This window comes from Sander vitreus, chromosome 2, assembly GCF_031162955.1.
Source record: "Sander vitreus isolate 19-12246 chromosome 2, sanVit1, whole genome shotgun sequence".
NCBI classification, from domain to species: Eukaryota; Metazoa; Chordata; class Actinopteri; order Perciformes; family Percidae; genus Sander; species Sander vitreus.
In genome coordinates, this window is record NC_135856.1 from 9,959,592 (window position 1) to 10,103,770 (window position 144,179).

Here is a 144,179-nt window from a genome sequence, read left to right on the forward strand (position 1 = left end):
GCAACATAACAGTATATTATAGTGCAGCAATATAAAATAGAACATAGTATAACTTGAAGATAAAATGTAATACGTTGTATACTACAGCAATGTAACATATAGAATAGAATATCAATATAATATGGTAATGTAGTATATAACAAGGATATATGAACAGCATGGCAGCAGAGAGAGATAATGGAGAGAGGAGTGTTTTGAGTGGCGAAATGGCTGTGTGTGTGTTGTTGTAGTCCGTGGTTCACTGCTGTTGTACAGTCTGATAGCACCAGCTAGCAGGTACAAAGGACCTCAGTTTTGCACCTGGGTGGGATGATCCAGTGGCTGAATGAGGTGCCCATCTGCCACGGCTCGTCATGGAGGGGTGACGAGAAGGGTATGAGAAGGGTCATCCAGGATGGCTTTAATTTTATCCATCCTCCGACCACAGAACATGCATTCCTCACAAGCTTGTTAGGTCTGCTGGCCTCACCAGCCTTGATGCCACCACCCCAGCAAACCACAGCAATGAATAGTGCACTGGCTAATACAGACTGATAAAAGGTCTCCAGGAGCCTGTTGCACACACTGAAGGATCTGAGTTTCCTTAGGAAAAGTCTTCTCTGTCCATTCCTGAAGAGGGCGCCAGTGTTGTGTGACCAGTCCAAGGTACTAAGTTACCACACCGTCATAGCACCACTGGCGCTCCATGTTTTCACACTGCAACTTCATCACTGTATCACATCGTCATCGTAAACCCTCAGCTCAGAGTCAAACCTGCATGTCCTTCTGCTGTAACTCTGCTGTCAGCTTCTTAGCAGCTCTGAGAGTTCACAACAAAAACAAACTTTCTGGTAACCAAAAGGTGATTTGTGTAGTTTTGTATGCATTCAAACAATTGAAAAAATAATTTCCATGTAACATGATATCCATTAAAATATGCCTACCATTGCTGTATCTTTTCTAAACCTACATCACTTTTAAGGAAACATTTTTGTTAGAATAACAAGTTGCTACTCTGGGTCCTTTTGTACGGTGGCCGACAGGGGCAAACGCCCTGCAACTTAAGAAAACACATGCAAATAGACAAAACACAAGCAAATTAAGAAAACATCTTCATTCATTTGACAACACATGTGCAGCATTCAGCAAACGCGCTGCAAATACACACAACACAACCAAATACATAAACGCGCTGCAAAAAAAAAAGCACCCAAACCCCGAAAACAAATGCAACAAAAAAACGCAGCATCCAGATTACACAACGGAAGTTCTCCAGACCTCTAGAGGGAGCAGCTAGTGGAACAACTTGATTTTCAACCCCACGGGGAGAGAGCGCTCTGCCTTTTTATTAGAGTCGGGTATGGCTGCAGCCTGGAGAACAGAACAGAACAGTCTATGATCTCAAAGCAGTTGCACACCGTTCTGAGATTGAACGTGCCGCGCCGACTCTCTCTCTCTCTCTCTCTCTCTCTCTCTCTCTCTCTCTCTCTCTCGAAAATCCAGCTGTTCCACTAGCTGCTCCCTCTAGAGGTCTGGAGAACTTCCGTTGTGTAATCTGGATGCTGCGTTTTTTTGTTGCATTTGTTTTTGGGGTTTGTGTGCTTTTCTTTTTGCATAATTTTTTGTTTATGTATTTGGTTGTGTTGTGGTATTTGCAGCGCGTTTATGTATTTGGTTGTGTTGTGGTATTTGCAGCGCGTTTATGTATTTGGTTGTGTTGTGTGTATTTGCAGCGCGTTTATGTATTTGGTTGTGTTGTGTGTATTTGCAGCGCGTTTGCTGAATGCTGCACATGTGTTGTCAAATGAATGAAGTTGTTTTTCTTTTTGCATCGCTTCTTTTTTCGGGGTTTGTGTGCTTTTCTTTTTGCATCGTTTTTTATTTGCAGCGCGTCTATGTATTTGGTTGTGTTGTGGTATTTGCAGAGCGTTTGCTGAATGCTGCACGTGTTGTCAAATGAATGAAGTTGTTTTTCTTAATTTGCTTGTGTTTTCTTAAGTTGCAGGACGTTTGCCCCTGTCGGCCACCGTACTTTTGGGGTTAAATGTGCTGACTGCCTGCTATCTTAGATCCTTGTCTGTCTCTGTCTGCAGACTACAGAGAGGATATGACAAGAGGAGTAGGTAATACCATTTTTATTGAATAGATTTCTCTATGCAGCAAATCGGGTACATTTGAGGCTACAGGTGCATGTGCAGACTCTTTTCAACCTTTTGAAAAATATGCACTCTAATTTGTTCATTTTGTAAAGCACATAGAGTGGAATATATGATGCAGAGAGGAAGGCAAGAGGGATATATAACTGGGACTATTTGTTTATGTTGTTATCAGTTAGCAGCAGGAGTCTTGGCTTTTCCAATTCTTCTCTGCGTCTCCAGAGTCCTCTCCCACGTGGACTCCATGGCTTTTCGATCAGCTTCCACCAGCTTAAACGGGGAGAGTTATCATTGTCAAAACAGATTTAGTTAGGCCTACTGTATGTGACTCTAATGTATGTCGACATAGGGAGATTTCAAGACTGATAAGGAGACAGATTTTCATAAATCATTCATCATATCTGGTTTATGTAACATATGAACTTAGTTTGGTTCACTTGGCTGCGAATGAACACCTCCCAGACTCACACCCACACACACAAATACGTAACAGCTCTCCTAAATGTCTGTATTATTAAGCCTGGCTGTCATCATCCCCCTGTTCCTGCCAAACTGGACAGGGCCTGCATTCATTAGTCAACTCATACTCTTACTTAATATTTACAAGCAGCAGTATATGTGACTGCAGAGACCGCATTGTTCAGTGAAGCCTAGGCGGGCCACTGACTGCAGGAGAGCTGGCTCACCCCAGACCTGATTGACTGTGGCTTTTATAAAGTTCCTCCATTTTGCAGTTGAGCAGCGCAGCCTAAAATGTCAGCAGTCGCCAGCTGCGGGTGCCAATGGCAATCGCTCATAGGCTGGCACTGATTAGCTTTGAATAAGCCTGAATGGCATTCTGGTCTGTGGTGTACATAGTAGGCTATTGTCTGATGCCTGGATGCACACTAGGAGGATATCCCCTCGACACGCATGGACAATGTGGACAGATTAGTCCTATCATTCATACAAAGGGACTCCTACAGATTATGTTACTGCAATGTACCTGTGAAACCGAGGGAAATATACTGATATATTTCCTGTTCTGTGGCGTGAGGCTATATATCATCTTTTTTTTATAAATGTCATTTTCTCATATCTTTTTCTCATCCTAAAGGCCCTGCACAACTATTTTCTCAATCAGCTTCTTACTGTGAGTGATGGAGCTCTAAATAAACACAAATGTTTCTGCCGCAGTTTGAACAGTTTTGGTTGTTCTATATGAGAGTTCCCACTCACTCCATAGACATTACATTACATTACACTTAAATAAAATTTACTTTTTTAGGCTCTGAGAAAATTTTGCAAATATAAAACCTCCATGTGCCTTTCAAGATGCACTGACAAATGTTTGAAAATGTGTGGTTTATGGGGAGAAGGTACCTCGCTTACAGTAATAAATCCATGGATGACACTGGTCGGCTTGTTGGCAAGCCACTGTCAATCAAATTTGGTTGAATCCAAACTACACAGTCCTGATGAAATTAGTTGACTCTTCATAATAAATAACACCTAAGGATGTTGTTTTCCCCAAAACGTAACTCTGATTGTTGCTTATTTAGTCATAAATATTTAAGTTCAATAGAAATACTTAAAACTGCAATAACTGATTTGTTTGGTCTCTTGGAGACAGTCAAAACAAGTTGTTAACACAACACTGACATATCATCACCTTTGATTCACATGATCATTCTCTGTAAGTTTATGACTACAAATTAAAAAAACAAATCCACAGCAACATCTGTTTTCAGAAAGTGTCTCTAACTCTGAATAATCCCCAGAACACACTATCAACGAATTCCACGAGAATCGTTCCTTCAGTAGAAAGGAGTTCCAAAAAAAACACAGTCCACAGCGAGGACTTTTCTATTTTAGGCCAATTGTGTGAAAATAATGGATCGTAGAAACACAGATCAGAGCACTGCAATGTCACTCTGGGTGTTCATCATGTACAAAAATACAAAAAAAGAAAGTCAAGTGTGTGTGACAGAAAACAGAAGGACATGTGGAAAGGACAGAAATAAAGAGAGAGATTGTGTGTGTGCGTGTGTTTGTTTGTGTGTGTGTGTGTGTGTGTGTGTGTGTGTGTGTGTGTGTGTGTGTATGTGTGTGAGAGAGAGAGAGAGTCAATGGTTGTAATAGAGATGGTGAAAGAAACTGCAAGCCATATACAAAAAGAGAAACTGAATGCCCACACAGACTGAAGTGTGTGTGTGTGTGTGTGTGTGTGTGTGTGTGTGTGTGTGTGTGTGTGTGTGTGTGTGTGTGTGTGTGTGTCAGGTGACAGAGAGGGATGGGGACATGGGCAGGTCCTGTTAATGAAGGACTGATAAGTCCCTATTTCCTGGGCCTGGGTTAATTGTGCCTACAGATAAAGGGTAATAAATTGTCACGGGGTAATGGCAGGAGCCTGGGCTGGGCCCTGTTCCACATTCATCATGCCTGGGAGCCTCGAGACCAGGCAGAACTGAAAGGCTGGTCGAGCCTGGCAAGCAGAGAGAGAGAGAGAGAGAGAGAGAGAGAGAGAGAGAGAGAGAGAGAGAGAGAGAGAAGAAACCACACAGGGATGGAAGAGGATATGATGCAGGTCTGTCTTACTTACAAGCCTTCTGCAGTGGGCTGTGCTGAGTTGGAGCAAGGACAAGAGATGACCTGGTAATGGAGCATATAAGAAAAATGAGAGGAAGATATGCATGGGAACTACTGTGAATTGGATGATTCAGGTATTCCAGCATTAAAATGAAGTCTTATCACAACCTTCAGAAACTTAAAATATGTCGGAATTCCATTCCGCATACTGACTGTAAACAGCAGTAGTGGAAGAAGTACATCAACAAAAAAGTACCAATGCAACAATGTGAAAAATAACCCATTACAAGTTTGCCTAACATATTATAGATCAGTGGTTCCCAACCTTTTTTGCTTGGCGCCCCCCCCTACTTATGTCTAAGAAAAGCTGAGCCCCCCCCTCCGAAACCGAAGTTGAGGTAACTCTCGAGATAGAGCATTACTTTCTTTTTTGATAAAGAGGAGTTATCAGCACTTTTACGTTTCTCCGCCATGTTTCGTTCATAAAATAGTGATGCTGTGGCGGCAGGACAAACGAGGATGATAGCAGCTAGCAGCTGACCTGATGACAGCAAGGGTCCCAGGTTAAGAGGTCCCGGAGGTTTGGCCTACTAAGTAGCCTGCCTACAATTTTAAGCGAGAACAAAAATATATAGTTTTTATACAGACTGTGTATTATCATAATTTGTTTAACATGTGCAAATTTTTTTTTTTACCTCAACCTCAAACCAGATAAAGACTTGCGCACCCCCTGTGATCTTTCCCGCCCCCTGAGGGGTCCCCGGACCCCAGGTTGGGAACCACTGTTATAGATGACATATATATACAAATTAGTTATACAAAAGTAATTTATTCATGTCCCTTGTTTCTTCTTTGTTGGTCCAAGACACCGTCATCCTGGTTTCGGTGGTGATGTATTTTGACCAGAGCACCCAGGGGAATGTTTTGAGTATATGGGTACATTTTCCGTTTCCGAACTCAACACAACAATAGAATAAAGTTCATTGGGGTATAAAAAATGAAACAAATTAAATCTGTCTCCCATTCATTGTCTCTGAAGCAGCTCCAAACTTCATACTTACATTACAAGTTTGAGAGGTTACTTCTCTAGTTTCTGGCTTTGAAAGAGAGAAGTTCATGTTCGCAAATATTGATTGACCTTTCCTAGGCCATGGAAAAAAAAACATATTGGAATTCTTATTTAGGTGGTGTTTCCCTTTATGTGAAAGTGTTATCAACTAAATGTAGCCTACATAAAGTAGAAAAAGTACGCATTCTGCAGAGAAATGCCCCCTGTGATATATTTTTTTTAAATGTTCATACGTGGGAGGACTTCCGGGCAGCCGCATGGAGTAGACGCAAGACGCACGTGCTCCTCCTCGTTTCAAACCTTTTTGCTCCTACAACCCTTTTATTTCACAACCATATTATTAAAGAATTTGCGCACTTATTTTATTTCGTGCACCTGTTTTAAAATGGCTTCAAAGAGTGGCAGATCTGGAAAAAAGGATAACTCGCCGACTAGCTTAACGATGGAGGCTATCTCGGCGCTACTGGACCAGCACCGCTCGGCATTAGCAACAGACTTCAGGACCTCTTTTAGCCTGCTGGAAACAAAATTCGATCAAGTCCGGGCCACCGTGGAAGACCAGGGCCAACGTCTGAGTTCTCTCAAGCTTATTTCAGAGGACCTGAGCCAAATGCATGCTCCAGCCTCCGTGAAAACAACTCCAAGCTAACGGCTAAAGTCATTGACCTGGAAGGTCGCAACAGACGGCAAAACCTACGCATCCTTGGCCTGGCTGAGTCTACTGAAGGAGGGCAACCTACCAAATTCTTCTTTGGTCTGCTGGGTGAGGTTTTTAGGAAGGGGATACTTCCCTCTCCGCCGGAGATTGACAGAGCCCATCGTTCACTGTCACCTAAACCAGCCCCAGGACAGAGACCGCGACCGGTCAACCTTTGTCTACATCGCTACCAGATAAAAGATCTTCTGATCCGTGAGGCTAGACGGAGGGGGAAATTGGACTACCGCGGCCAGCAGATCCGCATTGTGGAGGACTACTGCCCAGAGATTTTGAGCCTGAGCGCCGAATACAGGGAAGTTTTGACGGAGCTGTACAACCGAGGACTCAAGCCCTCCTTGCTGTACCCCGCCCGGCTTCGTATCACACTTTCCAGCGGGGAGAAGATGTGGCTGCACTCGCAGATGAAGCACGGAGATATGTCGACCGTCTCCCAGCTGTCTCGTGGACATCATAAATTACTGCTTTGTGACTGTGACTGACGGATTATTACTGTTCTATTTTTTATTTATTTTTTGGCCGCTATCATACCTTTTTTATTTACTTTTTTTTTAACCTCTCTTTTTGGCGGCGTGGTCATTCTGCCTCCTCCGTCATAGTCAAGGTAAACATGTCAATTAAAGCAGGTGATGTGAGTATTTTCCTCTTCTTTAAAGTCAACAGACTATCCTGCCTTGGTCGGAACAACACTGCAAAGTTTGTAGTATATGAATATTCTATAACTTTCTATAAACTTTGACTTAAGATTTGGTATAAGGAGATGCATGAACTTTACCCCACTTTTATTGAAAACATCTGGAAACTGTTAACATGAGCAGTGGGCCCCCCAAGACAGAAGAGTCCATTTTTTGGAGTTATGTCAGATAAAAGGCATCGATTGGTCAGTTCCCTAATCCAATCATTTACTTACATATATCATGTCTTATGTTAATACAATGTACAGGAAATATACTGGTTTCACACAAAGAAAAGGCAGAGCGACACATTTTGAAGATTGGGTCGGTCGTGTCTCTAGATGTCCATGGAGTCTGTAAATTGATGCTGAAATCTCTGATGTAATAAACCTTTTTATAATCGAGAACAGTGTCAACGAAGTTCCTTTTCCACACATCGGCAACGCAGTGCTGCAACTAAATATACAAGTTCACAAGTATTTTTGCTAAGTAACAGTTTATATGTGTAGCTTTCTGTACTCTTTTCAGGGCCACATAGGAAACACTTTGGGGTGCTGCGTTTTTTCCCCCTATAGGGCTGCGTTCAAAAAAAGATGTTAACATAGGAGCGTAGTTTATGTTCTGTATAATAATGAGGGAGCTAAAGGTGGTGCTACAGGAAGATTTTCTTTATGTGGATAATAGATGTTTTGAAGAGCTTGCTGCTATGTTCTTTGGCAGCTGTCTTGTTGTGGGAAGGGCATGAAAATGAATATGAATATGTTATCTTGAGACTGTTACCTGGAGTATTGATACCACCTGTGCTTATCAACCCATCTTTTCTGCTAGGGAGAATGGTTAGTCCCTTAAATTTATTGAGCTGGAATGTCAAGGGTTTAAATCACCCTGTTAAAAGAAGAAGGGTTTTTTCACACATCAAGCAATTTGGAACAGCCATTGCTTTTTTACAAGAAACACACATCCGTGGTTCTGACAATTCACATCTGATATCGCGGTGGGCGGGGCAGCATTTTCATTCCACTTTTCAGGCTAAGGCTAGAGGGGTCTCCATTCTTATTAACCATAATATTCCCTTTGAACTCCATAACGTAATATCAGATACAAATGGTCGCTATATCATTGTCTCAGGGAAATTGTATAATACTAAGGTAGCGCTCGCCAATGTATATGCCCCAAATGTGGACAATGTGGATTTTCTAAAGGGTTTCTTCTCTTCTCTTCCTGACCTGAGCTCATACCATCTCATACTTGGTGGGAATTTAATTGTTGGCTCGATCCTGTGCTCGACCGATCTTCTCCGAACCCCGGTATAATGAGTCAATCTGCATCACTCATTCAGTCTTTCCTAGACAACTACAACAACAAACAACAAATATGGCGATAGCTCCATCCAAACGAGAGGGAGTACTTTTTCTTCTCTCATTCCCACCATACCTTCTCTAGGATTGACTATTTTCTTGTTGACAATCAACTGATTCCATTTTCCCGTTCCTGTGACTATCAGAGTATAGTGATATCTGACCATGCCCCGGTGGTACTGTCCATGACCCTTCCAGACCTCCTTTTGTAGAGAGACATTGGCATTTTAATTCAACTCTACTGTCCAATAATGACTTTGTGAAATTTATGGAGGAGCAGATAACCCTCTTTTTTGATATAAATACATCATCTGAAACCTCCAACCTGACCATTTTGGATGCTTTGAAAGCCTACCTTAGGGGACAAATTATTTATTTTACTGCAAATATGAAAAAGAGAGCTCAGAAAGAACGAATAGAGTTATAGAAATAGATCAAAAATACGCTCACATCAAGAACCCTGAACTATACAAAAAACGTGTGGAACTCCAAACTAGATTTGACCTCTTCTCAACGCATTCAGTTGAATGCCAATTATTACGGAGCAGGAGTCTGTTTTATGTTCAATGGCGACAAATCTGGTAAAATGTTATCCAATCAGCTGAAGGGATTTAAGGAAAAACAGCACATCACAAAAATCCAGATGGATGACGGTAACATCACCTCAGATCCCTCTAAAATCAATGACACATTTAGGAATTTTTATTCCAGACTTTACACTTCTGATCTCCCAAATGACATGTTGATGGAAAGTTTCCTAAATCGCTTAGATGTCCCCACACTTACCCGTGACAATATGACTAGGTTGCACGAGCCTATATCGCAGGGGGAGATAGCGGCTGCTATCTCCTCATTACAATCTGGGAAATCTCCCGGACCTGATGGGTTCCCAGCGGAGTTTTTCAAAACGTTTTCTTTGTTACTTTCTCCTCACCTAAGCTCAGTGTTGTCGGAATCTTTCAAGCAAGGCAAACTGCCAGCATCACTATATGAGGCATGCATCACTCTTATTGTAAAGAAGGGTAAAGACCCAACGGAGTGCTCCTCCTATAGGCCAATCTCCTTATTAAATGTCGTTGCCAAAATTTTGGCAAAAGTTTTGGCCCATAGATTAAAGGCTATACTACCACTGATCATATCAGAGGATCAAAATGGCTTTGTAAAAAATCGGCACTCTTATTTCAATATACGTCGTTCATTTGACATTTTATACTCACCCTCTGAGGCAGTTCCAGAATGCGACGCAGAGAAAGCGTTTGACCACGTGGAATGGAAATATTTATTTGCAGTCCTAGAAAAATTTGGCTTTGGACCAAACTACATTAGGTGGATTAAACTGCTATATACAAGTACAACTGCTTCTATCCTTACCAACTCTCAACGGTCTCAACCTTTCAATCTTCATAGAGGAACCCGTCAAGGGTGTCCTTTAAGCCCACTACTTTTTGATCTGGCCATAGAGACACTAGCAAACGCGTTTCGCAGCTGCAAAGATATTTCAGGGATTTTGAGGAAAGGAAGTGAACATAAAGTGTCTCTGTACGCCGATGATCTTTTACTTTTTATATCAAACCCAGATACCTATTTACCTGCAATGTTGTTCTTACTCACTCAATTTGGCCAGGTTTCGGGAAGAGTGAACTTTTTCCTGTGAATACGGAGGCATTTGCCTTAAAGTATACCAACCTCCCTTTTAAGACTGTGGGACATAAATTCACCTACCTCGGCGTTATAGTTCTCTATAGTATCTCTTTCAATCTATACCAATCTTCATTCCTAAATCTTTCTTTGACTCATTGGACTCAATCATATCGGCCTAGTCCGACGGTTTGGCATACAATGAGGGTGTGGGCTCAGTTCAGGAAGCATTTTGGTTTCTATGATTTCTCTCTCTTGAGTCCTATTCTGTCCAACCCTTTCTTTTCAACTAAATTAAAACAGTTTGGGAGCAGGATTTAAACCTCTCACTGTCAAACGATGGGCTCATATATCTAAAGTCAAATGATCTCATATGTACTCAGATGTTGATCCCTTGTGTGACAAATGTAAGAGAGGTGAGGTTTCACTTATTCACATGTTCTGGACTTGTCCCAGCCTGGAAATATACTGGAGAGATGTTTTCTAAACCTTATCCCTCATTCTTAATCTTGAGCTAGAGCCCAACCCACTGATTGTCCTTTTTGGCACCACTGGGGTGGATGACACGCGTCTAACTCCAACCAAAAGTCACACACTGTCCTTCGCTTCTCTTTTGGCTAGGCGAGCAATACTACTAAGATGGAGGGATGCTGCTCCGCCCACACACGCTCAGTGGCTTAGGGACATCATGTCCTGCCTACTCAGTTCGTAACTCAGGTGGGAAGTTTTAGAGGGTGTGGGGACCCTTTCTGAAACAGGCAATACTGAGTCTTCAGTCAAACTGAAGGTTTTTCTTTCCTCTGTTTCACTTCTTTGCTTGTCTTTCTGTCAGTTACATAGTCTAGATTTGTCAATGTCTAAATTCACCCTCTTCTACCCATTTATCTTTAATTCTCTATCCATTCTGTTTTGTTTTTTTTTCATTTTTTTTAATCAATCTATTTTTAATTTTTAGTATTTACAGTTGCGGTTTGGTACTTGACTTCCAGCAGATTCCTGCATTGCTCCAGGTACAGTGCTCCGAGGTCGTTTGTGGTTGTGGCTAGTGGGAGGGGAGGGGGGGTTTGTGCTTTGACACTTTGAAAGAAAAAAAGGAAAATGTGCATTGTATGAGCATTTCTGTGTTTGTGATTGAACTTTAATAAAAATATCTGAGAGTAAATGTTCATACATAACATTAAAACATTGTTAATACATATAAATAGCATTTTAAAGCTGATTGATGTGTAGCCAGTATTGCCTGTTCTATATACATTTAGGTAGTTGAATATTTAATACTGCATTGTATTTTATTAGCGTATCATATTAGCCTGGGAACCAGACAAATCTGCAAGCTCATGTTTTATTTGCTCTTGCAGATGCGTCTGGTCCCCCTCCCGTTTACCTTGTAACCTCGCTGCAGAGATGTAGAAGTGTACATGTGGTCAGGACATTGTGACATCACTGTGGGATGTGGTAACAGGTGCAACTCAGTGATAAAGATAGAAAGTAATATTCTACAACATATACATCTATAGAGAATCAATTGTAGCCAATACTCTCATTTAGCATGTGATTAGTGTGTGCATTCAGGCAGCAGTGGTGCACAGTGTGGTTGCAGCTGTGGGGAAGAATATCTGTTCACAGTACAATACAATGATGATGCTGTCTCTTGAAAACCTTGTTTCCAGTTTCTGTAATTGTTTCCAGGTTTTTAGACATTGTAGGATTGCGTGTAGTCTATGCGACCCACTGCACTCATAAAATCTTTCCAAGTCTCATTTATATGTGTCAGAAATGCATTTTCATCCAAGTAACACCAAGGCTGAGTCTTAGCTCCTAAAAAGGTGGATTTTGGGAAAAGGAATGTGGAGATACAATGATGTTACATGATGAATATATTCAGAGCAAGCAGTCACAAATGGCGTCAGCGAGCTGTAGTTCATTACATAAAGAGAAACCATTCACAGTGCATGTTTTAGTGGGACTCAGCGTGCCATCTTGCCAGCATGACAGATCACTCCTTCACACTGAGAGATGGTGGTGGTTGGAGTTTGGTGCTGCGGCTGAGGGATGATGCATCCCACACATTATACAGCAGAGCTGCTCCCACGGAGGAAGTTAATGTCCCCACCATGCGATAATGACACTCAGTGCGGTGTGACATATGATGTGTGTACAAACAGTAAGCACATAGGCTGGGCGGCCTTTTGACTGTTTTATGTGGGTCACACACGGTGTACTGGGGCGCAGCAGGGGGAGAAAGGACGTTTTTCATGCAACCCATAAAGGAAGAAAAAACAATGCCCTTGAGATGTGACTGCTTGTCTCACAGGAAATCACCATGCAGAGTTATGTGGTACACGTCCATGACATTGAACCATTAAAAAAGTTGCGCTCTTATGTGCATGTTTCTTACTTTTCTACCCTGCATTCAGAAACCTTTTTCCCCTCTGAATGTTCTCGTTTCATTGAATCTCATTTTGCCAACCAGGAATGTTACAAGGGTCTTTTAACGAGGGGGAAAATGGTGCGTAAAGCAGAAGTGAAGTTGCACTGCAAGTGTAGGCTTTAGATTTTCCTGTCATATGGTTTGTGTTTCTCTTCAGGGAATGAAACAGGGCTAACATCACAACTTTCATCACTTACAATGAGACTATTACTAAAGCTACAGTATTATGGCAAGGACAGTCTTGGTCATTTGGTCATGGAGAGAATAGCTCTTGAAAAGATGGAGAAGAGAAAAGAATCTGAAAAGTAAGAAAATAGTCAGTTCAAAAGAAAAAGCAGACAATAGAAGACAAGTGAGACCACAATGGAAAATAAGCCTTTGGATTTAATTGTGTTTTTATTCTCGGTGTTTTTTTTAATGTTGGCCTATGTAGTTACTGCTGTGCAGTGTTATATGTGGTTATTTTTTAATCATAAAAAAAAAAAAAAAAAACGTAACGCTGGCATAGCAGAAAAGAAAAATCTTTTTAAAACGACTTTATTGAACAATGAAACAAAAAAAAACCTGATCACATCAACATTTAAACAACAATTTATGGGAAAAGAAAAACATAAAATGCAAATTTTCTCTCATTAAGACAAAACATTAAAACATGTACATAAAAGAGGAGAACAGAAGAGAATCGGTTGTTTTGGACAAAAACAAAGAAGCTAGACTGGAGGGGAGGAGAATTTTACAGTACAGAGGAGATGAAAGAAGGAAGGAGGAGGAGATGAAAGTTGAAAAGAGGAAAGCGAGAAGCTGGAGAACCAATGAATGCTCAAATTCATTTGTTCGCTGCCTCTGTCTACCTGGTTGCGCACATCTTCTCTCCGCTCCACCAGCCAGTGTTCAAAGCTATAAATCTTGGAGTGGCATTTTGGCCGGCAAGTCCCACGTAAACACGGCCGGCGAAATGTCAGTGCGGAAGGCAGACAAGCCTGACTTAAAAAGAGGGAGAGTAGAGGCAGTAATGTCACCACACTTTAACGCACCCGCCATCAGTCTTCATGACATTTAAGAGATCTATCCCTCGGTCCCTCTGGCCACAACACATAATGGAAGAGTTTGGAGAGGAAGCTGCGAGGACCTGATGAGTCAGGGGGTTTAATGGGTTGATCTGATCACAAACAAAAGGCTATTGCCCTCGCTTCATGTGTAATCTTTCTTGTTATACCAGTCAGCAGCTTTCCTAGCCTTACAACTTAACAGCTACACATTCAAAATGAGAGGAAGAGTGCACTCTGGAAGGTAAGTACATGACGTATTTTTATTGTTATTTTTTACAACCATTTTCTTTTTTTACAACCCTCTCCTTAATCCAGGCAGGTCATTTAAGAACACATTCCTCACACATGTGGTTTTGTCTGTTAATTCTCAGCCTAGCTTTACCTCTTCAATAAAACAGAAATGAGGACAGTCTGGCCTCCCAGGCCCCAACATGTGTGACTGATAATAATTATACATTTTCAGGCAAAAATAATACATTTGGAGAAAAGCTAATGTCTGTCTTATCTCAGTTCTTATTGTATTCTCAGGACATGCAATTTAATTTTTAATGTAAATGTGTATTAGTAGTGACTAATGACAGACACATTTTATTTTATTTTTTTTATGTTTTTGCCTAACTGTTGGTATTTAAGCTAGCTGCAGGAGTCCTCGTCTTCCCGCCTTAGAGTCCGACTGTTTAGACTCTACACCACTTCCACTTCCACTTCGGAACGTCGTATCGTCCAAAATTCTCTCTCGCTCTTTTCGCCCAGATGTCTGTTACCTTCCGCTTTCTTTGTGTTAGCATTTTAAACTCTGGTGGATTTCTGAGGACTATGGTTAACTGCTCCTTAGATCCAGACAACTAGCTAGACTATCTGTCCAATCTGAGGTTTTCTGTTGCACGACTAAAACAACTTTTGAATGTACACGTTCCACCCAAACAAGTTTCTTTCCAAGGCTATTTTGCAGAGGCCCGGTGGCTCCGTGCGGTCATTAGCACCGCCCATGAAGATTGTGATTGGATAAAAGAAATGCCAATACACCAGAGCACGATTTTCTCCCATCCCGGAATGCTTTGTGGAACAGCCAGACCTTCCTTTGCAGCGCTGTGGAGGAAGGTGTGGCAAAGCGAGACTACACATTTAGGCTAGTCACTGTTACATTCATATACTGTATGCAAGTGTTTAATGTATCACTGTGTCTGTTCTAGAGAATGGATACCCAACTGAACCTGTCGGGACCCAACGGTACCCGACGGGCCGGGCCGGGTTCTGACAGATATTTAGAAATTATGTTCAGGTTCGGGTTGGGCTCGGTCACATCAGCGTGATAAGGTATTGAACATTTTAAATTTAAAAAAGCTTATTATGTAGGTGCGTGCCTGTGTTAACGTGCGCTTGTTGCCCCGTGTGTGTGACATTTCCGAATGCCTTCCTACAGTTGCTTTATAAAAGCGGGCTTTCCACACAAACCAACATACGTGTCATTAGTATGAGAAAAAAATGAGATTTTAACTGTGTCAGGCTTGGGTCGAGCTCGGACATAAATATCTTAACATAGAGTTTTATTTGTGACAATGAGGAATGAGTTCCTCATTGTCACAAATAAAACTCTTTTCTATACAAAACATCATATATGTCTGTCTTTGTATATTATACCTTCATTGAGACTACTAATGCAATATACAGTACAGTAACACATCAACCTTCTCATTAAGGTGTGTCTAATGTGAATACTTTCACCATTTCTCTTAGTATTTATTACTAATTATAACAGAAGAGACTACGTTTACATCTGAGATCGATCAGCACATTTTAATAGTAAAACATTTACATATTAACTGCCTAACATAAAGTAAGGCTGAATCTCATTTCTCTGTCTTCCCCCTTCCCCTACCCCTTCGTCTTACCCCTAGCCCTTGTCCCTCAAAACCGAGTGGTAAGGGGTAGGGGTGAAAATATACCCCTATGAAATGAGACACCACTTGGTTACGGTTATGTCATCATACATACATACATACATACTGCATGGTGTGTTGTATATCTGTTTCAGTTATCACTGTTTTGAATGTCATTGATGTTCAGAAACACTTTCTTTGTTAACATAAAGCTATTATTATATAATATATATTATAACATTATTACAACTATTATAACCATAACTTACATGTCACACACATATAAAAAAGGCACTCAAATGTATAAAACTAAAAGAAGACACACAAGACCACAAACAAAAATTCCAGATCACAGTCTGATGCCTGTTGGCCAGTAACCTTTCCCTCCAAACCCATTTATTTCATTAGTGTCCTGTATCATAACCAACAACAATGTACAAGTGCATGAACAGGAATGTATTACACACATGATTACAATAATACAGTACCAATACAATAATGAATGGCTACAACATGAACGCAAGAAATTTCTGCTCTTTTTTAGCCCAAAAGTGGATCAGCTGACGGGTTTCCTCCAGCGTCCCTGTGTGATACAGGACGGTATATGTAAAGCACGTATCGATGTCTCCAAAGCAAGTAGTGTTATGCACTGATATCAAACGAAATAAGCTGCTAATGGAGTTTAGTTAACACTGTAGACATGCATGGAGTCCATTCAAGGCAGAGAAATGCAGGACTGTTGTGCAAATAAGAATTGTAACGTTAGCATTAGCGTTAGTGTAGCAAACTAGTGATTTTTAAAAACGTTTCAATTACAAACATGGTTGCAAATATATATGTACAGGACTGCGTAGAGCACAAAACAAGTTCCTAATTTTGAAATCAATTCTTTAAGCCGAAAATACTAACATTTATGGGTCTCTCTGGTCGATCTGGACGCCATTGTTGCCGGCTGCTCAGCGTCTTCTGGGTACCGCTTGCTTTCAAGTAAGCTCGCGACTTTGCTTAAAACTAAGGGGTATCTATCCCTTCCCCTTAGCCCTACCCCTTGATCAAAATGAGAATTGGGATAGCCCTTACTCTCACATGAACGCGCAAAATTAAGGGGAAGGGGTAAGACAGAGAAATGAGACGCAGCCTAACTCTGTGACCCAAATACATGAGCAAGAAAACCTGGTAAGTCCATATTGAAACGGCACTGGCGGGAACGACTAAACAGCAAATGCTTCACAAACAATAGGCTAACCCGTTAGCTCAAGCTACTGTAGCCGAAACAGGAATAGCAGTGATTAGCTTGGTAAACAACTATAACCTAATAAACATTCCACTACAATAATGAGCTGCTCCACATTCACTTTCTTATTTTACCAATGTCCAGGAGCCACTGACAGATAAAACACAGTAGAAAATAATAGCATGTAGCTAAATCGGAAAAATAACAAGTAGACATGACGCCATTACGGGACATGCGAGGTTACCGTTACTTCAGTTCAAATTCACTTTTAACTTAATTAGCAACACATTAGCGTGCCGATATCATCTTGCTTATGACTAGGATCATCTTATAAATGTCTGTATTGTTTTATGTGGTAGAAACTAACCTAAAACAGCAGGAAAAAGTACACAGAAAGAAGTGAGACTGGATGAAGTGTTGTTCTTTCTCCATTCAACTGGATTATGAACTCACATACGGCACTCACAAAGTGAGTGCTGTGGAAAACTACTACTACCACCTACTGTCGCAATATGGATTATCATGTCCTTATTTTTCTCATTACTTTTAAATTATCAACCTATAAATTAAGGTACCCAAAAATATGAAAATCCATCTTCAAAGCAAAACAATAAACTATTAAAAAAACAAATATACCTTTGTATCACAAAACACTTTTTGTGAGTATCACACAAGCATCCAGAACTAAATAATTGATCACAACTTAAAAATGAAATCAGTTGAAATTCTATCATCATCGTTCTTTCTTTAACCTCCCATGCTGCTGCTGCTTGGGGGTTGTATTGATTTCCAAATGAATAATTGAGAAAGTCGGCTTAACTGCCCTTTTGAAATCTCCCTGGCCTCCTCTTTGATTCACTTTGCCTCCCTCCCTCTCATCTTTCTCCCCTCATGATCTACGTCTTTCCCTTATCATTCCATCTCCTCCCTTCTCACCTACTTCTCTTGTACCCTTTTCTCTCTCCTCTTCTGACCTTCCCCTTCCCTCCCCTCCTTTCCCCTTTCCCATCTCTCTTTTCTCTCCTCTCCTCTTGTGCACTGCTGATGTGGATCCTGTTCTGTGACGGGTTGTTCAGGAGGGAATGGGTTGTTCGCATGGCTGGCCAGCCGGCCTCTGAGTATCATCCGTCAGCAAGACATGCTGTTGTTTTAGAGTTCTGCTGGGAGCTGTCTCCTTGTCACTGTCTCTTTCACACACACACACACACACACACACACACACACACACACACACACACACACACACACACACACACACACACACACACACACACACACACCTTCCCTGTCTCTCTCTGTTTCCGTCTCTCTGCTTCCTTCTCAGTCTCCCTCCTGACTTATTTCCACTGTACATCTTAACTCGAACACAAAGCTGATCAGCATTTTAAAATCGACCCCAGGCTCTTTGCTCTGAGTGAATCGATGGCTGAGTTAGACTTGGATTGAATAATCCTAATGTGTTAATTCAACAGAGTGGGCTTGGGATAAAGGCTTTTAAAAACAACTTCTTGTCTTTTTCCTGTACAGTTGTTTCAGTTTAATAAGAGGCACTTTTTTTTTTACAGGTGTATTGAATTTCAATTTTAAAGTGTATTTTTTTGTATTGTTTGGTGTTATCTACAGTAAGCATAGACACAACCTCCTTTTCTCAGTTTGATTAGTTTGAACATTGTCATATTATATCCAATTGGGCATTGGACAGAGGTGTCACCCTTTACAATAATGTAGATGAAGTCTTGATTTAGGACAAAATCAGATCAAATCAAATACACTAAATAATAAATATCCAACAAGTAGTTCCTGAATAATCCAGGACTACAGTATGAAGTTGAACGTGATAAGTTACATGAGAACAGACCACTAAATACTGTGTCAATGAAAAAAAAGTCCTCCAACCTAAAAAACACAACAGGTCGTATCTGCATTGCCACACCTTCCTCCACAGCGCTGCAGAGGAAGGTCTGGCTATTCCATACAGCATTTCGGGATGGCTGAAAAACATGCTCAGGTACCATGGCATTTCTTTAAACCAATCACAATCGTCATGGTCGGTACTAAGCGCCGGACGGAGCCACGGTGCCACTGCAAAATAGTCTCAGGAAGGAACTTGTTTTGGTGGAACATGTGTCCGTTCAAAGGTTGTTTTAGTCGTGCAACAGAAAACTCAGATTAGTTAGCAGTTAACCATAGTCCTCATAAATCGACCAGAAAATTACAACACAAAGAAAGTGGAAGGTAACGGTCATCCGGTGGAATTTCCGGAGGCACCGGAGCAATCCTGGAAGTGGAACGTCGTGGATATTGACTAGTGCCTCCTATAACCGTTACAAATGACCAATACAACTCTTGCAAACTCTGGTTTAGTTTAGTCAACTAAAACTACTTGGTCACGGTCGACATGAATGACAATTTTAGCATAATGGTAAATGCTGAAACATAAAGTCAGCAAACTGACTCAGTAATGTCAGTTGCACAGCAATATCTATCTAAAGTTTGCTAACACTAGCTACCAAAAGCTACACTGGTCTAATCTACGAGACCAAGTAGCTATAGCAGTAAAACCCATTCAGTACAAAATTGAATTAATTAAACTTAAATTAAATTAAACATTTTTAAGAGGAAGAAAAATTACTTAAAAAGCCAACAAATTCTCACTGGATTAAATTACTTTCCATTTGTGTAGCTCAAGTAAAGTATCATCCCACCAAACATTAGAAGTAGCTTTGGCTGAGAATAAACCATTTACTTTATGCACACACACACCTAATTAAATTATCAAAAACATGTTAATCATTATTTTTAAAGCACAAATGTGTCCCAAGAATTAGGATGGAGAAAGTGTTACGTTACCCAAGTATATAAACTAGCTGGCATGTAACTAGCCACTAAGCTAGCAAACTTGGCTAATAAACTCCAATAGTTTTACTTGTTTGAAACTGTGAAGTCATTACTTACGTATTAATGAAGTTTCAGTTTTATATGGAAATATTCCCCAGCATGCTCATTTTTTCTCAGCCTGGAAATAACCCAAATGTAACAGTTCCTAAATGTTAAGGACAGCATGATATTACATAATATCCTGCATTATATATCTGTCTGTCAGCACTGTCCAGAGAAAGACTTATTCCTGTCGTATGGCATGCATAAAAACTCATGCTACAGCTTGCCATCACTGGTGTGTAAAGTAGTAACTGTACTATGAGACCTATCATCACCAACAATCTATTGGTTGGAAAACATGTGATCTTCTATCAACAAGATAGAAGATCAATGTGAAAGAAAAATACTGTTCCTTTTTTTCCTTGAGATTTAAGGTGGTACAAGCTGGTCTCTTTGGGCTACCTTAAAGATATACAGAGACAATGTGTGGTCTACACAAGTGTGTGTACGGGTCAAATTTCCAGCCCAGTTGAACTTCCTAGGACACCTGGGGCATATTCTGGTTGAAGGATGGGTAAACACGGGGGATGAAACTGCCAGATTTGTGTTTTTATGCTGGATTCTCCTACTGTTTCATGATTTGGGTCCAGACTTTGAAATGTACAGTCTGACTAGCACTGAACCAGAATGACAGGTTCTTGTATTTCTTCAAAGGAAATATGTCTCTTTGTCCAACATCTATAAACCTTCTCCACTGTTGTTTTTATTTAATTTTATTTCTTTAAATTTCATGTCAGCTTGATGCACGGCAGATCTCCGCGGACGCTTTCCATTCTTCTCCTCCATACATACATTTATGAACCTGTGTGTGAACTCACATTAATCTCAGCTGGATTTCCTCACCTGTGGTCATGTATTTTCCGTGAGAGTAAAAGCTTGTCTCTACCACTCACTCACACACACACCTTGTACCAGCAGGTGTATAAGTGGAGACTTGACGAATGCCTTCCCCCAACCTCTCTGATCATGCAGCTTTGGCCCACGTACTTCTGGTGTTGTTATCCGTCAGATTGCTGATGTTTTCAAACACTTCCTCACGTAACACTGGCACCAACCTGTCACCACTCACTGCTGCTCCCCCAGTGTCTAGCACCAAATACTGCTACATTTCCAGCTTGCACGCTCTCTTTGTCGATAAAATATTTAATATTTAGCACCCACTCCAGCTCACAAGCATATACTACCTTTCTTCTCCCTGGCTGGAAATATATTGACCCGGCAGTATAAGTTGGAGCTGTGCAGCATGGCGGTGCTTCAAATCGGATTTGACTGTTAAGGATCTTTTTGTAGTGTTTTCTAGGGGATGTGCAGCTAAGAGCGTGCTGCGCTGCATGGAGCAGCAGAGGCGCGTTGGCCCTAGAAAATGATGTCATTATTCTGTCCACTAGAGAAAAGATAGGAGAGATAAGTGTCATTACCAGACACCGGGTGATCAAAGACTAACCATTTCCATCTTGTTTAAATCTTTTAGTGGCTGGTGATAGTGGTTTCAAATGGTAGTTTCCCCAACCCACAGTTTCAGATTCGATTCTCATCTCAGCTTGAGTGTTTCACTGGCCACAGTGTAGATTTTTTAAAAGTCGCAAGGAAACAACATTTTCAGTGGTGCTGATGAATGTTGCAAGGAGGAATTGTTCAAAAGGGCATAATAGTGGGGTTGGGCCATAACAAACACGCAGGAAGAAAATCAGTGAAGCTGATCGCATATTCAGTGTAGCTGATGAAAGAATGAATAGCCTTGAGCTCTCACAAATTCTTTAAACTGAATAGATTTCATTCTCTTGGCTGCATCAATAGTGTCCTAGGTAAAGGAACCCAAGTTTGGGGGCGTTCAGGGAAAAATGTAGCCTAGAAATCTAGATGCACCCTAGCGACAGCAAATGTAATTTACAGCCAGGGTCAGTCTAGCAACTCTCCGTTGGCTTGTGAGCTGGAAAAACCAATCACATTGTGTATAGAGTCGGTGGGCGGGCTTAACATAATGACTGCAGAGTTGCGACGGTTCCGCGTGAATTCCCTGCTACTTGAAAACAAAGAAGATGGCTGCTGCTGCTGGCGAACAGCGGTCTTTCGAATCGGCTTTGTCCGCGACTCTGGAAGACTTGGAGTTAAGCTTTTCTTTGAGAAAAGAACAAAGAACGGCGCTGAAGTCATTCTTAAAAAAGGAAGATGTGTTCAGAGTTTTGCCAACTCTACTAGCGTTACTCTGGTTGGTTGTAGCGCTATCCTATTGCGTGCAGAGGGAATTTGAAAGATAACTGTTTATCCCGCCACTCGGATTGAGCCCATCCAATGGTGAGTTCCCACACCCAACATCTTGATGTGGGTCTGGCTTGTCAGGCTAGGAAAAATGCAGTGTCACTTTAGCTTTAGGGTGTTTGTGATTGCGGCAGGGCTCTCAAGTGTCACGCGTTGAGCGTGACAGTCACTCATTTCGGTCTTTTGTCACGCACTCCCGCCACACATTGTATTTCTCACGCGGAAAAACTATTTATAATATATTTAATATGCCGCAGCGCCCAAAATTTCTCTGGCATGCCCGCTCTCACTATGGAACCGGCAGGAATCAAGCGCGTCTGCCCTGGAGTTCTTAGTTGAGCCTGCCACTTATCAGCCAATCAAAAAAAAGAAAGGGGCTACACAATATCCAATCAGAAAATAGCACTATTGTATCTGGATAAGATTTAACGCGACAACCAATGAAAAAAAAAGCACAGAGCAGCGTACAGACACTTCCCTAAACGTTCGCTCATTCAGAGACCAGAGTCTCAAACGGGGCTCTGTGTCTGTCAGAAGGTCTGAGATCTACCATATCAGCAGAGCAATCACGTAATGCACAGCAGACTATGGTGCAGGTAGATTATTATATGAAATATAGTAAATATTATAACTATTTTTCTCAAAATATCACGACTCCTCCAAATCTCAGAGAACACAGACGGGATGAGTTATGAATGTCACTCTTGCCTGTCTTCAAAACTTGAGAGCCCTGTTGAGGGAGGTTGTTAAAGACCGTGACGTGACTAGGGTGTGGCCTCTATAACTTCAGTGCATGTGTCTGACTTTGATTGACTTTGTTGATTCTGAAGGTCTGAGGGCCGAAACTTCACCTAAATAAAATAGAGAAATGCATATGGAGCATTTTTTTCTTTAGAGACTGTAATGTGAACATTTTCAGGAAGTAAATACAATGGCATTTTTTATATTAAAATAAAATACAAGAAAGCATAGACGTACATTTTATTAATGTTAAATACTTCCGTGATTGGGTAGTATAATACAGTTAGTCTTGTAACTGTGCTTTGTTAATTCTGTAACGTGACGGTTCAATATGTGGTGGTTGTGTCACTCTAAATAAGAAGAAACAGCTAGATGGAGACGGTAACTTTGTTAAGCAGCACTTTACTGTTCTTCTCACTTCATCAGCTCCACAACAACAACACTTCCTCGTTTTACTCAATCACATGTAGCTGAATCAACCAATCAGACGCTAGCAGAACTTAGACTCAGGTAAATGTGAGGAAATCCACAGCGGTAGATTCTTAACTTCTGATGTAAATAATGAAACATGTAAAGATGCAAGTACTGACTGTTTAAACACAAATATGTAAAAAGTAAACTGTATAAACATTGTAAATACAATTTTTGTAGATTAACTCAAATATATGAATAATTTGTAAATTTGACATTTCCTCCCCCTCTCACAAAAAGAAACGTCCTTGTTTCACTAAAGTACACAGCACAAGTAACTGCTACTTGAGAGAACAAAGCAACAGTCTCACTTTAGAACATAGTCCACAAGGTATCTGGGAGGGATAACGTCACGTCTGCTCATGTCCAGCTAAGAACCAGAGCCTTGATCAAGAGAGGTAGAATAGTTTTAATATTAAGTCAGATCTGCATGTGCTGGTTAACAGCGGATTGACTCTTCTCGCCATCTGCGAGTTGGCAGGCCGACGGGCATCAGTGGCCAGATGGAATCGGATTGACACCTGACTTGGCTGCCAGCTTCACGATCAGACGGCCCCAAGTTTGACTGATAGTCTTCATTGTTTCCAAATGCAAAGTGGCTTTTCGAAGTCTGGACATCAAGCAAAGCACAATATCTGTGCTAGAGTTAGAATAATATCATTAAATATAAACTTCTCTGTTTTCTCTTCTCTGTTGCTTATACTATAATATATATCCTGAACTTTGCATATCCCTCAAATATCTTTTTGCACATCCTGCACTAATCCATGCAGCCTCTCTTTTCTTTTAAATGTTATTTGTTATATGTATGTATTATTTGTTTCTGTATTCATTGTTTGTTTATTTCATATTAATGTTTAAATATGTTTATACGTATGCACCAAACCAAAGCAAATTCCTAGTAAGTGCTACTTACCTGGCAATAAATCTTTTCTAATTCTGATTCTGATGAAGTTATAACAATCAGCTCGATTTCATTTGGCACACTAAACAACAATATTAAAGAAATATTCTCCACATAAAACAATAATTTTCAGTTTCAGACATCGTCTCGTTTGAATGACCTTCATCTAGTTTTCCACAGATGGAGGAGGCTCCTAAACATTAGCCACATAGTCTTTGTTTGAATATTGAAACTACAATTTCTTAATGTCATAAATCTTTGATATTTTGCATTCAGCGTACCATGAGGATGCTGGCTTGGTTTGAAGATAAGTGCCTGCAGAACAGTTTTGCCAGCTGGAATGTAAAACATCTTGATGCTCAGTATCTCAGAACTGCAGGCTACATAGCAAGAGGATGAGAGATGAAAGCTGAAATCAATCATCAAGTATCTCACTATTAGATGGGGGGGGGGGGGTAGTGACTTCAAATATAAGCTTATTACATTGAATTTAAGTAAACATTAGTGGAGAGAAGAGGAGTGATGTGCACATACCATGTATGATATTGTATATCACATTTATAATCTTTCATATAAGGCAAGATGGAGAGAAGCAGAAAGATGAGGGAAGGAAAGAAAATCAGAGGTAACAGAAGGATTTCTAAGAAAGAGGAGTGAGGAGACAGCATCACATAAAACCAGGTTCTCGTACCGGGAAGAATGCGACGTCTGGACCTATGATAGTAGCTTCTGATTGATCGGGGTTTAACTGTCGAAAGTTTAAAGGTTTAACCAGTTTTTAATGTCTGAAAAGCAGTATTAGTTTGCTTAATTGTGTTGTTGAAATCAAGTAGTCAATCAAGTAAACAAATTTTAACCTATAAGCCATGATCTTTCCAGTGTCATTCTAGAGGGCACGGATAAACAGCATATTTTCGAAGACATTTTGCATAAGAGAGGCAGCACACCAGAGTTTATCTGAGGTCCAGAGCAGAATGCAGTTTGAACTGGTTTGCACGATGCTTAATTTCAGAATTTAAGTATTGTCATGTCAAATTGAGATGTCCACATCTTTTTTTCTGCCCTGCCAGTATGGTACTTCAGTGCCTTTATAGATAAAACCCAAATCTCCGTTGATAATGAAACACACTGACAATTATATCAAACAAAATAGCCTACTTTTTATGGTATTTGATGACATAAATTATATTTATATATTATATATATTTATGTATTATGTATTTATTACATATATATTTATATTACAAAATAATAGTTTTATATTCACAACAAATCAAATTTGAACATTGAAATGCATCAGGGTACTAGTACAGTAAGTAAAACCGTACATCTGACACATCATCTGTAATATCAGTTAACAATGGTGTAATACAATGAACAGGTTATCAGAAAGTCATTTTTCATTGTAAATATATTCAGTGGTGACAAACGTAGCTTCACCAGCTCTCGAGTGCAGATGGCCACAGCAGAGAGATGTCTATTATCACTGTTATTACAATCCCTCTCCGATTCAGGGGTGCTAATTAATCAGGCAGCATGTGTCATGAAGCTAGAGTTAAAAGCTGAAAATGATCATCAGGGTGTTTATCTGCCATTAATCCGAGTCATTTCCTCCCAACATCAGCAGGATAGCTTTTAGTGTTTCACATTGCAGTCGAGCAAGCATAATACTGCTCCTCCTGCCGCAGGTGAACAAGGCTGCACATTTTTCTTTTACATCCGCCTTTACTGGCGCGCCCACACTTACATGTGACCCAGCACGCAATGTATTTTTGCTTTTGTCACTTAAGGCCATGTTATGCTTCTGCGTCGAATCGACGGCGTACCCCCGCAGACCCCTCTGCGTCTACGCTGGACCCTACGCTGTAGCCTGACGTGCACCTCTCGAAAAATGTAACTACACGTCGCAGCGATGCGCGTCGCAGCGATGCGCGTCGCAGCGATGAGCGTCGCTCGGCCGTGGCTTAGTAGTGTTGCATTTCCCCCTATTCATTTCCTGGTTCTCCTTCTTCATAAACAACATGATATCAAGGAGAGGGTTAACTGTTCCTCCTGAAGATGTCTCACCGTGGTCAGAAAGCACAGGGGAGACACTTTGTTTCTCTCACTATGACTATAGAAACGGTACTCGCTCTGAAGCTAATCGCCGTCACTCTCTCACTTCTCCTTCGCTCTATCACCCACTCCCCACACACACACACACACACACACACACACACACACACACACACATGCCGGCTCAACGCACACACCAGCGCACAAGTATAAACATCAGGGCACTTACGTAGGCTACAGCGAAAGCTCTGCATGGAGCCTCCCCAGAAGCATAAAACGGCCTTTAGGGACCGTTCGGTATTTATGGAATGGACCACCGGAGAAAAATAGGGGAGGGTCATATCTTTTTATTCTTTGTTGAGGGGAGGGTCATCCAACATGTTTTAGTCTGGGGGGGGGGGGTCACCCAACTTCTGTATTTATGAAAACAGCTAAATTTCAAAGTGGCTTGTTTGGTGCATATTTTTTCATGTAGCTCTTAGTCTCGGCCCTCCTTTGCTACCAGATGGGTCTGACCCATGAGTTTGCTGTGGGGCAGGGCATAGACATATGGGGCAGGGGGAGCTGCCCCCCTGGTGGCTGAAACGGATAATTGCAGTGTTTAAAAAATGAGTTTTTTAAAGAATGAATTTTATAGATATCTTAAATAACACAAAACAACTAAATGGTGGTAGGTAATACATCTGATTTCATATACTGCTTTAGTAAAAAAAATATTACCTGGCTGACGATGGGAGCAGCAGGGCGCAAAAAAAAATAAAAATACTGTTGCACTAGTCTGGACATCTTGCCGTGCCAACTTTGCAATAAAGGTTTCCTAAATGGCATGTATATAAATGTGATGTCAGCTTACTAATTGATTGCGGGTTTTGTGTAGATTTGGACTTTTATACGTTTATTCCACTTTGTTTAAACGGCGAAGTGGAGAGGCCTCGTTCACCTGTTTGGAGCTGGCTGGTGAATGTGACGCTCTATAGGCCTTGCTGGATACACCGTGACCCCTTTTGTGGATCTACTGATCGCTGTGGATTACTTTTTTTCATGTCATTGGATTACGGCAAAATACGGTTTTTTTTTCTCAATGTGTCTTTACGTTTTCTGGTGTGACTGCGCTTCGTTTCTGCATTTGGAGAGGCATCTCAACAGACTGTAGGTCCAACACTGATTGTTCACTGTTACATTTTAGTTGAATTTAAGTGTCGGGGCATTCCACCACCGTCTGTCTATTGCGTTCCAAGACAGCCGTGCCGCGATTGGATTTCATAAGGGCGAATTGTTAAATTGTTACAATGTAATTTAAAATCTGCTTTAAAAATAAACATATATGTTTTGGAATATAATGTTCAGCTTCGGCAGCTTTACCTATGTGCTAAAATATACAATGACTGAGGAAGCCTAGTGACGAGTCCATAGTCATTCAGTGTTGAATTGGTTATTTCCCAGTGTCCTTTGCTGAATGGTCTCAATGTTTTATTGTTTTATATCATGTGAATACTAGTTTACTAGAGGGGTAACTTAGTATTTGAAGTAATGCTGTAATGCAGGAAGTGTGCATTTAGTTTCCATGCTTATTATGTTTCCACAACGTTAGTGAGTAAATCTACTGAAATGGCCACCACACCATAACAGAGGAGTGTGATGTGTAAGATGAGAGTTCAGAGGTTAACTCAAGTATGTTATGGCTGTAAAAAATCAAAAGGCATCTATACATCTTTACTAAGCTTAAACTAGCATGTAAGGGACGGGTCATGCATCTTTTTCAAATGGTTTTGGAGGGTCATACAAAAATTATTACTGGCGAGGGGAGGGTCAAGACTTTTTAGCCTAAAAATTCCAAAACTCCTCCGGTGGCCCCTTAAATAAATAACGAACACTCACACACACACACACACACACACACACACACACACACAGCAGAGCAAGTCAGGACTAATTAGACTGCCTGTCCCAAGTCTTATGGGACAGTAAATGAGATCTGTTGCAACTGTAGTGTTCCTTTGATCAAGAGCTGTCAAACAATGTGTTGTGATAGAGAGCCTCTGACACACACACACACACACACACACACACACACACACACACACACAGAGTTAACAACACATTAAGATTCCTTTCTCTATTGACAGGTATCTACTATTGTTCTCAGAAGCTGTAATAAAAACAAGTGTAACTGCTCTTCATAGCTGTATTTATGGGTAATTAGAATGACTTTGGTTGCCCTGTTTATAGGAAGTCATCATTCATTTGAAATTCCCTGTGGCTGCATATTAGGGAGCTGTGTTATGAAGTGGGCGTCGGGTGAGAATCTCTGCGAGAGGAGAATTGTTAAAGCTAATTTGGTGGAAAACATATGGGAGCAACTAACTGTACCCGCAGTTAACAATTAACTACCTCAGTTTGACTGAGGGGAATACTTCAGGCATGAAGTGATGGGGAAGTGATGGGTGTATAGAGATTGGACTTCAGGGAACATTTCTAAAGTATTGAGTTTATAGTATAGAAAGTGAAAAGTGACAAAAAATATCTTCCTTTTAGCTGCTAAATGTTCACTATGTTCACCAGCTAGTTGCTTAGTCTGTCCATTGTCTGCTGCTGAGCAGGAGTATACAGTGAGTTTTTTTGTTGTTGAAAACAGCTGCCTGCTACAACTGGAAACAATGAAAGCCGTAGAATTGAACCCAAACAGTAAAGTTGTGGGCTGTAAAAACCAAAACAGTGAGCTGAAAGACACTAAAACGCTCTTTAAAGATGAGGGGAACAGCAGAGTTGGATGATAATTCTCTGTGGGATTGTCCCTATGAGCACTACTACTAACAACCACTTTGGCATTACACATAATTTGATCCATTGTTAATATAAACATTTTAATTAGTGCAGCTTTAATGTAAGTAAAATCACATTTTGCTAAGCCTGGTTTGTTTATAAGCACTGGTATTTCATAGAGTACAAGGAGTTGAAACAAATTAAAATCATAAAATAAGATTCAAGTTTAATGATCTGTGTGAGTAAATACAAAATATACCGTCTTAAATGCATTATATTACCCAGTTAAATGGACTTGGACTATATTTGCAAAGCAACTTATATTTAATAAGCAATAGCAGAGTAATAGTGGAAAGATGCTTCAGCAGGCTTAATGTTTGAGCTGTTTTTCCATAGACTTTTATTTTCAAAAAGCAGTCAGAGAAAAGTAAGACAAGCCAGTCAAGTACAACAAAACAAATCCCTTAAAGGGAAGAAAAAAAAAAGAAAAGCTGATGAAGACAGAAGGCCTAATGATATATACAACAGCAGACATATTTTTTGGTGTTGCAGTACCAGTGAATCACTCAACAAACTCATGGTATTCTTCACATAAGGTCAAAAACAAATAAAATAAAGGTTTTTCTTTTGATGGATAGAGAAGGTTCTAAAAGTCAGCTAAGGCACACAGAGCCTCCCCGGAACAAAATAACGGGGGAAACGTCAGTTCAGAGAAGTTTGTGCAACAGATGCTCAACAATACATTCCAGCAAGAACAACAACAATCTGACATGTGATTTTCTCTGAGAGGCAAATAGGACACGGTTGTTGTCCAAAAACACTGAAAGAGGTTATGTACTTGGATCAATAAACACCATCAATTCACTCTTTGTGCCCATTTATTGACACTTAAAAAAAAAAAAAATCTTAATAATTCAATGTAATTTTACGACATCTGTATTTACATGTACAATACCTTTGAAACAATATTTCAATACAAAATACCTATGTACATCTTCGTCATTTGTTAATAATTTTGTTGCAAAATAGGACTTCCACATTGAGTGACATTTACTTAATTCACCTTTTTCCAAAACTGTCACTGAGCTTACATAATATTATGTATTGTGTGAAGTAGTTGTTCTGAGCACGGTGGCACGATAAGTTAAAAGGTGGCAGCAGAAAAAAAAAAAATTGTCCTCTACAACCCAACCTCCGAAACAGTGTAGATTTGAGTGGGAAGGAGTGATAGCAATTGACACATCCGACATAGAGGCAAGGTGAGCTTGACATTTATGAACAGTAATGTCTCTTAATTAGCCGGTGCAGAACCACGCACTTGGCTTGTCTGGTGGCTAAACAATGTTGACAATCACAGATTGAGCTCCTAATTGGCTTCAGATGAAATTTATTTCAAAGTAAAACGAATATCAGAGCGTACCTCTTGTTGTGGATGGGTTGTGGTACAGGAGCTTCCCTCAGTGTGATTAACTTGTCTCAAATGTCCAGGGATTGTCTTGATGGCAGAAAAGGTACTTAGATAGAGTTGATCTAATAAATTATGCATTTTGCAATCAAGACACGATATAATAGTCACTTGAAATTGTACAATATTGTCACAGCATGAAGATCACTACCACTCACTATCATTCTGAAACTGACAAGAACCATCAAACACCAACAAAAAGCACAGTTTCCCCTTCGATCCAGACGGTGTCCAATGCGTTCTGTTGTGAAAAGTGTTTTTCGCCGTTTGGTGAGGTTGTTAGCGGTAGCTGAACTCTGACCTCACAGGTCAGGGTGGCTTTCTCTTGTGATGCACTTGGTAAACAGCTATGTAAGAAACCAAGACAAGAAGATCTATTCAGACAGGACAACACTGACTAACACAGAGGTGCGGGCCATAAAAAGGTACAGTAAAAGTTTGGGGTGTTGGCCTTTGTAAATAAAGGCGGCTTTCTATACAAAAAAATATTTATCATGCTGCCAAGGCAGCGTCGCAGTTATTTAGTCACTGACTAAAAATATCAGTATTAATATAAACTTATAAATAAATAGTGACTCATGGACTCAACACTCTCATTCACACAACTTTTGAGACTTCTTGTATAATCATGTACTACATAAAGTGTCATCGAAATGACTGAAAGAAAGTAAAAAAGATGACACTGAAAATGAGGATGAGTATTTTAAGGTCAGTTTGAGATAATTGTGTTTCAAGTTTGAGGCAGGTTGGTAAGAAAACCAAGACGCCCTCTGCCTTTTACTGTAAAAAAAAAAAACATCTGGGTTTTTATTAAAAACAAACCTACATATGTGGAGTCTTAAAATACTATTGTACAACAATCACAAATGAAGCATTTATGAATTTAGAACACTAAAATTTCTACATTAAATTTCTATTATAATCCAAATAGGTTTAATTATTCTGAGAAGGCCTCTGTATTTGCATTTCTCTATTCCCATATTTACGAAATGAGACTGCAGCAGATGGTTACAACAGTTCCACATCCTGATCAGGCACTGAACTAGAAGAAGTTGGGCTGCTGTTACTGATTTATTCTACTGATTTACAAACTGAGCCACTGAACTATCAGAAACTCAAGAGTTTCAAAGTAATTAGCTTTAATAATTCTAAAATATTTGTTTTCCATAAACGGGACATTTGCTTTTAATAGTGCTGCATTTGAGTCGTATCAAAACAATCTTTTTCGACTGATTGGGTGTATCTGAACACTCAGATCTCATCAAATGGTGTTTATGTGGACTTACACTTAAGGAGGAACATTTAATTCAGTATCAGACTACCTCCTCGTGTATGTCTTACAGCTAAGGCCTTATTGCAGCAGAACCTCGTCTGCTACCAGTGTCGCATGACCGCTGTGCCCCGCGCAGGGCTTTAAAAGCTGACTTCATAATTCATTCAACGGCAAAATAAATGCTCGACAATTGCAACGTTTGATCACAGTAAAACTCAGCCATGAGAAGAAAAATAAATACACTGAGAAACTGAAATAGCAAAGCCAGCATAATCCCCGAAAAGGAGGAACCCCGTGGGAGGATCTGAAAATCATTCGCCCCGTTTTCTGTCCAGACACTCTCACTAACCTCCCAAGGAAATCCACTTTTTCTTTTGTTTCCCTCTTCTCCCGAGACAGAGGAATAACACTTTTCCTTTCTCCACCTGCAGCAAACCCCTTAAATAAATAAAAATCAACAGTGAATCTCCTGTGCTGTGGCCTCCTGTCCAGCTGGAGGCCTCGCTGCTACCTGATGCGCCCGTCTGCGCGTGGGGTTCCCAGCTGGGATTTGGGGTCTGGGCTCAGGGAGCTCCAAGGGTTCTTAGGGCAGGCCTGCATGACAGGGCAGGCTGTAGGGCCCACGGCGCAGATGTCGGCAGCCTCCCACAACTCGCCCACCAGGCTGTCTAACCAACGCTCGAGCTCTGGGCCGGTCAGGGCCGCGTTCCTCTTGGCCTGCTCCACGTAACCCAGGCTGACAGGGATGTTGAGCACCGGGTTGAGGCCATGGAAACTCTGCTCCATGTAGCTGTTCTTCGTTGGCCCGTTGTGAAGCTTCAGAGTATCCTCTGGAGATACGTGGGAAGGAAGAAAGAGACAACAGAGAAGGAGATAGATGATGTGTGAAAAGTTGATAATAAGTGGTCAAGGGAGGGAATTGTATGGAAAGGAAGGGGAGAGAAGGAAAAAAGGGAGACATGAATGATAAAATATCAAAGCAGAGGACATGATTTGCTTTATTATTGTTGAAAAGCTTAGACTGGTTGCTAATTAACTTGGATTGATTTGTATGACTGGACTCCCTAAATTCCATTCTTTGATGTGGTATGTCACGCCACTGCAATGCTGACTTTAAGGAAACGGTTAGACGCGCCCTCATTCTTTCTTCCCATGGCGGTCAAACCCGGCAGGAAGACAGAAAACATAGACACAACTTCCCCTTGAAACACTGTCTCCACCCTGAGCTCCACTGGAGCTGTAAATTCCTCACTGGTACTCTAACTGGGGCGCTAGCCATCATTTCTAAGCACGGCTGAGCACACATCAGTGCTTTTCATGTACTGGTGACAGAAAAGACGCATTCAGACATAAGGTGCTCCACCAGGCAAGGTGATGTCCATACCATGCCAGCTAGCTTTGTGGTAGCAGATAGTGTTACAGTATGAAGTTGTGCATCGGGGTAGAGTTCTGTCTGTGTGTGTATATGTGTGTGTGTGTGTGTGTGTGTGTGTGTGTGTGTGTGTGTGTGTGTGTGTGCGTGAGTCTGCTGCTGCCAATGCGGGTGGAAGGCCTTGTCATAAAGTTTTACTGGCACTGCATGTACAGTAGGAGTGAAACCTGGTGCCAGACATGGCAGTAAATTAAAGGCGGAACGTCTAAGACTAAAGCACACATTACAGCCCACAGTAAGCCAGGCATTCACGAGATTATTACATGATGATTATAAACTCCACTTAAAAAGTAGATAACTCTATCTAATAATATAATAATTATGTATCCTTAAATTATAAAATATATGTTTATGATTTAACCCTACTTAAAGATGCAGTAGGTAAGACTTATAAAACTAACTTTCTGTCATATTTGCTGAAACTGACCCTATGTTCCAGTAGAACTACATGAAGCAGGTAATAAAAAAAAAAATCTGGCTCCTCTGGCACCACCTACAGCCTGTAGTGTGATTTGCAAAAATCCACAGCTCCCTGTTCAGATGCACCAATCAGGGCCGGGGGGTCTAACTGCGTGTCAATCACTGCTCATGCACACGCATTCATTCTCCCTTGTGGGGGGAGGGGCTTAGGAGACCGTTTGGGCTTTAGTGGAAAGGGGGGAGGGACTGAGAAGTTGTCGATGTTCAAATGTTTTGGCTAAGTCCTGGATCTTCACAATCCTACCTACAGCACCTTTAATGTCAGCCATTTCTTACGGTGTTAATTAAAGAGTGTGGTCTAGACCTACTCTATCTGTTAGGTGTCTCTGGTGTCTCTGAGATAACTCTTGTTATGATTTCATACTATAAATAAAATTGAATTGAAATTGAATTAAAGGCCCAATCCTTAATCCAAATGTAAACCAAGGGTAGCCCAAACACCCATATATATGACTGGAGCCCGCTACCACTCCCTAATCCATTGGTATTTTAATACACAGTCTAACACAAGGCTAGAAAACATCTAAAACGTTCTGATACAAAGTGTGACTATCACTTTTGCTGAACAGCAGCCACTGTGGCCACACGTGGAAACAACAGCACATAGGAACATTGAAATTCCACTTATTTCTGGTGAGGATTGCTATGTTTTATTTTTGCGATAAAATTGTTTATCTGTTAAATGCTAAAACCTAGTGTAACAGTAGCACATAGAGATTAGAAGAGTCCTAAAGTCGGTGAACTGACTCAATAATGTCAATAATATCTATTGACCGTCTGCTAACATTAGCCACTATATACTATATACTGGTCATACCAGACCAAGTGAGGCTGTAGCAGGAATATTCTTAGATCTACTGAACTGAATAAAGGTGCATTTCATTGCTTATGAATGCAACTTTTCATTTGTGAGGTAGATTGGGTTATTTCTTGCTTTAAGTATGCAATCACAGTAGTAAAACAGTCCTATATTTACTCCACTACCTTAATGATGATCAGAGTTAGTAGTTACTTTTGAGATTAAGTTTTTAAAAACCAAACCATGTTAAACACCGCATATTGGTCTACAGCAGTGGTTCCCAACCTTTTTTCCTTGACAACAGTAAAATGCTGCTACACAGTAATCCAACAACATCACATATAGTAGTATATATATAGCATAATGAGTACTTTCCCTTTTGATACTTCGACTGAATTTACGTAGTTGGTAATACTTTTGTACTTTTACTTCAAAAGAGTCAAAACTGATTTAAGGAGGTGTTGATTCAGGGTATTTTGGGCTGGAGGCTGAATTGTGTTACTTCATGGTAGGAGTGTTTCTATTTTTAAGTCCATACTGTACCATTTGAATCAATGAATCACAAACAAATCACCAGTGAATCCAGAACAACTGGCAACTGACCCTATCTGATGCTACTAATCTTACAACACTATGCAAATAAATGTGTTATGGTGACACACGGTTAAATTAGTACCTGGCACATTTCTCCACACATCAATACATCAATGGGAAGAGCATAAATTTTTTTTTTAAAGATATTTTTTGGGCATTTTAGCCTTTAATAGACAGGACAGCTGTACACAGGAAAGGGGGGAGAGAGAGAGAGGGGGAAGACATGCAGCAAACGGCTGCAGGTCGGACTCGAACCCTGAGCCACTGCGTCGAGGACTGAGCCTCTGCATATGGGTGCCTGCGCTACCAGGTGAGCTACCCAGGTGTCTGGAAGCTAGGGCATAATTAACTTAAACAGCTGAAAACCCAGAGATGAATATTTAACTCGCACAACAGACCCCGAAAAGCCCCGCTGAGACTCAGGTCGAAGACAAAGCTGTATCTTTATTTGTCTCCATCATTAAAACAGCTCAGTGAGATTATTAAAAGGAGAAAGACATGATTATGCCGAAGCTAGCGTCTCAACTCTCATGTGATTTCAGAGTAAACTGGCTGCTTACAGGCCGCAACAATGCAGTCTTGCCCCTTGTCCATGCTGGCTGATTGATTTAATTGTGTCATTGTTTTGGGAGGGCTAAGTGCGCTGTTGTTTAACACTCTGTTTAGTGTGTATGAGCAGGTCGCTGGGTTATTAAGGGTGACTTGATGACAAACTACCAGGCTCTGCAGAGGCCCAGAGGCTTGATTAGAAAGGGCATCAATGCAAATACGAGGCTCTGTGTGAGTCTGCAGACATTTTAGAGCACCTAAACTAGCTATCGTTACTTCACAGTGAATGCAAAGACACTCTGTGACACTATATTGGTCTGTCAAACATAAACACTATGTGTATTCAAGCTCTGTAATTTCATTTTCTAACATCCTGTATTTGAACTACTGATCTGCAGTAAAGATTCAAAGCTAAAATGAGCTTGTCCATCATGCAACATATTATTAGTACAAGTAACTATGTATTCAACTCCACTCTGCAATAACTTCCTTTGTAATGCTTATAGTGCTGAGTTTGTGAGTCTGTCAGACTGTTGTGGATTGAACTGTTAACTATTTATGGTGCACGACAAAATATTAGTTCAGTTCAATTCAGTTCAATTTTATTTATATAGCTTGTTTAAAAACAACGATAGTTGACCAAAGTGCTTAACTAGCTAAAAAAAGAAAGAAAAATTAGATACGTAGAAGTAAGAAGTATGTAAGTAACAATACTGCACTGTACAAATACTCCATTACAAGTAAAGGTCCTGCATTACATTTTTTACTTAAGTAAAAGTATGACAAGTAAAAGTACTCATTCTCTAGAGTGGCCCCTTTCATAGTGTTTTGATATTTTATGTTATTGGATTATTATTATTACCTGTGCATTCACCTTCAGCATTTCGATGCAAGGTGGAGTTAATATTACTTTCATTTAAACTACTTTAAATCACATTATGATCATAGTATGTTTTACACTGCAACTCTTCTTAAAATAATGCGTTAACGCCAGTCTGGTTAGATTATTTCCAACTTGTTTCTTTTAGAAATCCATTGAATGAATAGAATAGAATGTTCTATTAATAAATGGGAGACTTTTGATGGAATACAAAATAAATAGAGCCCATTGCCCTAAAATCAAGTAAATAATGGAATTGTTTTAGAAAAATGAATGAAACCAGTTGTATTAAAACAGGTCAAAGTTTTCCCAATGCAGTCACTATTTCTGTGTTTTCACTTTTTGTTCACGTTGTAAAACATAACTTATAGATCTTAGGACAAAAATTGCTTGAAGAAGATGGAGATTTGTGATGTGTGTGAATTATACAAAATCTTAATATACTGGTAACTAGTAACTATAACTGTAAGATAAATGTAGTGAGAGTAAAAACAATATTACCCTCTGACATGAGGAGCAGAGAGTTTGGCATTCAGAGTAACACCTTAAGTACTTTTTTGATGAATGATTATGTGTTAAGGAACAACACAGCAGTGCATTAAGTCTGGCAAGGCTATTTGTACAAATAATACAATCAATAGTCATTTTGTGTTATGATGAAGCTACAATAAATGGCTGTTTGAATCTCTCTCTCACCTTGTCGTATTGGCTGGTGCTTGTTATAGGCCAATGGGGCAATGAGGAAGTGCATCTCAGCCACAGGGCTCCAGTGGTGCAGGATGCGGATGCTCCACACACCGGGCCGCAGAGGCTGGTTGAGCGGCGGGCGGTAGTGTGTGAACTCTGCGCTGGTGTCGATCAGAATGTCATAGGTGGCCGCGATGACATTGGTGGGGTCGATCCACACAACTGTGACGGTGACGTTAGGACCCTTGCTCCACTTCTGCATGCCCACTGTCTCGTCCATGGGGCCCATCAGGCCGCCAAAGTTTCTGAACATACGTTCTTTGGCATCCCACTCAGTACCGATCTGAGAGTGGAAAAAAGGTGAATAAGGAAATCAGAGGGAAAGAAAACAGGGAGACAAGCGTGAGTGACAGAATGAGGTGATAAGAAAGACAAGGAGAGGATGCTGCATGTGCACAGTGAACATAAATAAGTAACATACGCTGTGCATGCATTACCATTTGACCATACTGTTAAGACCAACCAATATCTGCACTGAATTATCATGGGAAATAATCTTCAGCATGTATTTTTCACTAAACAGCAGCAAACTCCAGCCCAACCCTCCCACAGCCGTTATATAATGTTATAATATGCAGAAGCTGACAAGCCCGATTGTTTCATCCTGCATGTTACAGTCTATTTGTCCACAGTTGCTGGTACTGTATGCCAGAGTATATCTTTGACAAGGAACATGAGAGGCAGGCTGAGGACCATAACCCCTAGGGGTAAAGATCAAATGCATGTCTGTTTACGCTCTGAACACATTTCAGAGAGATAGAGTGAAGGAAGGGCAATGAACACCATTATTTGTCCTAAACATAAACTACAGTGGAGAAGATTACAACCTGACATCAGTAGAAAAGAAACCCAAACACAGGAAGACACTGTACATACAGACACTGTATGCAAACACAGCCTTCTGATGGAAAGAAAGGGAGACTTGGGAGAAAACTTCCATAAAAATGAGGTTTTAGTGCTTCAACAAAGACCCAGAATGCTGCATTCTCTGTGACCATTTTGAGATAAATAGGCTGAATATAAAAATGTGACAGATAATACCAAAGTCAAATATATATCTGGTGAGTTATGAGACATACAGTGCCTCTGGCTGCAGAACATGGAACTAGCTGCCAGCCTGCCGCACACTGGAGGACTGCCAGTGGAACATTGAGCCAATTTAAGATGATTACATCCTGTAGGCTTACATAATTAACATTTAGCATACACATTTTTTAGTTTGATTAAACTGACATGTCATGTCTTTTGAACTTATGATTTAACAATACGAGACTTGATTTGAATTGGAATGAAATATAGCCGCCCCCAAAAAAAGTACAGCTAATTGCCTTTAATGCCTTTATTGCGGTCAAGACTGCAACTGAAGTGATCTGTGTGTGTTGGATTGCAGAGATTGCAAAACTGTGCAGTATGCAAAATGAGACACATAGAACGATCGAGATTGATGGGGGAGATGGGGCGCGCACACACACACACACACACACACACACACACACACACACACACACACACACACACACACACACACACACACACACACACACACAAAGAAAGATGTCTTGGGTGTTGGCAGAAATGAGAGAGGGATGGCGGCTTTAGGAAGCACTCATCATTACAATGGTAGCTGATTAACAAAACCTCACCCTGCTGGACGATCAATGGCTGACTGGAACTGACTCTGTATTCCATCCTTTGAGAATTGAGATTGCGATGTACAGTATAAATAGACATTACTTGCATAAATGAGACAGTGTGTGTGTCTGTCTTGGCCATCTGTAAAAGACACCTAACTTTCATCTCAATTATTGGACTGACCTCTGCCATTTCTGCCCCTTGGACCTTGGTTCTTTTCTCTTTAAATTACTAATCAACTCTCTTGTCTGGCACCTCTGTAGCTCATCACTTTATTCAAGACTGACTCACTGGCACAGACTACATCCCCAATTGATTGGCAGCACTTTCGTTCTGAGCCCCAGAAAGAAGTGAAGGGAGTATTGGGAGAGCCTGCAAAAGGCAGACTAAAGTTAGAGTTGTCAGCAGGAGATTCTGACAATGTTCACATGCTGTGGGTACTGTAGGAGGGGGACCCCCCCTCCCCCGAGACTCAGTTCTGGCCCATAGTTTATTCAGCAACAAACAACAACTACTGTAAAGTGCAAAATAAATAATGTACAATTGGTGCGACAGTCCAAGTTCCACTTTTTTGAGCAGTTTCAGGCCAGACGAGTGGCTTTTCACTTTTTGCACCAAAACACACACATATGGAATAAACTGTACGCACAGGCAATTCCTACCAAACAAAGTATAAAATACATAGTACTGTATATTGACTTATTGGATTTCTATGCAGAGAGCTTGAGGTCCTTATGCCCACTGAAATACACTACACTACTATTTACATCAGCTAAAAGTTTGCAGAAAATACATTTCCAAAGTTTATCGTTTGTAATTATTCTTTCTGTGACTAAGGTATCACTCTCTTGGTGATTAACTTTAATGAATATCTGCAGGTACTAGATGGAGCCACCAGTAGCAAGAAATCCTTTCTTCCAGTTTGAGAGTGGGTCAAACAGGGATTAACTTCTGGCCTATTACAGCCTCAGCCTCCATCTTACCATGACCTCCACACTCAACATGTCCCTTGCTCCTTCTCCCCAATAAGCTTTGGCTTAAGACCAATACCCAATAAAGCCTCATGACCGCTCACCAAGTTGGGGGCTTATGACATTCTTTTGCTCATAGCTATACTTAAAAGGACATGCTTTTTGTGGAAGTAATGCTGATCTGGCAACCTCAGTGTGACCTCAATCCCCCTTTCCCCCCACCTCTCTACTGGCCTGTTTACTCACACTGTTTACTCACTTGAACCAATTACTCAGATTTCCCCTTCATAACCAGCAATTACTGTCAACAACTGTTAATTTCAGCAGATTTAACCCTAATTTATCCTCTGCTGTTGACCTGACAAGCAGAAGGAGAAACTCATCATTCGTATTGATTACCCATATTACATGTTTCATCCTCTGCTCAATTCTATACCTGATTTACCGGTAATAGAAAACATAAAATGCTCCCATTTCATAATCCACCTCTATTCCATTTCTTTCTTCTGACCTGGCAACCCTGCAGACCTTTTCTGCACGTTGCCGGCTTGCTGGCGCCCACACCGACATTAAAAAAGACAGGAGGTCAATTTAATCAGGCAGCAGCATGGACAACCTTAGTCTACATCTGGCCCCGCTTAAAACCAAAGGGCATCAATGCCCCTGGAGGCCTGATTCAGAGGCTTATTAGTGGCACTTTTTGTGAGGGTAATCAAAAACAGGTGCTCACCAGCAGCACCAGAAGACTCCCCCGGGACACGTTTACACTACTGAGGGACTATGGGTAAGACGGCTGGATGCTTGCTAATAAAGATACACTGTGGAGCGATGAATTAGGAAGGAAGGTTGGAGAACAGACAGCACAAGACAGAGACCAGGAGATTTTCTGTGAGGCATCAAAACAGGCTTAAATAAATCATTTGACATTTTGGGAAATGTGCTTATTCGCTTATTTACCGAGAGTTAGATTGGAAATTCTATACCGCTTTCTGTAAAATAGACATGAAGCCAGCAGCTGGTTAGCTTAGTGTAGCATAAAGACTGGAAACAGATAGCCTTTGAAATTATATTCGGAACAATAACTTTCTCCTTGCAGATGAGACAGGAAGCAGTCACATTAAATTCTAAGTCCACCATATTTCAAATCACAGTATCCAATACAAAAGTGCCGTAACACCTTTTTGAAGCTCATTCATTGATTTTCAGACTATGTCAGACAAATGTTGATTCCGCTGTTTCATAATTTTCGAGGCCGTAGGTTGTTGTACTGGAATACATACAATTGTTATTTTGTCACCCCCTGTATATCCTCTACCACAATATGTATGTACACTGTGGTAGAGCAAGGACTAAACCATCAGTCAAAGTCATTCTACTGAAAAAGATTTGTCCAAAAAAGAGCAATATGCCTCTCAATGTCAAGTCTGACTTGAGGTGAAATACTAATTTTAACTGTGTGGGCAGTAAGTGGTCCAACACTAAATCATGCCTATAAAGGCAGCTGGGAGGCGGCAGTAGAGGAGTGAAAAGAAAGACATATCTGTCTTCCTTTATGTCGAAAGGAGGACAGGGAACATATTGTTAAGCCAACCGTACAGTATGGTTTATCTGGCAAACTCCAGCGAATAGCTTTAGTATAATGGGTCATATCTGCTAAGTTGAGAAAAAGCGCCGTTACTGCTGCTACGCTGTGCCGTCTTATTCAGTTTCTTTCTGCTCGCGTTTTGAATGACAGGTGGACAGACTGACTAACTGACAGCCACTGCACAGTGCCAGACAGTGAACGCTTTCTCAGGCTGAGCATCCAGATAAAAGCCACAGCCCACATCACTTCTCTGTCACTCACGGTTTCACAGGCTAGACGCACACATTTAGTAAGAGAGACCCGCGTGGCTGTCTGGATCTTTTTGAACTCACATTCAGACAGCTGGAACCTGTAAAACAGGGTCAAGGTGTGTCCAGGTGTACGACTGTGGTCCGCGGGCACAAACAAATTCATTCAAGTTTGTTGACATTTCTGCTTCCTACAAAGCTGTGCACGATAAACCAGAGAATAAGGTCAATTTACATTCACTCGGTTAATTTTGGCCTTTTTAAAAAGACACTCTGTGGTTGTCACATCACAGCCGAGCTGCTGTATCCTAAACAGGCGTTGTGGTAAACAGAAACACAGATTAACATAACAAGACAATCAAGGAAAGCATTCCAGTGTGAAGGTGAGAAGACATTCTATTAGGAAACAACAAATAAGCAGCACATGAAGCGCTCATCCCTATAAACTTGGATGAATTCAATCAATTTACATTTTACAAGGCCATTACAGGCACCAGTTTAATTGTGTGGGGATAGGCGATGCTGCTTTGAGTCTTGAAAAGGTTGCCATTGCAATGAATATAAAGCCACCATAGCAAGGAGCTGTATGTCTCACCTCTAATTATATCCTGAAGAGCTGTGTGTTTCAATCATGTGTTTGTGATGATTGCTGTAGGGTAGGCCTGCCCGATATTGGAAAAAACTTACATTGCGATTTTTTTTTCCCTGCGATATATATTGCGATATGAAAAAAAGACTCATTTTTACAAGAGGACATAAATAGCCCTATTTAGAAATACTAAATCATTCTCAACTACTGGGGTGATTTTGTAGGAGTGCATCTACAAAGAAAATAAAAATGAAAAAGTAAATTTTCTTATGTGAACCAGTCTTTGTTGAACTTTAATGCTTTACAAAAACCAAAGCAAGTAAGCGCTGTGACTACTCTTCTGAAGTGATTTTGGAGAGGGAAATTAGGAAGAAATACACTGGTTGACTGACATGACACCATTGTATTCATATAATATCAATCCAGGCTAAAGTGAATGATATTAATAATGCATGCATGTTGCTTCCTCTAAATGTCAGGTTGTGGTCGACTAGCGGGGCCTGCTTTGGTTGTTTGATAAATTGATTAAAATTGATCATGATTGTTGGTTTGCTGTGCATGCAGAGCCTGCATGTCACACTCTTGCAACAAACTGTGTATCCAAGTGCACTTAGATCAGTGTAAATGACGTTATATCAGAAACAGACTGCTGTTGTAGATTAGTGTTACGTTTCCAGCGTCGCAGCTCCGAACCATAACGTTAGTTGGGACAGACGCCTTGTTTCTTTAGGCTAACTATGTTAGCTTTAGCCTGGCTGGTAGCAGCTTTCTGCGGTGAAAAATGGCCGGGATATGTCGTGATAACGTTGCATTAATCAGGTGATTTAGTTTGTCTTTGCAGCGAACATAAAACACTGACTACTGTAGCTTCACTACCCATGGAAAAGCACGTGCATCACTGTGTCAACGGCAGCTGCCGATTACGATACTTTTCTACACACGGGAGAGCCTCACTTCCCATAACAACCCCCCCTCCCGTCAGACTAACGTTACGTCACATGACCACCTGTCTTAAAGGGGAAGGGTCGGCCGGTAACAATCATGGAAAAGGAGAACGGTGAAAGTTTACTTTTTTTATCAAGCAGCAAAGAAGATGTAGCGTCAACATCGCAACGTCCTGCGATGTGACTATCGCGCATGCGCACATCGCGATGTAGACGATGAAACAAAATATCGTGCAGCACTACTGTAGGGTGACCTCACAGATGTTTTTATGCAGATTTCTGTGTCATTCTTTCCATTCCAGATCTAATTTAGAGGGCATGGACTTATCCAGTCGCCTCTCCGTCAGCTCCGCAAAATGTTCACAGACTTGTCTATTTTACAAACATTAGTTGTGCTTTATGTGGTTGACGTTGGACGGTGATGGCATGTGGCTATGAGTCCCGGATCAGGATGGGGAAATCAACTTGCCAGTCTCCTGCCGACTTTGCTAGCCTGGGCTAGCTAGCCAGCTAATCAGAATAAACACTGTGGAAAAGTTGGAAAAGATGAGCTCCAGCTAGCAAGACCAACTCTGCGTCCTCGCTCATCAGGATATCAACTCACCAGTATCCAAGTCAAAGTTTTTCAAATGTAAACATCAGAGTAAACACAGAGGAAAAGGTGAAAGTGGCTATCAGCTACGACCAATGGCTATGATCCCAACTAACTCGACAAGCACAGACAATCTCTCCGTTCATTTCCATCTTTACATCAGAGGAGGCACCAGACAAGCGTGGAGTAATTGAACACTGATTGCAACTTCTCTGCTGGGCATCCTGCTAGCCAGTGTGCAGGCGTCGGACAGTGAGCTGATTGGCCTCCGTCGATTTAAAAGCAGGATGTCGGGAGCTGTGGTGTACTTTCGCCAAAACTCGGAAAATCCTGGAGTCCCAGTGCCATCCAAGTGACTGTTTTTCTATGTGCCGATCTGATGGCCACATTCTGCTTCATGATAAATTGTGCACCTCGTACGATTTCATGTGACAAATACAAATTGATTGATTGATTATTGGAGCATGTGATGAAAGGAAAATGTCTGTGTAAACTGACAATAAAGTTTTACCTTATTTAATCTTACTATGTAGTACTTAGGGTTTCAATGGAACTCATTTCCTGACACTGACAATGGCTGACTGATCATTTTGTGACCCATGCCGATCAATGTAAATTAAAAAGAAATGCTAAACCACGCGGGCTAATATAATGACTCACCTCTGCGAACTGCAACCTGCTGAATGTGCTGCTGGGAGGGGTGGCTAGCTTAAAGTTCTTCTTGGGTGCCACCCAGGTCTCCATGGTCTCCAGCTTGCTAGTTGCCAGATTGGTGGCGTGGTGCTTGACCAGGTAGCCCTGGAACTGGTCCGACTGGAAGTAGAGATGCACCGACACTGGGTGGCCCATGGGGAAGTACCTGGCAGAACACAGAGAGAGAGAGCGAGGATCCATTAGCAAACCTGATACGTGCTGACCTACCCGCTGTGCCGCTTTTCAGCGCCAACAGTGTAAGGGAAGGCGAATATCTAGATTAATCTGGATAACGTCTGGAAGGAACCAGCCTTGGACATGCTAATGTGGCTGAATGCTAATGCATGCTCGCAGTGAAGATTAGTGGAGAGTCAATGTGCTCTGTGATTGTGTGACATGGTTGACATTAATTAAATGACTTTTAACAGAAAACCAATTGGTCAAAGACATGTGTCGACATGCTGATAATACCAATTAAGCATTGCTTATTGGTTACTATGCCCACGCATTTATTATTTTTATGCTTGTACATGACTATTGCAGTAGATCAAAGATAAGTAACAGACTAGTGAACAGTTTATTAAAGCTTCTTCTCTGCTAATTATTGCTTTACTTATTGCTTCAACATGTGCTCTGATTCTGAAGTGGAAATGATGGTTAAAGAAGACATGTGACAGTCGAGACCGCAGCGTTCTGCTAGCTACAGAAAATTACAGAAGTCATGGGCTGTATTGGCAGCAGATTCAGATTAGTCAGAGTTCTGAACACACAGACAATCCCACTGAACACATTACAAGTTTTCGGAAACAAAGTTGAACTGGGTCAAATCCAGTCAGCTGAAGCCAAATGAAGGTCTCGCCCCTCTGACTAGTCTGTTATTTGTTTGTGTTTTGCTTCATATGTGGCAGAGGGCCAGCCCTCGGGGCAGCCAGCCCGAGTGACTTCTGGAAAAACGAAAAAGGGGCCAGGGTGGGCACTGCTGGGGAACACTCCACAGCTGCTCTCTGTACACGTCCTGACTCCTTCACGCCCAGATTTCTCAACCCTCGTCTCTTCTGCTTCTTCTGCTTGAATTCACCTTTATTCTTTTTCTTTTGCGTGCGTGCGCGCACACACACACACACACACACACACACACACACACACACACACACACACACACACACACACACACAGTCCCTCCCTGTTTGCCAGTGCCCATGGCCTCATCAGTATTCCACTAAAGGACCGGGAGTCAACCCGTCCCGGTAAATGCTACTCTGACAAGCAGAACAGCAAATATTTACACCCACAAGGATAGCAGAGCACAGTCCCTCCCCTCCTGCTCCCTTTCTCCTCTTCTCTATTTTCCCATCTGCCTTTTCCTCTTTGCTTTTCTCCTCTGCCCTCCTCCTTCTTTCATCCTGCTTTCTGTCCTCGTCCCTTGACTCTTGTCCTCCTACCCCCCCTGCCCCGTCGTTCCAAAAAGAGACGTGGCTGCCATTGTGAGAAGGGGTCAGGGCGTATCCTGCACATAAGCTCCATTCAGGCTTTTACTCCACAGCCTCTCCAATTGAGTTACAGTGGGCTGCTAAAAGAGCCAAATACCTCTCTGTGGCCTTTTCCTTTCCCTTGCTCCAGTCTCACACTGAGGCTGACCCATCCATCTGTTGGTAACACATCTGAACTCTACATGCACGCAAAATATATGGACAGACAGACACACACACACACACACACACACACACACACACACACACACACACACACACACACACACACACACACACACACACACACACACACACACACACACACACACACAGTCCCTCCCTGTTTGCCAGTGCCCATGGCCTCATCAGTATTCCACTAAAGGACCGGGAGTCAACCCGTCCCGGTAAATGCTACTCTGACAAGCAGAACAGCAAATATTTACACCCACAAGGATAGCAGAGCACAGTCCCTCCCCTCCTGCTCCCTTTCTCCTCTTCTCTATTTTCCCATCTGCCTTTTCCTCTTTGCTTTTCTCCTCTGCCCTCCTCCTTCTTTCATCCTGCTTTCTGTCCTCGTCCCTTGACTCTTGTCCTCCTACCCCCCCTGCCCCGTCGTTCCAAAAAGAGACGTGGCTGCCATTGTGAGAAGGGGTCAGGGCGTATCCTGCACATAAGCTCCATTCAGGCTTTTACTCCACAGCCTCTCCAATTGAGTTACAGTGGGCTGCTAAAAGAGCCAAATAAGAAATACAGTACCAGTCAAAAGTTCGGACACATTTTCTCATTTAAGTAACTGGGGAAGTGTTTCCAAACCTTTGACTGGTACTGTATGTTGCCGAAGTGAGGACTTATCTGCTTAGTTTAGATTTCAAAGCAAAACCTTGATTTGTTTAAATTACCTGACTTGATCAGTAAAATTCCAGATCAATAAAACACAAATAAGGCCACGTGAGAAAGGCCTTGAGCGGTCATGCCACACACACTGTGTATTTAATTCTTAGGCCTATAAATCAGGATAGGGCTGAATTAAAAGATAACCCAGAGGCTTATTTTACCTTTCATTTCGCCTCTTTGTCCAGCTTGATCTAACCATGCCTCACTGCAGCTGTCACATTATTTATTTGCTAGTTCCCGATTTATTACTTCATAATGTAGTATCAACACATTGGAGATTATTAGCAATGCCTTTTTTTGTCTGTATATTACACAAATAATTATGAGAATTATGAGGAGTAATGCTGCAGTCAGTGATTAATTTATGACAGAACATGTCATAAACCAGACAGGACTGGTACGGCTGTCTGACAGTGTGGGTTCAATAATGACATCCTATCAAGCTTTGGAAAAGGTAGACTAACATATTATATGACAGAATTTGTAACATATAACGATATCAATCAATATTTACCAATATAACTGATAATAATAATTTTGATTCCCATGTACAAATTAAGCTGATGCGCAACTTCAGGAATGGGTTAAAATCTTTGTTGTTGTGCAGCAGACGGAATATTTGTTTATTCCAGATGGTTGCAGGAAAAAAACATTTAAATAGTCCTGCTGTGCTATTGGTCATTCCTGAAAGTCTGTACATACCACCTAAATCATTCTTTTTATTGTGAACCCGCCTTCTCTTCTGTGTTCAATTAGCTTCATCCCAAAGAACATTGAATGAAAGAATGTGGACTCAGCTATGTAAAAGCACCATTAAAACCCACCATTAAAGCATACACACACCTCGTAGACTTCATCCTGACGTGCAGTTTGCATATGAGGACTTGAAAGTTAACCCAAAAGGCTTAATACAACTCAAACATAAGGTGAAACATCTGCATGCAACGCACGCACAAACACACACACAAGGTATGTATACGCAACATACATGTATACACAGACACATCAACAGCATCACTCTTGAGTTCTATGCATACACACTCAAACACATACAAAACGTCTCTCTATTTCCTGCCTTTTGACCTTTGGCCTCTCAGCTATGTAAAGGTGCTTTTATATGTAAATGTTACAGACTTGATTTGCTTGTTTTCCTTAAGGAAAAGCTTTTTCTCACAGGCTCATTTCCTGGCAATGACAGAGATTTGGATACCCCACCCCCCTTCTCTCTGTTTATACATGTGCCAAGACACACACATATGCACATGCATGTATGTAACCACCTTTTCCCTGGTCTGCCCTCGCTCTCTTTTTTTAACAGATGTATGAGAAACAGCTGTAAGCCGATAGATCATTTTGAGGTTTGACAGATGGAAACATGTTTCCTTTCTCACTAAGCTTTAACCACAGGACTTTACAGAACACCCACAATGCAGCGGCAGGAGGGGGGGACGTCGGGTTGGCATTGGCATTGCCCCTGGACGCCCAGCCTACGAGTTGCAAACCATCACAGTAAGAGGACCATCTCAGCTGACATGAGGCGACCGCTTTCGCGTTGCCTCCTAGATTTACTCTACAACAGCAAGCAACGCTGCACTCAAAGATGCTATCAGTCAGTTTACCTGATCATTTTTGAAACTTTCCTGAGAAAAACAATATGAAATGGCAGTTTGGATGACTGCCAACATAAACTACAGCAGGTCTGATCACAGTGTGTCTCCATACATTGTTGAAACGACTGCTTTTCTTCGTGCTGTGTTCCATAGATTTTTCCGTTATGCTGTCTCATCTTACTGTTTATTGATGTTATTAAGATGAACATAAAGACGCCATCTTAATGTTTTGTGCTATTGTAGGTGTCATTTTTGTTGTTTTATCTTTTGTTTTGAGGTTAGATGCTTTTTTTATGAGATACACAGGGCTTTCTGTCACACATACACAAATTAGCAGTTTACACCTCTGCTTTCTGTTCTCAATCAGCATATTTCATTTGTCACAGTTTTTTTTTTTAATCACTTTGCGTCTGGGTTTCATCGCTGTGCAAATAAACTAAAGGAAAGCTAACCTTAAATGCTCCTTCACCAGATGCTACTGAAAACATATGCTGTTAAAAGACCCTTACTGAAGTACAGTACATGAAGCCTAAATGTTTCATTTGGCCATTACGTATGAAAACATAGTGTGGTTTTTCACTTTAATCACTTTAACCACATACTATATGTTAACAGCACTGGAATTCACACATTTCCACTAATAACAAACTGGCCTGAAGGGACAGCTTTCCATGCTATGACTCATTTAGCCTCATCATCTGGGGTAAATTGTCATATCATGTTACTAAATGAATAGGATTACCCAGAGTTCCTTGTTATCCTACTTCCACGACATGTGATGCCAGACAGACGATGCATCGACACAAAAGGTTTTTATAGATGTTGTGGTTTCTAATGCCAACATGGGTGTGGCTGGCTTTTCAGAGTAAAAACAAACTCGAGTGCACCTGTGGATGTTGGTGCAGGTGTGTCATGATGCTATGATGAGCGAAAAAGCATTTGCATAGCTAAATGTGTTTACGAGACTAACCTGCAGCTGTGATCTTTTGGGTTTCCCTGCAGCGAGGCGGCAGCTCTGGCCAGGCCCAGCCGTGAGAAGGAGTGGAAGTACGTGAGCTGCGTGTCTGACAGAGTGGCCACGCCATCTGGCTCCTCGTACACGTTCTCCCAGTATGAGTTTAGGGCCTGCGTTCCCTGGGGAAACGGTCCAAACAGGTAGGTGTCCAACTGGTTCACTATCTCCTGGTTCACGCTGGCTTCAAACTTCCTGGCAAAAAATGTGGGCCGCACTGTTTGCTGCAGAGGGAGAGGGAAGGAGGGAGGGAGGGAGGGGGACATAACAACAAAGCAGGGAGGGTAGAGATAAATAGAAGAAAAAATGAGAAGACTAGGAAATGGTGGTATGCCAGGACGGCAGGGGAACAAATATGATGTTTTAAATGTGTGTGGGCAGAGAAATAAAAAGCGAAGGTAGAGTAGGGATGGTAGAAAAAGGAGGTAAATCTTTCCTGTATTGATATGTGAAGGACTTATTACAAACATTAAAATCAATATGTTCATTCATTTGCAGAATAGATGTTCTATATACATTACATCTTGAGATGTTCTCTTTGCCAGTGGTTCTCACAAGGGGCTACAAGATACATTCGAGGGATCGTGAGGTGATTAAAAGAGTGCTCCACTGATTTAGCATTGCACTTTTATAACATTGTCAGACTCACTATGGACAGTTTAAAAAAAACCCAAAAAAACAGAGATATTACAGTATCTTGTTTATTCCACATATTCTTTCTCCTTGTCAAAACCCGGTGCCTACATTACCCTCCACACAACTAGACCGCCAACAGTTCGGTCAGAGATTCTGGTGTGCTATGCTAATAGCGGTAGCCACAGGCAGAGATCAGGAGCCGGCTAGAGAGGTCTGGTACGCTAACTTCACTTGAGGCAATTTATCAGACTTCACACGCCTACCTCTGGATCCACAAAAAGCTTCATACATTTATTATCCCATAATACACATGTTTGTACCCTCCAAGACCTGTAAACAGATGTTTAAGATTGATGCAGTTCACCTTTAAGAAAAGAGGAAAGCATGTCTTACATGGAGGCACAAAATGATGCCTCAGAAGCATCAATACTATCCTTTTTCACTTTTCTGTATTTAGCCATCCATTCATCATCTCTTTTCTCAATAGTTCCTTGTATTTGTCGCTCTGTCTGGCCTCCTCCACTCCACCCATGTCTTTCTCACCCTCTCTGTCCCTGCCACACTGTTGCTTGTGTGGTTGATGGTGCATCATGAAATCTGCCGCCTCCACAGCTTGGCCTACACACAAAGACATCTTTTCAGTCCCAGACACTAAACTATTTGGCCATAGCGTTACCCAGCACCGAACACCTCGGTGCTACCTGCTGAAAAAAAAAAGGAAGACCTAATCAAGTACACTTTTTCTCATGCCATAGCGACTACTGTGGGATGTTCGTGTGATGCTTTACACGGTACACGATGATGCTTTAACCCTCTGTGATCGGCTACAGATATCAAATGATACGAAACGAAGGGAGGCTTTCGTTTTCCCCAGATTTTGTGCGTTCTGACATGCCCTTGGTGCAGTCAGCTGAAAGTACCAACCTGTCACAGCCTGTCTTTCCAACACACTTCCCAAATGCACCTCATTCTGAAACACATTACTAAACAATGATGCACTAAGACAAAAGGCACATCACCACTCTCCCTCTCCAGAACAACTCCTCCCCTGGTGAGTGCACTTCAAAACTACGATGCGGATGAACTCGACAGTTGTACCTTGAATTATTTGTCTCATCTGCAAACCAAATTGAAGCCTCCTTTGCTTGTCTGTATCATCCCCAGTGCTAAGGTTCAAAGGGAAACTCGGCTCGTGCGCTCAATGGGATATTAAGTCCTATTAATACCGGGGCCTGGCTGGCTTTTGGAGGGGTTGCTTTGTTCCCAAGGTTGGACTTCACTGATACCAGGCTGCCAACCAGACCCAGCGGCAGTGCCAAGGACCTGCGGTAATGTTTTGGCACTGAACTGCCACAGACTGAGGCGAGACAGGCGGCAGTCGGGTCTGGCGAAGGGAGAACTGAGGTCAGCTTAGACTGGTATTTGAAGGACAGGAGAGACAAAGTGAGTCACGGCACTTTAACGATATGACTCAAAGTGATATTTAACTGTGGCAGAACATTTTCACTTTGTACCGCAGCACATTAAAAGTCAAACTGCGATACTGACTTTCTCTGGGGTCCTGGAGTAACTGCCACTCATTTGCTTTCATTTTAAAAAGCTAAATAACCCTCCTCTCCCCCTCATACTGCAAGGCAAAGAGGATCTAATTACTATTAATTCCCCCCCCGCCCCCCTCAGGGTCATACTAATCGAGACATAATTTTGCACATATTGATTGTGAAGGCTGTGGGAACGGGCTGGATGCTGAGGTTCAAAGACAGACATTGAGGCCAGAGAACATAGTGATTGACTGCTGCTGATTTCCCAGGACATACTGAGGTGTGTGCTGCAAACATCTGCTTAAAGTGATGTATTCTTTTCATTTTTGTATGTTTGTAGGTGCATCTGATCTCTCTGATTGGCATCTGCTGGAGGATATGGCCTTTGAGCCGAGTTTAGCCCAGGGCCTGTATTTATCAAACTACTAAATTTAAATTCATTTTGGAATTAAATGAATGATAAAAGAAAACAAAATCATTCGCTTTTACTCCTACTTACAGGTGTAAGAATAAAGCCTAGTGATCTCATTTATTTTGACGTAACGCTCTTAAATCTATCTTGAATTTTTATTCATAATATTTACTTTTAAATCATATTTAATTTTGTCAGCACAGCCACATTGCATTTCATTTAGGGCTGTCAGTCGATTCAAATATTTAATTGCGATTATTGCATGATTGTCCACAGTTAACTCACGATTCATCGCCAATTAATCACACATTTTTCATCTGTTCTAAATGTACTTTAAAGGGGATATTTTTCAAGTTTTCAATGCTCTTATCAACATGGGAGCAAGTGGTATTTGAGTACTGGACGTACTCCGGTGGGAATTCAGTTCACATCGACAGTGAATGCAAATAACTTTAGTCTTGTTGAGAGAACCATCTGGAAGGGCTTTGAAACTGAACTTGCCATTCAAAAGACCCTTTTCCTTATCAAAAAAAAAAAAAGCAAAGGTTTTTACTCCTAAGCTAGCTCTTTGAAGAATTCTTCTATTACAACTTTATTGTTTATTAATATTTTCATGCTAAACGCATGGGTTGACATGGACGACACAATACTTAGTACAGGAACAGCGTCCTTCAGTGTCATATGCAACGGCTTACATCTTACAGGCACATATATAGTTGACTTTCCCAGTATTTTAGTCCTTTAAATAAAGGCCAATTTCTTAATTTTGTCTCACTGCCAATTGCAGTCCAATCATCCTTGGTTGGAGGGTTTGCCTGCAGCTATTTCTGTGTGATGGCTTTCTTGCTAGTATTTGAAAGAGATATTCAATCTGCAACAGAGGTTTATCAGGGTATTATGCAACTAAAGAGCAATTAACGGAGGACGCACAAAAAAAATGAAAATGGTCAGCACTGCATTAAACATTCGTTTGTCCCCCTGAATCATTTTTTTTGTTAATTTTAATTATAGAGTTCTTTAGAGCAGGGGTCTTCAACGTTTTTTAGGCCAAGGATCCCTCAGCTGAAAAAGAGATGGAGCAGGAACCTCTTAATAGATATATTGTATAAAATTGAGTTGCATATTAAACTGGGCCTACAGTAAGGTGTAGGGCGGCCTAAAGCCTTTACACATACCTGCTTATGGTGCATAAAATACTAAGCTATTAAAATAATAAATGTTGACATATTCATATATTTATACATCATGTTTTAATGTTAAAATGTGGCAAAGTGAATCCTTAAGTGTAACTATATCTGTGGATGGCTACCTAATGGCTACCTTACCTATAGGCCAGTAAGCCTATCATCAATGTCAAACAATAATTTGTTGGCCCCCCTGCAGCAACTCTGAGGACCCCCTAGGGGTCCCGGACCGCCTGTTGAAGATCTCTGCTTTAAGAATGAAGTGTGATTCTTGATAAATGTGGACCCTGACCTACCAGCTCTGCTTTTGGCCACTTGATTGATCATAGAAGGTTGCCTAACAAAATAATTTGTGTGTGTTATCATTACCTGGAAGCGGTGGAAGTCTGCAGGCTTGAAGTCATTAGGGGAGCATCCGCACCAGTCGACAATGTGCTTGTACTGGCACTTACAGCCCAGTTTGCGGTTCCAGTTGGTGATGCGCAGGTTGTTATCCACCATGCTCTCACAGTGGGCGCTGTTCTCCAGCACCGTATGGAAGAACGACTTGGTATTAAGAAACAGGATAGGAAGACAGAGGGATGGGGGGGGGAGGGCAGAGAAAGAAAGACATAATTAGAGAATCCTATACCTTTTTTTTTTGTTTTTTGTTACACCATTCAATTCATGGAGAGGAAATAGAGTAGCAGCTGAGACAGGAGATTCATCGTAGTTCATGATAAACATCCAATTTCCCAACAGAGATCATTCAATTCTCATCCAATGCTTCAATACGGTTGGAAAGTCAGCCTTTACATCTTGCCTTCACTTGATATGATTTTATGTCCGCCTCGGACTTACTTTTTCCCCCTGCACGTCTAGCACAGCAATGAAAAGAGAACTGTGTATACTGTTTCTATACGCGATGCAGGGTAAGTACAAAGCAGCGCTCAACTGTCAGTCAAAGGTTAAAAAAGACTTTAACGTGTGAAAGCGGTGTCTGTGTGTGTGTGTGTGTGTGTGTGTGTGTGTGTGTGTCTGTGTGTGTTACCTCGGCTGGCAGCAGAGTGTAGGCGTAGAAGCGTTTCATGTTGGTGACCAGGTCGTCCTTGGAGTTGATGACATATTCGATGAACATGCGGTTGAGAAGGAACCAGTCGGAACCGCCATCCACTGAGATGCCTTCTGGGATTTTACGGTCACCCAACCTCCACATGTGGGTGTCGCACTCAAAGAACAGACGGTCCAGACCTTGCTTACGGATAAATCTAGTAAGCACACACGAAGATACGGTTATACCACTGACTTAATGAATTTAATTAAATATACAAAACAGTGAGGGCTATTTCTTTTTTGTGAATTTACATGGCAGAAAAACAAACTATAATACAAACATGCAGGTTTTTATGACTTTTAAAACACAATTTAGGTAAAAGCAAGCACTCTGTTGTTCTTGTTTTACATTTAGAGGGAGTCTTGTGTATATTCAGCAGCTCATTTGTATTTTCTCCCAAGATTTTGAGCTGTGCTGTATCACTAGAGGCCCCTTGTTGACTTCAGTGAACATTGTCCTCTTTCAGTAGAGAACAAAATGTTTGAGTGCTTGTAATGAAATGCTCCATGACATGTTTGATCTGTTACACAGTGAATAATGAACTTTAGCTAAACTTAAAAAATAAGAATCGCAAATCGAATCACAATATCTGGCAGAAAAATCAAAATTAGTTCAACCCTAAATAATAATAATAATAATACTACAATAGTTGTACTGTATATCCAAACATCACTTTCCTTTCTATCTTCTTGTCTTCTATCTTTAGCCTTAAATGACTTGAGACATGTGCTGTTGGCACTTGTCACTCCACGCTTTTATCAGCAACAAGAAGAGTGACACCCTGCATACATAATGGGTGGTGTTACTGCTGTGAATGTATCAAGTGTTGGATGGATGGAGTCAAATTCAGGTCAACCAGGTCAGATTGTTCCCTCTGTTACCTGAACACTGTTGATGTACTTTGTGGCCCACGCGCACACACACGCGCACACACACGCGCACACGCGCGCACGCACACACACACACACACACACACACACACACACACACACACACACACACACACACACACACACACACACACACAGATGACTTTTCAATTAGCTTTAGCCATCCACACATATGCATTTACTGTAGCGGTGGTTTAGGATCCTAATTGTTGTTAAAACTGAATTAAATCAGGAACAAAACAGCTTCACTCTCATCAAACGGCACTTAATAAAATACTGTGACAGCAAATAGAAAAAGGTACTGCTGAGTCACGCTGACTCATGCATCCAAGCTGGCTGATTTTATTTTTCATGTGTTTCAGGGGTATTTTTGCCCAGAGTGTCAGACGATGACTGGTTTGTAACATGGGCGGCCGGGTGGCGGCAACAGAAAAGGGGGTTCTGGCAGCGACCTCACAAGCTCACCCCACCAAGAAGGTTAATTAATGAAGCCACAGATGGGAGCTAATTGTATTTTGATTCAGTAACCACGGCGCGCGCTGTGTGTGCGCTTAGGTGCTGCTGTGTGTGAGTATGAGAGACAAACACAGAGAGTGAGAGAGCTAGCCAGAGCGTAAGAGAAAGGTTGGAGTGTTGTGGGGGAGATTAAAATGAAGTCTGAAAAATCTGCATCTCACCTGGCATTGTCCCTGCCATGGGACTTGATGAAGTTCATGTCTCTGTATTTGGACAGGAAGGCCACCAGCTGGTTGTTGGTCCTGAAATGGAAAAAAAAAATTACTTACTGTTGACTGGGAAACATATGGTGAGGCCTAGCTGGAACACAAATTTTGCAGTACAGTACGTGTTATAGGTAAAATGCGAGTTCTGGAGGAAGCTTATGCAAATTAATCCATCTGTTACTGGTGGTTATAAAAAAGTTACTTAAAAATGCAGTGAAAAAGCCCCCTGTCTTAATGGTTCAATTAACTTGTTATATGCTGCATCCAATCAAATGGGATTTGGGGCGACTAGCTAATCTGGCCCATCATTTAAAGACAGTTGTGGGGGCCACTGTCAGTCACATGTAACCAAACTCCATCTTCCTTATTGGAAAATCCAAAATCTATGAATATGCAAATATTTAATGTTTCAAAAGTTAACTACCAGACACAACATTCCTGCTTCACTAAAATGTCTATTCTCAGTGCATATGTACACTGGAGCCATCAATTTTGCACATCACACACTTTGCATACAGTTGCATACTGGACCGGGATTGGCTCTAAACTAGTAGTGATGTCACATATGACGCTGGTACATAACGTGTGTTAAACTCAGATTTAAGGAGAGCGCAGAGAAACCTTCCTCCTGAATGTGAAAACAAACTCAGCACATACATCAGTCTCCACAGTGAAGCTTAAACATCCAAGTGAAGTAACAATAAGCAGAACACATTTTTGAGTGTGAGTGTGTGTGTGTGTGTGTGTGTGTGTGTGTGTGTTTAATGTTACAGAGAAATACTTCCAATTTAATGGTTTAAGTCACAATTAAAGACCTCGGCTGTTCTTAGTGTTAGCCCCTCGGTCCCTTCACGTCGTTAAAACTATTTAGGATTATACAAAAGATTGTGCTATTCATGATTTTGATGAATGCCTTCATGCTGCTCTTACATTATAGAGCAGTCTACTCCCTCATACACAGGCCAGACAGGCTAAAAGCTTTGCTCTGCGGGCTATGCCACAGTCATTGGCTCCAACATTTCATCTGTGGTGGAGCTTTTCATGATGGCTTGGCTTGCCTTTCTAAAAGAGCAGCGAAGCCCTGGTAAAAAGCTTGAGGATCATTGGGGGGAGGTACAAGCGCATATTAATGTCATTTTCTCTTCAAGGAGCAATTTCACAGCCTGGGGGGCTTATCTTAGGAGGTCCTGAGCCATAAAGCCTAACTGATGATGTGCTGGACAGACACATGCGGTCTTCTCTGTCTTTACTCCCCACACACACACACACACACACACACACACACACACACGCACACGCATACACGCTGTGTATCTGCTAGTATGCACACCGACAATGCAATATACATGCACAGAGATACACAAATGCTTGTAGGCACGCAGCCACGTACACACACACAGAGCGAGGGGAATTCATGTCAAGCTCCAGATTTGCCACCTGAGTGGTCACCCCGTCCACTGGGTCTAGTTTGCTTACTGTCAGCCCTGTGGCTGCTCTGTCTCACAGTGGTATTCACACACACATTACTGTAACACACACACACACACACACACACACACTACCTGGTACCTACAAAATGTACACATTTTCAATATCATAGCCATTTAAACATCACTATGCCACTGTTTCACTTCCATCTTACTGTCTTACTGTTAAATTAATAATGTTTTTATAAAATATGCCTTTTTATAACACAGACTTTAAATATACTATTCCAAAGGGGAAATCCAATGGATTACAGGTACAACGCACACTCCAACAACAAAAGCTTTCAGACATCAAAAATGACATTTTCAAGATAGTTGGCTTAGTTCTGATGGGTTATAAAGGCTTTTTTACAACATCAGGAAATGACACCTTTCACTTAAGACACAGCTTTTTCCCTGAGATGGAAAGATGACAAAGTGAAAGAGATTAGAAGATATGACACCTGCAGTCAGTTAATGTCTCAAAAAGCTCAGACTTCTTAAAAGCTGCTGTAAAGTCTATGAAAGATAGGTAAAAGCAAGGAGACTGTAGATAAAAGCTGGGAAAGAGGGTTGCACTCTGACAAAGTAAGCGTGTAACTCATCCTCTGGTCGCCCTGCATACTCCCCACACACACACACACACACACACACACACACACACACACACACACACACACACACACACACACACACACAGTTTATCTCCCCCTGGACACACAGCCCCTCTGCTGGTGTGAGGGGCTCTGGGTTTGCCTTTGAGAGCCATCCATGCGGCAGGACAGACATTATCAGGGAATTAGAGGGGAAATAATGCTTGTCTCCAGTCCCACTGATAACAACAGCAGTAGTCAGGGCAGAGCAGGGCAGGGAAGCCCCCCCAGTGCCTGTACAGTATGGGCGGAATGAAAAAACGTAATTTGGAAAATCTGTGATAGAGCTGGGCAATATGGGGAAAATCAAATATCACAATATTTTTGAGCAGATATCTCGATATCGATACCGCAACAACATTGTAGTGTTGACTATTGGTGCTTTCACAAAATATTTACACAATGAGATTTTTGATAAATAATCATCAGTAATGTTGATATAATGACTAAGTGGGTAAAGGCAAATAATAGAACAGTTACAACAGTCTGGTAAGTTCAGAAAAGTACATCACTTTACTGTAATGCAGCCTTTAAAACAAGGAAAAGACAACACTTATGCCATATTATAAATCTAAGATGATATCTAGTCTCATATCACGATATCGATATAATATCAATATATTGCCCAGCTCTAGTCTGTGACCAAAAATACTCTAATGTAAAGCTACTTACATTACTAAGGAAATACTGGTGCAGATTCATGAATGTCTAATTTCCAACATGGGAAAGGTGTGGGGGCAGTGAGTTTCCGAAGCTATTCTGTAGCGGTTCTGATGAAGCACACTGGCAGCTTAACATAGTTGCAGTCTGGCAGTAGCGAGGCATCTGCTTATTCCAACATCTTTTTCTGTGCTGTAGTGTGCTATTGTAAGTCCATAATGATAATGTGATGCTGAGATGTTTATTTCTGAGGAAGAATGCTTCTTTCATCCTGATCCCATTCCCAAAAAAAATCAGAAAGGATTATCAGCGACAAAACAGCTGAATGGGTTTCACTTTCTTGCTTGAGGACACTCGAGTAGCACGAATGCTCCCTTTCGCAGGGGCTTGAACCCAGGTCTGCCACTTAAAAGGACCACATTTATGTTCAACTCAGTAAATATACAGTGCACAGACTTGGTCAAATCCAAGCTGTGGTTACAAATGCACTTGCTAAGCACAGATACAAGAGTCCCATTTACATATTTACATATTGCATGGATCCAAAACATGCAGTTCCCTCTTTTTCCCGTACCCTAACTGCTTATTCTCGCTCCCTCGTCACTCCCTGTCATTTCTGCCTCTGGGCTCCCTCTTTCGCTCCATCAATCGTTTCGTTTCCCAACAGATGGGGCTTAAAACCTCCACTGTCAGCCTTTTTCCCAACAACATCACCCTCATGTGCAAATGAAAAGCCAAAAGACGTGAGGGAAACAGTGTCTCGGTGCATGCACTCGATAAATACCTTTAATCATGTACTGACAGACTGACAGACAGGCGTACAGACAGGATAAATATGCACACAGATAGGTGCAGAGACACACTAGACTGCAAGACATAAACTCAGGCATGCACACACTGCAGCAGAAACACAGACACACAGACAAACAGACAGGGACAGCATGTCAGCAGCGTTCATTGATATGGTGGGGGGAAAAAAAAACAACAACAAGACTGAGCCCGTCTGTGAACAAAATCCCCATTTGCCGCATCTTAGCTCCAGCTGTGGAGACATCAGATCCAGCTTCATTTTACCCAGTGGCCATTATAGCTTGTCTAAACTCAACTGGTGGACATCTGGCTGCGCAAAAGAGATAACTCTCTCCTTAATAGGAGGATTTTAATTGGCTGCTGCTGAGCTACATTAAAAATCCAGCAGACCCTGAACTTCCAGAAGGACTATAAACTCACATTTAAAAAAGTACAAGTCACAAAAGATATCCTCCAACAGGCTATTTCCATGACTTCAAGGCCAGTTCACGTAGACTTTGTGGCTTTGGACTGGAGAGATTACTTTCGGACCATACAGTACACAACAGGCCTGGAAAGTCAATAGGTATTGACTCTGGGCAATTAAATTGTAATCAGTTCACCATGTAACCCATTCAATTGAGTACAAGCAAGAAAGCAGGGACTTGGAAGCGAAGGTATGAATGAATAGTGTTTGACAAAAGCAGAGGTTCTACTTCATTGATCTGTGTGGTTTGGAGTGACTCTTTATTCAAAGCTCACAATTAACCGCAGGAACCCAGACCAGTGTGTATTGAATTTCTTCCATATCGGATGAGAGCGGTCTACTATTGTTGTGCACGCCTGGTGACTGCCTTTGTCACCTATATTACTGTAGAGGCTTGCCCCTATACCTCACTTCATTTTCTTACAGGGAAAATCCCTGACTGCCTTCCCCTCAGGTCTCCCCTTCTACCTTATACTAAACTCCCCTTTCTGTGAGATCAATCTGTGTTACCTGATGGGGTAGTCGGCAGCACTGAGGTTGATGAAGAAATCCCAGCTCCAGTCCCTCATGGCAAGCAGGTCAGCCATACTGCGAAGATACATGGTCAGCAGACTGGCACCACCCCAGATGGTGGCCATGCGCCAGGGTGTCACCCTCACATTCGGATACTGGGCAGCTATGGCGTGCACCTGCCTGTGCAGGTAGTTAGAGCGCTGAAACAAAGCAAATGATCACACACGCTGATTAATATTGTGTCTGATGCCAAGAGATTACATTTTACAAGTTAATGTAAATGAAAAACAAAGAAAATTCACATTAAAAGGTGCATCATGTTTGTTTTGGCTCTCCGTGGCTCACCTGATCAACATGTATGTAGTAGTAGTGCGAGGTGTGGTAGATGGCTTTAAAGAGGCGTTGAAACTGGCGAGACGCTCGTCCATGGACCACCAGGACAAACGCTATTCTGACTGGTTTTGATGGAAAGCTCTCCGCAGAGTCCTCATCCCACTGGACATTAGCATTGGCTTTACCTGTGAGGCCCAAAAACAACAATATCTATATTAATGTAATGGTACCAAAGAATATATATCTTGTGTTAACTACATCTAATTTACACAACATTGCGTGGATTCTTCATCAGTAATATAACCAAGGGTTTGCATGTTTGATTGCCAAATCATATCTGTTATTTATTTGATAATCTATGAGAGGCTGCACAGACAGCGCTATTAGTCACTATATAATGGGGAGCACCTATAAATATCTTCTAAGGACAAGGAAAGCAAATGCTTAATGGATATAGTTATTAATGACTGTTAAATGTTATTCTTTCATTCATTAAACAATAAACGGAAATAGCTAAACAACAAGGCTGCTAGGCAACATGGTAAGTAGCAGTTGGAGTGGTACTGTATGATTAGCATATTCATAATAATTAACTGTTATGTCACAAGTGAACATTTAGTAGGTATTTTACATTATCTCTAAGTTTGCCACGGTCTTAGTCTATATCCACGACGTTCTACTTCTGGGATTGCTCCGGTGCCACCCGAAATTCCACCTTCTTGCGGAGCTTAGCGCCGCCCATGACGATTGTGATTGGCTTAAAGAAATGCCAATAACCCAGAGCACGTTTATCTCCCATCATGTGTGGACTAACCAGACCCTCCTCCGCAGCAATGTGGAGGAAGTTCTGGCAATGCGAGACTACCACAGTCTGAACTGAACTGAGGGAGTAGCTGTTTTATAAACTACCAATTAACATAGCTCTGTTTAAGATATACAACACTATAATACAGCCTCTATTCCTTGAAAAGTGCTGTGAAAGAAAGAGGTGGTTGTATGATAATATAATACTTCCCTTTGCTCTTCACTGTGTCATCTAAATAAATCAGATGTTCTCAGGTGGCCACATTGGTCAGTATTATGCAGAAGGGAAGAAAGCCATGCTACAACTAAGATATCAATACATAAATGAATAAATAAGAACAAAAAGTCAAACAGCTACCTCAGCCCTGCTGTGGAACAGAAAAGCATAACCACAAAACCATGACTCCCTCATCCATTTTCTTATGTGATTGAATAGGAACTATGAAAATTTCAACCAGACACTACACACACTGTAACTACTATCCTCATTCAGACAGGAATCCTATAAGCAAAATCCTCTGGGGCTTTCAGGGTAGAGCATGGTTTGACAATGTGCCATCATTCCTCTCAGGCAAAACTCCCAGAAGATGCCTTGAATTTCACACAAATGACAACAATAAGCATGCATGCAAACACCGCCCCGGTCGCGGCCTGCCAAGCCACTATCAAATTAAACAATTCCAACAATCTCTGGTGAGCCATTGGTAAACTCACATTGCTTCATTGTGTGGTTTTGTACCACCCTTAACCACTCAAAAACAGACACTTGCACTTCAGACCTGAAAAAAAAACTTTCTCAAAGCAGTTCTGCACCATCAAATCCCACAACATAAAACGGTTTGTTTTATAATCTTCAGTTATTACAGCACATGTGCACATGCAGCTTATGAGACATGTTTGTTCACAGAACATGCCTTAAGGAGATTAATGACTATAATTTGGGAATCCAGTTCCCAAGAGCTTGCATGTGCTGAAGAACTAGAGGAAGATGAGGGAATACTGAGGTGGGGGCTGTTTATTTCCCTGAGGTGACGTTTCCAAAAAAATGACCCGCCCGGCTCCTCTCCTAGTCTGGCCCTAAGGGTCCTGTAATTACTCAACATTTAAAGGCAACTGTCCAACATGTTTTCTCTTGATGAGTCGACAGGGACGGGCTAAGAAGCCAGGCTCCTCCCGTTCAACTAATCTCTTTCATTCAAATTTAAGGGCAGGTGTCCAACATGGCTTTGTTTAAAGGTTGACCACAAGGTTGGGGTTAATGACATGCTCCCTTGGCTCCGATTGGCCCACATTAGCCCAAATGTGCTGTGGCTCCTGTCAGTCACTCATACGTATTTCTCTCTCTCTCTCTCTCTCTCTCTCTCTCTCTGTGTGTGTGGATGCGTGTGTGACAGCTCAGGGGGGAAATCTGCTGTGGGCCGTATCAGATTGAATGGTAATTGGTGGCCAGCTAAGAAGGTTCACTGGTTTGCTTTGCACGGATAATTGGCCAGTCGCTTCACAAAGCACTTTGAGATTGTGTGCTATGCTAGCTAGCTGAACTAATGAGCACTGCTCTGTGTGTGTGTGTGTGTGTGTGTGTGTGAGAGAGAACCTACATTTTACTGTCAGTTTTGTCGAGCATGTGTTTATCTGCAGAAGAGCTTCATCTGTAGTATTTTTTAACAGACTTTGCATCTGAAGACACCGCAGGCCTTTTTCCAAAAGAAAAAAAAAAAGAAGCAGCTCGTCTTGAACTCATCACTCTTCATCATCCTTCCCATTGCCATCAATCTTTTAAACTGCCTTTACCTCATCTGCTATCACCCTACTCTCTTCCTCCATCATATTGTGTAACTTAGGGCTCTTACCCACCCTCCATCTTAACACACTCATATGAGAGGTTAGAACAAGAGCTGAGCTTTATCCCAAAGGGCTTGTACCAAATTGCATTTGAAAATGTCTCGGGGATAGCGTCTGCTCCTTCAAACCATCCACAGAGGCAGCAGACATATAAATCATATCGGCAGATATTTGGCCACTTGGGGGCAGAGCAAATACAACATTGAACACAAAACTGACATATTTTCATATATTAGGTTGATATGGTGTACTTGTTAGAGACCTATTTACACATCCAGCAGACGCGGGGCAACAGTAGCATTCATTTGGAGCTAGCTAACCAGCTAACAAATTGTTATGCAAACTAGCATGTTGCTATCATGCTGATCAACCCACCAAGTAACAACCAAACAATCATCCTCAGCTACCTTAACAAGCAACAACCAATAACCAGCTAACAACATCAGCTAACAAGATGCTAGTTGACAATAACCTGTTGAGCGTAGTTTTTAGCTCTTTATCTGCTAAATGCTGAACTATAAAAGAAGCTATAGAGCTCATAGAGCTGAGGGGATTTTCAGAGTTGGTTGCTAATTCTCTTTGGGTTTGTAACCACGAGCAACTGCGTTCACATTAGAGATGGCCCGATACCATTTTTTGCTTCCCGATACCTGAACTTGCGTATCGGCCGATACCGAGTACCGATCCGATACCAGTGTGTCATATATTTTATTATGTTTTAACATAATAATATGTATAGTATACTACTATCCCTGTATGGATGTGATATGATTTCTATCTTTGTTGTCAGTCTGGCTCAGGTTAAACTCTTTGTGAAACATGAACAAACACAAACAATGAATGCCACAGAACTTTCTTTTATTATCCAGATTGACAGTCAGTTATAACGGAAAAAGAACATAAATAAACTACTTTAACATAGATTTTCTTTAGGGCTTTATTACGTGGTATTGGATCGGTGCATAAACTTCAGCACTTCCCGATAGCGATACCAGCGTTTTAGGCAGTATCGGAACCGGTATCGGAACATCTCTAGTTCACATTACACATAATTATTTGATGCATTGTTATTGATCATAGCAGCTTTACATATGACGATATGATGATAGGAATACACAAATCCTTTTCAGTTCAAGGCCATTAGGTTAAAGCTACATAGGGACAAAGTCACTGCCAGCTACCCCTGCTAGAGAAATGCGGCCCAATTATATCATTATTAGCCAAGTTAGCATATGAATGGCAAAGAGATTGAACATGGTCCTCCTGTATTCAATGATGCTAATATTACCAGAGCTATCACAATTGCTAATCTAGCCAAGGCCTCAAGGACAGCATACCGATCAAATCAAATTGGACAATTTTCTGCTAACAAGGTTAGGACGTGAATTGGGATGGGGGAACAGTGGAGGGAAGAGAAAGAGAGATAACACATTGGCAGGCAGCAGGCAGGCAGACGGAGAGCAAGAAAAAAGTGATTTAATTTAGCTGTCGTTGTTACAGCCCAGCCATCAGGGGAAAGCCCTTTTCAATTTCTTTGTCTCCTTTGATCAAACTGTCAGTTTGAGTGGGATAGTGAGTTGCTGTGTGAGATGACAGGAGCTTAGGCCTAGACAAACGATACTCATGCTCTTGGGAAGGAGAATGTACAAAAGTTGCTAAGTCACAGTGCCTCCTCGAGTTCTAATAACACGAGCGAGGGCCGGGAAGGTATCTGACTAGAACAGGCAGGATGTATAAAAGCTTTCTCCTCCTCCCATGCTGTCCACACTGCATTCAGTCCACTCCCATGAGTGTAAATGCATGTGTGTGTATGTGCTGTTCACTTCAACATAGTTGCTGATGCGTGCTGCCCACTGATGGCAGCAGCTACAACACATTATTATAGAATCCACAACCAGAAAAAAAAAAAAAGCCCAATGTGTGTTTGTGTGCGTCTGTTTGACAAAAAGAAAAGAAAACCTGTGTTCTGTGGCCAGATTGACAAGACAAATGAAAATTGGAAACCAATTTGGAGAGAATACAAGCAGCATCCCCATTTTCTCCAACAATTTACTTCACCAATTACCTGTGGGCCTATATATCGGCAACAAAGACATTTCTTGCCTTTGACGAGAATTGTAATTACGAGAAGAGGAACTATTTTACCATGTACTAAAGCCTGACTGGTCAGACGACACTCTTTATACTTAGCTTTGCAGATATTATGGTTTTTTTGCTATGAAAAAAAGCTTGAATAACAGAGAAGAGGAAATAATGTGAAAACAATGAAATGTGAAACTATATGTGAAAAGGACATTGACAACCTCTCAGCATTATTTCCAGTTGTGTTTTCTGTGTATCTTGTACTTTAGTAAGTCTGCTAGAATGATCAACTCAAGCTAAAAACTCTATTAGATTATTGATCTCCTGATACTTAATCTATTTGTGAAGTGATTTGAGATGAATAATTGTCTAAGGAGCGCTGCAGTAAGGAGCTCTTAAAGGGGCTGTACTCAAAATACTAAAAGGAAATTGGGCTAGGATTGCCTCCACACAGCTCTCTCAGACTGTTCCCTAACTCGTGAAATACCAACATTTTGTCATGGCCCTCTTTGTCTGATATCGACGCATAAGGCGGAAAACACAAGTAAAGTAAACTCAGTAGGGACAAGGTGACTGATGGTCACAAATTTCCGTGCACGAATGAAAGCAGAGCAACATTTGAATAAAAATGTTATGACAGTTGTGGGGTTATTTCCTAATGTTGCCAGCACTGATCAAATCCAGACTCTTCACTTTTTGAGTTACACTATAATAAATAGTAACATTAACTTCGATTGTAGTCATGAAAATGTTATTTTATAGAGAAATACTTTGTCAGATGTTGTACAAAACATGGCTTCACAACAATTTGAAACTCAACAATTAGGTGCCCCACGATGGAAAGCTTAATAGATATCGACCCATTATGTGAGACAATTTGTGTGCAGAATACAAAGTGACTGCACTAATCGCACAGACGTAACCATTTGTATTAACAAAAATCAAATAATCGATGAATCACAATGATGGACTTACCCTCAAGGGGGCAGTAGCGAGTGACCTTCTCAGGCATTAACTGCCCTTCCTTGTGTCTGCAGTACACCTCAGCGATCTGTTGCCGGCACTCCTTGCTCTTGGCTCTGGAAAGAGCTGAAATAGCTTCCTTCCCACTGATCTCACACTTGGGTGGCTGGTCGTAGGTCACCTCCAGTGGCGCTGCAGTTGCCTGCCTCTTGTGCGGGTGCTGATGTCTGTGCTGTGACTGGGCCTGCTGGGCCTGTGAGGCACGGTAGTGTTGGTGCGACACTCCCGCGACGCCCTGATCACCTGGGTAGGAGGCATTGTTGCTGACTGCCAGTGGCTGGTGGCCTACAGGCAGCACTTCGTTTGAGCTGCGGCCCAGACTCGGGGAGTTGTCCCGCCAGGCCTGCTGCTGGGCATGGGCCTTCTCCTGCAGATTCTCCCGCTGCTGCTGCTTGCTGGTGGTGGCCCCTACAGACTGCCGGTGTGGCTGTGAGCGTGCACCAAAGTTACTATTGTCTATGTTCTCAAAGTCTTTGGGCACAGAGTTCTCGTTGTTGCTGTCCACTCTATTTTTCTCCTTTGGCCGGTGCGAGTAATATCCATCCTGTATGAAAAAAAAGAGGGAATAGAAGGAGGAAGACAAGGGAAGCGTTGGGTAAGTGGTGGGGAGTGAGAAAAAGAGGAGGGAGAACACACACAAGAAAAACAAGATCAGAATTGAGTGAGCGCGGTGCATATCAAATGTCGGATTAACAATCAACGTGGCATGTATGAGTGGGCAGCGCTGCATTGAACCGCGAGGCATGAAATGAAGTAGCAAGGTATTGAGTGCGAGGACTACAAGGTGCAACCTAACTGGAGGTGATGCAGGGCCGAGGGCTCTGCCGCTCCGTGCAATCATCAGATTAGCCCCGGTTTCAATTAAATTCTCCCTCAAATGGGCCCAGCACTCCGTAAACAGATTACCAAGAAGGGATAAAGGGCCAGAATATAACTGTGAGTTTGTGTGGGTGTTTTGTGTTTATGGGCGCATGTGCATGCATGTGTACAATTCCTTTTTCAGTGGAGCCACATGAGAATGTGAAGAAATTGTAGTGGTGTGGCATGTGATTGGAAAGGCTTCACTTGTCAGCACCGTGCATCTGCATATGTGAGATAGTGTGTGTGTGTGTGTGTGTGTGTGTGTGTGTGTGAACGTCTGAATGTACAATTTCCCTATCTTTCCAGAAGAATAGGCTGAAAGCGAAGGCAGGGGCACAGGGGAGAGCAGAAAGAGGGAAAAGGGTAACGAGTGAAAGTGGGGAATGCAAGGCGGTGGAGCGCTGACACGAGGCACGAGTTCTGCTCCCAGTAAGCGCTGGCTTGTTCCAGTGAAATGTGCCATGATGCATCAAACGGAAAACTAAGAAAGCTGCCTGGCTGCCACACCACTGTTGCACACCTTGCTTGACACACAAAAGGAAGAGGAGGAGGGGGAAAAGTGAGGGGGAACGGAACTACAAACAGCAGCCGAGGAAAGATAGAGCTCATAACAACAGGGATCCCTGATGTGTTTCTCCGTTTACAAGACACAGAAAAGAGGAAGGAAAAAGGGTGAGGGAGAGCTAAGTGCAATGTGAGGTATGTGAGACAGAATGGAAGCAGGAGAGGTGACAGACACATGGGAAGCAAGTGAGATGCTATTGTGAACCAGACGCTCAGCATAGAAATGTTTCTCCACCCCTAAAGCCCATCAACCTTCCCTCTCTGCCAACACCTTGTACCAGCACAATTACATAGGTGGCTGGATGACACACTTTCACACTCAAAGAGACAGGAGGGGGATGATATTTTAGAAGTGAAACAAGGACCAGAAAACAGGATGAAAAACAGAGGACACAAAACAATATTGTCATTGTCAGCTCCTTTTAAGCTGCTTCCTTGGCAGAGGTCTGATACCTTTATGCTTATGGCTCTCCTCTCCTCCTCTCCTCTCCTCTCTGACTATTCTTGATTCTTTGCTTCCCCCCTCTCCTTCCCTTCACACTTCTCTTCACACATCCCAATTCTGCTCTGCTCACCTTTCATCCCTTCTGCTCCGCATCTCGCTCCCCTTCCCTCATCATCTGCTGCCTATTTCATGTCTCTCGCACCTCCTTTTCTCCCTCCCCTCCCCTCGCTTTCTCTCGCCTTTATTCTCAACTTGCCTCCTGCCTGTCAAAACCTCTCCCTTCCCTTCCTTTTTCACCCTGCCTAGTTTAAACAGGCCATGTTGTCTGATTAGCAGAACCTGCTAATCCTGCGTGTAACAGCTGCTTAGGCCAGTGATCACCTAAAAAGAAATCCCTACTTGCCGAGTTTCAAAGGGAATGTGTAAGGGGACTAATCCATGCAGTGCAAGTCACTGGATGTTTGCAGAGGTAAAATGAGTCTGTGTGCTTTCACGATTATGTGTGTACAGTGTGTGTTTAAGGGAGGGAAAGAGCAAGTAAAGTAGAGGCAGCATGTGTTTGCCCTAGAGAAACGGATAGCCTACTCTTGCTTTGAGTCCCACTGCGAGAGACATGAGAAGATGAGGGACACAGTTAAATTGGAAAAAATTCCCAAGCGAGCAAATGTTTAAAACAACAGCGGCTGAATGTTCCTCAACCCATCTTGATGAAACAAATCTACTTTGCTTACAGCACATAGATACTAAATGTTAGCTGATGAAGCATTGTCTATATTCTCTTATCACTTAAATCATAAAAATCATCAAAATATACAAAATCTTTACAAAGGTATGCTAAGCCCAAGTTTACCCACATTTCCACGGCGAGGCCAAGTGAGGCTTCCTTGAGGCATGTCTGTCGGTACTGTATATAGCAAAGAAAGGGTTGATACAGGGCTGCATCAAATTATTATTTTAGGGTCAATTAATCTATTGTTTTTAGTAATCATTTAGTCTAAATAAGATCAGAAAACATCCATCACAATTTCACACAGCCGCATTTACTGCTGTATTTTTTAAGTGGAGGCGTCCCACCTCACCTATTTTATTTTTAGAAAATGTAATATTAGGAATATTAGAAGGAATAGTTTGACATTATGGGCAATACAATGCTTCACTTTCATGCTGGGAGTTATTCAAGAAGATAGATATCAATCTTATGTCCGTGCAGTAAATATGAATGTGGAGCAAGGAGATTGTTAGCTTAGCTTAACAGACTGGAAACAGGAAAACAGCTAGCTTAGTGTTGTCCAACAAAATCTATTTGTTTAAACCATAGACTGTATATAAAGTTGGACGACGTGTTTACACTTTCTCCCACTGTACAAAAATGAAGCCGAAATATCCCGGATACGGGCGCTGCCAGCTTGTTATTTTTGACTCTGCGCAGTAGATTTGGGAAGTAGTAGGGAGGAAGGTGTGTGTGTGTGTGTGTGTGTGTGTGTGTGTGTGTGTGTGTGTGTGTGTGTGTGTAGTAAGTAGTATCTAAGCCCTGCCCATACACCCGCCTGACTTATCTTGTCATCCAACTCTTGGCAAGAGGCATTTCATTAAATGTCTAACTATTCCTTCAAGCTACAGGGAAAACAAGCAAGCAGTGGCTCTACATAACACACCAAAGGCCATGTATTTATTAGGTAAGATGATTGTTTTAATCCTTAAACTAAACTGATAACGTGACAAGATACATCTGATTCAGCTCAGCTGGTGGCACTGATTAATTGCTCGTCATATGTTCACTTGCAGTAACTAATCAGTGTTGTGTTGTTTTTGCAACAAACAGCCCAATTATTCACAATCAGGTGATCTGTTGTCATACCAACCCTCCAAAACCCAAAGATATTTAATTCACAATCACGTAAGACAGACAAAAGCAGCAAATAGTCACATTTGATAAGCTGGAACCAGCAAATGTTTGGTATTTTTGCTTGATAAATGTGTCATCAACAACTACTTGAAACTGACTGACTGAATTTTAGCAATAGATTGCTGTGTTTTAAACTACTTCTTTGAATGCATCCCAGCTGGATATATTCTGCTGGGGGGAAAAAAGCAAAGAGCATCACACAAATGTTGATTTGTTCCTAATTAATTGAGATAAGAGTTGAGGTTAGCCCCCATGTGGCCCTGAAGTGGAAATGAGTCGTATTTGTAAACTGGCACTAAGGAGATTCATCTGGATAAACAATCTTCACACTGTGCTCCCTCTCCCCCTCCTCCTGTGAGAAAAGGACTCCAGTAGCTGTGTTGCTCTTTAATCTCAGGGACCGGGCTCTAAGCAGGAAGCGGTGAGGCACAGAATTAATAGTAGTGCCGACCATTGAAGATAGGAGCTGCTGTGGACTGCAGATGGAGCTGGGAACTGGGGGTAGCTATCGATTGTTACAGGGGATACGTTTTCTACTCCCTGGGAGTGTCGAGGAGGCCATGCCAGGATAGCCTCACACACACACACACACACACACACACACACACACACACACACACACACACACACACACCTTCCTCCCTGAGCTCTGCTGAGGAGTGAGGAGGGGGTAAACGTTAATATCATCCATCACTGGTAGGTACATTTAGAGAGAGGTCTGTGGGGTTGAGACTTTCAGCAGCCCCTCCGGGAATGGTTTAGTCTTTTTCTCAATACACAGCTGGCCCCTTTCCACTTTCCCCCCATTTCCTCTGCCACAGGGGGAAATATTTCACCTGTCCTTTTTTTCTCTCTTTCCCTCTCTCCCTTTCGCTTCATTCCCCCCAGCCTCCTGTGCAGAGAGAGAGAGAGAGAGAGAGAGAAAGAGAGAGAGAGAAAAAAACACATATCTCTCTCTTAGCACCTGTCCAGCTTTACCCTTCTCCTCCTCCCCTGGCCCACGAATCTTCCCTCGCTCTAGCAAGGAAAGCAGTTCATCTGCTCCGCCCCCTCCCCTCCTCCCTAATGCCATCATTTGCTGTTGCAGTCTCATGGTAGATTTGAGGGAGAGCAAGGTAGCAGCACATATCAGTTTCACCCCACCCTCCCAGCCTGCTCCCTTTAAACGACATCATTCCTACGGGGCCGAGCTGAGATAAGCTACTGCGTGTGCCAGCAGTGCGCACTCCGTCAACACAAGCTGGTGTACGGACAGCCATGCAACATAAACATACGTAAGTTTATTATTATTAAGAAGGTGGGTGTTGAGTCACCTCAGCAGCGTGCAGGCCAGCTTCTTCTACGCCCTGCCTGCCATGTGGCTAACGAGCTCAGATTAATTACCTGGACTGAATCCCTGATACTCTAAGCAAGATGTGGCGTCTGGCACGACACGGGAGACGGATACGCTGACAGACCTATCACAGCTGCTCTAGCACCTTAGGACACCTCACGGAGATATGAGCCAGGGTAGAGTGGTGACGACCTAAATGCTTAGTGACTTCTTAGAAGTCTTACTTACCATAGCTTATCAGCTGTGGAGTCTGGGGGCGAGAGAAGCTGCTCTTTTCTGCTTTTTTAGATGTACAATTTAGGTATCAAACACTATGCAGAAAGATTTACAAAATAAGAAGGCAAAGAAGACTGAGCTAAATTCAGTTCAATAACAAATGGCATACAGTAAAGGGTTTCAAAAGGTCTAAACTTTACCTGACAAAAACAATCAAGTTGGAAACAGGGTGAAGAAATACAGAAAAGAGTTACGGAGATGTATTTTTTGATTCTGTAAGAGATGTTGTGCTTGGGTTCCCTTTCTAGGGTAGAGTTGCTGCTACTGCTCTCTTTTTTTCCCCCTTCCTTTTGTCAATCCCTTCAATCCCCCAACAGCTAAAACTGGAGGAATGCTGGTCACATGAAATGTTAGTGTGTAAGTGTGTGTGCACGCAAAGGCATGATTAGCGGCAGCTCTGAATGAACCGTTTGGGTTTGGTATGCACAGAAGCCATTTGCCCTGTGACAAGCCCCGGAGCAAAAGTGGTGAAAAGGATTTGTGTCTTTGTGTGTGTGTGTGTGTGTGTGTGTGTGTGTGTGTGTGTGTGTGTGTGTGTGTGTGTGTGTGTAAAAGTGCTACAAACACCTACAGACGATCGAGAACTAGGGGTGTCACAATACCAAAAATTCAGTAGTCAGTGCCAATGCCAGTAAAATAACACGATTCTCAATGCCGATTTCTATACCACAGTAAAAAAAAAAGGATTTTCTAAGATTCCATGTACTTTAACAAACTACTGAAACATGAACTTCTTTATTAAAATATTTGAAAAATATCAAAATGTCATAACAAGACATACAAAACATGTGCAATAGAGCAGATAACAACATAAAAAAGTGCAATTAATGGTCATAGTGCAACTAGTGTCCCCAGACATATTACATACATAACAGTGTTTCTAACAGTTGTGTGACCAGAGACATTACAAGCGGAGATGTATTTGAAAGATGGAGACAGCTAGAGCCCAAAAGGATGCCGAGTTGGCTAATTTCCTCCTGAACAGGTAGCTAAGCATTAGCTTCAGGCTAATTTATCACGGCTACAAGGGACGGGCATTTTATGTCATTTCAACATTTGTGTACTCACATTGAATTATATAGCTAGAGTACCCGAGTTTGTTAGTCCCAAAAACAATTGAGACACAGCCAGTAAAGTGATCCAGTAAAGTGAACAGGTCCTGGCTAACCATGGCAAACGCCGCCATGCTAACCCTGCTAACGGCTAACGGCTAACGTTACCGGAGAACCAGGCAAGCGGGCCACGGCTGTTTGTAGCCTGTTCAGTGGCCGTAGCCGACAAGGGTGAGTTATTTGAAGCCAAGAGAGGGTAGCTGTAAATCGGAAAGAGAGGACCGTGAGTTTGCAGTGAACATGCCGTTGTTTAGGTCGGGTAGAGTTGACTCTCCTTATGTACCGATAAAGATATGTACCGGAAGTGTCACTTGTTTGTGACCTCATCTTCTGAATATATCGACTGGAACACTCTGAAGTGTATACTGCCCCCATCAGTTCCAGAAGAGGCGCAGCACCGATGCTGCTAACACTGGCATCGTCGCTAACGGTGCCTACGGTGCTTCAAAAAAATGGGCATCATCGGTGTTTTGTCATTTTAGAACCGGAAGGTATCGCAAGTATCAGTTCTCGTGACATCACTATTGAGAATCTCTGAAAACTACTTATCAGCTTTACGTTTATGGTAAATACATTTTTAAAAAGGATTCATAATCTGAAAAGGCAAGCAAAAACATGAACAAAATGCCTCTCCTCTAAGAATCTTTTTAAACAGACACATTATTGCAATCGGCTTCTTACGGTTGAAACCACTCAACAAAGATCTAAGTCTTCCAGAGACAGTGATCCCGTGGTTGAGACTCGTGGGTATTCCAGAGGGCAGAGGTCACTTCACGAGCCGCTGTTGAATTTCCACTTCTTTCGGATATTCTTGTATTGTAATTATATGGCTTCGCTGACTATATTTGCGTGCATGGATTTCAACTGGGCAAGGACACAAAAAAACCAGACCTCTGCACTCATAACCACAGACACTAGGGAGATAGATGGAGTTCCTCTTCCTCAAACAAATAACCTTTTTAAACACAGCAGAGCTCTGCATGAAAAACTCCACACAATATGAAGAAATGTATCAACTGTGGGGGATTCTCTGAGGAGTTCCTACAAGACTATAGTGGAATTAAAAAATACTTCCCTCACAATATGTTTGCATGCAATTGCAATACTTTTGGGATCTCTTGCGATAGTTTTTTCCCCCCCAGAGCCGTGCTTAATGGACAACCCGCTCTACCTCCTCAGCCACAGCCGCCCCAAGATAACAACTAGATACATAAGTCTAATTTCCCATTTATAAAACATCATATTCACAGGCTAATATCAAAGTACTTTTTACACTATAACATGTTAACCTGGAGCTAAATTCAAATTCAAATTAACATAACCCTGGATTATGTATTTATATTTAATGTTGGGCTAATAGTAAACAATAAAGTGGAGATGTCCAGCCTGCTGTAGTGCTGTCTAATGTGGCTTTTTCACTGGAGACATTTTTATAACGTCATAAAAACACAGGTGTAAATAATAAAGTGCTGGCTCTCTGTCACACTTTACTGGGTCACCTGGATAGAACGGAGTCAATGCTTCCTGGACTATCAACAGCTAGCATTACCCAGCTAGCCAAAGCTGACATAATCCTATGTGAGCTAAGCAAGGTAATGACTCGAGCGTAACAAGGATAATGTGACGATAACTACAAAACTAACAGCTGGGGTAGTGTTTTCTTTTTTATCTAGTTACAAACAAGTTTCTCTAACCTGCAACAGTGGAAATTGTCTAACCAACCAGTGGACAATTTCTAAAATGTTACACAGTCTATTGTCTTAAATAAACTAGCAGCTATTCATGCTAACATTTGAAAATTATACTCCAAATCCTCCTCTAGAATATTCTTTTTTGTTTTACAAAGAAATGTAAACTGAAATCTTTGTTTTATCATTAAAGAAAACAGGACAGATTTGTTCCTTAGATGCCATGTAATATTACATTGAACATTAAACACACTTCTCTCGAAACACTGTTAAAAAATGTTGTTAACAGTTCAAATGTTTAGTTTGACCTGTAGGAAGTCCATAATTGGCAGGGTTCACATCACAACATTTATGATAGATTAAGGTAAGTAGGCAGTTATAAATAGTCTCCTAAATGTAGTTGTTTGTTAGGTTGTCTTTATCAACATTAGTGGGATAGAGTGGGTGGACATTGGGCCTCATTCACCAATATCTTCCTAAGTTTTCTCTTAAATATGTTCTTAAGAAAGTCCCTAAGAAAAGTCTATGTCTGATTCATGATGTGTTCTTAAACAGCAGAATTGTTCGCAGGTGTGTTCGTACAATGATGAATCCCAATGTCTTCATAAATTGAAAGCTCGTGCCCGTTGCTCCTATTTAGCATAGGTAAACGCCCCGTTAAATCCCATAAAAGGGCATGAGATGGCAGGGCCGTGTCTTGTGCACACTTAGAGAAATGTCCAAAAGACGTGGCAAAGACGGTGGAGGCCTCGACTCCAAAAGAAAGAAAAACTAATTCTGAGGTGGAGGTACTACTGCAAGAAGTTAACGAAAAACGAGACATCATTAGTAGCGTCAGCAGTGCATACTAAGCAGCAAATAAAACCGATGCATGGAATGCAGTTACTCATGCAGTGAAAACTGTATCTGGGGAACGGCGCAGAACCGTTGAAGTAGAAAAGAAATGGTTTGATCTGAAATCTGAGGCAATTTTTTTTATTTCAAAACATAGAAGATACTCTTGGCGTACAAATAGCGTGATCAATCACTTATTATTGCATGGCAGGGTTCCCCGTTAACATAATTGATGTGAATTGAAGGCAAAGCAAAGCAAGTTTATTTATATAGGCCTTAGCACAATTCATACACAATGGCAATTCAAAGTGCTTTACAAATGAGCAGTAGTGTGTATTTATTAAAACAAACAAACGTATAATTATGTGTAAAATAATGAAAATAATTAGTTACAAAATGGAGAGAAATGTTAAATTTTAAATTAGAACGGATGAAAACGGTATAGCTACTTGTTTTGCGCAAACGTCAGCTCTAAATTGTGTGTAAGAGTGCTCTTGAGTGTGCGTAGATTCTGTTCTAGAACAAATCCCAAATAAGAAAACATTGGTGAATGCCAGAATCTTCGTGAAAATTGCGTAAGTGGGGTTTAAGAACATTAAACACACACATTTGTTCCTAAGAACGTTTGGTGAATGAGGCCCATTGTGTCTGGCTGTGGTCTACATAGACGAGTGCAGGTCACCTGAACATATCTGATCAGGGTCAGACATAGTTCTGACTTTAAAATAAAAGGATTTCAATCCAGAAACCTCACTGGTTACAGTCTACGATTTGCAACTCTATACACTTCCCACAATACAGTGATGAAATACTTACTACATTACTACTGTAGTCCATGTCCTTTTGTGGAGTATACAGTGGATTGTTATATGCCCACTCACTCCTGCAAAACCATCCTCTTTCCTGGTCTTTTATTCTCAAAACCACTTCCTGCCTCTGCCCTCCTCTGCCTCCCCGCTGGGTGAACCCTGGGAGTTTCCACATGACAACAGGAATCTAAATCATACGGCTTACATACAATATATTAGGTCTATATCTCCCAAGGGCATGAAAGCCCGTTAACAAGCCATGAGAAGATACTGGCAATTCTCCTACTGTGTCCCTTTAACCCTTTCCCCTCCCAATACCAGCCTCTTATTTTCCTCTGTGAATAAACCCCAGAACTTTACATCTCCAGCTTTGAATGGGGCCCATCAAGCGATTTCTGAGCCATATCTCACAAGGGCATGAAAAAGCCTGACTCCCCCCCACGTCTCGTCTCTGCACACCTCCCTGTTCAGCCATGAAATGACACCCCTATTTAATCAATTGTGAATCATGAAATTTTGCACAAGAGACCCCTTTTATTTGCACTTGACAGTGATTGAACTGCACAGCCATGCAATTCCATTCACCACGGCGATGAGAAGAAAAGAGTGGAGGAGGGGCTGTGCACTGTGCATTGTGTGTGTGTGTTTGAGAGATGAAGGTGATTTCCCTGTGACATCATGGGCCCCTGCTCAATGGCACTGCAACAGAGGGTCCTTCTGTGCATTGAAGCCACGTGGTCAGGCAGCATAGTGGGATCCTACAGCTGATCTATAGGGGTGCAATGGAGGTGTCTGTGTGTGTGTGTGTGTGTGTGTGTGTGTGTGTGTGTGTGTGTATGTCTGTGTGTGCCACAGACAAACAGCCCTTCTCGCAAACATTTTATAGAGGCCCCAAAAAGACCATGGGTCAAGAATAACAGAGAAAGAGAAGAAAAAGGGGGTTTGAGAGAGAGATTATAAGTGGAGGAGGGTGGAGGAGACAGAAGTAAGATAAAGCCTGAGAGAAAAAGGAGAAAAGTGGATAAGAGGAAAAACAATACAGAGAGAGAGAGAGAGAGAGAGAGAGAGAGAGAGAGAGAGAGAGAGAGAGAGAGATGGGGTAAGAGACCCCTGACTGGAAAGGCCCCCATTCCCGTTTCTTTCTTTTGCATGAATGGGCTGGTGGGAACGATGTGAATACGTGTGATGTAAGGTCTGTAGTGAGTGTGTCAGGGAACATAGCTGAGATTCCAGGCATCTGTGTGACATGGCGTGACCCCACCCGATGCAGAGGTCAGAGTGAGTCAGCTTCTTTATGTCATGGCAGGACAGAAATGACAAGCTCTGGATTTAGGCAAGATCCATTCATTCTCTGTGTCATTATTGTACAGGATGAGGAGGCTGTGTGTGTGTGTGTGTGTGTTTCTGTCATGTGCCTGGGTTTGAGTAAAGCATGCTAATGATGTGCAAATATATCACAGCGGCGTGAGCTTTTGGTATCACTTCCACAATGCAACCACAAATTCTCCCGGCAGGACAAGCCTCCAGAAGCACATTATTGTGTAACACAAATAATATGGAGAAGTGAAAAGATTATTCCCTGATCACCAGCTCGACTGAAAACTATTTCACATAACAATTTTTCCTATTATCTAAGTAGTTTAATCTATTATTGTTATTATAGGTCCCATATCGTGCTCATTTTCAGGTTCATACTTGTATTTTGGGTTTCTACTAAAACCTGTTTACACGCTTTTTAAACATTTTTCCCATACTGTCTGTCTGAATATTACTGTATTCACCCTCAGTATGTAATTTTGAGCAGACATTCATGGTCCCTAGAGGATGAATCCTACTGACTGTTATGAGATATTCTTATTACTGACAAAAAAACTGTTGAAACATTACCTCCTTATCGGTAAGTAAAGTCCAGGGGATTGCTTTAATTTGTTTTTAAGTATTACCTAGTATGTCTCTGCTGTCATGGGAATGAATAGAAGGCACCTGTTAATTACATTTATTAATTATGTTTTGGTTTCCTGGTTGGTCTGGTGACTCAGATACACAACATACGCTTTAACATGGATTCAGATGAGGCTCATGTCTTGTCACACATCAGTTTTCTTTCTCTCATCCGTATGCAGAGTCAAACAGAATTCAGCTCTGGAAAAAAACACCTGAATGCATCAGGCCCAGGCAATAACAAGAGGCATTTTTCTAGGAACACAGTTTTTGCCAATTACATAAATTGTCAGTGACCTGTGTCAGTCTAATAATACAAAGAACACACGTACTATGCACCGAGGTTAGGACCCTATCTGCTCTGTTTACACCTGCAGAGGAAATTAATTTCTGTGCGCTGATAGACTGATGTTCGGGCGAAAAACAAGATGAAAAAGATGGTGAAAAGGCACAATGTTTATCAGCTGAGACATTGAATGTGTAGACTTGAGCTTTTCATATGAGCCCAACTGCACAGAAGAACTGCAGGTTACTCAGAGGGCTACAGACTAGAAAGAGTTCAAGTTCTGTTCCCGATGTACTTGAAAGCACTTAAGATAAAAGTTTTTTTACCTTTGCTGGCCACATATCTCACCAACAGTGTTGGGCATGTTACTGCAATGATTTACTCATTACACATTAAAAAAGGAAACACATTACTTCAAAAGTAATGTGTTACATTTTCTACTCTTTACTTAGTCTATATCCACGACGTTCCACTTTTGGGATTTTTCAGGTGCCGCAAGAAATTCCGCCGGATGTCTTTCATTTCAACCGGATGTCCGGTACTTTCCACTTTCTTTGTGTTGGCATTTTAAACTCCAGTCGATTTATGAGGACTACGATTAACTGCTCCTCAGATCATTGCAGGGTAAATCCAGACAGATAGCTAGACTATCTGTGGAATCTGAGGTTTTCTGTTGCACAACAACATATGAACGTATATGTTCCACCCAAGCAAGTTGCTTCCAGAGGCTATTTTGCAGAGGCGCCATTGCTCCGTGAGGCGCACAGCGCCGCCCAAGACTATTATGATTGGTTTAAAAGAATGCCAATAAACCAGAGCACGTTTTTCTCCCATCCTGGAATGCTGTGTGGACTCGCCAGACCCTCCTCCGCAGTGCTGTAGAGGAAGGTCTGGCAATGCTAAGGTGCATCTAAACGAATCCTCCTCACCCACACGTCCCATGTAGAAATAGAAAAAGAGACATTGTGGTTTGATGAGCAGCCCTACAATTTTGGATGCGTTTATTGACCATCCAGCAGCTAGCTTAGCTTCTCCAGAAGTCCTGAACTCAGCTGCTTGGTTCACACACCCTCCATTTCTGAATTGCGGCGTAATTGTGGCCAATGTTAGCAAGGCGGCCAAAAACACACAACATATGAATAAGACAACTTTAGCATTCAGCTCAACAGAACTGTATAGTGTTTAGCCATCATTTAAATAAGGGTGACAGCGGGGTAGCATTCTCAGGCTAAAGTAAAGGCACCAGAGCCAGTCATATACAGTACAGCGGTGTCAAGCAAGCATTATGCATGATGCATTACAGTGTAACTGAGGACCCCATAGGTCTCCAATTATTTCCAGAGGGGATATTTTGAATTTGGTCACAGTCTTATGAACACTTCTTCTGTCAGACAAAAACTGTTCATCAGCAGTAGCCCGTGGAGACAGTTGTTGGTTGGGGGTACAAATCTGTCAGGGTGCAAAGCAAATGTTTACTGGAGCAGAAATTCACAAAAAATGTCAATGGACTGTTTTTATATAGCGCTTTTCTAGTCTTAACGACTACTCAAAGCACTTTTACATAGTACAGGAAGCATTCACCATTCACACACCATGGCCGAGGCTTCCTTACAAGGTGCCACCTGCTCATCAGGTGGACATTCACACGCCGATGGCACAGCATCTGGGGCAACTCCGGTTCAGTGTCTTGCCCAAGGACACTTCGACATGGGACTGCAGGGCCAGGGACTGAACCACCAACCTTCTGATTGGCAGGAGACCGCTCTACCATTGAGCCACACTCCTATAACAAGCTATGGTTTCTGAAAAACGTAGTTGATAACTTTGTAAAGTCATAAAAGTCTACAGATCTTATCTATGTGATAGAATGACAGGGAGATAAAGATCAGAGGAAAACAGGGAAAGCAGGGGGAGAGTGGAGAAAGTGAAGGTGAGGAGTTAAGCACCTAAGCTAGCAATAATGAGTGGAGAGACAGCTGATACGATCTTTTGGTCTGACACCCAGATCATTAAAGCAGCTAAATGATTGAAGGCGCCCTGTCCAACACAGCACATCCTGAGACAGAAAGGAGATTTTAGACTTTAAGCTGTTTTCATAGTTTGAAGGACAAATAGGTCCAACGAATCAACAGTCTATTTACTGGAAGAAAATGCAATCGTCTTTTGCAACAAAACAAGTCTTTAGTCTCTGTGTGACAGAATGAGTTTCTCTATTACAATAAGTACAGCAACTGTGTTTATCAAAAGAGCTATTGATTCATTCTAATCCCGTTTGGAATGACACTGCCAGAACTTTCCGTGCTTGATCCCAGTATTAATTTTGGCACCAGTTACCTACAGCTTCTTTTTTTTTGTCCTAATCAAAGCAATAGATTTCTGTGGATCAAGTTATTTGAAGATCATTTGGACACTGCAATGGTCACAATGACAATGTATGACTAGATTCCCAACCACTGCATTATTTTATCTTTTGTCTGACTGAAAAGACAGGTCAATAAGGATTTTCTCAATTTTAGTGGCTATTAAATGTAATGCTTTTCTTCAAATGTATTGAAAATAATGCAGGTGAGTGATAATTCAAAAGTGCAAACCAACCGGATATCATCAACAAAGAGAGAAAGAGATGAAGAAGTGGAACTGTTCAAAATCTGTAAAGCTTTTATTCAAACACAGATGTCTGAAACAGTAGCTATCTGTGGCAAATTAATATTAAAGTCACTATGAGATCATTAATGATTTCAGATAGACTACTGTGAGGCTTTAGGCACAGCACTAATTTAATTAAAGTCAGAACTAGAGATGGTCCGATACCATTTTTTGCTTCCCGATACCGATTCCGATACCTGAACTTGCGTATTGGCCGATACCGAGTACCGATCCGATACCAGTGTGTCATATATTTTATTATGTTTTAACAGCTGTATACTACTATCCCTGTATGGATGTGATATGATTTCTATCTTTGTTGTCAGTCTGGCTCAAGAACGCTAACATGCTTACAATGACAATGCTAACATGATAATGTTTAGCAGGTATATTATTTACCACGTTCACCATCTTAGTTTAGCATGTTAACATTTAGCAAGCAGCAGTAGCTCAGTCTGTAGAGACTTGGCTTGGGAACCGGAGAAGCCACAGAACGACACATCCTTGCTGCCGCCACCCTGCTGTTAACTCAATATTCAGACACAGAGTCACATCAGAGCTGCTTCTCCTCTCTCATTCTATCATGACTCTTAATCTCCTGGCAGTGGCTTCTTTCAAATGTCAAACCCTGACTGGACAAAGTGGATTGTCTTCATTAACCTGTGGTTCAAATGTTAATTCTTAACTCCTTCTTGACCAGGACTACAAGCCCTATCAAGCCCTGAGGGTTATCTACAATACCAGGGGAGAATTTGCAGGGGTAGAGATCATGAAAGGTGGGGGATATTGACAATGGAAATGTTCTGTTTTCTAAGATAAAAAATGGACAGGACAGCAAAGACTAACATAATGTAGTCATGCTGCCTTTTCACCATAGCATGTGATCTTGCTTGTCATCACCAAAAACCTACTCCTACCAAACTTTGTGAATATAAAAATATATTTAAACAATCATTCACAAGCAAACATCAAATTCTCCAGCATTTACAGCTAATCAGCTGAACTGCTGAGGTGCTGGAAGACAATAAGCACCATGTGTTTTTCTTCTCATTCCTGACTTTCCAACTCTAATCCCACCTCAGAGCAGCGTTAAGTCTCTCTAAAATCCCACCAAACCTTTTAACCCAGACATCACAAGACATTTGTTGCCAGCGGGGCTGCTGGACCCGGCCACACCCAAAACAAGTCACAACACAATCTGGTCAAATTACAATGTTCACATTCCCCATTTCTACCCTTAAAGTAAAGGGCACCTTAATACCCACCCGCCCTCCCCCCATTCACCACCTGGCTGGCATCAAAGCTCAGAAACCCAGAGCTGAGCAGGGAGACACATCAGCAACATTTTTGGCTTTCATTTCCTTCTCCGCAGCGGGGGGTGCACAGGGACATGCCAGGGCCCCGGCTCAGAGTGAAAGAGAAAAACATGGAGGTAGACAGGGAGTCTCTTTTGCAGCCAAAAATGTCTGTAATTTGTCTACAGACAGAGGAAAGAGGAGACAAAGAAAGGCCTACAGACACCCCTCATTCAGCGCATTAAAGAGTAATTACTGTTTTTTTCAACCCCATTTCCCCATGCATTTATGTCTAATAGACTGATGTGATAAAAAAATCTTTGAATTTGGTCCAGTATTGAGCGAGATCACAATGACGGGCCGCCGCGAACCGAGCTACAATGTAACCTAATGGGGCAATTGTGGAGTCTTGCTTTTTGTCCAATAAAAGTGATTTTTTTTTGCTACTGACAGGCTCAGGTTGTTGCTAAAACATTATCGATCTCAGGACGTGATTTTTCTTTTGAAGACAGCGGTGTAAAGAGTGAAGCGAGACGAGAAAAAGGCGTTCAGGTAGTCTGTTTCAGAGTAGGCTATAGAAATTATAGGCTCCTGTTTACTAAAAGATTTTCAATGTAATGGCTCAATATTTAAATGATTTTGACAGTGTGGATGAGGTTGATCCTGAGATCGATAATGTTGTCAGACACTTTTAGTAACAATCTGAGCCTGGCAGTACCAACAACATCACTTTAATTGGACCAAAATCAAGGCTCCACAATTGCCCCATTAGGTTACATTGTAGCTCAGTTCGCGCTGGATCGTCATTGCGATCTCACTCAATACTGGACCAAATTCAAAGTCTATTAGACATAAATGCATGGGGAAATGGGGCCCAGGTTGAAAAAAAACGGTAGTTACCCTTTAATGCGCTTGTGTGTTTGTATTTGCGCGCGCGTGTGTGTGTGTGTGTGTGTGTGTGTGTAATTAGCAGCGCTGCCTTACAGCTCCCTTGCTTGGTTGCAGGGTTACTGGACAAAAAAGGATTCCTTCTCCTCCTCCTTCACCTCCTTCATCGCCTCCAACTTCCATCTCTCGGCTGCAGATGTTGGATTTGGCACAACGACGGACCAACACAGTAGTGGACAGATGTTAACACACACATGCACACACAGATACACACAGATGGATATGTGATGTAAAACTGCACTGAATGTGATACAGTGCTCACAAAATCACTCACGGAGGAGACAAATTCAATCTCTTTACTGTCTCTCCTCCAGTCGTGCCTGCTGGCCTTGTATGGCCTCTATACACCCACCATATGCTAACTGCTGGAAGAGAGCTGTAATTTGTAAATGATTTAACCTTTTAATAGAGAAAAGATGAGGTTGGCTACAGTTGAATCCCTCTGGATGTGAAGCCAGAGAAGGAAAATAAGGATTGCAGCTGTGATTTAGACATCATTTAATTGTACTGTCCAATTATCTGTGCGGTCCATGTACTGAATGTGATTTGTCTGTGTGTGTCTGTGCACTTGTTGGTGGATTCTTACTTGAGGATAGACGTGTGTGCCTGCAAGTGTGTGTGTGGTCTTCAAAACAAGCTGGTGCCAAGGCTTAGCTGATAGGCTAATTAAGCTCACCACAGGGAATAAATGTTTCCTCTCTGCCTGCCATTTGTCACACCTGGCACGGAAATGTCACTAGGAAAAGACACACACACACACACACACACACAGGCCGCAGAAGACACACAGTCGGAGAAGTGCTGAGGCGACAGCTAATGTGTGAAAGAAAGTGGAAGCAAAAAGAAAGAAGAAAAAGAGATGGAAGAGGGAAGAGAAAGGAGAGGAAAGGGGCCACAGATGTACAGCAGAACAGAAAAAGATGCAGGGTGTTGGAGGGAGAGACATTTTTTTCGGAGGTTTGCCAGACAACAGCATTCTGTTGAGCCTCACTAGTTACGTGTTCATTACAAAGAAATCTCTCCGCTAAATAAAATGTATATATCAAGTAAGTTGTATGCTTCCTTCAACTACTGTTGGCATCACACGATTACATAATTAATTGAGCACCAGTAACTTTTGACATGCAACCAGGGCCCCTGTCTGGACTCGGAGCAGGCGACAGTACAGTACAGTACATCCTTGAATTAACACCCCATTATTCAGATACTGCAACGTCAAGGTGTAATACAAAAATCTGTTCCTACCTACCTACCCCTGTCTACCTTTGTCACGTTTTCTCTCCTTCAATATGACAACTTTTCCATCATCAGCAAGCCTAACTCCAATTCAATTGATTGGTTCAGATTTATCTTAATACAATACATGTACTTACATGCCAAATATAGCTACGTTAAAAGCGCTTATGGTTCGCTCTGTACTGGCTGTGAATTGATCTCTTACAGTTCCACCACAAAATCCAAAGTCCTTGTCCGGTGTAAAAACGCATTCTGAAGTTCAGCTGAAGTTAATTTGAGGCTTCAGCAGTCTGAATTAGCCAAATAAAGTGGTTTTAGTAAGAACTTCTCTCTTTGTGTTTCCACATACAGTGTGTTCTTGCTGAGCTGCGGTGGAGGGATATTTTCTGTATGTAGGTTTGTTGCCTGGATACAACACAGCGTAATCCCAGTCATGTCCTGCCTCCTGCACGCCATACCCTCTACCCAGGAGCCACCCCTTGTCTAAACCAGAGTATTTCCAGTAAGTGAGAATGCGTCTGAGACAGAAAAATCTCTTGTTGTTTCTACATGTGTAAAAGGTACACTTCGATCTATGTCTTCGGACATCTGATTTGTGGGACAATGTCCGGAGTTCATGTGTGAAAATGGCTTAGGAGTCTACACCCATGCTAGCAGCTCTGTGAGACTGTACTTTGAAATAAATGCTAACATCAGCATACTAGCATGCTCATATTAACAATGCTAACATGTTTTCACCTGCCCAGGGACTACAAATGGAAATTAGCTAGTAATCTAGTTGCTAATTAGCTAAATCTGGTACGAAGGATCTTTTTTCTTTTTTTTTAAGATTAATGTATTTTTGTACATTATTCCTGATATAAATATATTTAATAATCTAAACTAAACTGATGTTTATCAGGTACAGTGTTTAACATGTTCACCATCTTAGCTTATCGTGTTAGCATGCTGACATTAGCTAATAGGCAATAAACAGAAGCCATGCCAAGCTATGGCAAAACAATCAGAGCCTATGTTTTGGAAAATGTACAAAGCACATATCAAGAGGTGGATGGTACATGTATCAGAATTGAGACACACCTCAAGTAAAGCCAAAGCAGTCAGTTAGACCTTCTCCGGTAAGCTACGGTTGCCTTGTTATGCTTCAGATTATTTTCTTTACACACACACACACACACACACACACACACACACACACACACACACACACACACACACACACACACACACACACACACACACACACACAGCCATTGTTACACTATTAGTAATACCCACCAACACAGACCCACTGCTGTATGGCACTGCACAGGAGAGCTGACCACCACACACCTACTGTAAGAGTCCACAGGAGATTTAAGGTTGGGATAAGGAATGATGACAGAAATTATGTAAAGCCTCCCCTGGCTGACGCAAGGTTTTGGGAGGAATTGAGATAAGAAGAAACGAATAATCATCCTTTGTTGCAACCTTCTCTTGTTAGATTGAAACAAACGACCTGCTGTTGTTGTTGTTGTTGTTGTGGAGTGCAGCGCTGAAATGGATGCCTTCTGAACAAACACTACACGCCTGGATTGCATAGTGTGGGCCTGGGTGCTGGAGTGTGGCACGCAAACGTTGGGGGGGCAATTCACTTTCATTTCAGCTCACTTGAAAATATAAACTGAAATTGCTGTTCATTTGCAAGTGACTGTTGTCCAATAGACAAGATATAATATCCTTTTCAGTGCAGAAGTTTTTCATTTTTTTAAACTTTAATGAAATCCAACTTTTTGAATTGATTGCAATTTAAAGTAAAGTGAAAGCTTATTGCATAAACGAGGGTGCACAGTGGTGTAATGTTGTCAAAGCATGCAGAAAACGCTGTGGCTGTGCAAGTCAGTGTAGGCTGTGAAGGCTCCGTATTAGGGATGCTGCATCAGACTTTTTTTTTTTTTTTTCAGTCAATGCTGAAATTCATGCATGCCACATGGTGTTATTTCCATGGATCACTTCAAAGGGAAGTGCAATCAAAGATCTTGTGCTATACTTAAGCACACTGGCATCAGAGGCTCACTGATACTTGCCTTTTTCATCTTTGTTCCATGGAGACTTCTTATCTGTCTCTTGTCAACATGTCACTTAGTCATCCTTAACTAACACAATCTTGGTACCAGCTGTCCTTTCTTCCTTTTTCTCCCTCCCTCTTCCCTCTCGTTGTTCATCCCATCTCTTCCCTCTTCCATATTGACAATCGACACAATCGCCATTGCCGTCATCTGCTCTAATACACGGTACATGCAGTCCGACAGCATCCGTATGGTCCCGTCCTGCACAACACAGCAGAAACATATTGGCCCCATATGGAGCCTCCCCACAGGGGGAATGTATCTGGGACGGCTGGTAGAAGTCAGTGAGGACGCTAGCTACATGATGCTAATAAACCAGTGGCTTTCATACTGCTGTACAGTAATGATGTGGAAACCTTAAGCTGCTTAAACCGCAAGGTGGGACAATTTTGATTAAGCTCAGTAGTTTCCTGTTTCACTCTCTTTTTTCTATTGTCAGATTTCCCTTTTCATTTCAAAGTTTCCCCAGGAAGTCTGAAGAATAGAACATCAGCCGTGTCACCGTTTTTTTTTTTTTTTTACTTGACACCTAATGCTCAAAACTTGAAACACCATTCCTTTTATTTTCTTATATGTCATTGCAATCTCTCTCCATGTACTCAAATGGTAATATTAGGGCAACACCAACTCACTATGTTGTTGTAAAAGACCAATGTTCCATGCAGCAGTGATAAAAGAGAGCAGAAATAAGACAGCATTCGAGCTTGCGCCTCCTAATCTCCCCTCCTCCGGCTCAGCCTAACTGACATTTTCTTAATTTATTCCTCTCAGGATTCCAACATTTTAATTAGGTCACTCCAAATCTCCTCCCACGCAGCGTTATTCCGAAAAACTTTTATTTCATCATGTTTGTCATTTGCCTCCTTCGTCTCCCATTCTCTTTCTTCCTTTCTTTTTTTTCCCGCACTTGTCAGTTTCGCTCAGCAGGTTAGCTTACTAATGATGTACGGTGCTTTTTCCAACCAAATCCTGGTGCTGCCACACGTAACTATTGCAGAGGTAAATATGTAAATGAATCGCAAAATTAAGTAAATGGACAGGTTTAAAGAAAGAACTTCCTTTTCGGTGTCTCTGTGGAAGAAAATTACGAGATTTGTAAAAAAAAAAAAAAAAAAAAAAAAAAAAGCGCTCCTGTATATGTGCCCATGTATGTTTATGTAGGTCAGTGTTTACAGTATGTGTGCGTGTAAATACAGATTTTGCACAAGTGTGTTCTTGAGACCTAATACAAGGTTCCCACTGCTTATAATATGCACACTTGTGTGTGTGTGTGTGTGTGTGTGTGTGTGTGTTGTTAGTACATTTGTTCTCTTCTTTAACAGAAAGTGTATATAATCTGTAAATTGTTTCTTAGTGTGCCAGGAGTCCTGGCTTATCTCCAGCCTCCATAGAAACAAGAGGAAATGACTTTTCTACAAAGCGTCTGACAGGGCAAAATCTTTTACACGTCTTCCATTGGCACAGCAGGACGTTTACTATAAATTAAGTGCTTTGCTGAGGGGGTCTTACACACAACTGAGGTACAAAATTTCTGGTTGCAATTCTCTTTTACGATCAGAGCCAGTAGGTGTAAGCGCCCAACACGTCAAGCTGACTGTTAGTGGTCGTTGAATGTCTTTGACCAACCATCACTTGTAGTTCTGGTGGTGTGTACAGAACCATTGGCTCTAGTCTGACTTTATTATTCATGATGATGATGTTTTTGTGGATTAAGAACACGGTCTACTGTTACTTAGAATTACACCGACCCGACCAGAGCTGTTCATTAACAATAATTGCTGCAATGTTTACACTGGAGTACGGGGGATGAGTGTATGGCATAGGCTGTATGAAATATAGATGTAGTCACCGCGACGTCATTCAAGTGTTTCTGAAGAGCTAAAATGAAGCTCAAAGAGAGCAGCTCCCGGTTGCTCCGGCCGTCGCCATCTTGGCAGTGCCTGACATCGTGCTTATTAAAAAAAAATGGGCAGAGAGGTGTAGTGAATGAAGCAGGCAGTCTATGCTTGCCTCTAATGACAGCAGCCCACCTGTCTGTTTTTTCTTCTTCTTTTTGGGCCACTCTCAAATACAAATGTGTGTAATATTTTACATTGCACTGACTGAAGACAGGTTGGTATTTATTTGCACCTGTAAACCTTAAAACCTGTAACAATTGAAATGATTGTTCTCAGGAACGACTCTTCCATTTTAAAAGAATTTTAGTTTAACTGTTTTGAGTCTTTTGTTTTTTTAAGTGTTGTCTCATGTGAGGCAGTTGTTTTTATTTGGATGGAAGTTCCAAATAAAAGAACGGTATGGTTATATTAAACCACTTCTTAATTACTGTTTCAAGTTATACTTTGTTACCGTGAAATAAAATTACATATACTCTGACAGAAGATTTTGGTCTTATCTTCCACCCCACTTTTAAGCAAAAATGGCAAATATTTGCTGCTTTGAGCTTCACAAATGTGAACATTTGCTTCCATATAAAAGTGCTGAAATAGTTCAGTTGGGAGCGTGCTACACTGATGATCTAAAGGCCCCTGGTTCAATCCAGGTTTCAGCAGCAAATGTTGACCCATTATCTCAGGGCAGCAGTAGGCTTGCTAACCAGAGGGTAAAGTCGGTATGGAGTGTGGACTGCCAGTTCACCCTTTAACCACTGGCAACATTAGCCTCTTTCCGACCAAGTAGTTACAGGAACGTAGTTATAGGAACAGTCCACTTCTAAACAGTTCTACTAACTACTCTCCCCCAAAACCGTTTTTTTTCTATTTGCATTCATACTGGCCAAGTGGCCATAGGAACTGACCTTTTGTTATTATAAGACAGCCATCTAACCACCACTATGCGGGAAAGAGAAAAGACCCTGCCCTGAAGTAGGAGCTGAAAGAGTTACAGGAACTGTGGCCAGAGGAACTTAATAATCCCCAAATTGGTCCAGTCAGAACAGGAGAAAAAAAGGGTTTTAGGAACATTATGTTCTAGGAACTGCAAAAATCCCTCTGGTCGGAAAGCGGCTATTGTGAGATGTGTTGTCTTTCTGGAGTAAGCTAATGGTGAGACTGAGATAAAGCAGAGGGATTGAGATGAAAAAAGGAGATTCAAATTAGAAGAAAAAAAACAAAATGTATTTAATTTAGTGGACACACTAATCCAGTTCCTTTAGATCTTACATTCTTGACAGTTCCGCTGTTACTCTGAAGTACAATGCAGGAAAAAACATAAGGCTGAGGAAGTCCCAATGTTTCATGAATGACTGCACAGAGAGACGTTCAATCTAAGTATTTCCTGGCTGGGTTATGTCTACTTCTTTTCCTGTTATGGGGAACAGAATGTAGCCAGGGGAAATTCATGTCATCCATGTCCACTCGCTCATACACACACCACAAATATATATAAGATATGAAAAGGCACAGGCACTCAGGAACAGGCAAATGCATATATACCTGCCATTCCCACGCACCCAAAAAAAAAACTCATTAATTAGCTTCTTCTGTCTGGCCCTCTCTCTATGCTGGACTAGCAGAGTGACTCTCCAGTCCTCTAGAGGAATGCCAGTAAGATCCTGTTCCACCACAGTCCAACCACCACCAATCACACTTTCCTACCACAACTCTGAGCAGTTCATACTGCGATACTGGTCTGTTGACTTGGCTCGACGATGAGAATGACTCAGAACTACAAGGCCCAAGAATTGCTAATCCATGACCTTCTTAGAAAGATAAGCTGAGAAAGTCGGCTCTATCTTCACCACACTGCAGTGAGGGTCTTGAGGACTGAGCTCTAGTCCTGAAGTCTTGTGTGCTCAAGGGTTTGGCTAAAGCGGCTCCCTGCAACTGCAGGATCATGCTTCTGCGCTGCGTTGAGAAGAGATTCGGCCAGATGAGTGCAGTAATTATGTGGTTAACCTTGGCAAGTAGTGGAGGCTAGCTGATTATTGGTACAGCTAAAGGCCCAGAAGCTGAAGGCACGGCTAGTCGGCTACAGTGGTGCACTGTGTGGCAAACCGAAACCAGGCTGGGGCTAAACTCCCTCTGTCTGAGAGGAAACTGTTAAAGAGCCATACAGAGCCCCCTCTGTGTGTGTATGTGCGTGTGTGTGTATGTGTTTCAGCAAGGAGTACCTTTGCTGAGGAGTGTGGTGATAGCTGAGGTTCACTAGGTTCAGTCACACTGTGAATGTAAAGACTGCTTTGTGTGTATGTGTCTAAACTGCCACAAATTTACCAGATCACTAGCCAATGTCAACACAGACGCACATATATACACTCCATTTGGATTAACTCAGAGCCCTCTTTATTGACGTCTGACATCTTTTACAAACCATTTTTAACCTCCAAAACCTCGCAGACTCTTGGTTAAAAAGTCATCGTGGACAAATCATTTACAAGCAAACAATCAAGCAAACCTTCTCTGTTCACACTGTGTTGTGGGAAAGACTTAACGATTATATCACCAAGTAAAACAAATTCTAATAAAAAGTGACAGATCAAGCCCAATGCTTACTTGTACATACGGAAACCATATGGGCCTGTCACCATAGTAAAGACAGCTTCTGCTGCACTAATCACTTTGACATAGCAGATGCAAAGACTGAGGCATTATTGGCAAAATTAAAGCTACTCCCCCCCTTTTCACAGTGTGAAACAGCTGTCCAAAATGTGAGAGAACGGGCTAGAGAGAGAGAAAAGGGGGAGAAATGGAGAAAGAGAGGGTATTGAGGAATGGAGCAATTGCCAATAGCCAGACCCCGCAGCGACTCAGATCGGATCCCCCAGAGTTGAGGATTATGTTTTTTTGATCCAGATTTTAGGCTGGATTTGGGAATTGCTCCTCAAGCTGGGCCAATCTCAAATTCTGGGTTTGCTCGATGATGTCATATTTGTTTGTATGTGTGTGTTTGTGGGAAACAAAGAGCAGGAAAAGTGCTCACGGCCATCGCTTGGTATTCAGAGTACGTTTTCGGTTGGTGCCAGCCACAGAAGGAGCAGTTAGCCGATCTGGCAGCATCAATTTGTCAGCATACCCAAAGGCAAAAAATCCTCTGGGGCCCCTGGGAACTAAAGCAGGGCACTGGCAAGAGCACAGAGGGCCTACGGTGACCCAGCAGGTGCTAAATACACACAGCTGTACGCTGATATGAAAAGCACACAAAGATGGACATATCCTTCAACGAGTGCATGCATACTAACAGTGACAAGTTTATGAGAAATGTACATATATATTCCCACTTACACAGCCCTCTCCCCTCATCAGCGCAACACAACGGCATAAACACACACACACACAGCTGCAGCGTTATATTAACAGCTGCTGTAGAGAAGGGTCAAAGACAGTGCATGTCATGCAGCCTGTGTCCTCTGAATGCAGGCTGGGACGCCATGTGGAGCACACACACACACACACACACACACACACACACACACACACACACACACACACACACACACACACACACACACACACACACACACACACACACACACACACACACGGGAGAACAATCACCTTCCTTGACCTTTGATATTCAATGCAGCATGCACACATCTCCTCATCCACACCCCACTTCTATACACACATAAAGAGTGTGTAGAGCCACAGGGCATCATAAACTCACAGCCTTTAATACACTAAAAATAAGTAGCACAACACTGTTCTGGATTTCTGTACATGATATATATCAATCAATCAGACTTTATCAGCACTTGTAGCACACAGTGCTTCATACAATAGTAATAGTAATTTCAGCAGAAGTAAATTATAAGCTACATTCCGAGTCTATTAAGGAACAAAGAAAGAAAAGTGAGAATGAAAAAGCAGAATAGTTTTGAGAAGATAATAAACATCACTCATTAATCTCCACTGCTGCCACTGGACATAATGCCAGTGAAAATATAGTCCTATTTCTTTTGATTATTCTTCCCACCTTAGAGCAACACGCTCACATCAGGCAAATAGTTATCAACTCATTACAGTCCTCCTCTATTGCTGTTAAATTGCAGTCATTTGTGTCTCTTAGGCAAATAGACTAAGTGCAAAGCAAGCAGATGTGCCCTGGCTGAATTATAATTGCCTTGACCAAATCTCTTTCTCAGCCGTTAAAGACAATTATGTCTGCATACTCTATATACCTCTGGAAAACGTGCATATGTGCAGGAGGCAAATATTAATAAACTCGGTCACACATCCGCACACCTAGCCTGGTCCTACCAGACTCTCGTACATTTCATTTGTACAGAGAGTCTGGCCACTCTCCATTGTAAAGTGTTAACTTCCTTGAAGGCGGGTACTCTGTTGAAGTAGTTGAACTCTGTCTGGTAGAACCAGGCTAACAAGAGGGGAGACGACAACAACTATCGGCTTAGCGCACTTAGCTCACCCAGCAAGAGCGTGCGCCCCCATGTTGGCTGAGTCCTGCAGCGGCACAGAGTTCGAATCTGACCTGCTGCTCTCTCCCCCTTTCATGTCTATCCACTGTCTCTACTTAATAAAGGGAAAAGCCCCAAAAAATGATCTTATAAAAATAACTATCGGCTTAGTATCGCTAGCGTTCGCCTTAGCCAACTCCTTCACCACTAATGGAGCAAGCTGGGAAATCAAACTTTTTGCCACTAAAAAAAAAAACTCAGCAAAGATTGTTCTTGCTCGGGCTTTAACTTCTGGATATTCGGCAGCGTTGCCACAATGGACCGCATCTTTCTCCGCCACCATGCCGGAACTACAACTCAAACTGGCGCATGTCACGGCCTCAACGTCATCGTTCTCAGCCACTCCCTTTGTTCGCTGATTGGACCGCCAAATATTTGGCCGGAGAAAACCCAAGAATATACCGCAAACCCAGACGGAGTACTGAAGGAAAATGAAAATTGAGCGGAAGTAGGCTACCGTATACCCGCTATTAAGCTACTATTTTGCATGTACATGTATGGTATGTGGTTGGTGTACTCACATTTCAGCCCCATATAAGCAGTCAAGCCTTGTATGAGACATTAGGAGAGTGCAGTGAGACCTACTTGGCCCTCGGTGAAGTGAAAAAAAAGAGGTTTTCATTTATCCTTGTGGATAAAGTTAGTTACATAAAAAGATTGTTGTAGGCCTATTTGCCGGAGTAAAGGGATTTCACTCACAGCAGTTAAGAAACTTGGGGACAAAGAGAGAAGTGTCACCCCTTAGAGCTAGACTTTCAGGGGGGAAGAGTGAGAAAAAAAGAGCAGTATTGTTCTTTGTATACACACACACACACACACACACGTCTGGGTCTGTGTGTCTTGGAGTTGATTAAGCCTCTGTCTTAGTTTTTTTTCACCTTTACACCACAAAGCCTTTTTATATACTTTCCTCTTAGTTTTACCAACTTTCCAATATTGCTCAGCTACAATTTTATTAATTCTCATCCTTTCACACATTTACATGAACATGCAAACGCACACACACTCACATTCCCTCACCTTTAACACCCTGGCTGCAAATGCCATCGAGGGAAAAACACAGGCCTTTATGCCCTATGGACCTTTTATGTATGTGTTAGAATGCATGAACAAGAGAATATTGTACAACAGAATCGAGAGTTAGGAAAAAGAGAGCGCTTGTGGGTTCAATGTTTTGAGTGTATGAAATTCCAATAATGTTCCAAAAAGAGAAACTCAAACCGTTGAAAATGATCAAGCTCCCTGCTTCCTGCCATAGAAGCATGAATGCCTTAAGTACATTGAAAAAAAGCATTTGACATTGTGCTCACATAATCACCCATCCTAATTATCTTCTCTTCCTCCCCCCCCTCCATCTACGCACTCACTCTTTTCTTTTCGTACATTGTAATTTCTGTATACCTCTGAGACATGCCGTCCAATCAAATGGAAAAGAAACGGGAAGGATGGTTGGAGACAGATGAGAGGAGCAAGTAGTGGCGAGGACGGAGCGAGAGAAAGGTGAAAGAGAGGGGAAATGGGAGTAAAACAAGTGGAACGAGTGCAATTGACGAGAGAGAGAGAGAGAGAGAGAGAGAGAGAGAGAGAGAGAGAGAAAGCAGGTTGACTCCGGCGGCGGCGGGGTTGAAGCGTCTGCCGAGCGTTGCTGATGTGATGGCACGATGATGATGGTGATGATGATTCACCGCTGGTAGGAAATCAGAGAGGAGAATGTTTTATTATCACAGAGCTCAATTACAGCGCAATTTCTCCCCGCAGCGGCAGCCTCTGCAGGGCTCCTCGTTGAAGCTGATTTGGGAGGCCTGCGGCGTCTGGAGGACCAGTGAACGACTCAGCGGTGCGGTGAGATGTCCCCACTCGAGACGGGAGAAGAGGATGAGGCAGGAGAGGACGCCCGGGGAGTTGAGGAGTTGGAGCAAGCGGGGAAGAAAAGGGTGAGGAAGCAGTCAAGGAGAAGGACACAAATGAAACGGCGTTAAGGCGTGTGTCTGCGTTAAGAACTCGCGAGCAGCTCTGCCCTCGAGGTGTTTGGCAGAGTGGAGACAGGCAGGAAGGACGGACAGGATCTAAATGCACTGCTGAGAGAGAACACACCTGTTCAGTAATGAGTACGAGCTCTCCGGCTGCTGCTGGTGGTTTAACATGAATACTGAAGAGCAACTATTCATGTGGTTCACAGAGTGTTTTATAATTGTATTTACTCTCAAAGTGTGTGTGTGTGTGTGTGTGTGTGTTGTGCATAAGCCAAGGGGGAAGGAGCATGGAGATAGAGGCCTTTGTGTACCTGCATGCATGTGTGTTTGTGAGAGGGAGAATGTGTGGGTGAGTGTATTATTGAGGAATTTTTTATTTTATGCATTCTGTAGGTGTGCGCCTTTAGCATCGAGATGACGCTGAAGAGTGTGTGTGGGAGTGTGTATGCACTTGTATGCATTGGTGTGGCTGTTTGCAGGTGTGTACATCTAACTACGTCCTGGCTGTCTCCAGTGTACCTTCCAAACATCCCGTACAGAGGCTGCCCTGAGGCAAAGGCATCTGCTGTACTGACCTCACAGCGAGGGATTATTTAACACAACCTTGACCATAAACCCAAACCTCGATTATTCTCTCAATCTACCAGGAACTGTGTCATGTATATGTACCAATGGCTAAAAAATGAGGTAATTCTGTAGCTATTAACTTCTAGGACAAACACCACCCTTCTACTACTTCAATTAAAGCGCTATTATGCTCATTTTCAGGTTCATAATTGTATTTAGAGGCTATATCAGTAGGCCTGCATGATAAATCGTTCTAAAATCGCGATCTCAATTTACCCCTGTTTTATAAATTTAATTTTTAAATGACTTAAGATTTTTTTTGGGGATTTTTTTCTCTCCTTCAATTAATTTATTAAAAGCATTTGACATTGAAATGAACATGTTTTAATTATGTAAAGACATGTTCAAGAAGTTCAGATAGAGCCTGTATCAGGGCCATATTTAGTTCAATGTGTTATCTGTCACTAGTTTTGGTAGCCTACTGTACTTAAATGGCCAGTAAGTACTTTATTTTCTTTATTCATTGAAGCCTCTATGTTTACAGGCTTGTGGTGATGTGCAATGTGCTATAGGTGCCAAAACAAATCGTGGCAGAGAATCGTGATATCAATTTTAAGCTAAAAAATTGTGATTCATATTTTTCCCCGAATCGTGCAGACCTATATATCAGAATAGGTTTACATGATTTTATTTTCAAAAAACACCATATTTTTGTTGTACTGCACATTGCTGCAGCTCCTCTTTTCACCCTGTGTGTTGAGCTCTCTGTTTTAGCTACAGAGTGAGACATCTCACTTCTGTTCCATCTTTGTTGGGAGTCGCTAGGTAAGGACTACTACCCAGCCAGAAGCAGAGTATGAGGGAGTGCCACGCTAGCAGCTAGGCGAGCATTATGACGTTCGTCACGGAAGTAAAGGCCGGACTACAATAGAGCTGTTTGGAGCAGTTTGTGAACAGTGTTTTCTGTTGGAGATGGTAATTGCCTTTGGGGTGGACTTTGGGCTTTTTCACTTTGTAAACCTATAACATGCACAAAAAATAGATATAACACAATATAACACAAAAGCTAAAAAGCATAATATGAACACTTTAAGGTATTCTTAAAGGAGACTGGATACTAATGTTACCAATGTTTCCTTTAACCAGCCTTTTAATCAGTATTTTTACATTAACAATAGATCAAATGACTGAGTAAGATGAAAGGTGTGTAGTGGCAAACAGATTATTCACTCAGAATATTCAGAATCACAACTCCAAATGAATGAAAACGTCGCTCTGTAACTGCTGTATGTGTGAATAAGCTACTCTCTGCTAACAACTTGTTCACCATATCGTTATAAGGTGATCATATATCAGTGTTGTCTTTACAGTATGTCAAACTGCTCAAAGGTTAAAAAAACAAAACAATTAATGCAGGTTTAAAGTTGTATTAAAAAATGTTTCATATTTTTTTAGACCAGGAGTCTTCAACGTTTTTAAGCCAAGGACCCCTTAACTGAAAGAGAGATGGAGCAGGGACCCCCTACTACATATATTGTATAAAATGAAGTAGCATATTAAACTGGGCCTACAATAACGTATAGGGCGGCCTAAAAGCCTTTATACATACAATTTTTGCATAGAATACTAAGCTTTAAGCTTAAGCTTTTATTTAAATAGCCTTTATAATTGTTGCCATGATTTTATAAATCCTGTTTTCATTTTAAAACATACATGTGGCACAGTGAAATCTTTAGGGTTGACTGTATCTTTGGATGGCTACCTTAGTGACTATATCTTACCAATAGGCCAGTAAGCCTATCTTCAGTGGGGATTTATAGTTGCTAATAATATGTTGGATTATTTGAAAAAAACTTTCAAAAATCAACAATCATTTGGAGGCCCCCCTTCATTGACTCTGAGGACCCCCTAGGGGTCCCGGACCCACTGTTGAAGATCCCTGTTTTAGACAGTGTATATATTCCTTATCTGCTTACTCCACATTTTATTTGAAAATTCAGTTGGAGTGTTGATGCCAATTTACCTGGGTCCAGACCTTTGAATCTGCCCACTCCACCGAGTTCACTGATTCGTCTGGCATCATGACATGAAACAGCGGTTGAAAAAGGAATCGATCCTATGAGCGCTATTGGTGGGACTAACGGCGTTTGTCAAGCTGTCTCAATACGGCCCAACATCGTACAGTAGTTTGTTTTTACTTTGCTCCGTTCCATTCAGTATGTTGGCATGGCTACACATCAGTGTTAATTTAAGATTAAGGCAGAACAGTTGGTCCTAACCCATGGATATCAGTTAAAGTGTAAGCAATGTCAGACTGAAGATGGAAACAAAGTGTAACGAGTTGACAATTCTATATATATTGGGTAAATATCAATATGCTTTTCTACAAAGAAGAAGCCAAAAGTTCTGAAATATTGAATGATGTTCAAACACAAGTAGACATACAGGAACATGAACTGTCTGATCAGATTCAATAAGATTAATAAAAAAACGACCAGACATATGATGCCAAGTTACATTACTTGACAGTTTTCGATACTCAGTGCTACTCGCACATTTCGGTAACAAAAAAAAAAGCGTTGAGGTTCAAAACCCGACCATTATGGAAAATTGTAAAAGCCTTCACATAATTGTATAGACATTTCTCTGCATTTATGATGATGATTATTATCATTGGACTTCTGTGCCCAAGTTCCCCTCATTTTAGAGCATTAGACTCTCTGAAATGTTATTCAGATGTGGATAATACAAAGAAATATCCAACAGAGGCAAGTGTCCATCGGGGTGAATATTTAAACCTGTGGAAACACAACCAGTTTTAAATGGCAGTGCAGAACTGGGATTATTGGGCAGATTGCCTCAACCATCCTCTTCAGAGTAATCCTGAATCAGAGCTCCGATTTAGAGATGCTTGAAAAAACCAGCTTGATCAGTGTCTTGGCATCAGCTTACCTCTAAATCCTAAACTTCACCAACTGAGGGGAAAATTACAGACCTGATCCTTGCACGCTTGGAGGCCATTTGGCCATTTGGAAGTTTCCAAGAGACGATCTCCAACTACACAGTCTTTGCCAGCCGGGCCCAAGCTACACTAACAAGCCTTCAAACCAAACCGGGTTCCCCTGAGGATTATGCCGGGATTTGAGTCAACGTCGGATTTGTAAAAGGGATGAGACGTTTATCTTGTCTTTCCCCCCCCCAACATTTCTTCCTTCAACTTTCTTCTGTCTTGCATATCTGTCTCTCTTTCTCTCCCTGTCTCCATCTCTCTTTCTCCTCTCACTTTCTCTTCTCTTCTTAATCACAGATAGAGACAAGTCTTCTGGGCTGTTGGCATTCAGCTCCGGTAGTGAGAAGAAGAAAAAAGGAGGAGGAGGAAGAAGAAAAGCGCTGCTGTCAGATCCTCTCCTCTTGCTCCACGGGACTGGAAGGACAAAAGCTTTCTCCGACAGGCCGGATCGCCCCTACCCAGCCGACGTGTCATCACCCTGTGTGCTCACCATACTGCCACGTACTCTTTTCTGTTTTTGTCACAAACTCCCCTGTCTTATTAGAATAACACAATACATGAGGATTAGTGCATGGTGTGTTGAGGAGGAGATAGCAAGGCATGCTCAGTGTCATTAGTCTGTGTGGGTGTGATTACATGTTCATGTGCATTTGGGTGTTACATGTGGATCAGCGTGTTGCATGTCAATGTTGCGGCACTGCAGCAATTTCGGAGAAGTGGGCAATCTCCCGTATGCTTCCGCATCGACATGGCTGTCAAGTGTTTTTCACTGTGATGTGAGCATTACGGTTGAGAGACAAACACATCCTCTAGTGTCTAATGATCCCCTACAGAAGTATACTCACTGTGAATGCTCTCAGGGCTACAATATAGATGCTATAGATACAGTACACTCTGTGATAAAGGCTGAAAATCTGCAACAAAAAGGATATATGCCACTACAGTCAATTTGACCTGATGGGAATGCAGCTTCTCATCATGTCCCACCTCCCAGCTTAGCAGCTTTACACCATAAGAAGAAAATTCACTTGTGTTCAATTATAGAAAAAACATGATCCTCCCTAAAATACAAGTCTCCACAGGATTTGTGTATCAAAACACAATCAATAAAACACTACATTTTTAACAACTGGTGCCCTTCTGCTGGCTATAAATAATGATTAGTGTTAGCCGAGGTTATATTTTAGCTACAGTAATTGTCATGTTTTATGCTAATGAGGAATTGGTAAAAAAAAATACTGTATGTTACCTCAAATTCAGAGCTTGTAAGGCATAATTAGAAATTAATAAAAATAATCGGTGCTGTCTACACCGTGTTATCCCCCTGCTAGCGTTAGCAGCCAACAGGCTTAAACAAGGCAAGTTTTAAACGTGTTTTTAGCCTCTAAACATGCTCGAAATGTCATTACAAGTGCCTACCCGTGTGCAGTGATTCCTTCTGAGGGAACACAGCAAATCTGACTGGAATACTGGATTGTATGAGTTCGACAATCGACTAGTGTGGACCTGACCGGAAAACAGGAAATAAACAGAGGTATGTGCACTGGCTGGATTAACACAATTTTTATGCCTTTCTGTCACATCTACTGCAGTCAGATTTGCTGTGTTGCCTCGGAAGGAATCACTGCACATGGATAGGAACTTGTAATCACATTTTGAGCATGTTTAGAGGCTTAAAACACATTTAAAACTTGCCCTGTTTAAGCCTGTTGGGTGCTAACGCTAGCTGGAGGATAACACGGTGTAGGCAGCACCGATTGTTTTCGTTTTTTCTCGAAACGAATTCTCCTTTAACAGTTTGAAATGTAAGCAAATGTACCTTTACTTATGATCTTAAAGCCCCTAATAAACTTCATATCTTAAAGAGATACTCCAGCATTTTATCATTGCTGTTCCATGGGGATTTATGAGACAGATTAAAGAAAGAAATTCAACTCTGTGAAGCAGAGGTCGAGATCCTGATTTTTAGTCCCTAGTATGGGTCAAGATCCAAAAATGCTGGAGCCTACATTTCCTGTTACGCAACTGGAGTCTTTCGTGAGACCCTCCCTTGTTGGTAAACAGTCACTTATTTCAAACTCCACAGACTTTATTAATTTCCAGTCTGCAAGCCCAAACTGAGATAACCCTAACGACACCACGATGACACCATCAGGGCTATTTTCTCAGGCTTGGCAAAGCTGCTGCAGACCTACAGAAGAAGACATTATACAACCGTTTTAACAGTAGGAGTGAACTGTCCACATGGAGCTGTTCTCCTTTGAGTATTTCTCGATAACATTAAATATTCATGACTATTTAAAATCTATAAAGAAATTATTATGTCAAAAGTAATTAAGTTGATTAAGTCAAAAACTCAGTTTATCTACTTCCACAGGACAGTGTGGGTGTGAATTGACAGTGCTTGCAAACAATCCAACAAATGTCATCACACTTTGATGTAAAACTGCTAAACTCTGATTGGTGTCATAGCCACTGCGCCATCACCACCCCGCACTGTGTCTGTCCTTTTGTCTTGAAACTGGTTTGAAGTGGACGTGGCTTAGTTGGGAAAAGTGGTGTCATGTATTTGTGCACCTGCCTTTGGTGTGGGAGACCTGGGTTCGATTTCCACTGCGATACACCAACCAATGTGTCCCCTGAACAAGACACTTAACCTCTAGTTGCTCCAGAGGTGTGCAACCTCTGACATATATAACAATTGTAAGTCGCTTTGGATAAAAGCATCAGCTGAATGACATGTAATGTAATACAGAAATCTCTAATGTGAAATAACCACATCTGTTCTAACTTTGTCAGATTACTTTGCATTTATTTATAAAACTGTTGCTCATAATAAGAAGCTGATTGAAAAAATAAGTTTTCAGGGGCTTCAAATTCAGCCTTTTTCTCAGTTCAGATTAGGCTCTGAGACTCATGCTGTGTGCATGGTCTAAAAAATAAGAGTAATAATAATAAGACTCTTAGTTTTCACAAGCTATTTCATTTTGTTGTATTGAAAATTGTACCTAAGGACCCAATATCACATTCCATCTGAAAGCCCAGTGGCTAATGGAAACTAGTGTGTTCTCCCATATTCAGAGACTGATTCTTTAAATATGTACGTAGAAAGATCCAAGTTTAAGTCAACAATAATCTGATTAAAGTTCAAACCACGGCAATTAATTTACAATAGTGTCCATTGAGTTACTTTTTTTAAATGTTTTTTTTTAAATGAACGGTTCAATGTGATGATGATGATGATTCAAAATTCTATAATTCAAGTACAGCAGTTCTTATTGATCTCAATTTATAAAATACAGATCTATTTAAAGGGATAACCCTGTAATTAGTAAACAGCAAGGGAGTTGAGCCATTGGCCTAATAACCCTTCCATATGGTGATAGTCTAGTCCAAACGTGTGTGTGTGTGTGTGTGTGTGTGTGTGTGTGTGTGTGTGTGTGTGTGTGTGTCTGTGTGTGTGTACAGCCTTTTATCCCTGCACTAAATATCAACATGGATACGACTTCAGATAAAACTAATTCAGCTCCCCATCAGCCTCATCTTCCTCTCTCTCTCAGGGCTGTCTGCTAAGCCTCTTACCTATGGGATTATTGGCAACGCTAGGTATTATATAGCTTCATTCATCTGGATGATGCGTTATTAATGTGTTGGGGAATGAAACCATCTGTAACGGCGGCAAGGGATGATGGGAGGATGAGGGCAAGATGGGGGGGGGGCAGAGGCAAGAGGCAGGCTGTCTCACAGAGGCAGGAGAGACGGCTGGACAGGAGTGGTGGTGATGATGTTGTGTGTGTGTGTGTGTGTGTGTGTGTGTGTGTGTGTGTGTGTGTGTGTGTGTGTGTGTGTGTGTGTAAAGGGTATTTGTAGTATTTCTATGATTTGTTTGAATAGACCTGACAGATAATCTTTGATTTTGCAGTTTTCCCGATGTGGAACACAAAGGCATCAAGCTGAGCACAAAGCACACACAGACATGCAGGCATATACACAATCCAAATAAGGGAGAAAGGATAGTAAATTGCGGCTGTGTTACTCTAAGCCTTCTCAGACATGCATATTACTCTGTAAATGTACTGTCAAAAAAGATCCTGAGTTTATTTTCTTATCCTTTCCTGCCCCTTTCAGACATGACATCTGTAGCATTTCCATGTTCATATATCTGTTAAAGTAATGGGATTTGGGAGATTTTGGACATGACGTGAGAGATGACTCTTTTCACCACCGTTATCAAAACACCAAATGAGGGAATACAGTATGTATAGGTTGGTATGTTTAAATATCAGTACGGTGTCAGAGACATGGAGAATCAACACCTTACAACACTGTTGATTTTTCGCTTCATTGTCACCCATCTCTATGTTTCTGGAACAGAAAAACTCCATGCCGACTCAGTTCAAACATGGCAGGACCATTGCGAATGGAGCTACAACACTGCATTAACTGATCAATCTTTTAGTCAATAAGACATCAGAAAATAGTGACAAAATGTGTGTCAGGATTTCCCAAAGTGATTGTTTTGTTTGTCTGACCAACAGTGCAAAACCAATGCAGTCCTGTGTATTCAAACGCAAAATATGTCATTCAGATGACATAAATTGAAGAAGAAAAAAAAAAAATCTATTGCCTCTGTCGCAAAACTACTGAAAGTTGACACTGACTGCTTGGTCAGAGCGCTTGCCTTCTCATTCTCTAATCGCACATGAAAAGCTCTTGTATGGAACTTTTGATAAAATACTGAATACTAGGAGCCATTTTTTATGTAGAATACTGTACATTGTGTGCTGGTGATACACCATCAAAACACTGTTTGCTATTAACTTGACAATGCAGTTATCCATTTGCCCTATTAAATACAATACTGTAATGGAACTTGCTCTCCTCTCATCTGCTCAGCAAGAGTCAACATACTTGGCATGCCTGTGAGTCATGCCAGCGTGTTTTCTGCTGTATTTGTAGTATTTCTAACATCCCGACCCTTTTTACACTCAGAGAGACAGTGGAGGACAGTGAGAGAGACAGAGAGAGAGAGGCTGCTGCCTGTGCTGTCAACAGATTACATGGATACCACACTGAAGAGGCCTGCAGTACTTTCAGCACCTGTGCTAGAAGTGTCTGTGTTGTGATGTTTGAGCTGCTATGGCTACCTGAACCTCGGTCTACAAACAATACATGGTCTTTTTAAGGATTTAACTGATATTTTGCATATGAGGAGGATCAGCTCAGTAAAATAACATGAGAGGGTTCTAATGGTATACTGCATTATGATAATAAAATGTTTTTCCTTTGCAGGTGTTTGAAGGATTGTGTCATGTATACAAATTACACTTCAACATCAAAGTGTGTCTGGGTTTTCCTTGTGTCTCTTTCAAGTCTGAGGTGTATACTTCCTCTCTCAGATCTGAATACATTCCCACCTCTCTTCGAGACTAACGGCACTTGAAAAAGAAGCTCTCTGTTTGCGAAATCACGACAGATGGACAGCCTGATGGGCAGGCTGTACTTTACTTTTCCCTCATTGCAGGTTTTACAGAGTAACACTTTATTGATGTAATGATTGGGACGTTTGAAATTTCAAATCACACAGTGCATCTTCTGGGTGTCTCCTGACTGTAATTACGTATTTTCAAAGGTCTGTTTAAAACAGAATGGCTAACACCCAGAGACGATTTACTTTCGGGGAGTGCCAATTTAACTGCCAATTACCAATGCTAAAGTGACTTTGCTATGATACAAAAAACAGCACAGACAGTGACTCGCACATAAAATGGCACTGGAAAAAACTGCACTGCCTGGAACACAATGTAAGGATCGGAAACGTGAGAAAGATGAGAAACGTTTTGTTACAAGGTGAATGAAAAGACTTTGAGGGAATGAAAAAAATGAGAAGGCTGGACTTCAAAAAATGGAGTACAAGTAGGGCTGGGTATTCTTTTAAAAAAACTCAACTCCGTCAAATACACCGCGCTGGACTTCACCACAACACATCACAATCACAGGTCACATTAAATCGAAGAAGGCTTGTGGTAATTGGCTGCAAGCAAAACCATATAGTCATTTCTTTTTTGATCTGGGTACAAAAAGGATTGAATACAGGTATCATTTGACTGAAGAAGTTTCTATATAACTTGGTACTAGAGCTAAAGATTAATCGATTAGTTGTCAACTATTAAATTGATAGCCAACTATTTTGATAAGCGATTAATCGTTTGAGTCATTTCTTTTCTCTTTTTTTTTTTTAAGTAAAAATGATCTGATTTCAGCTTCTTAATTGTATACATTTTCTAGTTTATCACTCCTCTTTGACAGTACATCATCTTGGGCTTTGGAAAACACTGACATTTTTTTTTTTTACAATTTTCTGACATTTTATAGACCCAACAACTTATCGAGAAAATAATCGACAAATGAATCGTTGCAGGATTAGTTGCAGGCCTACTTGGTACTGGGTTATTTTGGGGACACCTTAAAGATATTGTGTACCCATACCTAGCCTTAAGTACAAGGCACAACCTGCTTATATACTGTACATTTTGAGCATGGAAGCCCATGTGGATACATTTTCAAAAAACTAGTACATTTTATCACACATGCTGTGAATTTGGAATTTGAACAGTTCATTACAAACCGAATACTTGATTTATTCCCACGTTCAAACTGGGGAAAAGGAAACTGAACTGTGTAACTATAAATGTGTATGTGGGTGTGCGTTTGTGTGGAGCTGCTTCCCTGCATCCACGTATGGACATCATTTTGGGTGTTTGTGTGAGTCAGCAGCACTGTGATCATGGACACAGTGGGATGAATCACATTGTGGTTGTGGTGGTGGTTGGAGAACAGAATGGTAGCAACAATGGATTTTAGCAAAGCTCCCAAATGCAAAACATATGTACAGTGCATTGTTAATTGTACTGTACAAGATTAAAATTCCAACGACAATCCCAGCATGACCAAAGCGTTTCCAAAGTTCCCTTTAATGTTAATTCTGACGGTCTTTGACAAACATCTAAGAGCTCATTTATTCTCATTAAATCATGAAAAACAGCCTCAAAGACTTATATTGTAGTTAGTATAAGTTGCCACCACCATATAAGAATAAGTGTTATCTGAAGTTACAGGAGAACATTAATATCTGGCTATTTACAGTCACATATGGGAAACCCCACAAAGCTGATTTCTTCCATTTTATGCTTCTCTAAATTTAGTGTTTCTCTCTTCGACACAGTGTACAACATGTTCTGTCAGTCTCAAACTACCTCAAGTACCTGGCACACTTTTTTGCATCTGCAGCAAGTGAGCCACTGTAAGAAAATACTTGTGGGGAACATCTTTAAAATAAAATATAATGTAAGCATGTCATGTATGTATTATCACCATACTGTGGAAACATGTAGAAAAAAACTCAGAATGTGCATTCTCAGATGGATTGTAATCTTTGCCGTAGGAAACCATTAGGAAAACTCAGTGCATTGGAAAAAGTGTACATCAGAGGTAATGTTACATGTAATACCATGACTAACAGGGAAACTCTTTACAACATGTGTGAGCTGGACACCCGCCGGGGGGCACATGGGGATCATGACAGTATACGACTACCGCCGGCAGATGGAAAGAAACTGCTGACAACCAGATGTGGATTTTGGAGTCAGACGCTTTTTCAAACCTTTACTCATTCTGCTGAAAGTAGGTTGGTTTAATTCTGGCACATTAACCGTTTTTCACACCATCACTCGGACCGCCTTAATAAGCACCTATTAATAATAATTGTGATGCTATCTCCTGTAATAAACTGATGCCAGGCAAAACAAGACAGACTAATTAATAAGTATAAGAATTTTTGATGGGGAATTTGCAACAGTTAGCCACAGCCAAGACTTAACACTCGCAGCTAACATAATGTCATTGATGTGATTATTTCCAGATACATGAGGCAGTGGCGATGTGAACAATAAGCTGTGGTGTCTGTTGGACTAGAGAAGAAAACATCTTCGCTCTCTGGCAGCATTTCCCTCAAGAGACACAACAGGAGACCACTAATGACAACTGTAGCCCCTGCCTGCTGGGATCACAATAACACATCCAAAGCTATGCATAATATTTCCATCCAACACAAGTTATTACACAGAAATTCTGCTATTGTCATACTGTAGCTTCTGGCTCATTCTATTCTGGATCAAAGTGCTGCTATCCCTTCTCTCAGGCGTAGTGCCTCATATAGCATCAGTTGGCGCCTATGCGTCACCCTTAGGCTGGACATCTGTGTCTTGCCAAGACATACAGACACACAGACAGATACACACACACACACACACACACACACACACACACACACACACACACACACACACACACACACACACACACACACACACACACACACACACACACACACACACACACATAGGAAGAAAGAATTAAAATGCAGTGATTAACCAGTTGAGGGAATGTACGGGGCCCAGGGCGACCAGTTGAATGTTAAGAGTCTGGGGGCCACAGAACTGCAGAGAGCTGGTTGACAACCTGACAGGCAGGCAGCATGCGAGCTGACTGGCTGGTGTACTGACTGGTATACAGGCTGTGTGAAATGCCTCAAGGCAATGGAGGGATGAAAGCTTTTCTTTGAAAAGGTCATGGGTGCTGATCCACTGTGTGTTTTAACAGTGAAACACATGTGAACCAACCGGTGTTGACGCAGTGTGAATAGGTTCTGACACAACTGACCCCCAGCTCCTGTTAAGTCACTGCATTACTAATTCATGTACGGAGCAGGAATATTGCAGTTATTCTGTACAGCAAATAATAACAATACCCTAAAGTGTTATATCACTAATGAGTCCCTGCAGGACTATTACAGGGATATTACATTGATATTTCTTCAGAGGATTCTTTAACTGTTGGGAAATAGACTCAAATATATCCCGTCCTTTAGCGTGACTTTGTGCTGTGGAGATGCCGGCAGGTGGGACAAACAGTCCTACCAAATGAAGCGAGTGAGTCACTGTAAAGTCTGCAAAGGAGACAGATGATACAGTGCACAGCTCCGAGTGACTGACTGAGCGCAGAGGCCACAGTGTATCACACTACATCAAAGCCGGTTATCTACTGGTTGCATGGTGGCTAAGGAGTAGGCTATACTTGAATGGCTGGCAGCTTTGCGAAGGGAAAGCGCTGCATGCTTGCCAGGAAACAACTGCGTCCAATTTCTTTAGGGCAGCCTATTGCTTGAGAGACCATGCAAACAAGAAGCTTAATTTTGGAGAATTTAATTGCAGAGATCAGGTTGTGAAAATGAATCACATGCTGCACAGAAGCACTGTACAAATTATATGACCCGCTCTGTGTGTAGCCTCCAGGGACAGGTGGAAGCAGTCAGTGGAGTCTACAAATACACATTTGGATTTTTGGGAGCAAATTCTGAAATGTTCAATGAGCAATGCATGGTATCAGCTCCTCTACTTCTAAATGGAGACAGTTCCACAGGCTTCCACTTTAACTCAATTTATTCGTTATGTGGGTCTGTATGTTTGCTGTGGCTCCACAATCACATCTATCTTGACCTGTGTGTCTCAGGCTGCCACTACCAATACAACGGGTTGTGTTTTCACAGACAGGTGACTAATCTTTGTACACTCATCAAAAACAACTCTGAAAATTAGGTTATGTTTCAATTTGGCCTCGCTCAGACAGTGCTGCTGAGCCATGCAGCTACTGTATTTGACTATAAATACCAAATAGACCGTGACAGGTATGGGCTACAACCCTGTGACTCCTCAGCTACTATCTTATGGAAGAATTTGCCCTGTTGTGCTATCATTCTGCCCTGGAGTGAACTAACATGCTGAGTTCAGATTTCATACTCAGCTTTGGCATTTTAATCTGGGCTGGAGTGCGTTCATTTCAACGGCGCAATGTGGCTCCTGTCCTCAGCAAGCATTCAGCTGAGGATGCTCGGAGTGAAAAGGGCTCGCTTGCATCTGTCTTGCTTCAGACATGCTATCATTTCCCTACGAGGCAGCCTCCGTTCAAGTGACAACAATCAAACATTCACTCATTTTGAGGCCCGGCCGTGCTTTTCTCCCTAAAACGCAAACTGAAGATGTTTTGAACTGCCTGCCAACCCCTCCGCGCTTCATCCCCGGCAAGACAGTCTATTTTTTAACTGGGATATGATATGAATACGTCGGTAGCGCATCTGTCTTACCGGCTGCTGTATGTGGCGAGATGTCCCCTTCCCAGGCAGAGGAAGATGCTGCCGCTGCCGCGGGACCCCGTGCTGGAAATAGTCGCTGCCAGCGGCTTTGTTGCCTGCGAACCGGTCCCTCTTCTCCCGCACATTGGAGCCTCCGTTTTCCCTGTCTTCGCCGGAGTCGAGGCTGCTGAAGTTCCACACAATTAGCGTCTGCACGAGCAGCACCGTGAGGGCTGCTATCAAGGCGGACCGCGACCGGCGGGCCAACCTGCGTGCACACAAGCCGCCAACCATCTTCGCACCGGGCTGCACGGAGCTGGAGGACCGTCTGCTCTGCGCAGCGCGACGGGAGGAAGCAGTGGAAGTAGAGGGAGGACGAGGACGAGGAGGAGGAGGAGGAGGGAGCGAGGCTGAGCTTTACGGTGGCGGAGGCGAGGAGGAGCATCGAGAAGGAGAGGCACAGGGCCCCCGTGTGGTGAAAGTCGGCGAGAGGATGTTATGATTCTCCAGGCTACTGTAGGCCTACCACTCACTGTCTGTTCTCTCTGTGAATGCATGTGTGAGGAGGAATTAGAACCTACGTTTTCATTTCCAAGAGAGGATTCTGATAATGACCAAATAGACTACCCTACCTGCAAATGTGAAATTTACAATGCGTAGGCTATATCATGATTACAAGCCAGAGAGCAGCACTATTTTTCGGAAAGACGCACTGATCCCAACATTGGCGTAGCCAGGAATTCTGGGTTCCCCTGCCCTGATGCAATTGCCTCGGGCACCTTTTAACTAACTCAAACATCCTAATGAAATGTTTGTAGGGCTTCTCTAACTTTGGAAAGATTATTTCCATTTTACACCCCACTGGCTGGATCCCAACTGGAATCCAATAGGAAAATGAACTTGTTCTTCCCCTACCTCCCAGGATGTAAGTTACAGCTGCGTGGTGGGAGCTAGTATGAATTCAGAGATTTGCCCCCTGTGACGCCCTCCCTGGTTGGGTGTGCCTGGTCATTTGTTCTTGCTCCTTTGCAGATAACTGTTGGGGAGTGCTGTCACTTCCAATTCTACGAGCTACTATAAATGCTACCACTTCACTCGGTAAAACTCCCTTTTGCGTTTAGTTTCCTTATCCTCCACCCCAACATCACATTTTTTACATATTTGTTTCCCCATTTCAGACAGTGCCACTTCCTTCAATTTTAGGCAGAGTAATGACAATTTTAAAGTCATTAAATCTCCTCCAATAGGGCTTTTTCACAGCACATTCGACATGTAATAAAGAAATACAGGAATTATTTGGCTCCTTCACAACTGTAATTGAGTTTATTACACCTTAGTGCTTCAACAAACCACATGTTCAATCATTCCTCTGTCACTTGACATGATTAAAAAGATGCTACTCAAACAGGTGGTCTCCTTGGATTTGTAACTGAATAGAGCACATAAAATAATTTTTGTAGCAAATAGGACTCCTTGTAAATGAATACACGTAAAGAGCCAAAGCACTTTTACATTTCATACTTCTTATAAATGACCAAAGAAAAAAAATCCTTCATCAAAGTATACACATTTGTAGATCAGTCTGTTTGTCTCTTGACTGCACATGATTATTAAGAAAAACTACAAGGCGTCTTAAAATTATGATGTCATTCATACTGAGAGGAATCTGTCTACCACTTGCTGAGAGGTTGTGTAGGTAGCTTCATAAATAACAAAATGCAGTTATTAAATGAATAAGAAAAACTCCTGACAATAATCTTAAACTTTGACTTATGAATCAAGAAATGCTTAGTAGAAAGAAAAGTAGGACCTAGGCTCTACCTACAGTATGAAGTCCTAAAATAAACTTACAGCTAATTCTGAACCTGTGCCTCAAGAACTGACAGCAATAACTCCTGAGTGTGGTCAAATAAGGACTAGTCTCGCATTGCCAGACCTTTCTCCACAGTGCTGTGGAGGAGGGTCTGGCTAGTCCACACAGCACTCCGGGATGGGAGAAAAGCATGCTCTGGTTTATTGGCATTTCTTTAAACCAATCACAATTGTCTTGGGCGGTGCTAAGCTCGCCGCTGCAAAATAGCCTCAGGAAGGAACTTGTACATTCAAAAGTTGTGCAACAGAAAACTCAGATTCCACAGATAGTCCAGCTAGCTGTCTGGATTTACCCTGCAGAGATCTGAGGAGTAGTTAACCATAGTCCTCATAAATCAACCAGGAGTTTAAAATTACAACACAAAGAGAGCAGAAGGTGACTGACATCTGGCTGGATAGAGTGACATCCGTAGAATATCCCGGCAGAACGAGAGCAATCACGGAAGTGGAACGTTCAATTTTATTTATATTATCAAATCATAACAAGAGTAATCTCAAGACACTTTACAGACAGAGTAGGTCTAGACCACACTCTATAATTTACAAAGACCCAACAATTCCAACAATTCCCCAACAGTGGCGAGGAAAAACTCCCAGACTAAATAAGGACTAAAGTGATGTCTATCAAAAATGTTCTCCCTCAGGGCACCCTGGTAGCTCACCTGGTAGAGCGTGCGCCCCATGTACCAAGGCTCAGTCCTTACCGCAGCGGCCCGGGTTCGAGTCCAACCCTTGCTGCATGTCATCCCCCTTCTCTCTACCCCCTTTCCTGTCTTCATCTGCCCTATCAAAAAAAGCCCAAAAAATAGTCCTAAAAAAAGCTCTCCCAAGCACTGAATCAGCCAATCACAGACTGCCAAAGGTTTTGTGTCAGGGCTGCATCACACCATTCATCATGGTTCAGTGCACACCTCTGAAAGCCCACTCATCATTCATTATCTCCAGTGTTACATATCCTTCAAAATATTGAAGGTCAGGGATAACTATCTGTGGGTTTGTCACTAAGAGCGATACATTACATGTTGACATTTGATCCATTGTTTATATAAAAAATTAGTGCATCTTTAAAACCTGAACACACTACACCAATCTCACCCCATGAGAAAAATATAGTCCTCACTACACTGAGTGACAACTGTGACACTGTGATATCGATCTAAAGGCTTTGAGCCTGCTAATGGCAAAGTTCTACTAACTAACACTGGTTCACCTAATCACTCATAACAGACATCTGTGTGATGTTGATGTTACAGTTTCATCTGCCTTATATTCAAACAAGAACTGAAGCTTTTAATGAAGGCTGCTGTACTGTTGGAGGAGTGTTTTTCCATTTACCAAGATCTGACACACAAGGGATGGTTACATCAGACTCTGTGTTGGTATATAAAAGAAGAGACTGCCTACACCAAGCATTTATCGTTTACTCTGTGGTGTTGAATAAGTGATTGAGCTTTAGGCTACTAAAGTCTGCAGATGGGATAAATGACTATTAGCCAACAAAAAAAGCCACATTTAATGAGGTTTGAACTGACTGCAGAAGACAAACAATTGATGTACTCTCTATTATGTTTGTTACACGTTTAAAAAGGTAGACCTTGTCTAACTCAGCTCCCTATGAATTTGCGAACCAAAGCTCAGAAAGCTTTGGGATTTTAGACGAAAGAAAGATAATACACTCAATACTTCATTTAATAATGCTAAAGGAACACACCGACACTCGTGGAAGAAATTCACGGTCAATGGTTTTTTCATTGACGTGAATAAATAAGATTGTAGTCCTGACACAGACAGCAGATAGCTTTCTGACACATTGATAGCTGGTTGCATATTGAATGCCAAAATTGGGGGTCAGAAAACATGAAAATAGCTGGATGCTAATTTTGACACCAGACCAAAGTTTAGCATTTCTCAACCCTTGGATTGGGAAGTGAGTTATATACTGCCGTGGCTGCTGAAACACAGAAAAAGAAGTTATAATTTTGAGCACCGCACCAGAAATGCAGCGACTGACAGGCAGACAAAGCATAGTATGCAAAGCCCAAAACAACAGCTCTATAGGAGACAATGGCAGATATTTCAGAGTGCTCTGACCTTGTGGTTCTTAAATCGACAAGGCAATTAGACATTCCTGCCTTTTTACAATAGCAGTTCATTTTCAGCTTAACTGTGTGTGAAGCTTATCCCTGTACTCTTCTCCCCTATTAAAGAGTTAGAAAAAGAAGCATTTGAGCACGTCTATCCAAACTTCAGGCAAAATGAGGGAGAGCAATTTGTTCATGTCACCCCATTTTTCAGGCCATCACATCACTGGCATGTAATGCTGGATTGCAGCGCTTGTCACAAAGAAGAGTTGCTGAAGTATTCTGCCATCCATGTCCAAGTGTTTAATTTGTATTCTCATCACACTGCATTCATAAACTGTTTTAGCATTTGAATTGCAGCACAATTTATTAACTTGGTGGTATTTCTGCAGGCAAACAGAGCCAATGCTACAGAGATAAGGCTGCAGACCACAGGATCAATGTTGCGTTGAATTTCAAAATGTCTATATGCTTGACACTCCAGATATTTGAGCATCTTATAAATGTTAATTCTTACTTCACCAGGGAGTGCGAGGGACAGGAGCAGAGAGAGAGAGAGAAAGAGAGAACTGTGAACTTGCTAATTACAACAAAAATGAGAGAGAGGAAGAGAGGAATGAGGGAGGAAATGCAGTCACTGCCATACATGAGAGCAAAATGAAAGAGCAAGATGAAGAATGGTTAAAAGACAAAACTAAATGTAATTGGAAAGTAGGGGTTTAAGTCAGAAAACAGGAGAGAGAATAGAAAACATAATCAAAGCGTGGCAAGCACGCCTATAGGTATAGTAAATTAGTCAATCTGCAAAAGAGATAAATGAGGACAAAGTCAGAGGAAGAGAGAGCAGATAAACAAAACAGTTTATGAGCTCAATGTAAAGAGATTAAAGATGGAAAATAAAATGAAATGGAGAGCAGCGCATGCTCCTCTTGTAGCAGAGCAATGTCTTTTCCTCTCATTAGCTGTAGCTAGCTCTGTTGCTTAGGGGACCGAGTGGGCTGACTGTCGCCCTGACAATGGTTACCATTCCCTGCGGCACAAGTGCTGATTTTAATTAGAGCCAACCTCTTTCACTCGGAGAGACGGACACACATACTGACCAGAGTAGCTCGCTTGGAGATTCAAGCAAGCAAGCACCTGTCCTCACTAACACCCTGGGCCGAGTCTTCTGAGCTACAAATAACAGCGAGACAGACAGGTAGAGAGCGAGACAGATGAGCAGGCAGCTGGTGGAGTGAGTCTGGGACAGGAGAGAAGGGAACTTGGGTGGGTACTGCACAACATGACTGTTGAAGCCTTAGGCGTCCTGCTGTAGGACACTTTAATGTTATTTATGTAATCAGGCAGCGTGCTGACTGGAGTGCAGTAGAACAGCGAAACACAGCAGCAGACAGGTGTCCTTGACAGCGATGCCCCAGGGGACCAGGGGGAGCCTTTTTTTCTTTCACAGTGATACAACAAGAGACTCAAGCAGCAGACCTGGATGATGGTGCTGATGCTACTGTACAGTTGTTGTTTTTTTACATAACTGCATAAAAAGCTACTAAAAGTTCAAGCTGATATAATATAAGACGGCCCAGAAATGTCATTGCTCTTGAGTTAAAGGCCTGTTGGTTCTGGTAAAGCTGGTTTAATTGACCGTTCACTAAACACGGCCCAAACAACAATTGTCCAATCACGGTTTAGTAACTGTAACTAGACACAGCGGGCAGGACAGTCAAGCTTTGGATTTCTCCACATGTCGGAACCGTGTGCATGGTATTGTCATTTGTTTGTTCCATCCGCTTTAACCTAAGCTGCAAACGTCAGAATGCCTAGCTAACTAGCTTACTACCCAGAAGTACGTTATTTTCAAGCAAACATGTAGTGTGGTTACATGTCAAGAAAAAAAACATCCACCATGTGGAAGCCAATATGTCCCTATATCACAGTTCAGAGTGGCCACACAGCCATCTTTTTTTTTTGTTGTCATTAAAGTATTTATTTATTTTTCAACAAATAATACAACCAACTTACAAATGACAACAAAACAAAACACAAAAAAGGCAGTCGAAACTAAACTTAAAGGACAACACCCCTCTGTACCACTATATTGTTTGTAATTATATCACCTGTGATGTATTACAACACATACTTAATGTATCAGGCCCTTAATATATGAAAAGAAATAGTCCCATACTAAATGGAACTTCCCTTTAACATTGTTCTTCCTGGCAATCAAATATTCGTAAGATGCGGTCTCAGTCATCAGTTGAGTCCAATCTGTGAGCCTCGGCGTGTACGTGCTTTTCCAGTTCCTCAGTATCAGCCTTGCTGCAGTGACGAGGCCTGCGGTTATTAGCGCATGCTGCCCTTTGTTGACTCCTTGTGGCAAAAGTGTGCCATCACCCAGGAGACAGAACAGTGGAGACTCCGGTAACCTTTGTCCCAACCAATCTCCCAGTTTCCTCAATACTTCTTTCCAGAAAGGTAATACCACAGGACATTCCCAAAAGGCATGTACAAATGTACCATTTTCTCCCTTACACTTCCAACACCTTTTGTCTTCTATTAAGCCCATTCTGAAAAGCTTCATAGGAGTATAGTAGTATCTATGTATGATATTGTAATTTGATTTGCTTCTAATATCCCTAGTGGCCCACCCAACCTTGGAAACTATATCATGCCATTTCTCCTTACCTATTTCACATTCTAAATCTCTTTGCCATATTAATCTAAGATTCTCAGTATTCACACTTTGTAATTCCATTATATTTTTGTAAAATGTTGAGGCACTATGCATTGTACTTGGCAAATCAAAAAGGTTTTGCAACATATTAGATTCCTCTATACTTTTGTTAAGTGGGAACGCACTTCGCACACTGCTCCTTAGTTGTAGATATTTCCAAAATTCACCCCTTACCTCCAAAAGAAATTGATCCACTAACTCCTGATATCATCATCATCAACATCAATCACACATATACCTTTCCTCTGCCAAGAATCCCAACAAAACCTTTTCAACAAAACCTATCATGATACGTGGATTATCCCATATGGAAGAATACCCCTGCTTGTATTGTGATTTCCCCATCAACCTATGCCACCATGGCCTTTTCTATCTTTATCCAATCCGGTTGATACCCATAGTTAGCCCAATGCCTCACCAGCTTAGCCAATTCGAAAGCTAAATTATATATTTCTACATTTGGAAGGGCCAAGCCCCCTTTTCCCTATTAGAAGCTTTTTATTATTAATCCTTGTCTTTTTTCCATTCCACAAATAATCTTTAACCATTTGAATATATTGTTTGTATATGCCACCAGGAACAATTACTGGCAGCATCATTGATATATAATTAAATAGTGGTGCTATCACCATCTTAATAGTACTCATTTTGCCCCACAAGGTGAGATTAATTATCTTCCAGATTATTTTTCATCTCTTGAAGTAATGGCATTAAATTAATTTCTATTATATCTGACAGATCAGCAGTTAACTTTAATCCTAGGTATTTCATTCCCACTGGGTTCCAGCTAAATTGAAAGTTAGAGATCTCTGACTGAGAGCAAGACCTAGATACAGGCATCACCTCTGATTTCTGCCAATTAATTTTATAATCAGATATTTGAGAGAAGGTTTCAATCTTATTTAGGATTATGGGAATAGAATTAAGCAGCAAAATATCATCCGCATATGAAAACAACTTCTGTTCCGTCCCACCACCCCACACCCCTTTAATATCTGTATCTGCTCTTATAGCTACAGCTAATGCTTCCAGGAATATGGTGAAGAGCAGCAGACTCAATGGGTCACCCTGTTTCTGGCCTCCTAATGAGGCCAAAGAAGGGAGATTTCAGGCCATTAGTTAGAACAGACGCCTTAGGAGACAAGTAAATAATCTTAATCCATTTAATGAAATCCCCTCCGAATCCAAACACCCTCAGTGTATAAAAGAGGTAAGCCAGTTCTACTCTGTCATACGCTTTTTCTGCGTCCAACGAGAATGCTGCGGTGGGCGTGTCCGCATCACGACTGGCCCACATAAAATGTAATAATATAATATATATATATAATATAATAATAACATTATCTGATGAAGAGCGCCCTTTGACAAAACTCACTTGATCTGCATGCACTATATATGGCATAGATCTTTCTATTCTTGTGGCAAGCACTTTAGTAAGAATTTTGCCATCAACATCTATTAAACTTATGGGTCTATAGCTCCCCGGGTCTGTAAGGTCTCTGTCTTTCTTCAGTATCAAAGTAATTAAAGCCTCATTAAACGTATCTGGTAGTTGCCCCATATCAAATGACTCTTTATATACTTTTGTCAGTATGGGTGCCAATAAGTCAATATATTTCCTATAATATTCAACTGGTAACCCGTCTTGCCCCGGTGACATTCCTGTTTTCAGTGACGCTATTGCATCTCTAACTTCTCCTTTGGTAATAGCCCCCGCCATCTGTGCTACTTGTCCTTCTGACAGTTTTGGGATATTTATATTAGCGAAAAAGGCTTCAAACTGTTCTTCTGATGGATCTACTTCTGATTTATACAGCTTCACATAAAAGTCTTTAAATACCTCATTAATGTCCTTTGTACTTGTTTCCAGTTCCCCATTTGTATTTTTAATTGCCGGGATTATAAAGCTAGCATCTTGTTTTTTTTAACTGCCTAGCCAATAATTTACTGGCCTTTTCTCCACTCTCATAGAAGTTACTTTTCATCCTAAACATAGCATATTCTACCTTTTTACTGTATAACGCATTTAACTGGAATTTTACTTCACATACTCTTCTCAGACGGTCCTCAGTATGATTATCCGCCAGCTCTTTTTCTGCAGCCTTCAGCTGGGACTGCAATCCCAGCACTTCCCAGCATCTTTTTTCTTCTTACTCGAGTGAGCTATTATTTTGCCTCTTACATAGGCCTTAGAGGCCTCCCACACTGAGCCTAATCTCTCAATTGATCCTATATTAGTGTAAAAAAACATTTCTTTCCCTAATAAATTGGCAAAAGTTTCATCCTGAAGCAACGACACATTCATCCTCCATCTATTAGATTTAATAACGTCTATACCGAAATGCACCCCCCATTGCACAGTAGCATGGTCCGATAATGCAATGGGTCCAATTGTACAGTCTACCGTCCCTTCTACCAGGTCTTTGGATATCAGGAAATAATCTAAGTGGCTGTGACTTTTATGCATATTTGAATAAAACGTATATTCTCTTTGGGATGTACTAGCCTCCAAATATCCACCAGGCCCAGGTCTCTCATCATTAGATGTATGGCTCTTCTGTCTCTCGGCACACTATTTGTGAAGAACGTTTTATCCAAAACCCCGTCTTGTACCTGGTTATAGTCGACAGAAATTATAGTGTGGCCGTCCACTATTTCCCCCATAATTTTATTAATCTCATGAAAAAAGGCGGGCTCTTCTTTATTTGGGGCATATATATATACTACATATATTAACCTTAACTCCATTTATTTTAGCCTCAACACATATTATCCTCCCTTCATTATCTTCATGTTGTCTCAACATGACAAAATTCTAATTTTTATGTAAGTATTGCAACCCCACATTTACTGCTAGTATAAGAGCTATTATATACCTGTCCCACCCATCCTGTCTTAAATTTAGCTATTTCTGTATCCACCAGATGTGTCTCCTGTAACAGGGCCACATCTGCTTGTTGGAATCTAAGATAGGACAAACATTTCTTCCTTTTAGCAGGGTTATGTGATCCATTTATATTTCAACTAATAAACCTTACCAAATTAACCATATCTCAAGCCCATTTATATTCCATCGTATTGAGTTATCCAAAATCTACACATTGCATAATCAACCACATCACTTAATAATAACCATTTAGGGTGTTGTCCAACTGCCAACCTTACCAAACAAAAATAAAACAACGACATATAATATGCCCCACATTTTGCACACAAAGCACTCTTCCACAAAACCGAAAAAGAAAAAGAAAGAAAGAAAAAAACATCCATAGGTGGGAAAAAAACCATCCACCTAAAAACCATAGATGCAAAAACCTTCACTCCTACCTCCCTGTTATCCTAAAGAGAATCAAAAGAAAAGAAATACCTAAACTGGTCCGTGAGTTACGTTCAATGACCAACCCAAAGAACCCCCCTGCCAACCCCCTCACACCATTATTCAAAGCTACTATCCTTTTTGCCAATGCTTTCCAACAGGTGGCATCGGACTGCCTGTCAAGAGTCCGTCATCCATTTGGCATATTGATTCTTCCATTCTATTGTTCCTCTCCATCCTGCGCGTCGTCGGCGCTGGAGGCTCCAGCAGCCTCTTTATTCAGAAATGCCAGTGCTTTGTGGTGATCATCAAATCTCATCCTCTTTCCTTTCCAGGTGAAGCGCATTTGTGCCGGTGGGGCCACTGTAAACCTCACGTCCAAAGAGTGCAACTTTTCCCTCACCTCCGAAAACTTTTTCCTCCTCTCCGCCCACTTCCGTGGTAGATCTTGGAAAAAACAGAGCCTGCACCCTTTCCACTCCACTCCTTGCCCTTCCCTATACTTCCGTTTTGCGGCAGCAAACACTTTCTCCTTCTCCAAGAAGCACAAGAACCGGATGACAATAGGTCTCGGTGAGCGATTTTCATCCACCACTGGTGCACCGGGGACCCGATGCCTTATTTGTAGCTGTGCTTTGTGTTTATATGTGCTGTGCACTCCCAGAGCCTCGACAATGATGTTCCTCACACATATCTTCCAACTTCTCTTTCAAACCAACCAGAACCAGATTCTGGTGCCTGTCCCAAAAGTTGGCATCCTGCTGGGCCGCCTCAAGCACTGAGCACTTCTTGACATTTCTCTCCACTATTTGCCGAAGGCCAACGTTTTCATCTTCCAAATCAGATATCCTACTTTCCGCTGCTTCCAGACGCTGTATGACGCCATTAACATCTGTGCGGAGGCCCGCATTGTCCTTTTTAACTTGGTCAATATCAGCTTGCAATACCAGTAGTAACTTACTAACATGCCCAAGCTCGTCCATAGCTTTTCCGAGCGATTTTTACATAGCACGCTTGTATCCATGCTTCGTTTATCACCACCTGGACCAGCCAAGGTAGTTTCTTCTTCTTGTTTGTCGCTGTCCTGTATGTCCGCCATGTTGTTAGTGCTAGGCCTACTTCGCAGCATTCTAGGGGGTCGTTGACTTTGCCCCGTTGCCATCCAAAACTTATATGTTTTACACTGTGCCAAAGGAAAGTTCTCAATCACACTTTTATCACTTAAGTAAGCTCTATCGCTTACATTTCGAGGTTATGGGTTATTCTGTTGGGAGCTCCGTTCTAGGCGGCCATGTTCTTCAGCGTGCTCACATGACTGCCACGCCAGCCATGTTAAAAAGTTGTAACCACACTCACACTTTTATTTTCTTTGGCATCTTTTCTTTGGACACATACATACATGATTTTGTTTCAAACATTTACTAATTAAAAATAATTTACAGGACACATGGTTTTTGTTTCACATACATATTTTATTTATTTAGTTGACCAAAGTATCTTTTGTAGCGAGCACATTTAGTTACTTTTGTATTGTCTTTTTCTTTCTTATAACTTATTTCTGTTGAGCTCACTGGTGTTGGAGGTCCTCCCTCTGGAATGGTACCATGCAGTCTGCTGGGCAAAAAGTTGGTGGTTGAACCAAAGAATTTCTAATACGGGAAGAAGTTCCACTCTCTCGATACTTCCGGCTTCTGAACTGGTTGCAGTTCCACTCTGATTCCATATTGGGGGGGCTCACAGGCGAGTGTAGAATAAATGGGACTCTATGGAGCTATACCCCCCAAAATCCACTTTTCTCACGATATCATTTGTTGTCTAGTAATTTGAATGTTGTCATAATCAGTCCTTCACTGACCTATCAGCATTCATTAGCAGAATGCTAGCGTGTTATGGGCAACAACGACTCAACCTGTAAGAAAGGACATAAGTACTCGTTCATTCAACTTTCGACCTAAAATCCATGTTGAACTTGCAAAAACTACAATCAAATCTGAGATTTGTCATTCATTTTGTACTCGCCTGCGATCACCCCCAGTGGAACTCAGGTGGAACTGCAACCTAATTTGGTACAATGGAGCTAAATAGGGAGTGAAATGGCTCTCCGTAGGACGGCTCTGGTTGAACCAAGAGCTGCTTTATAGGGGAGGCGACCAAATTGGACACTACCACTACTCGCCATGCCATGGGGGAGCTTCATTCTTTCTTTAAATAACTTCTTGCTTGATTTATTAAGGTACATCATGGAAAGTAGCCATCATGAGCATATTTAACAAGTTGATGCGTGTCTCATTTTAAAACGAATAATCTGGAAACATTAAAAAGTCAACCTACTGACTAAGGGACCGTTCGGTATTTATGGAATGGACCACCGGAGGAAAATAGGGGAGGGTCATGTCTTTCTATTCTTTGTTGAGGGGAGGGTCATCCAATTTTGTTTAGTCTAGGGGGGAGGGTCACCCAACTTTTGTATTCGTGAAAACAGCAACATTTCAAAGTGGCTTGTTTGGTGCATATTTATTCATGTAGCTCCATGTAGCTCTCTCAGTCTTGGCCCCTATCGCTAGCAGATGGGTCCCTCCCTATTTAGTCAGCCAGACAATTTGAACTGTAGCTTTAGAGACCGTGGGATTTCCCAAACTGAATAAATCCCGCTCGCACATATACAAAACTGCTTTGCTAGCTCCATCGTGTTGTAACTAAGACACCTGATGAAAAAATTATTTCATTCATTAGCATTATTGCCGTACTGTTTAGTTCAAAAACACCCAAAACACTGTACGAAAACATAACCAATCAGATGCAAGCTTTTATTTTGAAAAGTCAAAGCTTGCAGACTGTACCAAGCCGGGACGGCATGAGACAGGAGGTCTCCAGGCTGCAGCCATACCCGACTTTTGAGAAGGAAGGAGTGGTAGTATGCAAGCTCCCAAATTGACGCTAGTCTGAGAAATGGAGTTTTGGATAATGTTCAGCAGATTTACCTATATGCTAAAATATACAATGACTGAGGAAGCCTAGTGACGAGTCCATAGCAACCAGTATTCATCAGTATTCAACAGCAAATCATAAAACAAAACGGCAAATAGGAAAACACGACAGCAAATAGAAAAACACAACAGCAAATCATAAAACACAACAGCAAATAGAAAACACGACAGCAAATATGAAAACACGACAGCAAATAGGAAAACATGACAGCAAATAGGAAAACATGACAGCAAATAGGAAAACACGACAGCAAATATGAAAACACGACAGCAAATAGGAAAACATGACAGCAAATAGGAAAACATGACAGCAAATAGGAAAACACGACAGCAAACATGAAAACACGACAGCAAATAGGAAAACACAAAAATCATAAAACACAACGGCATTAACTTCTACCAGAAAAGGTAGGGCCTATCTAGCAGAGGACGGACCCTCCTGATTGGACAGACGGACTGTCTCTCTGTTAAAAGTAGGCGCATTTCTGTGTTTTCCTATTTGCTGTCGTGTTTTCATATTTGCTGTCGTGTTTTCATATTTGTTGTCGTGTTTTCCTATTTTCTGTCGTGTTTTCATATTTGTTGTCGTGTTTTCATATTTGCTGTCGTGTTTTCGTGTTTTCATATTTGCCGTTGTGTTTTCATATTTGCTGTTGTGTTTTCATATTTGTTGTCGTGTTTTCCTATTTGCTGTCGTGTTTTCAAATTTGCTGTCGTGTTTTCCTATTTGCCGTTGTGTTTTATGATTTGTTGAAGCGTTTTCATATTTGCTGTCGTGTTTCCCTATTTTCTGTCGTGTTTTCCTATTTGCCGTTGTGTTTTCCTATTTGCTGTTGTGTTTTCCTATTTGCCGTTGTGTTTTATGATTTGCTGTTGCATTTTTCTATTTGCTGTTGTGATTTGCACTTCAGGGCCACCGTAGAAATGGTCACCACACCATAATAGAGGTGTGTGATGCGTAAGATGAGAATGCAGAGGTTTAGTCACATATATCATGGCTGTTTAAAAACAATGGTTATCTGTATGTCTTTGCCAAGCACAAACCAGTACAGAAGGTACCAATAAATTGTTGGGGAGGGTCAACCGTTTTTTACATATCATTTTGGAGGGTCATCCAAAATGTATTGCTGGTAAAGAGAGGGTCAGGTCTATTTTGACTGTAGATCCCAATACTCCTCCTGTGGCTCCTGAAATAAATAGCAAATAGTCCCTTATTGAGTTTTAGTGTTAGCATTAGCATTAGCATACACTAGCCAGCTACAGCTGATAAAATCTGCAAGCAACAGTTGTAATTTCAGCTGATAAAGGTGGGTCTGTGAAATCGAAAGGCCCACTGTTTCAAAAAGGATTTGGTGATTTCGATGGTTCATCTGCCACCGTTATTATTGTAAACCTGTGTGCCATACTACAACGTAAAGGTTTAGTAGGCCTACTTGTCACTGTTCTGTGTCCCTGAGCACCAGCCACCACAGTCAGGGGTCACAAAAGTCACAGCAAAGTTTTTAAAAGGTCAGGGTGTTGAATCAAAATATTCCCCTAGTGTGTGACACATCCTTGATGTGACAGTGCCATCAGCACACTGGTGACAGCTTGCTGTTGTGATTGGCTCATTTGGTAGCTGAGCCCAGTGATCTGAAGGCAGTTACCTTATCCCATATGGCGAGAGGCTGTGTGTCAGTTTCCACTGGCACATGTGCACGTATGCGTGAATGTGAGCGTGTTTCCTGAGGAAATTGATGTATTCCTGGATACCAGGCTTTTCTCACATCAGACAGCTTATCCTGGAGGAACACAGCACTTCTTATCATGTACAAAGCTGAAATAACCACCAGGGAAAACAGACCATCCAGTATAATGTGAAGCAGCAGCTTCAAAAGGGCAAATGGATGAAGAAAAATGAAGCCAGATGAAAGAACATTTTAACAAGACATGCATTATCACCATATATTTTGTAAAGTGGAAGACCATCAAAAGATGTAAACACATATTTGCACATCATAGTGGTGTGTTTTGATGGGTTTTTTTGGAATGTGTTTGGTTTCCATATTTGTAGTATTAAGGGGTTTTATGTGCCTTAGCAGAAGTAATATAATGACCATAGCAACCATTTCTGCTCCCAATGTTACTGTAACTGTCAAGATAACTATAAGATCTATGATTTTGTTGCTAAGCAACAAAAACAGCATGTTGTGTATGCTAGCAAACACTCACGCTTCTTTTTAAGTGATTGGATTTTCTTGTTGACTTACTTGGATAACAATATTTATATTTGGCATGTTATACATAGTCAGAACAGCATAGGCTAATTCTAGTATTCTCCTCTTGATGCTATCAATCCACCAGTGTATTTGCTTTATTCAGAATCTCTACTCTAGGTCTATCTTACCGGGAAGTCATAATATACTGGCAAAAATAATAAATCATGTGTATTGCTGTTTTGAGGGCTTTTTCACCTGTTAGTATTTCTGGAAACTGGGGACACACGACTAATGTATCTTTAGTTGCCTTATAAAGAATAATACCTGCATGGTGTTACTGTAAGAAATAATACACCATGGGAGCAGTGTAGACTTTCAATTTCCTCCATCCTCCACCTATGAGAATGTGAGATTCTTCTTTTTGACTTTATTTCACACTGTTAGAGAGCTTCTGGTGGCAGCGAAGAGGCAAAACAAAACTGCATGCAAAGTGAGAGAAAACATGCACACAAAATATCACAGAATCCAGTCCCTGCAGAAAGAAGCTAATTCTGAAAGGATTTTCACTGAAATAATAATGGCTTTATTAAACAGTAAAGTACCACATGTGTTGTTTAAATGACCAATTTCTCAAGGCAGTAGTATGCCTATTTGAGAGAGGGAATAAGGAAGAATTAGGATCATGGCCTTGAAAAGAAAAGGGCGTCTCTAGTTCCTGTCCTGTATAATTTAATTTGTGGTGGAGGAACATAATCATATGTAATCTGTACTCATTTAAAGAATGTAATGAGGCTTGACTGCAAATCCATCAGTGAATTAAGTCATGTCATGCGTAAAGGTGATGTGATAGGAAGCCAGTAAAATTACACTGGTATCATTCTTTGTAAATACTCACTTGAGAGGAAATGAACATTTTAATTCAAAAATTATATATATATCCATTATACAGTTTAGATGGGTTTAGTCAAAAACGCTATGAAATCAAAGCTTACTTTTGTCCCTAATACTAGCAGTTAATAGGTAGTGTCATTTTTTTCAGCAGCGCATATCTAAATGTGAAACAAAACGTACTGAACAGAACTGGATTACCGGCTGCGATGACTATGATTTTCAGTGTGACTGAAGCCATCCACAGTTGTCTTTTGTTCTAATATTGATATTGATTTGTTCTTTCTCCTTGGTGTGAACAATTCTTGTCTATAAAATACTTCTTTTTTTTAAGTCAGGGGATCACCAAAGTCATTCGCATTCATCATCTGAGAACCATGTTTGTGCCAATCCATCTAGTAGATGTTGAGATATTACACAGAATAACCTGCTGGTGCTGCGGACAAGTCAGGGGATCACCAAAGTCATTTGGATTCATCCTCTGAGGATCATGAATGTGTACAGAATTTCATCCATTCAGTCTGAACCAAAATGTTAGACTGTCCGACATTGCCATCACTGGTGCAATGTCAATAGCATGGCTGTAAACATTTTGGTTGCAAATGTTTTGGAAAGCCTATGGAAATCTGGGATATCTGGTAAATGATTTGAATAATATTTAAACATCTAGCAGCTTTTGTCTGTCAGCACTCATGTTGTCTATTTAGCATGTAATTGGTCGTGGTCCCTGGTTGTCACCATGATGGAATAACGCCGCAGAAAGAGGGAACCTTTGAATCTAACCTTCCCCCTCTCCGAGCCAGACTGTATGGATGTCGTGTCATGTAACCTGTCAGCAGCATTAACCTTTGGGGAATAGTAGCTACAGCTCTCTGTAGCTTTACATCTATTAATATTGATATTCTATGACCTACAGCTATTCTGTTTGTCCCGAGTCATTCAGTGAACTTCCTCTCCCGGGGACGCGCACCATTTTACAGAGCATATTTACCCCCATGCACCTTCATTAAAGCACTGAATAATTTATCCTTCCCAGAGCCAGCCCCGCCTGATCTTTTTTGCTGACTAGACAGTAAAATAGGTTTGAATGGGTCTCCATGTCTGACAGACAGAAAATTACTTTTTGTGCATTGACGTCTGCTCCTCTCCTCTGAGCATGAGTTATTAATATGACATGGAAGCCAGTGGACTGTATCAAATGGACTGTGTGTGGCCACTATGTAAATAGGAAGATATTGTATTTCATATGACCTGTTCCCCTTCAGAGCCCGGCTGTGCACAGTTTTTCTATGAAAATTGAAATCATCACCACAAATGGTGTGGATACTCTGAACTTAAATAAGGTTTTGGTATTTTTCTATCACAGTCTTATGCCTCTGAAAGTCATCTTGTACACAGACAATATATTGCTAAGGCAGTGTGTTTGCATATATACACTCTATCGCTACTGTATTAAAGTGCCATATGTGTTATTTAACCCTTTGTTTTTTTGTACAAGTTAAATGAGATATAACACGTTAATTCGGAAGCTTTAGAGGTGCTGGTAGGTGGATTTTGTAAACTTTGGAAAGAGCCAGGCAAGATGTTACCCCCTGTTTCCAAAAGCAACTTTTCCCTGCCACCCTCACAGCCATGTCTGACGTCTCAACAAAAAACTAAAATACTATTACGTTTTTGTATGTATGTATTTTGTCTAAAGCTTCTGTATGTATACTCAACTGCATAACAGTACATCAACATTTTGGGAAATACACATATAGATAGATAGATAGATAGATAGATAGATAGATAGATACATAGATAGATAGATAGATAATTCCTAGAAGCATGACACAAATCCGAAACAATCATCAGTTCAAATAGTTGCTCAGTAGTTCTACTTTATTCAGAACATTACAGTCTTTTTTTTAACTTTTTGACTTTTCAAAGGTTCAACTTTTCTTCCCCAAACATCACCACACAACCCAGATTTGAACCCTGATTTTCTTCATATTCACTGAGCTCCTTCTCAACTGTCTTCAAGGGTTAAGAGTTTGTCTAACCATCACTCTGTCTTCTTTTTTCTCCATCTCGGGGTGGCACTTTCAGCCCCAGGGCCCTTTGCTCTTGGGGGATGGCGTAACAGAAGAAGTGTGTCTGCATCTTTGATTCTCAGTGAACATTTCTTTCCTTCCCTGCTCCCCACAGTCCTCTGCGACCAAGCAACCTTGTTAGATTGGTAAAAATAGAAACACCAGCGATGATTTGAGAGAAGCAAGACTGTGTTTATAAAAAAAAAGCCAGAGAGAGAAAAAGAGATGGAGGGAAAGGAGGCAGGTAATGAAGTAGAGAGAGCTTGGAAAATGTATTTGCCACCTACAGAAGCCATCAGAGCGGCCCAACTTTCAGCCGCGTAGGTGAGAGAGATTATATGCCCCTGCTGGTTTGGCTGATTAGTAATGACCTCTGCTACAGAGGCTGCGACATCGCAAATGGCAGCCTTTACCTCTTAGATCATAGTACACAATTGTGAAGCTTTCTAATTTGAATATTATAGGCAGGCTTTTTTACTTACTTTTCTTTACAAGAAGTACTTCTTGGACCTTTCTGTAGGGAAAAGATGCAAAAAAACAATAAAAACATTCTACAGATGGCCTGAAAGACAAATCTTCCCTGTTGATATTTACAGTCAGTACAACCACAGAGACGACATGCTTTTGGACACAGGAGAGACACATCACATCCGTTTTCAAAGTTTCATCTGAAGTTTGGAGCGAACCTCAGATGGACCTAAGGTCAAACTTTAATGCCATGTCTGATATTTTTGGCAGAGGTGGTGGTGGCACTGCAGAGAAATCCCTGCTGAATTCAGCATTAAAACACTAATGGTTTCCACCCAACTTGTCCTCAATCAATAGGATGCCAGTGTAAGTGTTTGCTCTTGAATGAATAGGGAACTCATATTGTTTTGTCCCTCCTCCTCCCCTCACGACTCTCCGCTGCTGTTGTGCTCCCGTTATTGGTGCTGGTGGTTAACTTTTCCGCCCGATAATGGAACAGAGTGGACTGCTTATCGATTTCTTTGTCTCAGTGTGCGCTCTCGGCGGAGCAGCGCTGTTACATTTCTTTGCATTGTGTGGCGGCCTGTGGTGTCGATGCTTGAAATTAGGGAGTGACAAAGAGGAGGTGGAAAATAGGCCACGTGTCAGCTAATGACAAACATTGTAAATTTTTAGCCAATTTGTTTTCTTTGGGTATTTGATGAGGTCAGTGATGAATCTAATCTATGAAGTGCCCCTTGCACTGACAACAAGCAATAAGTCTTTGGCAGGGAGCGCTGTATGCACAAGGTTGGTCTTCCTGAGTGAGCATTGTGATGAATGAGAGCTATTATAGTAGATTTCTGCTCCATGTGGACTGCTAATTTTGGACTGACCCCACAAATGTATGTGTTTTGTTTTTTCCCCCAGCCCTATCTCCCTCACTTGATCTGGGTTACATACACCCGAAGAAGAAGAAAAGAAGAAGTTCAGTTCATCTGATATCCAGGTGGCTCGGTTCCAGCAACGGGGCAAAGATCTATTATGCGATAACTATAGTTGCCTTTTAGCCACAGGAGTGCAGGTGCATGTGCTTAGAGGATGGCATATGGAGGTGTGTGTGTGTGTGTGTGTGTGTGTGTGTGTATGTGTGTTTGTGTCTAAGGGTTGTGGTTGTGTGAGGCTTTCATCTCAACAGTGCTTTAAGGCCAATATAGCAAATGGCGCGGACTGACCAGCTGCTTGACGTGCTGTTCAACCGCTAGCAATCCCAACTCCCTCCAGAGCCACCACTGGCATGCTGCCCATATCTCTCTAGCGTTCTCTTTCTCTCTCCTTTTTTTATCTCCCCTCTGCTATCTCTCTGCTACTGTCATGCTGCTATCTTGTTCTCTGTACTGTCACTCAATTAAAGCTTGCCTTGTCTATCATTTTATCTCAGTCTTTTTTATTTTAAATGTAAAAACATTTGACTCACCTCACTGCTACTTGTTTCTGAGCCTGCACAGGTTGCCTACGTTTCAGAAAGTTGTCTCCCCGAAGCCTTCTTTATCTAATTCTACGCTACGGGCGCAATCATAATTGTCTTGACAGTCACGCGGTGAGAGAGGCCGACTAGTCAGTGTGGGTGGAGGCATCCTTACACTCTCACAGATTCAGCACTGTCAAGGTCCTCTTGTCCTTAGCCCATAGCCTCTGGACAAGGCTGGTCCTGTTGTCTGATCAGATTAGCACAGCACAGCAAAGCCATGCTCAAACAGTAAAAGCATACACACATGTGCACCCATATGCACGTTGAAGACACGTACACACCAACACAATATAGGCACACACACTGTGACGAGGACCAGGTTGTGCAAGGTTGCCGGGGCACTGCACGATGCCCGTCTCTGCAACTTGGCAACGGAAGAAGATAAAAAGGTTAAGATGATTCTTGACTTTTTGACAGGTTGAACCAAAGCTGTGTTTTGGGTTGGAATATGGTTATTTGAGTCGATGAGTCAGTCCAGCTGAGCATATCTCACCTTGGCAAACAACTCCTTCATTAATCTGACAGACAGCAGTCTATTTCTGATCAGCGCTCTTTAGCGTTTTGGGGAAGAAATTGAGCACGTCATTTGTGAATCTGAAACTGAGGAACAATTTACAGTGGAAAGTGGCCTTTATAAATATAAACAAACAACAGCTGGGTTTATGCAACTATTGGAGTCTGCTTGGCTTATAAATTAAGTCTAGCTCAGACATAGTCATTAAAATGTTGTGCATCACATCATGCCAAAAGGAAATCAGATCCCCATTGTAACAACAAGCCAAATGATAACAATTACAAGGTACAAGGGACAAACAAGTGCAACATTCAAGTAGAATAGATTAAAAGCATTCTGCTGTCACATACAATATATAAAAAGTATAATCAACATATAATGCAGCCTGTAAAGGAATACAAAAAAGTATTGGTGCACTTGACAGCACTGTGAACACTGTGGACTAATCTGTAGTTTACAAATGGAGAAACATATATTTAAAATGTTGCTGTTTAGACAACTGACATGCCAATAGTTAAATGTCTGTGCATGTTGTGCAATTCATCTTTTCTCTATGATTTCATCTTTTCTCAGTTGCTGTGAAATCAGTATATCTCTTGGTGTATGTTTTGTCTTGTGTAGGTGTGTATAGCACCCGTACATTGATGTGAGGGGCTGTGAATGTTTTGCTCTGACTGGCAATGTCATTACTGTAATTTGATTGGTGCAATATCTGAGTGGGCAGGAACAAAAATACTTTAAATAATTCCAACAGTCTAACCTATACAGCCTGTGTGTCAGGCAATTAACCCACACCCTCCTCACCCAGTAAACAACAGAATAGGTTGATTGTGCAAACTGCTCATAACAATGTTGTTGTTAATCTGCGAACTCTCGTGGCCGTAGTAATTACTGCGAGAGTTAACAAGGAAGTGAGGTGACAAAGTTTAACAGTACCAAATTCCCCATGAGGAGGGTGATTAAATGGCATTATATAAAATGCTCATAATTATTGTTTTGGGAGTCACTGGAAATAGCCCTATTCTGTCATTTAGGTATGGGGGTGTGTTGCATTACCTTACATTACAAAGTCTTGTATCAAAGGCAATACATGGCTCTGATATGCTCCAGTCATTAGCGCACCACGGAAGTTGAGAGCGCGTTTCCTAGCAATGCTGGCTCTCAAATGTCAGTCAACTGCTGCTACGGAAAACGCTTACGCAGAGTTTTGAATCTTAGATGCAGTTTCCATAAATATGTCCAAAAATCTGCTCTATGTAATTGTAGTTTATATTTTTGTTTTACACAAAAAGTGAGTAGAAATTTCAATTTAACCTTAATTTACTGGAGTGTGATCTGTATTAAGCACTGTTAAAGTGACCCCTGAAACACTCTTTATGTGAGACCATCAATGCTCCAATTTGCCATCTGCGACTTTTAAGGCAGACTGAACATATGTTGCTAAATTGTTGTTGTTGTCACTGACTTTGAAGCAAGGTAATGACACAAACATCACTCAAAATGCAATTACACCCCACCCCTTTCTTTTTGAGACCCAATGGAGTGGTAAAGTGAATGAAGGGAAATGTAGTGTGAAACCAGTGAGGCTGCCGGGATAATGCAAGCCACAAATGGGTCGGACAGGAACCAGTCTGTCCAGGAGGACCCCCCCCCCCTCTAGTTCTTTTAAAAGTCACATCATGCTCATGGAATAAGGACTCAGTCAGAGTCAGACGGGAAACAGAGAGGAATTGAGGGCATTTTGTAACATGACAATTTTATCTGAGCTGGGAGTTGGGGGTAAGAGTAGGAACATCTATCCCAGGAAGTGTTGTTACAAGGGGGTCATGACTTGAATGTGGATGCTCTAAATGAGCTGTAGAAGATATTTGTGTGTGTGTGTGTTTAGCCCATCTGCGTGTGTTGGGGGCATGTCACTTTTCATTTCTTTCACTTTGGGCACCGTTTTACCGACACAAGCAGCATTCTCTTACATGCTGCAAACCGCTGAGTGTGCGGAGACAGCTTCAGTTGTTTTCCACTGAGGGACGAAAGACATACAGAGACAGTGAGAGAGGAGAAAACTGTGGAAACATGGTACACGCAACACAGAGAAAACCAGAAGGAAATATAGAGGCTAAAAAACTAATAAGGGAGAAAATATTAAGAGAAGGCGGCACATCTCTGCAGAGAAGCCGTTCTCCCAGAACCACCAAGGGAGAGTATGGAGAGAATAGCCTGTATTGTTTTCCCTTCCCTTTGATTGTCTGCCCTCAGCAATAACACCCCGCTTCAACACACACATAACAAACACACACACACACACACACACACACACACACACACACACACACACACACACACACACACACACACATACATACACATACACACTTACAGTGACAGAAACATTCAAGGTTTGTTCTTCCTGTAACCAAAGATATTTCCATCTGGTTCTTCCCTCTGTCTGTGAAAAAAGAAATGAGTGCCCTTCTTGTTTGCTTCTTACATCTGTTATGTCTTCCAGGGATGAATTACATATCTCTCTAAGCACCGTTTACAGTTTTTTTTCGATTTCTAAATGACCCCCCCCATGGGTCCAATGTGCAAAACTTTAACTACAGTCTGCACTACCAACAGTCACCTGAGTTAAACAGTTCACATCAGCTGCAAAACTCATTCCAAGCAGCACACCCTTTACACGTCTCGAAACAGGCTCAGTGCAGCCAAACACTATGAACAATCCTCATCTAGATAACACACACTGTCACTCAGAACACACTGAGAGTAAAAACACTAGCATCAAACACCAATATAGAAAATACAAACTTTTAATCTTTACAGTTTGAAAAATGTAAGGGATTTCACACTAATCAGTTTCTTTAAAGAAAAGAGTGAACTTCTTTCACATTTTTATTTTATATTATGCCAGTTTTTTTAGGAAACAAAAATGAATGAAAATCAGCAGTTTGCTTCAATAGATATATCATTTTACCGTATTTTGCCTGTAGTAGTTTATGTAATGACTGGAAAAAAAGTTAAAAACTAAAGGTACGTAATAACAAAGAACATTGGATGTCCTGGCTTGCCATGCACCTGCATCATCTCTAAATACAAATGAACATGGTGTTCCCATTGCTTCCACCTCCATTACTTTCTGAAAAACATTAAGTCACAGTTTTACTATAGTAAAGGTAGTGTTTTTCACATTTTTTTTTATAGCTGTGTATGTAACCTCAGACATCTTACCTGGACATGTTGGTATCTTTGCTCTTTTACCTGTTCACTGTTTCTCTCGAACAGTATAGTGTATAACTGATTCATTCTTATTTGGTGTTTCTTTATTTCCAAAAAAAGACTTTCGGAGCTTTCCCTATATATAAACTTAGCACAAAAAGTAAGGAAATTTGTGTTTAGTAGATTATTTCTCTGTGGTAACAAGAGCCAAATCTTCTCTGCCAATGCCAAACAGCTTATTCTGCCATTGACTCGTTTGGTGTTTGGTGGATTGGATGATTGAAGTTTGAAGAAACAAGACATATTGGCAATTTAACAATGTATTCTTTTCACAAACAGGAGCCTCAGTAGCGTGTGGAAGAACCATACACAGCCACAACAGCCTGGCACCTCCTCCTCATGCTGGTCACCAGCCTGGTCACACACTGCTGTGGGATGGCATCCCATTCTTCAACCAGCATTTGTCGCAAGTCAGCCAACGTGGTTGTGTTAGTCACTCTGGCACGAACAGCACGCCCAAGCTGATCCCACAAGTGTTCAATGGGGTTGAGGTCAGGACTGCTAAATCAAGCACCTGATTGGCAGCACCTGGGGGTACCAGAAGCTCAAAACAAGTGTCAATAGCAACAGCAAAATAACTTGTTTGGCATTGGCAGAGAAGATTTGTCAAATTTTTCATGGGTGCAACCCACATACTCAGCGCTGCTGCTCATCCCACAAATGTATGTTCCTTACAAATGGGGTACCATTTGAAAGGGAACTAAACAGGCTTTCCAACGGTATAGGATTTATTGCCAAAAAGCATTGTTACCACAGAGAAATAATCTACCAAACACAAATGTCCTTACTTTTTGTGCTAAGTTTATATATATATAGATATATAAATATATATAAAAAATGAGCAATGAAAAAATGATAAACGAATTAGAGTTTGGTTCACATGAACTGCTGCTGTGCAGACTGTAGTTAGAGTTTTGCACATGTAGCTCCAGTTGTGCCCACTATCGTTTAGCAAGCGAAAAAAACTGTAACAGCTAATATTCAAGACACTAAGGTTTCAGCGTGTGACATGGACACTGTTGTAGAAGTTCATCAAATGTGACAAAAATAACCAGCATTGTTAAAAAATCTCAGAAGGTTGTTTTACCGCTGTTCTGAAAGTCTCTTCTAACCTTCTTAATAACCTTCTCTTTTCTCTAATCCAAACAAACATAGTGGCCAGAAAGTACATATCTCCTTGCTCAAAAGAGATTTTACTATCAGTAATGTTGGTGTATATTGATTTTTCTTTCCAATATTTAATATTTTCAAACACAGTAATGTGTTTATTTGTCTTGTCTTTATTTTAACATACATCATTTCTGGCTACATACCTAGATAAGGCAATACAGTTGGAACTTGGGAAACGGTTTTGTCATGTCAAGTCTTGTGTCATGCAACAAACACAATAGGCTATGGATGAGACTGTGAGGACTACCTTCAGAACAGCTGTGTTTGGTAAATTACCTAGTGAGTTTTTTAAAGGGGTTGTGAGTGTGAGGGCAGGTGTGTTCAAGTGCACATTCAGTCAGCTGACTATTCTGCTATAAATAAAGTAAGCATATACTAAAGACCTAGAATGCGTCAAGGATTAAGATGGTGATATCTCAAAGTGTAAGTAGATGAGTGGATTAAAGGATGTACAAACTTGTAAGTTAACTTATTTACCCCCAATCTGTAACAGAACTTAACTCTCAAGTGAACTTGATGCAAAACAAAACCAAACCAATCACCAACAAACCAAAGAATTCCCACCTGCTACTTAAACCATTTAACTCCTGTCAGAAAGAAACAGAGGGTACCTGTAAGTATGGGTGATTTTAGACCCTTTTTAGGGAGGGTTGAAGCCAAACTTTTTTTTAGTGCTTCAAGTGAGAGTTTGTGAACTTGTCTTTTAGTGACAGAGGACAAACAATTACCATTAACAGAAACATAGTGTTGGCCAATCAGATGTGGTTGTGCTAGATGGCTGAGTCTTTATCTGATCAGAGGGAGAGCAGGAGTGCGGTTGTGAAGTTTAACGTTGGTAGTCCCCAGAGAAGAAGTTGGTAACTTCATGGCGCAAATTAGGACCCAAATTGAAATGTAAGCAACTAAAATTGCTGAATGTTAGAACATTGTGTCAAATTGCTCATTATTACTGTGACTAATAAAGTGTCAGGTTTAGTTCCATCATAGTGTTAATAGTGTCAATAAACGTTAGCTGACGTTGTTCAGTAGCTAGCTCAGAGATTATCGGCTAATAAAATTACTGATTTAGCAGGGGGAGGGGGGGTTAACACTTTTGCACGACGCTGTATCCATGTCACATTCTCATTAGGGGCTAAAGCCCCCCTAAAGGTCTGATCCTAGAATCGCCCCTGCCTGTAAGAATCATCTAAGAACTTCTTGTCTGTTACTCGACCCCTTTGCGAAGGCCTGGTGGACCGCTAAGGATGCCGGGCACGAAAACAGCTGTGCTTCTGAATGTCAATCAGAGTCTCTGGAGACACCTGATTCCCCCAATCCTTCTCTCCCTCTCCTCTCATCTCTCCTCTTTCTCTTGTCAGGCAGGAATGAATGCTCAGGGCTACACGTGTTAAGCATATGTCTGGGAATTGGAGAGAACATCAAGGTTAAGACGAAAGGTGCACAGAAAACCCCAGGCAACTCCGCTACCTGTGTAAGTATTTATGTTTGAGAGTCTCAAGGAATGAAGTTTATTTGCATATGTACAGGTGTGTGCATCAGAGAAAAAGGCGCATATTTTTACTCACATACTGTATGTTCATATGCGTGCATCCATGTCCGTTTTGTGGGTGTAATTTAGTGTGTTTGTGTTCACATTACAGTCATGTGCTAGTATGTTAACTGAATGTGAATATATGTTGTTTATCATCAAGCTTGAGTGCCAGGTGATAATAACCAACCGTAATTTCTATTTCTATTCGTAGCTATTTGTGCAGTATACCGTAAATATTGTATTTGTGATTTGTTCATCTGTGCTCATGTATCAGTAAATAGGATGTATGCTTTTACACATGCTTATGCAAATGCATTAATGCATGTTTTATATGTACAGTTTGTACATGTATCTAATAAAGTGAATATGAAAATACATACTGTATGTACATGTATAATTCATGATAGTATCTGTCATGCAGATGTACAACAAGTATACAGCATTAAACCCTCCATTATGAGGATGTTTTATATTACGGGATGTTGAGCTGGGGCGCTGTACCGTTCACACTGTAAACTATCTGTCACAAGGATCCATGACAGCAGTGTCCGACATTGCTCTGTGTATGTTTCATGATGATGATGATATGATGATACAACAACTGTGTTCAGCTGTATAAATTTAACCAGCTTCAAAACTTTCCTCGCTGTGGTGAGCAATCCTTTGATGGCTCTACAGGTACGGGTGGCGGTGAGAAGGCACAGGGTTGCTGTATATTCAGTTGTTCTGAGTTGGCATGATAAATTCTTTATTGTCTCTTTTCACTGTTGCATTCTTAGATAATTTTAAAGTGTAAAACCCTATCAAAATCATATTCTTCTTCCAACATCTTGTAAATAATTCAATGACAGGTTCATCGACTGAGGTAGTGCACATACGGATAATCCTACTAAAAAAATCATAAAGCTGAAGGTGCTTAGATTGTGTTATGATCGCTAGAGTGATTTTGCATTCTTTATTCACCACCAACAGCATCAAATTTCTAAAAATAACATTTATCCGGCATCTATATATTGTTGTGGATGTTTTTTTGTGTGTTTGTTATTGTTGATAATACATTTCAGTAAGTTTACAAGCAATATGATTTTAATATGTGGCTTAATCTGCATTAAGTGCCGGGTTGCTTAAGACCAGAGGTACTGTCTGTAGAAATGTTTGAAAAACACACACATTCAAGGGTTAAGACTTCTCTAGTCTTGCTTTGCCAGACCCCTGTACAGCTACTCTGTAAATGGTTCAAACACTGGCTGTTTGTGTTGTTTTGTATTGTTATTTTCTTTTTTCACTCACCATTTTAAATAACCAACATCAACTCAGATAACATTAAACCTCTACACAGCAATGGTACACCCACACAGGTGTTTCCACTTTTGGCTAATTAACTTTAGGTCTCTATTTTCAAAATTCAATTAGAAAATAGGGTTAAAGTGGGATTCCTATGAGTAATTGGCAGATGATTTGCATTCAGTTTCTTCCCATCTACAGCTGGCCTCATCAACAAGGCCCAGGACCCCCACTGACACGGACCCAAATAGACATCTGTCTCTAGTTGTTACATAAATGCATCTTGGACTATTAACCCTGTACATTGCAAATATTCTCTGTACTGTGAACTTCTGTTTATCCCCTTATCAATATTTCTTCACATGCTGCACTAAACTGTACAGCTTTCTCATTCTAAAACATTATGTAACGTTATGTTGTTCATATTTGTTATAGCATTTTTATACCTTTTTTATATTTTTATTGTCATTTTTCTATTATGTTCTTGACTGTTACTCTGCTTTTCCTGGACATGATAAGGAGAGTCTGGCTACTTCACACAGCATTCGGGGATGGGAGGAAAATGTACTCTGGTTTAGTGGCATTTCTTTAAACCAATCAGAATCATCATGGGCGGTGCTACACTCCGCACAGAGCTGCTGCAAAATGGTTGTGCGATAGAAAACTCAGATTGGACAGATAGTCCAGCTAGCTGTCTCAATTTACCCTGCAGAGATCTCAGGCGCAGTTAACAATAGTCCTCATAAATCCAAATTTAAAACTACAACACAAAGAAAGCAGAAGGAAACAGAAAATACATTAGCTAGCGCTAGCTAACGTCAACGTTAGGTAGCCGCTAGCTAATGCTAGCTAGAAGGGTTTGACGTGACTTTGCCTGGAACACTACCAAGTCGTGAGTTGTGACTTGAAATCGTAACTTGTGTCTGGAATGCAGCATAAGACTTCTCAAACCAACAGGACGATGAAGGTGACGTCAATCAAGCACACCCCCACACAGTCCCAACAAGAGACCTAAAGTTAATTAGCCAAAAGTGGAAACACCTGTGTGGGTGTACCATTGCTGTGTAGAGTTTTAATGTTATCTGAATTGATGTTGGTTATTTAAGATGGTGAGTGAAAAAATAAAATAACAATACAAAACAACACAAACAGCCAGTGTTTGAACCATTTACAGGGTAGCTGTAGCCATGTTAGCTAGCTAGCTAGTTGCAGCTTCAGTCTCAAAATATTGTAACAGGTTTAAGAAAACTAACAGGACAGTGAAGGAGATATCAATTAGTTTCCCTCCCACACAGGCTTCATCAGCCAAAAGTGGAAACACCTGTGGGAGCACCATTGCTGTTTAGGGGTTTAATATTATCAGTGTTGGTTTCGTGGTTAAAAATATGGTAAAGATCTGACTTAAAAATGCTAATACGAAATTCAGTTTGAAAATAGGGTTAAAGTGGGATTCCTACGAGTAATTGGCAACTAATTTGCATTCAGCTTCTTCCCATCTACAGCTGGCCTCATCAACAAGGCCCAGGACCCCCACTGACACGGACCCAAATAGGCATCTGTCTCTACTTGTTACATGAATGCACATCTTGGACTATAATTAACCCTGTACACTGCAAATGTTCTCTATACTGTGAACTTCTGCTTATCCCCTTATCCAATACCCAATATTTCTTCACATGCTGCACTAAACTGTACAGCTTTCTCATTCTAAAACAGTTATATTGTTCATATTTGTTATAGTATTTTATATCTTTTTTATATTTCTATTGTAATTTTTCTATTATGTTCTTGACTGTTACTCTGGTTTTATTTTCATTTTCTCTTAATATGTTTATTGCATGCAAACACCAAGGCACATTTCTTGTAACACACTTCACTCAGAATTCTGATTCTGAATTTCGTTTCCCAGCAGCATATAAAGTTGTTAACTCTGCAAAATTACATATTTTATAGAAAATTGCGGTAGCAAAGTCATCTTAAAGCAGAACACACAAAACATTTGTGCAAGGGGACATTAAATTCAGGTGAAATCAGTTTTAACTGTGTAACTGTGTATTAAAAATTGTATATCGGGACAGTTTGCCAAATTGCTCTAAAGTGTTTCTGCCGCTATAATAATAATAATGCAGCTTTAAGATATATTCTAGTAGGTCAGATTTGCTAACCTGACGCACCACATGGTTTGTTACACAGAACTATCTGAGAAGTCGTCATTGGAAACTGTTTGGAAAAGGGCAGGCACTTTTAAAAACTACCTGGCAGGATGAACCATCTGTCTATCACATCTGACATTGTTGTTTTGAACAAACACACACCTACATGTAAATCAGACACAAACGCATTACTTGAAGCCTGACAAGATGGATTTTCATGTTATGCGATCCTGCAATTCTCGCGTGATATCGCAAGAATTCAGCAAAGTAACAGATTTGATCCTTTCATAAGTTTGGAGAAGTTTATCAAAGCAAAAAACGTAAACTAAACCCTGTGATCAGAATTGGTCTAATTGGTATCATCCTTTTCAAAGGATGTTGCAGTGACAAAAAAGCATAGAAATGTGTTTTAAGTAGCACACCTCAAAACAGCAACTTGAAAATCTAGAGCTTATCATCCCTTGCTATTCTCCTCTTGTTTGTCGATAACTATCAAAGCAGATATAAAGGTCTGTTTTGATCACTCTGCCTCACAAATTGGGCAGATAAAACTGCCTCTGGAACTAGATTGCACAGGAAATGTTATTATAAGATTAGTTGTAGTGCATGGTGGAGTTTTATCAGTGTAGTTGTGGATCATTTCCAATGCACCATGTCAAAATAATGGTAATTAGTGAATCAGTGAATCATCGTCAGTCATGATCAGGAAATGCCCTAATTTTATTTTCGGGCTATAAAAGTGCAATTTATTATCAGATGAACTCCTCTCATTTCCTGACTTTGACTTCCAGATCGAAAAAACATCTCCTTATGATTTGCTGAATACTCATTTTTTATGCTATAGCAGCACGCACGCACGCACGCACGCACGCACGCACGCACTCACGCACGCACACACGCACACACACACACACACATGGCATGGATTAGTATGTACTATTTACACAGGACATGATAAAACACAACGATGAGCAATAATATATTAATTTGTTCATATCCTTACACACGCTCAACATGCATCCATGCCCTTCTTACGTTTCCTTCCTCAAACATGCTTCATCTTATGTCAAACATCCTAAATACACACACACTTGCAAAGCTAACGTCGTTATGCTGCATAATCAAGCTTGGGCGACATAAATTCTATCAGCAGCAGGTCACAAATTTGTGCACAAAGTGCCCAGAGTGAATATGGTTTACCAAAGGGCATTCAGATCTGAGTCGTGTGAAATTCTCTTTTATTTTCGTCTTTGAAACATAAGGCGAGTTATACCAAAAGAGCCCAACTTTCCTTGCCAGACAGACTCAAAATCATGCACTGGTCCCAGCTGTCATTCTGCAGCCATGTGTAGCAGAGACAAACAAACAACAGTGGGGGCTGCTCCCTCTCTGAACGCAATCCATCGATCATAACACGGCACCACACATTTCCTGGAAGAGGGAGACAAGATGATGCGGAGAGGGAGAACGGTGGAGCCGGTTCACTTGTGTGTGTGTGTGTGTGTGTGTGTGTGTGTGTGTGTGTGCAGATACAATAGAGGACTGGAAGACATTCTGGAGACATAGACATCCTCTGAGGTACCACTCAGACATCTGCCACCTCCCAGCCCGGTCTCCTGATGCTTCTTCCAGCCTGTGGTCAGAGTTGTCGTTCCTGCGCACACCACATCCAGCAGGATGGTGCAGCATTGGTGGAAATGGAAAATAATACAATGGGAGGTTCAAATGAGATAGTGGAAGAAATACATGAAAAATGAAGCCCATGGGGAATGAAGACAGGCAGAGATTAAAGGGGTAAACAATGCAGGAGGGTGGGAATAGGAGAGGAACAGTGGGATTAGAATCCCAGTGATAAACCCTTTCTTCTTCTTCCCTCCTCACATCCAGGGGCTATCTTCACTCCCTGACTCCCCCAGCCCCTCACCTGCCTCCACTCTCCTCACCCAACCACCTCCAGGCCGTCTTTATTCTCATCACTCCACCCTCAGTCCTGGAGAAAAGTTCAATCTTTGCATTTTCATTGTGGTTGCCCACACCAATCCTGCGCCTCATGAAAGTTTCATCTCCCTCTTTCTGTCTTGTCCTCTCTCTCCCTCTTAGACTCTCGTCACATATGCATCCACGGCTGGATTCAGCTCCCTAGGTGACGAATGATGATGAGAAAGCGCGAGGCAACCAGCAGAGATTTTCCATGCTGGGCTGTACGTGGCTCTGCTCGGGGGTGAATGAAAACAGCCTGCATGGAGGCAGTTGCCTTCATATCTATGCCACATAGCCCAAAGCAAAGGATGCAGCTGGTCTGATTTGAGGCCTTTTTGCTTCACTGGTACAAAGATCTTTTGGGAAAATGTCTCCCCAGATGAATCTGATGTATGTTCAAGACACACGGCTGAAATAGCTAATATGGCTTTGCAGGCACAAACAGAGACTCTTTGTGTTATGCCCATGCATGCAAGTGAATATATTTATTAAAACCTCAGCTGCACAGCCACACATGCACATGTGCACAATTGTAAGATGTATTCATGCTCACATTATCACAAAACAAACACTGGCAGGCCAAGAACAGGCACAGGTTGTGGTGTGCCAGCTAGGCTATAAAAAGGCCCCTGCGAGCATGGCAGGCATTCAGAGTATGAGAAAAGGTTACAAAGGCAAATACCTCAAGATGCATGATTGTCATAACCTGTATGGCACCCCATATAACCTGACGTGCCAGATGGTTTGTTAACACAGAACCATCTGAGAAGCCGTCATTGGAAACTGTTTGGGAAAGGGCAGGCACTTTCAAAAATTACCTGGCAGGTAATTGGGTGAACCATCACATCCGCCATTGTTGTTTTGAAAGTGAAACTGAAACAGTTGCGGCCATCACTTATCTCGCTCTTGGGTTCACTGTCAATGTAGTCTGCCTCACCGGATGTACAGTGCTGGGATAAAGCCTGACAGATGCACCAAATGTCCGTTCCCTTCCGCTATCTCTGCTATCTATTTTTCAAGGGCACCGGTGCTGCATCCGGGTAGAAGTCCGTATGGGACAGGTGATGGCACTGGTGATGACAATCAATTAAAAAGGTTGGGGAATCATCAAGGTTATTGCAATTTATTGCCTGGGGACTATGAATGTCTGTAGCAAATGTACATCTAATACTTGTGACATTTCAATTAAAACCAAAATGTTGGCCCTTCTTATGGCACAAGATGAAATGTCAGGGAATTATAAAAGTCATTAGGATTTATCCTCTATGGACCATGAATGTCTGTACAAATTTTCACAAAAATCCATCCAATAGTCTAAATGGAGGCATATAGAAAAAGTTTGAGACTGTCTTACCCTGACTTCAGCTACAGTTGGTCCTCAAAGCTCACAGATCTGTCTGAAATAGAATCTTCCCTCTGTGAGATGATCATGCCACAGAACGATTGTCCATTCTGTCGTAGATGTTTTCTTGAATCCCTGGAAGCCACTGTCTAACGCTCCTGCCGTCAGGACCTGATGTCGCTTCAGACCAAACAAGTGAGAGGCTGTGGCAAGCAATCTCTCTCAAATACAAATACATCCACAGAGACTTAATTTTGCTTACATATATCAGGGTGATGGCTGAGTTTCTCCCTGTTGAAACAGGCAAGATTACCTATAATGAATCTTAAATGCCGGCCTTCACTCCTTCACTCCTTTACGTGTTCACCTTTTTTGTTCACATCTTTGCCCCGCTTCTCCCTGCTCTAAATGTCTGTCCCTCTCCCTTTAATTCATGTTCAATTCAGCATGTCATAACCCTATCGCCAGACATCCTGAACTAAAACTAAAAAAACTCTGTATACACTTATAAACCCCCCCCCCCCCTAACAAAATATTAACAGTGATCAATCCGCTCTGAAGCCAGTAGTGTAGTGCGTAGGTATTTGGGAACCGGAGGCTGGGCAGCTTAATTTCAGCTCAGACCATGTTAAGGAGTGTGGACTGGTTGCTGGAGAGCTGCCAGTTAACATCCTGCCATGATGCTCTTGAACAAGGCATTGAACCCCCAACTGTGTAAAAACATTGAATTGTCAAATAAATAAAGTTCAACCTAGCAGTCTGCTGCTTTACTGGTGGATCTTTTATACCATTCTGCACAACGTGCATCATGATCACTGTCAGAGGTGCAGGAGATGTCTGACTGCCCGGCAGTCATGCTGATCAGCACTATCCTGGAAAGAGATGCAGTCTTGATGGCTTACAAGATTAATCGTTTTAAACATCAATGTTCTTTAAGGAAGCTTTGCGATAGACTCTTTGAATAATGCGCCGTTTTTTTTAGGTTGGTTGCCAACTTGTGCTGCTTTGAATTAGCGCCTGACTGCCAATAGGACTAAGAGACACTGACAATGTGTGTGTGTTATGACAAAGGGGAAATGAAATCACATTTAAATTTCCTCTTGATATAACTGCGCCCTATTTCATTTTCTCCAACATTGTCCACAACACGACATCATGTAATTGGTTTATGACATTCAGATATATATCATACAGGATACAATACAATCTGATGTAATTCATTTTTTTATTTTTTATTATTTGGAATCCTGAATGGAGTCTGTCTGTGCCTATTTTGCCTATTCAGCTTTGTGGTAACAACTGTCACTGTGCGTAAAAGCCAACTCAGCTGTGCTTAAAAGAGCTTGCTGTACTTTCTTTCTCTTCCGCACATCAGCACTGGACTTTAATTTACCAATGGTAATAACTATTGCTTAGATATATTGCAGTGAACTCAATAAATAAGGCTGCATAGGGTCTTGCTTTTGTATATATTAAAATATACAATTCAATATATACAATATATATACAAATCTTCTCCACCCTAAAAGTTTTCACACTGTCCCTCACAGAGTTGATCAAGGTTTGTCTCACACTGGAGGAGTTTGTATTCACATTAACTGCATAAAGCATCACTCGGGCTGTATTTTTCACAGATTCACCATATAAACATGCTGTTTAAGTCTGTTGCTTTTACAACATCAGTTTATTGTTTCCACAAGAGAAACTGCATGGGTAATAGCTGTTTCCAACATTCACTGTGATAAAAAATCATGTCTGCAATCTGATAGCAACACTTCCTCTGCAATAATCTGAGAGGTGTGTTGCATCAAATGACTTCTCTTCCATATGGCTATTATGGATACTGAGATATTTTCAGACATTCTTGTGCAGCTCATCTGAAGCCCTTTGTA

The 144,179-nt window shown here is 41.4% G+C and overlaps 1 protein-coding gene across 1 annotated transcript; it reads right to left on the reverse strand.

The window, feature by feature from the left end:
- Positions 1-30,953: 30,953 nt before the first annotated feature.
- On the reverse strand, positions 30,954-109,260 carry xylt1 (xylosyltransferase I). The gene is made up of 11 exons (XM_078276540.1): positions 108,930-109,260; positions 66,428-67,019; positions 60,737-60,909; positions 60,389-60,591; positions 55,779-55,859; positions 54,149-54,365; positions 53,488-53,664; positions 49,304-49,569; positions 44,325-44,523; positions 37,053-37,386; positions 30,954-32,452 (listed from the first exon to the last, which is right to left on the reverse strand). The coding sequence occupies exons 1-11, from the start codon at positions 109,209-109,211 to the stop codon at positions 32,130-32,132; spliced, it is 2,847 nt and encodes a 948-aa protein (XP_078132666.1). The 5' UTR covers positions 109,212-109,260; the 3' UTR covers positions 30,954-32,129.
- Positions 109,261-144,179: the final 34,919 nt, after the last annotated feature.

Bases quoted from the DNA above. Each gene is read 5' to 3' on its own strand.
- xylt1 (XM_078276540.1), bottom strand. From the start codon at position 109,211: ATGGTTGGCGGCTTGTGTGCACGCAGGTTGGCCCGCCGGTCGCGGTCC. The intron at 53,665-54,148 runs GTAACACACACA...CTTAATACCAAG, and splicing joins ACACTCTGCTGCCAGCCGAG to TCGTTCTTCCATACGGTGCT. The intron at 44,524-49,303 runs GTTAGTCTCGTA...GTGTTCTGCCAG, and splicing joins CCAAAAGATCACAGCTGCAG to GTACTTCCCCATGGGCCACC.